This window comes from Hemitrygon akajei, chromosome 16, assembly GCF_048418815.1.
Source record: "Hemitrygon akajei chromosome 16, sHemAka1.3, whole genome shotgun sequence".
Lineage (NCBI taxonomy): Eukaryota > Metazoa > Chordata > Chondrichthyes > Myliobatiformes > Dasyatidae > Hemitrygon > Hemitrygon akajei.
In genome coordinates this window covers 75,506,121-75,650,299 of record NC_133139.1, presented here as the reverse complement: position 1 = coordinate 75,650,299, position 144,179 = coordinate 75,506,121, and the positions used below count along the sequence as shown (strand labels likewise).

The window sequence follows — 144,179 nt, the reverse complement described above, 5'->3', positions numbered from 1 at the left end:
TGGACTCTGCCACTGGATCTTAACCAAAGAAAAGCGACGAGAACGTCTCTGCTTAGCTTAGCCTTTGTTCTGGGAAAGAAAAGAAATTGAAACTTATTTAATTTATTTACTGTTGCTACTGCTTCCAAACCGCAGTGTCAGCGACAGCTCAGCTTGAGAACTTTAGTTAACAGCCCTGTACAGTTCTTATTAAAGTTCAATCTCCTCAAATATTAGATGAACCCAGCAAATTTGCAGTTAAGTGTTGTGTCATCTGGGAGGACTGTTTGGAGCTTAGGCTGGAGCTGAAAGAGAAGGTGCAGCTCTATTTCCGTTAACATGGAGAAGGAGATTAGTCCGGAATGAATGGACCAGAAGATCCCAGAGGGAGTGATCATTGCAGAAATTGGAGAGGCGGGGTAAGGGATAAAAGAAATACAGTGGCTTGCAAAAGTTTGGGCACCCTGGTCAAAATTTCTGTTACTATGAATAGTTAAATGAGTAGAAGATGAACTGATCTCCAAAAGTCATAAAGTTAAGAATGCAACATTTAAGGTCTCAGACCTTGAATAGATTGTTAGTGTTCTGGCTTATTCACTGTCATCGTCAGCAAAAGCCAGGTGATGTAAATCTCAAAGCATTATAAATACCCTGACTCATCAAACATTGTCCCAAAAATCAGCAGCCATGGGCTTCTCTAAGCAACTGCCGAGCACACTGAAAATTAAAATAAATGAAGTCCCCAAAGCAGGAGAAGGCAATCAGAAGATAGCAAAGCGTTTTCATGTAGCCGTTTCCTCGGTTTGTAATGTGATTAAGAAATAGCAGTTAACAGGAGCAGTGGAAATCAAGCTGAGGTTCGGAAGACCAAGAAAACTTTCCGAGAGAACTGCTCGTAGGATTGCTGCAAAGGCAAATCAAAACCCCCAGTTGACTGCAAAAGAACTTCAGGAAGATTTAGCAGATTCTGGAGTGTTGGTGCACTGTTCTACTGTGCAGCAAAACCAGCAAAATATGACCTTCATGGAAGAGTCATCAGATTAAAACCACTCCTGCGGCCTCACCACAAGGCTCAGCGTCAGGAGTTTTCAAAAGAACATCTACATAAGCCTAATGCATTTTGTAAACAAGCCATGTGGACTGATGAAGTTAAAATAGCACTTATTGGCCGCAATGAGCAAAGGTATGTTTTTTTTGTGAAAAAAGTGTGCAGAATTTTATGAACAGAACCCTTCTCCAAATGTTAAGCACGGGGGTCGATCGATCATACTTTGGACTTGTGTTGCAGACAGTGGCTCGGGGAACATTTTACTGGTAGAGGGAAAAATAACAATTAAATACCAGCAAATTTTGGAAGCAAGCATCACATCGTCTGTAAAAATAAAACTGAAAGATGAAAAGAGGATGGCTTCTACAACAGGATTATGATCCTAACCACACCTCCAAATCCACAATGGACTACCTCAAGAGGTTCAAGCTGAAGGTCTTGCCATGGCCCTCACAGTCCCCTGACCTAACCATCATCGAAAGTCTCTGGTAAACCTCAAAAGAGCAGTGCATGCAAGAAGGCCTAAGAATCTCACAGAACTAGAACACAAGAATTGAAAGACGCTGTTCTGGCTACAGAAAGCGTTTACAAGCTGTGATTCTTGCCAAAGGGGTGCTACTAAGTATTGACGTTGCAAGGTGCCCAAACATTTTCATTCCACTGTACACCGCTCTGTAGAAGGGCTCAGTTCTCTTTGCAACTGATGTTACTCCACTACTCAGCCAAGATGGCATGCAGAGGGTGAGAATTATTGTCCAGAACTGCCGGGATTTTCCGCAGGCTCCTTTATCACAAACCTCAGTGTGTCCATCTTGACTCCTGTAACAGAGCCAGCCTTTTTAATCAGTTTATTGAACCGGTTGGCATCAGCCCTGTTGATCCCATTCACCCAGCACACCACGGCACAGTAGGCAATAACTGCAACTGTGCTCAGTTGAAATTATATAAAGTATTTGATGAGACACAGTAGCCTTCTTCTGTCAAAACGGAAGCTCAGACAATTACATATGAATTATTACCTTTGTGTTTCGCGTCGCAGAAGATGCCCGAGCTGCAGAAAATTTGCAACATTCCTTGCCTTTAGTTTGTATTTCTAGCTTCTGCATTCTTTTAAGTTCAGTACTGAGACGAAATCAGTGCATCCAAACTCAACCTAATATCATGCATGGGATCGTCTGACAGAATAAATAATCTTAACAGCATAAAATCCTTCTCCTACGGACACTGCTTCCATTGTTCAGAACAATATATGACTCAGAATCTGGATTAGTGCAACAGCTCCACCACCAACACCGTCCGGGTGACAAAATTCATCAACGTTATATTCTACCTCAGCAATGCTAAACAGAGGACAATAATATTGGAACCTCTCAAAAAGCAATGTTCAAAATATATCCGTCTCAGTTGAGAGGTTTTCTTTTCTTTTGCAATATGTATTGAAAGTTCACTTTGAAGGATGCAGTACAAATTTAGACTTTTGTTATTGTGCCTGATAGGTTCAGGACAAGAAATTGTTCAACTTGAAAACATGGAGGCTGAAGACACTTATCAGAACATCGAAAATCTTCTCAGTAGTCAACGTGCAGGAGAAACTTTGAAGCCTGGTAAGTATCAGCGATCTAACCACCGCCTCACAATTAATTTTATTTCAATTCTTGACGTGAAAATCAGCAACATCTTCGGGTAGATTAATCACAGTACAAGTAGTATTTCCGATTGGCTGAAGCATGCGCTGTCATAAAATTCTAATCCTTTAAATTGATGACAGAACTAACCGAAGTTAAGAAAATGGAGTCAAAACTGCGCTATAACTGTGCTTTAATTGCTGTTGAGAGTAATACACTGCGAAACAACTTAAGCGGTCAGCAATCGATTAGATGGGAATTGCCTAAGACTCGCCATCAATGTTCTGGCAGTTTAAAATTAAAGGCCTCAGTGAGATTTGGAGCATGGTGAAAAAGAGAGGAAAGTGAAGTAGAACAGACATATTTCTTTATTCTTTTTACCTCGGTTAACCGGAGCAATGGTAGATTGCCCATGATTTGCAATACCTGATTTCCTTGTCGAGAAGAGATCTTCGATCTGCTGTCGGTGATTGTACTTTTTGGATCATGGCATCTGCAGAATTGTGCCCTATCTGTCTACCTGGGAGTACTGAATAGAGCGAAAATTGACTGAGCCGAAAATCCCAGCTGCAGCTGCAGCGATGACTCGAGCCTCGAGCAAATAATCCTCCCTGGCTCAAAAGAAAATGCACGAAGTATAAACCCCGGGATCACAGAGCTGTTAGTTTAATCTCGGTGATGGGAAAGATTACAGAAATTTTGATGTGTGCCAGAATTAAAAGTCACAAGGACAAAAAAAAAAACAAAACTATGAAGGCTATCAAACACCGAGAGACGTAGGAGGCAGTTATTGCCACAAGCGCCTTCAACTGGGCTTGTTATCCCACGAAAAGGTATCAGCTATTTCGACTGATAACAAAGATTTGCTGACATAAGTTCTCTGAAATCAATTCAATAGCATGTTTTTTTATGTTGTTAGGGATGAAATCGATGTACGTAATTACTCTTCTGGAACAAACTGGAGACAAATGTCAGTTAACCTCGGTAAACATCAATGGGAAAATAGTTATTGCAATCTTTTCAACTCCAGTGAGTAACTTAGAATTCTTAAAGTATTACAGTCATTGCAAGTGAAGAATTCGAGAGCGATATATGGATTTAATAAAGAAAATTGGTGAACTTTCTTAGACTTTTGGCTTAATTGAGAAAACGAAAGGTTGTGCTTGTTTTGTGCAACTGCGGAAAACTTCCAGGAACTTTGTCTTATCAGCGTAAATATATATCACAATATAATCCCGAGTTTCATGTTCATGCAAACATACCTAATAAATCCACAGTAGAATAATAACCATAATAGTTTCAATGCATGGTCGCGCCATCTTTGGCTTTCAAACAGACTGTAAGACAAGAATATATTCAAATATAAAAAAGAAAGAAATAATAATAAGTAAACAATAATTGTTGCGAACCTGAAATGCATGGGATGGCGAGTGGTTGAAAGTGAGTCGATAGGTTGTAGAAACATTTCAGTGATGACACAAGTGAAGTTGAGTGCAATTATCCTCTTCGGTTCAGGAGCCTGATAGCTGAAGGATAATAACCTTCCGAGAGCCTAGTGGTTTGAACCAAGGGGCGACTGTACATTCTTCCTGTTGGCAGCAACGAGAAGTAAGAATGCCCTGTCTATGGAGATACCTGATGATGGACTGCAATGGTTTGACGGTCAAAGTGAGCACAGGAGGCATTGAGCTCATCTAGAAGCGAAGCTTTGTTTTCACCTGCACAATTAGGATTTCTGGGCTTTCTATTAGGTTTTAAAGACCGAGGCGTGTTTGCTGGACAATCAGCCCTTCATGTTTAAAGTTTGCAGTCTACTTCAAAGTTGGGTTTCTTCTTGTACTTCAGGTAATGATTGTAACTGTCATTTTGCAGAGTGCCGTGTTCAGAAATTGAGGAATATGCTAAGAAAGCAATCTCCCCGAATCGTCTACACTCTCATGGCCATCTCTATCATACTACCATAGTGACGCTTGACACTACCGTATTATGGGGTAAGATTACTTGAATAAGGGATGTTGACACTAAAAATGTGAACTAATTTATGGTATGCACAATCTACTAGATGTTAGCAATGTAGCTGGATAAATTCAAAGGTGGCTGAGTGAGAGCAGCTTTTACATTCATTTGGAATTCCTGCGTAGAAGGCGATAGAATGTGCTCAGAAAATTAGAATTCAGCATTAACGATGGTCAGTGAATTGTCAACTCAACGACACTTTCTTTTGCATTTTTATTGATTTTTCAGCTAGTCAGTGGTGGACAGCCTAAGTGATGCAACCATAAATCATGTATTTAATGTTACAGTGCATCGATGTTATTTTGATTAGTTGGCATTGTAGAAGTGACACATCCTAAGAATATTGAATATTCCTCCAGGTTTTCTCCCGTGCCCTGTGACGTACTGTTGTGGGATGTGAAAAGCCGGAGGGATATCAAAGTTGGAGTAGTGGAAAGACCCCAAAACAATTGATGTTAGCGGATCCAGGATAGCATATTACTGGAGCCTGGATCCGTGCTGCGCAGCATGATTGCTTTGCCTGTCTGGTCAAGCTGTTGCAACACCCTGCTCCAGTGAGACACTGAACCTTGGGATTAAAGCACCATTAGAATCTAAAAATCCTAAGTAAAAACAGAAAAATGCTCGAAACGGTTACTGGGTCAGCTTGCATTCGGGGAAGCAGAAACATATGTGATGTTCCTTCCTGAAGATCATACATCCTCACTGGGAAATGGGAAAATCACAATCAAGTTTCAGATAAGGTGCGAAAAATATGAAATCTCTGTGATAGGACAAGTCCAGCTTTCACCCGAGTATTCCATGTACTCCGATGATTCATTGCGGCTACAGGATAGCAATGAAACGCCCAAAAGTGTATAAATAATTGCAAAATGCAAAACTAATCGAGTATCCCAATAGTGAATCTGCAAAAGGTGAGAATGACAAATTCAAAATCAAAAATATATGATTGTAAACTTTCCATATAAAGGTGAAGAAAAGTTTTACTGGGCATTGTACAAATCAATATTGAGTGCGGGAGGCTACAGTGTGTACAGACAGGAGACGAGGGATTGTTCCTTTTGCTTGCTTTGGGCAATGTTATAACAACTTAGGAGGCCAATGACAAATGGGTCTGGGAAGGAGTGCTTCTGTGAACTGAGTTATTCTGTCCCGCAAAGCACTCACCTAATATACATTTCAATTCTCCAGTACAATTAAACCCACTCGTTGTACTCCAAATTAAATAACTGCAGTTCAAGTGCTAAGAATTGCATCTCAGTCGTGTTCCTCCACGGAGGTCTCCGTGCTTTACTTGATTTTGGGAAGGGAAGAGGTAAAGGTTTTGTCGTTGAATATTCAATGGTTGCATCAGAACGTGTTGAAAGAAGGGTTGTCTTTTTTTGAGACATAACAGCAGACCTGTCAATCGCAAATGCAACTGTCCGATCACAATTCGGAAACGCGAACAGAGAATATTTTCCTGATAGTGACAGGTTGCTGAAAGTGGCAGAAATTGTGAAGGACGTTTACTAAATATAATTGCTTCTGCGATAAAATTTGAGAACTTTATGCTTGAGCAGAGGTGGAAGATGCAGGTTAATTGGGCTCATACTCTATCTACTATGTCGGAGGGAAGCTATGTTAAGTACCCTGAACGCTGTTGCAACAGTCCAGCATAACGGTGTTTTCAAAATGATGGCTCGCCACGGTTTCATGATTCCATCCTCCGACTCCAACGTACAACATCATCGCTTCCTTTTGTGCCATCGGCCAAATACAATTTTGACAGCATTCACCCCGTGTTGATAACGTTACATTTCCCATATTAACATTGTTTATCATTGGGGCTTTGGGAAAAAATATCCATGACTTCACATCACTTGTTGCTGCTGGTGTCCGTCCTGCTCACCGCTTAGCTTCATTAAGTTTCCCCTTCCCCATGATCAAATGATGTATATCAACATAATGGCATATGGTGTCTCTCGTGAAGTTTTCCCCCTTCTTTTGTGACATTGTCAACAAGTTGAAATGACTTTCAATTAATCTATGACGTCCCAACTCCATCCCAGCCTTATGAATTCTCAGTTCGCTGATGCCCATCCAAGACTATTACGCGCCCATCCATCTATATGCCTTGAAACATGAATTATTTTATGTTACCCATTTCATCAATCCATTTACTTGTAACACTGTGATTGTGGCTAAGATAATGAGGTGGTGTATCTGGAGCAAGAAGTGCAAGTCAGGCGCCGGAGTTTGGGGCAGACAGGATTTAGGCAGCTTAAGGTTATTTGTGTTCCCAAGACTCGCTTGTCTATGATGTGTACATTTGGGCACTATACAGCGACGGGATTCTGTAATTCGTGAGGTAGGATCTTGAGTGTTCTCTGCGGATTCTAGGCTGTTTGGATTAATGGTTTCTGTGGCGTACAGGGGGAAATCTAGGTGATTCGTTTACTAGGATTTCGAAATGTAATGTTGCTATAAATCTCCATTTCCACTTTCCGGTTCTGTGTTAGGATTGATGTTTCAACAATGACAACACCGTCTTCGAGAGCGTGTGACATAGATGAGAATAGCTTATATTAACAACAGCAAGCTATGTTCTCAACAGTGAAGTCACAATGCAGGAGCTGGAAATTCAATTAATCGTGACTAAATTTGTAAAGAGAAATGAAAACAGAGACCGGATAATTCTGTTTTAAATCCACAATCGCATTCTACAGTTGATATATCTCCACTAAATTTCCTTTACCTCCCCTCCCCATTCTGCCTATGGCAAAGGTAAATATCACAATCTCTCCCGTATTTGCCCAATATATAAATAATGGATCTTGACCCCATCCTTGTGAATCCTCTCTGCTACCAGTGCTTTCACAACCCTCTTGTAATATGGTTACAAAGGTTGTGGTAGATCCAGTTACACTGATAATTTATGCTCTGAATTACGTGCTTTGATGTTGTACTCTCAGCATAAGCAAACATGTGCGTTTCAGGGCCTCATTCTATTTCAGTAAACAAGATGGCAAGAGAATTCAAGTCTGCAGTCACTGGTACCCAGATTGAAATTCCCCGGTGGAATTATAATGGTGACTGGGAACTCGAATCTGATGGACCCTGGTTCTTCTGTTCAGTGGGATTCGTCGTTGCTCTAGACCTCCAAGTATTCTCCAGACCTTTTTCCTGAGGCCACCCAAAAAGAATTTCAGGGCATTGAATTATTTTCCTGCAGTATCGCTGCAGTCCATCTCATTGATATCTCTCCCTAGATTAGTGACATTATGCTGTTGTTTTCTGGTATTATATGGTATCACCTCAGTGGAATTCGAAGGAAAAGATATATAGTGAGATTGGTGAAATTTGGAGATGCTTTGTGATTTCGCAGTTTGTTTTGATTTGACGTCGGGCAGAGGACACTGGAGATATAAGAGAGTAGAATAACATGGGCGGAAGGGAGAAACGGTAATTGTAGCAGAGGGGCATGAAGTCGTGCGAGGCAATAGAAGGGTTAAGAAGAAGAAATGTGAGTGAGGATAGGAGATTGGGTAGTTAATGGAAGTCAATAACTGGAGTTCATAAAGAAGAACGGTGACACTTGCTGAGCTGGCATTTGTGGGAGAGACCAATAGCTGTCAGAGTTGGGAGACAGGATTGGATTTTGTTATCGGTGGTGGTGGTGTGGAGCGGGAAAGTGGGTTGTGCATGTCAGTGAAGAGAGCATAGCTTTTATCTAAGTAAGATGCATGTCCATGACTTAAGCACGCCACGTTCAATGTCCTCATCTAGATACTTAGCAAAAATATTTCACTGGCCTCTGTGCAGTCTACTCCATTGCCTCACGTTTACATTTTCCATCCCTATCGATCCTTTAGCAGCTCCCCCAAGTAACTGGATATCCATATTTGTTGACCTAGCCATTGTAATCTAACTCGATACTTCTACTTCGAAAGTATGTTTTCATTCCCATAGCATACTGAGGAAACATTGCCGTGATAAGTATTTCCCTTCATTCATTGTACTATCAGATCGGGGCATATTTTTTTCTAACGGGGTTGGTGCCATTCCTACCTCCTTCTGATTCGAAGCTCAGCTGTAATTTTCAGAGGCACGTGTTTGAAATTTGGACCGGCACTGCACCGGACAGTGGTCTTCTCTAGCAGTCAGAATCTAGACTCCGAAATTTTGAGTTGACTACACCGTATTTCGGCGCCTTGCTGCCTTTCCATTCTTTTCTTACTGTAGCCAGTTCACTGCGCAAGGAGTTTTGGGTTTTGGGAAGCCCACATTCGAATGCAAAGTTATTACATTTTGTAATTGTGCATTGGTCTGTATCCCGATTTCATGAATTTCCCGACAACGCGTTGACATTTCACTAAATTCTCAAGTACACTCCGTCAGTGAGAGTGGGGTGCGAACTAATCGGATCAAAATGGTTTATTATATTCTGTTCTTCCTTTGACCGAATATTAAAGACATCATACTCCGACATTAGCTGAGGGAATCTGAACAGCTTGGCTGATCAAGGCAGGCAGATTAGACGGTTCCAGTAACTTCTGCTTTTATATCGTTCTTAGGATAATTTTTGGTTAACGTACTGATTCCCAACGCAACATCAAAATGTGGGAGTTCACATTCGAATATCTATATTTAAAGTTTGCAGACGATACAGAGAGAGAGATTAAGTCATAGAAATCTGAACAACAGAATTAAAAATGTAATATGTGAGTTTATGCACCACGAAAGGATAACTCAAGGTAGAGGGTTAATATCTGGTGAAAGAGTGCAAGTAAGGGAAAGGACGATGTTTTGTATTGACTGTGAATATTTAACAGAGAACAACAGTTCGTGCTTCATTGGTCTTTATTGCAATTTGGTGGTTTGCAGTGACTTTGAAAGCAATCAGTGGAGATGGATTAGGGTCGTCCCTGTAATAATGAATTTCTGTCATGAATTGATAAATCGGATATATCAGATTCGTTTAATCAGATTACTGACGGGTGATCCTGAGAGGGCATGTTAGATAGATGACGAACTCATTCCACTAGCTAACATCACGAAGAAGGAAACATTTAGCTTAATGGTTGTACGTAGAAATCACCATATCGTGATATATTACAAACAGCTGGATTGCAAAAAAGGAACACTTATAGGCTACTACATTACAGTGGTCGTTTAATCATGGTGCAGTAAAATCTGGCAGAGGATGACAAACAACTCATAACATCTTCCGCATATTACAGAAATTGAATCATTGGAGTTCTTTTTAGAGAGGAAATACATGGATTATAGTCAAAGAATTATAAGCCACATATTCGGTCCCTAAAGTCCGGTCCCGTCGCTTCTTCAAAATAAAAGCACAATGAATTCCATACTGTTTCACAAACAGTAAAAATTCGATCAAACTTTCATGTTCTTGATGTTCCAGAAACCGCAAAGCTGAATATTCAGCAATGATGCATTCACCAAACGTACTTAATAAAAAGCGCGAGCAAAGCAAACTTTCCCACTTGCCTTAAACAAAGAAAAAGAGAAATAACCGCATACATGTACTCTCTGTATACCCATAATATTTGAAACTGGACACCAGGCGGCTAAACAATGGGAAGCGCAGCTGCCGTTTCTAAAATAACCAATCACAACGGAAGCGATCTTTGACAACCGGAATAAGCCACGCCTTCCTCAGGACACACGCATCACTCGAAAGTTGCGAACGTGATGATCCAAGCCGCACTCTAGTATGACCCTTGCGAACTCTTAGGTTACAGATGAAACACCTTAGTAAAATACGCAATACTGCACATCCATTTGTTACCTCCCAGTGTGCTACAGTGGTCTACTAACATCCTTGTACCCCAAAAGGCTACCAGTCCCACTCTGGAGTGTAAGGGACAATGACTTGGCTTTGCAACTTAATCTTATACGCTGATTCCCTGAGATATGTTCAACCAGGTGAGCGAAGTCACCCGACCCCTCAGGGTAGTAGGTTCAGCATTCTTGACAAATAACAGTACAAGAGCCACCTTCTTTGTTGAGCAGGTAATCTAAGTTAATCAAAACCTGTTCCTGGGACAGTCTCGTCACACCATGGTGAGAAAGGCTACCATTCAAAGCCTTCCTCCTTTGTTATTGCCCTTTTACCAACCAGCATGAACAAGGTTCTCATCCATGGCATAGGGGTGATATACATATGGTACAGCATAGCATCCGCACTACCCTCTGAGAACCATGGGCAGGGTTAAGAACTGCAAATCCAGTAAGTGCCATTCAGCGTCCAACAAGTACTCAGCTTCACATTGACATTTGGCATAGGCACAGCCATCCCAGGATACGGTTCCTGCTAACACTTGCCATGCAGATTACACCCTGTACCTTTACACAACAGACCACCAACACTCAGTCAGGTGGGGAAATCATTTTTAAGAATCAGGAACTTCCAATTCAACAGATAGTACGTAGGCAATGCCAGCGCTTAAAGCACTTACTCCACCAGAGCTCAAGTCCCTAAAGGCTATTATTATACCCAGTGTTGAGTTTGACTGGAATAGACTACTCACTCCCAACTCGCCAAAAACAGAATGCCAAAGTCAGATAATTTTCCCCAACAGTATTGTACATGTGAAAGGGATCAATATCAGTGGCATCCCTTCCGGGATGTAATACGAATTCCTCATACAAATTCAACAATCTGACCGGGTGGTCAGTATGCTAATTCAAGCGACATTCCCAGGAATGTATCTCAGGATATCCCACCCCAAGTCAACTTCCACTGCTTTACCATTCTGTAATGCAGAGAGATCCAAAGGTACGCATCTCTGATTATTCACTGGATACTTAGCAACACCAAAATGCAGAACTGGATGAATTTGTGCCCACATGCTTCATTCCCTCCGAGATGTGGGTATCTCAAAATCGGGAATAAAGTTGCCAAAATTTCTATTCCATCAACTCAAAGTTCATATAGACAGTATGAAATAAATCGTCAGGAAAAAGCAATTATCTGTGGAAACAAGCAACAAAGTAACAGGTTCAGGTAAGGGATAGATTAACAAAAAGAGAACAAGAAACATAGTAGCTGACTAAACAAACACAAGAAACAAGAACCAAAGTTACAGATAAAAGCACAAATAAATGCCGGCTGTGATATTTAAAATTTCGTATGGAACTGCAAAAACTCAACAAAGACAGTTAACTTCTCAAACGGAAATAGCAGATTTATAAGAAGGAAAGGTCAACTGGGCTGGGGCAAACACATTCACTGAGTCTCTTAAAGACGAACCCCACACACAGGCAGACACACACAAATGCAAACTGACGCGTGTGCCAGGTCTCATATTTCTTCGCATTCAAATCATACACACTCTATTTACAGACAAGACGGATACAAGTCGAATGACCCCCTCCCTCCAACAACAAGGCGCTAAACACCTCCCGATTTCAACTGCTGGGGTTCATTAGCAACGGTCCTTTGATGCGAATCCTGAGTGGAATGCGAGTAATGAGGTAGATTAAAAAAGGAAGGCTTAATAGCAGAGGGCTTGAACCCTTCTTCCTCTACAGCCTTCCTTCCTTGTTCCGCAGACAGTACTTTCTCCAAAATGTATAAAGGGTAGGGATGGTAATTCCATTTCCCCTGTTCCTCCGGGATTTCTGTAGCACCCAAAACCACTTATATACGGCATATGCGGCATAAACCCCATTCTCGCCTCTTCACACCCTTCCCCCGTTTGCTTATTCAACTTCCGTACCTGGCTACGAGTGCCCCCTTTTGCATACTCTAAACCTTGTGATATTTCAATCGCTGTACTTACAGGATGACCAACGGTTGTTGTTGTTAAAGACAGCACTGCCCCGTTATTGAAAAACCGTTAAGCAACCCCGTGTTTCATCATTCCAGAAGTTAAGATAATATCCTCCAGTGAGCTACCACTATCGCAGCATAATTCACTGCTAAGAGCCCACTTGCGTAGAAATTTAGTACCCTGCACTACTGTGCTCCATTTCACTTGGAATGTTAAATTCTATTCAGTAAGAGTGAGACACTTAAGTTTAATTGCTGCCGTTACCTTACCGGAACCCATGGTGAAGTATTATACTCAGGGAAAGCAAGCAGTGTTCTCAGGGCGTAATTGATCGCGTGATGGGACGATAACCCGCTCCCACCCGCCGCACTACCATTCCCTGTTGTATCGCATCATTTCAAGCCATTGGTATCACTCCCCAGATTAATGACATTATACTTCCGTTTTGTGATATTACATGACTCCACAAAGTTGGAATCCACAGACAAAGCAAGTATGATGAGACTGGGGAATTTTTCAGCACGGATGAGATTCCGGAGTTTGCTTTGATTGACTTCGGCGACGAGAAATGCAGGTATGGGAAAGTAGAAAAAGATGGGTGGAAGGGAGAAACGGTGATTGTGGCAGAAAGGCATGAAGGTGTGTAAGATAATAGAAAGGTGGGAAGTTTGTTATCCGTGGTGATATGGAGGGTGCTGAAGAGAGTGTGGCGATTCCATGAGTGAATTTTCTGCGAAGACTGTAAATACGCCATATTCAATGTCCTCATCTAGAAATTTACTAACAGAATACTTCACTGGTCTCTGTGCAGTCCATTCCGTGGCCTACGGTGTACATCTTACATCCCTGGCGATCATTTAGAATTTCACCAGGTAGCTGGATATTTTTGTTGACATAAGCATTTTCATCGAACTCCAATATTTTACTTCAAAAACATACGCAACTGCTGGGGGAACTCAGCAGATTGCGCATCATTTATGGAAGAGTACAGCCGACATTTCGGGCCGAGACCTTTTGTTTCTGATTTTACTTCAAAAGTATGTTTTCCTCTTTATAGTATAAAGAGGAATTATGTTCTTTATAGGCATTTCTCTACATTCAATGTACTATCGTGTTCGTGCATTTTCATCCACTACATTCACTTTGATGCCCTTGGCAATAATTATAAAAAAATCTATGTATCTCTGCCTTACATGCACCCAATGGCTTGGCAACGAATTCCACAGACGTACCACCCTCTTAATGAAGTAATTTCTCCGCATCTCTATTCTAAATGTACGTTCTTCAATCCTGAAGTCGTGCATTCTTGTCCTAGACTCTCCTATCATGGGAAATAACTTTGCCATATCTAATGTGTTCAAGCCTTTTAACATTCGGAATGTTTCTATGAAATCCCTTCTCATTTTTCTGACCTCGAGGGAATACAGCCCAATAGCTGCCAGACGTTCCTCATAAGGTAACCCTTTCATTCCTAGAATCAGCTGCGTGATTATTCTCTGAACCCTCTTCAATATCGGTATATCCTTTCTAAAAGAAGGAGACATAAAATTGCACAGAATAATCCAAGTGTGGTCTCAAGACTGCCCTACTGAGCCTGAACATGACATCCCAGGTTCTGTTCTATTCCCCTGTAAAGCAATGTCATCATTGCATTCGCCTGCTTCACCTCCGACTCAACTGAAACTTTAGTGTATCCTGCATAAAGACTCCCAAGCCCGTTTGAATTTCTGCGTTCCCATTTCTTTCCTCATCTAAATAATAGTCTGCCCGTTTACTTTTTTTCCGCCAAAGTGCATGATCATGCACTTTCCAACATTGTATTTCATTTGCCACTTCTTTTGCACGCTCGCAAAACTCTCTAAGTCTCTCTGTTTCCTCAAAACTACCCGCTTCTCCACCTATCTTTGTATCATCGGCAAATTTCGCCACAGTCCATTAATCCCTTATTCTACATCATTGACATACATTGTAAAAAGCAGCGGTCCCAATACCAGCCTTGTGGAATTCCACTGGTAATCGGCAGCCAGACAGAATAGGATCCCCTTATTCTCACTAATCTGTTTTCTGCCGATCAGCCGATGCTCCCCCCCCCCTCCCCCCCGCCACCATGACTTCAACTTCCTTTTAGTTCCATGGGCTGTTAACAGGCTAAGCAGCCTCATGTGCGGCACCTTGTCAAAGGCCTTCTGAAGATCCGAGTACACCACATCTACTACACCACCTTTGTCTACCCTACTTGTAATTGTGGGGCTTGTTGTTGATCAGGGCCAGGTTCAGATCGCTGCACTGCCCTTACCAGTGCTGACGAGGCTGTTGTGCAGGGAAGGTGGTGTTGTCTTGCATAAAATGAGTCACAAGGGCCCCCCAGGTAGGGGTCAGCTCACTCCATATGACAAAGGCATTGTAGGTCGATATGTCAATGATGTTATGGAATGTGGCGAGAAGCCAGCGAGCTGACCTTCTCGTGCATCTGTATGTGCCTGTTACTTTGTCAAGGTTGTCCACTGCTCCTTTGTTGGCATTGTATTCAAGTATGATGGCTGGTTTTCTGTCCTCCTGAGCGCTGACCTCTGCAACCTTATGTAATGTGCTCATAAGGATAACATTCTTTTTCTTATTTTGCATAATCGAGACAACTGTGGTGTCATGGGTGAAAGCAAACTTAGAAGACAGGTCGTTTCTCTCCCTTGTTGCAATCAGAGCAGGTGGCAGCACAGGCTTGTTCCGCCTCACGGTATTAACCATTGTGATTTTCTTCTTCAGGAGCACCGAACCAAGCTCATGAGATGTGAAGTCCAGTCCAACTTATGTCAACAGTCGATCTCCACGTTCCAATATATTTTGCCTTCCATTCTGTCGGCCGCGTGCTATCTTTCTTTCAATGTACAATGTATAGCTACATAATCAGGTTATCTGATTCAATACTATTATTTGTTTAAAAAATCAATCTTCTTTTGTTAGTGGCTCCATTCATATAAGTAGCAGAAATTTACTGCATCAAACTTGTGTTTGACGTCAAGAGGAATTGAGATGGTTTTAGGATATTGGGAGCGTTGTCACTCGACACAAGATATTTATCTTCTGACCTGCTATTAACCTTCGTCAGTTAGGCGCGAAGGAATACTTGCTGATAAAATTTTCAGCAAAAATATCTGCATTTGACAAATTTGTAAAAGAGCAATTGCATTGAAGCTTCAATACAGCTGGATTTTCGGCATTTCGTTGATATATTTTTGTAATTATGCTGTATATTGCTCCAACTGCAGCTATATTCTTTTATTTTGATGTAAATGTGTTTGGAGTATTTGTCTTTAATGCCAATTGACTGGCACACCTTTGACCCTGCATAATTCTGTCTTGATATCACAGGAAATCACTCTCACCACTGCATGTTAGGTTTGTGATACACAGTTCAACGAAAACTGTGATGAGGCCTAGAGCCACGTCGTGCCAGCAACTGCCTAAGGAACATCTTTTCTGATTTACATATGCTCTTCGATAGCAAAATCTCCGATTCCTTCATGTTGTTTGAACGTCTGCTGATGAGTACAATCATCGGGACTGTTACTTACCTCTCCTCGCTCCCCCTCCCCCGCTGTTTTGGCTTAACAGGTATACGATTCATTTTTTTCTGTGTTATCCATTGCTGCAGTAGCACGAATAGCTTAAGTACATTTTTGATTCCAGCAAAATTACTGTGTCACAGCAGCCTTACAAATGCACAGATATCCAAATATACGAATAATAGAAGAGAAATGAAAAAGAATTTAAAAAAACCAAGCTATCACAAATAGTCGGCTCCCTTGATGTAGGTTGACTCATTATAGAGCCTAATGCCCGAGGGTAAGAATAACCTCATATGGTGCTCCTTGTCGTCTATAAATAAAATTACTCCTGTGTTCAGCCAAGTTGGCATGCAAACATAGTCCAAATTGCCTGGATTTTCCGTCCGATCAATTGCTCTACCACAGCCTACAGTGTGTCCAGTTTGTCTCTTCCCTTACGGAAACTAAATGTATAAAAACTATTTGGCCTATCGTTTCCACACCAGCTGCCCCAGAACAATTCATTCGTTCCAAGTGTGTGTGTGTGTGTGTGTGTGTGTGTGTGTGTGTGTGTGTGTGTGTGTGTGTGTGTGTGTGTGTGTGTGTGTGTGTGTGTGTGTGAGTGTGTGTGAGAGAGAGAGAGTGTGTGTGTGTGTGTGTGAGTGAGTGAGTGAGTGAGTGGTCTCCGTCGGTTGTGGTCGACCATGGGTACTGCGCCTCTGGTAGTCACTGGGAGTTGCTTCTGCAGGGTGCAAGCCAGGGCAGAGTTAGTATGGAGATACGTCTGTTGCCCATGCAGTGGGACTTCCTCTCCATGCTGATGACAGGTCCAAAGGAACGACGAATGTCGATACAGTTTGATGCCAGCAGCATCGCAGGAGTTGCTGTGCCGGTGCTGGGTACAGCAGTCGGCACTTCGACTCCGGATATACCCTTGGGGTTTACTCCCAAAGTTTTCCCGTGAGCCGGTATAGACGCAAGGCAGCGGAAGTTTGAAAAATTAGTTTTTCCTCTCCTCGATGAGCTAAGATCTGTGGTTAACGAGCCGCATCTGCCCGGAACTACTGGTTTAAGGCACCAGTGGTCCGCCTTTGCACCCTCTCCTGTCAGTGAGAACAGATCCGCCGGCCATAAAAACTATGCTACACGTGAAGGCCAGGAGCTGGACTTGGTTGTCAGAGGCTGCTTGAGACGCACGCCATGAAGAACATTTGTTTAGCAATGGGACTTCGTCCCTACTACCAAACATCGGCTATAACTACCCTTATAGATAGATAGATAGATAGATAGATAGATAGATAGATAGATAGATAGATAGATAGATAGATAGATAGATACTTTATTCATCCCCATGGGGAAATTCAACTTTTTTTCCAATGTCCCATACACTTGTTGTAGCAAAACTAATTACATACAATACTTAACTCAGTAAAAAAAATATGATATGCATCTAAATCACTATCTCAAAAAGCATTAATAATAGCTTTTAAAAGGTTCTTAAGTCCTGGCGGTTGAATTGTAAAGCCTAATGGCATTGGGGAGTATTGACCTCTTCATCCTGTCTGAGGAGCATTGCATCGATAGTAACCTGTCGCTGAAACTGCTTCTCTGTCTCTGGATGGTGCTATGTAGAGGATGTTCAGAGTTTTCCATAATTGACCGTAGCCTACTCAGCGCCCTTCGCTCAGCTACCGATGTTAAACTCTCCAGTACTTTGCCCACGACAGAGCCCGCCTTCCTTACCAGCTTATTAAGACGTGAGGCGTCCCTCTTCTTAATGCTTCCTCCCCAACACGCCACCACAAAGAAGAGGGCGCTCTCCACAACTGACCTATAGAACATCTTCAGCATCTCACTACAGACATTGAATGACGCCAACCTTCTAAGGAAGTACAGTCGACTCTGTGCCTTCCTGCACAAGGCATCTGTGTTGGCAGTCCAGTCTAGCTTCTCGTCTAACTGTACTCCCAGATATTTGTAGGTCTTAACCTGCTCCACATATTCTCCATTAATGATAACTGGCTCCATATGTGGCCTAGATCTCCTAAAGTCCACCACCATCTCCTTGGTCTTGGTGATATTGAGACGCAGGTAGTTTGAGTTGCACCATATCACAAAGTCCTGTATCAGTTTCCTATACTCCTCCTCCTGTCCATTCCTGACACACCCCACTATGGCCGTGTCATCAGCGAACTTCTGCACATGGCAGGACTCTGAGTTATATTGGATGTCTGATGTGATGTGATGATATACAGATATAAACCTCCCCCACCCATGATCTCTGTACCCTGACCGTCGCCCACCGTGCAACCTCCATTCAGCAACCCTCTCAGGTCTATCCGCTGTCATCCACCTCACTGCCCCAATCCAGTGATGCCCTTTCAGCAACCCCATGGCCCGTATTCTAAAACTCCCCACCCAATCACCCAAAAATCGCTCACCAATGCCATATACATCGCTCCGTCCACATCTCCATCACTCCGGGGTGACTCTCTTCTTCCGCCCACCGCACCCCCGAAGTCTACCTACCCCCAGACACCCGCGCCCATAGCACATCTTAACTAACCCACCCCCTTCAGTTGTTCAGGTACTGATGCCTGGTCAGAGAGCTACTAAGCACAAATTCCAGACACCTAAACTGAACAACTTCTTTTCAAGAAGGTTATCTGAATATGCAAACATCGACAACGTTATGTGACCAAACAGATCTGTCCTGAACGTTATCTTAATAGTGAGAGGAATGTATTAATATAGGAGATAGTTACATAATGGATTCCTTGATCTCATCTTGAAGTTTTCAGGAAGAACCAATTCACATGTATATTCATTTATTAACGTCCCCTGAGTAACTTTTAAAAACCCCCAGAAAGCAACAAAAAATCATTAGGAGGGAAAAGATGTAATAATAGCGCAAGCTAGCAAATAATACCAATGTGGTCTGTAAAAGCATTTCAAGTATGAGAGTACATATACAACCGCTAGAAAATGAGGCACGTGAAATAGAAACGGGGCAATGGAAAGTGCAGATGAACTAAGTTGAGTATTTTGCTTCAGTTGTGACTACGGAACAGTGAACAGACTATTAGTGTGCTCGAAGTTGAAGGGTGTGAAGGAAGAGAAGTGAGTGCTGTTACTAATATAAGGGAGAGGGTGCGCAAGAAACTGAAAGACCTAAGGGTATTTAAGTCACCAGGGCCAGATGAACTGAAAGTGGTAGCGGTAGAGATTGCGCAGGCTTTAGTAATGATCTTTCAGAAATAATTGGATCCTGGCATGATGCCAGAGGACTGAAAAATTAGAATGTCACTCCACTTGCAGAAAGAAAGAAGGCAGCAGAAAGGAAGTTATGAACCAGTTAGCCTGGAAAAATTTGGAGTGAATTGTCAAGGATGAGCTTGTGGAGTACTATGTGACACAGGATGAGATAGGTATAGTCAATATGGTTTCCTTAAGGGAACATGTAGTCTGACAAACCTGTTGGAATTCTTTGAGAAACTTATACATGTGATATATAAAGGAGATGCAGTGGATGTTACAGTATTAGACCTTCAGAAGGCCTTTGACAAGGTGTCAAACATGTGACTGCTTACCAAGTTAGGACACATGGCATTTTAGGAAAGTTACTGCCACGGTTAATCATCGGCTGATTGATCAGAGGCAGTGAGTCGGAATAAAATGATTCTTTTCTGTTTAGCTGACAATGACTAGTGGTGTTCCTCAGGGGTGTTGCTGCCACCGCTTCTTTTTATACTGTATCTCAATGATTTAGAGGATAAAATAGATGGCCTTGTTGCCAAGCTTGCAGATGATACGAAGACTGGTGGTGGGGTGGTTAGTGCTGAGGAAACAGATAGGCTGCAGAAGGACTTAGGCAGATTAGGAGACTAGACAAGAGAGTAGCAAAGGAAATACAACTTTGGGAAGTGCATGGTCATGCACTTGCATAGTAGGAATAACTGTGCGGATTTTCCAAATGTGGAGAAAGTCCAAAGATATGAGATGCAAAGGGACTTGGCAGTCCTTGAGCAGACACACAAAATGTTAACTTGCAAGTACGGTCAATAGTGAGGAATGCAAATGCAATGTAAGCATTCATTTCAAGATGTCTAGGATACAAGAACAGGGAAATAGCTCTAAGGATTTTTAAAGCACTGGTGAGGCCTCACCTTGGGTATTGTGAACAGCTTTGTGTCTCTCAGCTAAGAAAAGATCTGCTGATATTAGAGAGGATTTGAGCAGTTTCAGCAGGACTTTTTCAAAAATTAAAAGGTTGCATACAACGAACGTTTGGTAACTATGGGTGTTGAAAGTGAGAAAAATGGGGTGGAGGGAGGTCTAATTGAAACCTTTCCAATGTTGAAAGGCCTACATAGAATAGAGTTGGAAATGATGTTTCGCATTGTGGGGAAGTCTAGGATAGAGGGGCTTCCATTTAAAACAGCGAAGCAGAGAAATTTCTTTAGGCAAAGGGAAGTGAATTTTTGATTTGATGCCACAGGCAGCTGTAGAAGCCAGGTAGTTGGGTATATTTAAAGCAGAGATCGATCGGTTCTTGATTACGATGAGAATGAGAAGGCTCGGAAGTGGTGCGGAGTGGCAAGCATTCGTTAATCAGGTGAAGGAGAAGTTAATTTCAGAGGTGGTTGGGTTGGCAAAAGTATCTCTCGCAGAGACACAACAACTCACAGAGTTGCAAGCAAAGCCCAAACTGAAAACACCCCAGTCTGCATTTGAAATGGTGTTTCAGCAACGCACAACAAACACCAGAAACAGGTGGTAGCAACTGCAGTCTCATAGACACTGTTCAATAGCTCTCCACCAGAGCAGTCCTAGTTCCAATCACCAGCACCTCCTCCATATCATCAACTGTTATCTCACCAATCGCAACCTAGAATTCCCGATTCCTTTGGTTGCTTCTGGACCTGAAACGTGCGTTCGTCTAATGGTTAGCTAGTAACCCCGACGACTGCAGAAACTTTATTGCTGAGTGTGAGATGACTTTCCAAGCTCAGTCAGATCGTGTCAGTGATAATGCACGTACAACGGCGAACCTCTCAGGCAAGAACCCCTTCCCCCACTTCATCCTGTTGAACGCCCTACAACAGCAAGGTTCCTCTGCACTTCAGTGATTCTAGCAATTTGTCGTCGACTTAGAAAGAGTGTTTGATCTCCTAATACGGGGATCAAATAGCTCAAAAACGACTGCTGCACACGAGCCGAGGGAGATGGTCAGCTCTCTTGTAAAGTTTTTCACACTTGCTGTTGGAAATAGTAGAACGAGAGCTGCCTCATCACTGCTTTCAAGCGTATGCTAAGCACAAAAGTTCGGCGCGAGAACGCTGTGCCCTTCCAAATTATTACTGGGCGTCGTAACGCAAGCGCCCAGTAAAAGAGAGACCCGTCAATTAGAAGAAGAATTTAGACTGGTCAATATTACTGCAAGCATCTTCCACAAATCACGGAATTGTACCACATTTGATGTTAATAGAGTTCTCAGACCCATCAGCGCTGGTTATCTATTGCCTCCGGGTCAACCTGGATTCTCGCGCATATCTCTAAGGCTGAAAAATGAGGAGCTCCAATCAACAACTGAGAACGACTGGTGATATCAATGCTTTGGGTGGTCGGCCTCACGGTACCAGCAAGATTTACTTTTCCACAGTATCCCTCCAGCCTGTCCTAGAGGGCCACCATAAGGTACAGATCTCTTTCCATCTTTTTAATTCACCCGAAATGCCGTTGATGCTTGGACTTGCTGAGTTTCTTGGCACAACATTTATTTGTCCCTTAGGGCGCTGGAATTGGAGGCCGGCTTGCCTGTGTAACTGTCTGGAACCAGCTCAAGCGCTGTCAGCGTGTCCTCTCCTAGGTCAACTTCAAATGTCTGCTGTTCCAGCTAAATATGATGAAATTCTTGAATTCTTCACTGGGAAGAAGTCTGCCGTTCTGTCTCCACACTGTTCACACAACTCCAACACTGAATTCCTACTTTGGTCTAGCACTCCCACGGGCCGGCTCCTCTCCCTCTTTTTTCAGAAATGGTGACCATGGAAAACGCATCGGCCTTAGGTTGACTCAGCCAGCTACCTCACCTGCAGGAACGGGTTTCCTGTTTTTTTGAGCTAGAAAGATGGCATACTCCATCTTGCAGTGATGATCGACCTCTCAACAAAAACAGCCCTCTTCCCATGCTTGCCTCTGATTTGAGTAGAAATCTTACACACTAAGTTCTGTGTGCGCACTGCTTACAATGTAATTAGCATCGATGAAGAAGAGGAGTGGAAGGCACTACACAATATTGACTAGACGCTCCTGGCTAGGCCTATCATTAGCCGATCAAATTTCTTTTGGCATTTGTTAAACGATATTTACATTTTTATTTACATATATACATGTAGGTTTGCATAAATCGATGTATTTTTCCAGCTTAATTTTTTCCTAAATAAATATTTCTAAATTCCATCCTGATACCGAGAATAAACTGACTGGCCTGAGGTTGTTGGACTTACCCTTACGTCATTTTATTTCAAAAAATCTTTAATGAAACCCACTCCCCCACAATTATTGTAGCCGTTATTTTTGGTCTTCTGTTCCATTTTCAGTTTTTCGTTCTTTCAAGTACTTGACCTCAGATTTTTGATCGATGGACGATCAGTTATTCGGAGTGTCAGAAGACGCAACTCACTCAGGTTTGCCGATTGAGTACAGAAATCATCGATTCGCGGCAGTTTGGTGTTTTCGAGCAGCGTCCAAGCTGCGATCATGATTCATTGGTAAAACAAATTAAAATAAGACAGAGGCCATCATTACCGTGCCCATATTGTGAGAAAACAATGCTAGAGTGGAGATTTTGAGGCTTTAACTCTTCGAAGCTTCAACGAGGAGAGGCTTGTATGAGAGGTCTTTGGTACTAAGTCTGGCTCTGTAACGGGAAAGTGCGGGGTTTGGTGATCGGAGGTTCGTTAGTTATAGGAACAGAAAGGAATTTCTGTGAACGAAAACGAGATTGCAAGATGGTATGTTGCCTCCAGGGTGCCAAAGCTCTGGAAAATCTTATTCCAAACCACAGTATTCTTGAGTGGCAGGGTAAACATCCAAAGGTTGTGGTCCATTTCCTATCAATGACATAGGCAGGCAGAGCGGCGAGGCTCTGCAAAGTGAGTTCAGGGAGTTAGGTGCTAAGATAAAGGGCAGGACCTCTGGGGCAGGCTGGTGACCTTAGGATTGCTACCCGTGCCATGTGCTAGTGAGGCCGGAAAAAGGAAGATCATAGTGTTCAACACATGGCTAAGAATTTGGTGTATGAGAGAAAGCGTGAGATATTTGGTCATTTGGGCTCTTTTACACGGAAGGTAGTATGGGTACAGAAGAGATGGTTTGCAGTATAAGTCGATGACGAATGTTTGCCAGTGTTGCACGGGGTTGGGCATTAAACTAGATTTGTAGAGCGATGGGAACCAGAGTGCCAGTGCAGATGCTGCAGGAGTTGTGGAGACAGTTGTTGCTAATAAGTCAAACACAGTTAGGAATCAAAAGGTATAACATATTCCGAATTACGTCCTGAGCTGCATATATTTCAATGCAGGAAGTATTGTAGGAACGGCAGATGGTCTCACAGCAAGGATCAGCATACAAAAGTAGAATTTTGTAGCCAGTAGTAAGGCGGCTGCAGGAGGAGCGGGACTGGCAGCCCAGTCTTCCATGGTTATGCACGGAGGGAGAAGGGGTGGCGCTACTGTTCAGGGTAAATGTCAAACCAGTGCACGGACAGGACATATGAAGTGCTGTAATTAGGCATTATAGTTGGAACTAAGAATATGAAAAGTATGGCCACGTTATAGAGCTATATTGTAGACCACCACCTAGGACGACCACAAATTCTTCCATGGATTTGGAGGCTTGCAAGCCTCAATGACGTGGTGAGCTATGCGGCTGGAGTCAGGGCTCTTGGTAGGGTCATCCATTCCAAGCAGTTAAAGGGCAGAGGTAAGACTAATAGTGGTATGTCGGTCCTCCAGGTTTGGGAGTTCAACCCAGGCTAACCACCTAGTCTGGTAAAACTAAATTGTTGCGGAAACAGCTATGGAGATTGCTTCTACATCTGATTGCAATGGTACTCCTGAATCTCCACCCGCGACTGTAGGAATGGCAAAAATGAAAAACAGAGGCAAGTTGCTGACTTGATGGAAGAAGCTCTGAACATCACCAGAATGGTGCATTTTCATTGTGGCCCTAAAAGCCAACCGCGATAACGCAGTAAATACGTAATTATAGACCATCCAACAGTAGGCAGGATACATAAGGACCAGTTTGCAGAGAGATTTCAAACTGTTGAAAGGTAGTTATAGTGGGCTATTTTAACGTTCCGCAGGTTGCCTCTGACTCCTATATTAGTATAATTAATATATGCGATAGAGTTTTTCAAATGTGTTCCGGATATTTACCTTGTTGCGTACGTACGAAAGAATGTGCGATACTTGACATCCTAGTAGGGAACGACACAGGACAGTTGACAGAAGTTTGAGTAGGGGAACACTTTGTATCGAATGATCATATTGACATTAGATTCAAAGTAAAAATGGAGGAAGATGGGTTTGTTTCGTTGGATATGATTCCAAATTGGAGAAAGGTCAATTCTGACGGCATCAGAAATGATCTGGTAAGTGTGGATTGGTGCAGGCGATTTTTTCGACAAAGGCGTATGTTGTAAGTGGAAGGCCTTCAAAGTGAAATTAAGAGAGCATAAAGCCTTTATGTGTCTATGAGAACAAAAGGTAAAGATAACAGGTTTTGATGGTATCAGAAAAGATCCAGCAGATCTGGATTGGGAGGGGCTGTTTTCTGATAAAGGTGTAATCAGGTTTAAGAAGTTTGGTTACAAGATGTATTGAGGCCCTAGTTGAGAAAAATTAAGTTGCCCTAACAGACAATATAATGGAGAAACCTGAGGAATTATAGATAGATGCTGAGAGCAAAAGGAATGCCAGCGACAGAATTGGTCCTCTGGTTGTTCAGAATGGTAATCTATGCGTGGATCCAAAGCAGATGCAGGAGATCATAAATAAATTGTTTCATCTGCATTTACTCGGGAAACGGACACAGACTCTATAGAAGTGAGGCAAAGAAGCAAGGAGGTTATCGGCACAATGCAGATTACAGAAGAGGAAGTGTTTCTGTCTTAAGGCAAATTAGGCTGAATTTGCCTGTCTATTCCTCTTAATATCTTGTACACCTCTATCATGTCTCCTCTCATCCTCCTTCTCTCCAAAGAGTAAAGCCCTAGCTCCATTAATCATTGATCATACTCCATACTCTCTAAACCAGGCAGCATCCTGGTAAAACTCTTCTGTACCCTTTCCAATGCTTCCACATCCTTCCTATAGTGAGGCGACCAGAACTGGACACAGTACTCCAAGTGTGAACTAACTAGAGGTTTATAGAGCTGCATCATTACATTGCGTCTCTTAAATTCTATCCCTCGACTTATGAAAGCTAACAACTCATAAGTTTTCTTAACTACCCTATCTACCTGTGAGGCAACTTTCAGGGATCTGTGGACATGTACCCCCAGATCCCTCTGCTCCTCCAGACTACCAAGTATCCTGCCATTTACTTTGTACTCTTCCTTGGACTTTGACCTTCCAAAGTGTACCACCTCACACTTCTCCGGGTTGAACTCCATCTGCCACTTCTCAGCCCACGTCTGCATCCTATCAATGTCTCTCTGTAATCTTCGACAATCCGCGACACTATCTACAACACCACCAAACTTTGTGTCGTCTGCAAACTTGCCAAATCTGCCTTTCTACCCCCACATCCAGGTCATTAATAAAATCAAGAAAAGTAGAGGTCCCAGAACAGATCCTTGTGGGACACCACTAGACACAACCCTCCAATCTGAATGTATTCCCTCCACCACAACCTTCTGCCTTCTGTAGGCAAGCCAATTCTGAATCCACCTGGCCAAAGCTCCCTGGATCCCATGCCTTCTGTCTTTCTGAATAAGCCTACCGTGTGGAACCTTGTCAAATGCCTTACGAAACTCCATGTAGATCACATCCACAGCACTACTCTCATCTATATGCCTGATCACCTCCTCAAAGAGCGCTATCAGCCTTGTTAGGCACGATCCGCCCTTCACAAAACCATTCTGACTGTCCCTGTTCAGACCATGATTCTCTAAATGCCCATAGATCCTATGTCTAAGAATCTTTTCCCACAGCTTTCCCACCACTGACGTAAGGCTCACTGGTCTATAATTACCCGGACTATCCCTAATACCTTTTTGGAACAAGCGGACAACATTCGTCTCCCTCCAATCATCCAGTATCATTCCCGTGGACAAGGAGGACATAAAAATGCTAGCCAGAGGTTCAGCAATGCCTTCCGTCGCCTCGTGGAACAGCCTGGGGAATATTCCGTTAGGCCCCGGGGACTTATCCGTCCTAATGTATTTTAACAAATCCAACACCTCCTCTTCCTTAATATCAACATGCTCCGGAACATCAACCTCACTTATATTGTCCTCTCCGTCATCAAGTTTCATCTCAGTGGTGAATACCGAAGAGGAGTATTCATTGAGGACCTCACTCAGTTCCACAGCCTCCAGGCACATCTTCACCCTTTTATCTCTCATCTGTCCTACCTTGACTCCTGTCATCCTTTTGTTCTTCACATAATTGAAGAATGCCTTGGTGTTTTCTTTACCCTACTCGCCAAGGCCTTCTCATACCCCTTCTTAAGCTCCTTTCTTGCTACCCTATATTCCTCAATAGACCCATCTGATCCTTGCTTCCTAAAACTCATGTATGCTGCCTTCTTCCACCTGACTAGATTTTCCATTTCACTTGTCCCCCATGGTTCCTTCACCCTACCATTCTCTATCTTCCTCACCGGGACAAATTTATCCCTAACATCCTGCAAGAGATCCTTAAACATTGATCACATGTCCATAGTATATTTATCTGCAAAAAATTCATGCCAATTCACACCCGCAAGTTCTAGCCTTATAGCCTCATAATTTCCCCTACCCCAATTAAAAATTTTCCTGTCCTCTCTGATTCTATTGTTACCGGTTCAGCAACAATAAATATATGAGTGAGGCAGGGGTTTTTATAACAAATAAAACATTTATTAAACACTGAAAAACAAACCCCCAAAAGTAAACAAACCACTCACGTAACCGGAAGTCAGCTGCTGTGCGGCAGCTTAAACAGTTCTTAAAGCAATGAAACTTAAGCAGTTCTTAAAGCGTTGTTGCAAAAACAGTTCTTCAAAGTAGTATTGCAGAAGTTCAAAATGCTTACAGTCCATTTAAGGGAGAGACTTTTTAAGACGATTTAAATTCTCTTTCACGTCGTGTTGTTGCGGTTCCCAGTCGAACTACTTTTCCCACGAAGAATTTACGAAGATGGAAAATGAAACAGCTTAAAGGCACTGAACTTTCCTTTACAAATCTGTACCCCAATCCTTTCTGCTATTCACAGGGATTAAGATGGTGACAGCCAACGAATTCCTTCCGAATGTGGTTCAAACAAGGTCGAACCTGTTTCACCGTCGAAATCGACTCTCCTCGATCTTTTAGCTACCGAACTCCGATCTTCACTCTCCACTGATTTTTAACTCGCAGTATTATAAAGAAACTGCTGGCAATTACCTTTTAAACTTTAGGCATTAAATAAAACTCCATCTTTCAACTAAACTGCGTCATAATATTAGATCACGCAGTGGCATGAAGTCAAAATGGCAAATGCAGCCACGAACTGCCCCTCCTCACAGGGAGGGGTCCTCCTTTTATACCCTGTAAAAAAAAACTGTCACTTGACCTCTACTGGCAGGAAAATGACGTCACTCCATCATCACAAGACCATTTCCTCAAGTCCAGTATAGCTTCAACACCACTCACGTGACAAGTACACCACTGGCACGTGTCACGGGTACGTAACACTATCCTTTTCCATGATAATGCTAAAGACCAGGGAGCGGTGATCACTGTCCCCCAGATACTCACCCACTGACAGATTTGTGACCTGACCCGTTTCGTTACCTAATACTAGATCTAGTATGGGATTCCCCCTAGTCGGCCTGTCAACATACTGTGACAGTAATCCATCCTGGACACACTTAACAAGCTCTGTCCCATCTAAACCTTTGGAACTAATCAAGTGCCATCAATATTAGGGAAGTTAAAGTCACCCATGATAACAACCCTGTTATTTTTGCACCTTTCCAAAATCTGCCTTCCAATCTGCTCCTCGGTATCGCTGCTGCTACCAGGGGGCCTATAGAATACCCCCAGTAGAGCAACTGTTCCCCTCCTCTTCCTAACTGCCACCCATACTCACTCAAAAGAGGATCCTGTACATTATCCACACTTTTTGCAGGTGTAATAATATCCCTGACCAGTATGCCACCCCTTCTCCCCTTTTTATCCCCTCTCTATCCCTTTTAAACCACTGAAGTCCAAGAATATTGAGAATCCATTCCTGCCCTGGTGCGAGCCAGGTCTCCGTATTGGCCACTACATCATAATTCCATGTATGCATCCAAGCTCTCAGTTCATCACCTTTGTTCCTGTTGCTTCTTGTATTGAAGTACACACACTTTAGCCCTTCTACTTTACTACCTTTACACACTTTCTCCTGCTTCACTTTCTTCGAAACCTCTCTATATGTGAGATCTGGCTTTACTCCATGCACTTATTTCACTGCTCTATCGCTCCGCTCCCATTCCCCTTGCAAATTAGTTTAAACCCTCCCAAACCATGCTAGCAAACCTACCTGCAAGGATATTGCTCCCCCTCGAGTTCACGTGCAACCCATCCAATCTGTACAAGTCCCACCTTCCCCAGAAGAGATCCCAATGGTCCAAAAATCTAAAACCCTGCCCCCTGCACCAACTCTTCTGCCACGCATTCAACTGTCATCTCCTCCAATTCTTACCATTTCTATCACGTAGCACTGGCAGCAATCCTGTGAACGCCACCCTTGAGGTCCTGTTCGTCAGCCTTCTGCCTAGTTCCCGAAACTCACACTTAATTACCTCATCCCTCTTCCTGCCTATGTCGTTGGTCCCAACATATATCACGACTTCTGGTTGCTTTCCTTTTCGTACCAGGATGTCATGCACCCAGTCAGAGACATCCCGGACCCTGGCACCCGGGAGGAAGCAAACCATGCCGTTTTCCTTCTCATGTCCACAAAATCTTCTGCCTGCTCCCCTGACTATAGAGTCTCCTCTTCTCTGTCTCATCTTTCTGCACCACAGGTTCAGACTCAATGCCAGAGGCCCTGCCACCGTAGCTCACACCTGGTCGGTCGTCCTGGCCAACATCATCCAGCACGGTAAACTTATTATTCACGGTAATGGTTACAGGTGTGCTCTGCACTACATGTCTACTCTCCTTCGCTTTCCTCCCTCGGACTGTCACCCAACGACCTGCTTCCGGCAGCCAAGGTGTGAGTACCTCCCTGTAGCTCTCATTTATGACTGCCTCATTCTCCCTTATGAGTCGAAGGTCATACAGTTGCTGCACCAGATTCCTCACACGGTCTTCCCGATCGCCCAGACGCAAGCACTTCTGGCAGATGTGATTCTGCGGGAGAGTGGAGTTCCCCCAAGACTGCCACATCTCACAGGAGAGGCACATCACCGTTTCATGAGGCATTGTAAAGACTAACGGGGAGCAAGCTCGTCCACCGCCTCTTGTTATCGAAGCCTCTCGAGTCTAAGCCTCAAATCTCCACTCCTTCATTGGCCAACTGACTCACTGGCCGCTTTCCACAGGCCGCTCCGCTAGAGCTACTCCTCTATTTATTTGTTTGGAGCTTTTCAAACTGCTTGGTCACCTGACCACGATTGCCCAATCAGCTGCTTTCTGCAGAGCTATTCAAATCATGATTGACTTGATTGCACAGTCCAATTGTTAAAACTGCCAGAATCTCTCGAGTCAAAGGCTCAAATCTCCACTCCTGCATTGGCCCATTTACTCACTGGCCGCTTTCCTACTGATAGGTTTAATGCAACAGAATTTGTTTTCCACCTACTTCAGGTGATATCACAACTGAAGGTTATGGATTAAGAGTAAAAGGTGAAAAGTTCGACGGAATCATTAGGGAAACTATGGTGTCTTCCCTCTGCTCATCCTGTATTTGTCCACTGTTTGTTGTTTCCAAATATGGGCACGGTCGAGATCTGCTTTTTTTCTCTCTGTCTTAAGTTACTTTACTGTCATATATTTCGTTGTCCCCACCCATTCCCCCATCCTCACCAAAACTATTTTCGCTGTGTTGGCACCACAGTATTGATAACGAGGGAAATGCTCTAGGCACTTACATCTGCGCTATTTGTTGATCTTGACTCTTCCGAACAGCGGACTATCGAAGGCCAGGTGAGCAATGACGACTGAAGATATTTTAATTTGGAAGAAAAAAATATCAGTTTCTCAGGCGAGACCATAGAATGTTTAGAGGGAACTTTTAAACAGAGTAGTCGTTACTTGGAAGGCTATGCACGAGAAGCTAGTGAAAACTAACATGATGGTGAAGTCAAGGAGCACATGGACAAGCAGGTGATATTCTGTACGAAGACTGCTTGCAGACAGATTTGCAATTGAAATTAGTATGGTGGTCGGCACAGATACAGTTGGCTGAATGCCTAGCGCATGTATGATACCTTTCAATGTTCTTTGTTGACTGACCTGTGTTCATTTGGGTTGATTGTAACAATGGAGTGAGGGATACAGTATGTCCGTGCATGAAAGATTGTGCTAGCTTATATTTCTGTTGCTGCTGGTCGTCCACTGTACCCATCAAACACTTAACTCTTATTCTGACAATATTCCCACACAGCAATTTGGAGGTGGTTAGACTTTACGAAATTTTCTAATCACTTCCCCAGGAAAGACCAAAGTTCATAAACACGAGGGAGTCTGCAGATGCTGGAAATACCGGGTGTTGCTTAATATCAAGGTATAGCTAGAAATATAGATTCAACCGTCCTTTCACACAACTCCTTTACTTTACATAAAAATCATGGCGTTCACAATCGGACAAGATCACTTCCTGCCCTATTACTTTGTTCTACAGTGGTTTAGTATTAACAATTAAAATTGTGGACATGTGGCAGCTCTTACATGGTGCACTGACGTTAAGGTTCTTCACAGACACTGCGACCCGAACCTGGAGTTTCTCGTTCTGAACTGTAAGCCTTTCTATTCTCCGCGAGGGTTTTCCTCATTTATCCTTGTCGGTGTTTATGTTCCACCTCAGGCCAACGTGAGCGAGGCCGTTCGGCGGCTGGCTGATCATATTATGCTTTTAGAACGGGAACACACAGATTCGCTGTTGATCATCCTAGGAGATTTCAACAGAGCTAAACTGAATTACGAACTCCCGAAATACAGACAACATGTTAACTGCCCCACCAGGGACAGTAACACTCTGGACCACTGTTATACTATCCTAAATAATGCTTACCGTTCTATTCCCCGTGCAGCCTTAGGACTCTCTGACCACTGTCTGATCTACCTCATCCCAGCCTATAGGCAGAGACTTAAATCTGCTAAGCCTGTGGTGAGGACAGTGAAGAAATGGACCAGTGAGGCGAAACAGCAACTTCAGGACTGTTTTGACACCACTGACTGGGGTGTCTTTGAAGCTGCAGCCACCAATATACATGAACTGACAGATACTGTGACATCCTACATCAGTTTTTTGTGAGGATGCATGTGTACACACAAAAACTTTCCGGACCTTCGCCAACAATAAGCCATGGTTTACCCCCAAACTCAGACATCTTCGCCAAGCTAAGGAGGACGCCCAAAGGAGTGGGAATAGGGCCCTGTACAGGCTGGCCTGAAATGCACTGATCAGAGAAATCAGAGTGGCCAAGCGGTTCTACTCCGAAAAGTTGAGGAATAATTTCTCAGCTAACGACTCATTGTCGGTGTGGAGAGGCCTGCAGGAGGTCACTGGCTACAGGAGACGCCCTGCCCCCCCTGCTGAGGTTAACAAAGATTTGGCTGACTACCTTAATACCTTTTACTGTAGATTTGAGAGGGTCCATCTAACACCTGTCCCTCCCCCCCTCTTCGGTCTCTCTTCCTGCCTTCCCTCGGACCATCACTCACTGGCACTCATCCCCCAATCACTGCAATCACCTCCCCACCATCTCTGCCCAGCCCCCCTGGATCACAGCTTAGAATCAGCGAAGGAGAAGTATGTCGACTTAAGACCCGAAAATCTCCAGGCCCAGATGGGGGTCTCCCCCCTCCTGTCTACGAGCCTGTGCTGATCAGCTGGCTCCATCTTCACTCAGCTCTTTAACAGATCTCTGGAAGCTGAGTGAGGTTCCGACTTGCTTCAAGCGCTCTACCATCATCCCGGTCCCCAAGAAACCCACCATCACAGGACTGAACGACTACAGACCTGTCGCACTGACATCTGTAGTCATGAAATCCTTTGAACGCTTGGTGTTGAACCACCTGAAGACCCTCACAGGCAGCCTGCTGGATCCCCTGCAGTTTGCCTACCCGGGCAAATAGGTCAGTAGACGATGCAGTCAACCTGGGACTGCAACTATATCCTGCAACATCTGGATCGTCCTGGGACCTATGCTCGGATGCTGTTTGTGGATTTCAGTTCGGCGTTAACACCATCGTCCCTCATACCTCTGCTCCAAATTGTCTCACCTTGCTGTGCTACCTGACCTCTGCGATTGGATTTACAGGCTTCCTGACCAACAGAAGTCAGCAGGTAAGGATGGGACAGGTCATCTCGGATATTCGAATCACCAACACCGGCGCCCCCCAGTGGCGTGTCCTCTCTCCACTGCTGTTCTCCCTCTACACCAATGACTGCACCTCCTTCAACCCCTATGTGAAGCTTTTGAAGTTTGCAGACGACACTACCGTCATCGGACTCATCCAGAATAGTGATGAGTCTGCATATCGACAGCAGGTGGACCAACTGGCCGCTCTGGTGCAGTCGGAACAATCTGGAGCTGAACACGCTCAAGACAAAGGAGATGATAGTGGATTTCAGGAGACATCCCCCCGCTATGTCTCCCCTCACAGTCCTCAGCAGCCCTGTGTCCCACCGTGGAGAATTTCAGGTTCCTGGGAACACCATCTCTCAGGATCTGAAGTAGGAGCAGAACATCAGCTTCATCCTGAAGAAAGCCCAGCAGCAGATGTATTTCCTGCGGCTCTTGAGGAAATACGGTCTGCCTCAGGATTTGCTGCTGCAGTTCTACACTGCAGTCATTGAGTCTGTCCTGTGCACCTCCATCATTGTGTGGTTTGGAGCCGCCACCAAGCAGGGATAGAACCAGACTACAGCGCACAGTGAGGACTGCCGAGCGCATCATTGGAGCCTCCCTGCCCTCTATTGTGGACCTGTACTCTTCCAGGTTGAAGAAGAGGGCGGGGAACATCATAAAGGACTCCTCCCATCCTGCGCACGGTCTGTTTGATCTGCTTCCGTCTGGTAGGCGCTTCAGATCCCTCCAGACTAAGACTAAAAGGCACTGGAGAAGTTTTTTCCCTACTGCAGTCACTTTGCTGAACAGTTAACTGCCGGTTAACTGTCGGCTAACTATTACTTGGATTGCACTACCTGTATGTATAATCTATATTTTAATTTATATTTATCATTATTATTGTTATGAGCAGAAAGACAACATCTGCCGGAAGTAAATTCCTTCTATGTGCTTAGGTACTTGGCAATTAAAGTCTGATTCTGATTCTGATTCTGATTCTGATTACCGTCAGATCCTCACCTACCGATAGTACAGGATTTCCTGGTAATGCTTTCTCTGGGGTAATTTTTCATCGATCTGGAGGTTTTAATGAAACCCAGACAAGTAACTGAAACAACCAACCTGACCAAAAGTAATTATATTTCTGAAGGTTTGCTTTGTTTCAGTATACTGCACCATTTTACCTCTGTCCTCTTCTTTGGCCAGATCAAGATTTCAGACTATATGCAACCAGATTAACCGACTTTATGCGGTTTTTAAACACCGTTAAAGAGGCAAAAATGATGAGCATTATTTTTACACTTATAGAGTCACTGGGATTATTGAAAAAAAAAAAAACGACAAACTGGTGATGCTCTCCAACGAACAACATAGTATTTTGAACATTCTTCTCTGCGTGTTGAGTCCGAAACGTTTCAATATTAAAAGAAAAAAAAATTATATTCTGTCTTCATTCCACTCAACCTTATATCCTTCGCATAAGGATCTCTAGTGTTGAACAAAAACTAACCTTAAACAATGTTCAACACATTTCTTAATAACTGCTCGACAAATATTGTCGCACACATCCCATTGCACGGACCCATTTCAATGAAGAAATACTTAGTTTGCTCAGTTTACATACCAAAATAGTCAACGCGACAATAGGTGTTATTGAATGGAATTCCATCTTGACACACTGAAGAATTTCCCGGTGTATGCCATTTTTTCATAAATAAGGGATAGACATTTATGATAACTGGAGGAAAATCCAGAATCAGTCGCTGAATTTGAGTGCACATTTGGCAATTGAGAGATTCAGGCAGAACAAGCGAGAGCATAATATTAACCAGAGAACTCTCCGACTAGACGAGATTCCTCAGGTCGGGTGATTTTCACCGATGGAAGGAGCTTCACAGAAGCCTCCACTCGAATCCCCACTAGATTCGTTTGTCGCAGTGTTTTCACATCTTGTTCTTCCCAACCCCAGTTATAATGGTATAATCTTAATTCACCGGCACACGTTATCTGTTCAAAGTAGAAATTAATGCTATGAATAACATCTGTACTAGTCCCCAAGTCATTTTATATATCTGTATGATTGGAGTTCAATCAATACACCTAGTTCTCCATGCATGGTCCCACTGAGGATCCAAACGGAATTTTCTCAAATAAAGAAGAGAATGGTGAGAAAGAGGAGAATGTCACTATCCCCCTCCTCCCTCCAAACAACGCCGTTGACGGCAAGCAGAGACGGACACCCTGTGGGGAGAGATTGACGTTGAGGTTTATGCGGAAGGTTTTAGGGACGGATTGTAATATACGTCTATCTAAGTGGAACGACACACAGAAAGTGCAGCAACAACTTAACAGGACAGACGGTTAAAAAAAAGAATACGGTCAGCAGTAAAAAAGGAACTTAAAGTTTGAGTTGATTATAAAATGGTCGCACAAAAGTGGGAGAACATCAGAGGGAAGAAGTGTGTTATGTTGTAAAGATGGCATTGGGAATGTCATTAATTTTCAGTGGAAGATGAACCTTTTTGAGATTTTATACGTGCCTAATTATCAAAGTATTCCAATGTTGGGCAACATATTATAGAACAGCATACAATCAGACGTTCATTAAAGCTGAGGATCTGTACGATATGCTTTATTTTGTAGTTTACATTGACAGATTTTTGTCATTATTTGCCGTCAGTGAAAAAAAAACAGCGAATGGCGGATGGGGCAAACGGGTTGAGAGAAGCCGGATCTCCCCGCCACTCGGAGTCACACACCACAATTTCAGTCTACTTTGTACCTAAGGTGTACGGGATTAAAAACTGTTTAAGAACTATCCCAATCCTTAACGAAGAAGAGGTGGTTTCCAAATAGCACTGGAGGTATGAGATTCTCAATGCATCAGAAATCAAAAGTATTTTGAAATATCCTGGAGCCGCAAGGACCAGTGAAGATGCATTGGGTCTGGTATCCAGTCCAAGTTGTTTTCTGTTTGTTGAAATGTAATATAGCCCAGTTTAATAACAACGTGTTAACGCTAGATATCTATTCTTAAATGCCCCGGTTCCTCATGAACACGCCTTCAGTTGTTCAAATGTTGTAAAGGTTTCTGCATCGTGTACCCTGCATCAGGACAACAAATTCCACAGCACATTTGGTTTGAAAAAGAAGTGTTTTCTATTTGAAACATATCATCTGCTTCATCGTCTTTCTGCAAAGGGAAGTAGTTCCTATCTAATAACAGCTTCAATATATTTCCTAATTTACTCAGTTACATATCCAGGCAGCCACTTCTGTGCCAAGGCAATCCTCATTTTTTTTCCAAATAGTCCACATAGCTATTACTTCGAGTCTAACTATATCCGTGCTTACTTCCCCTACAACACTCAATCGAATCAGAACTTTTTATGCCCGGGATCGAAATTGCAAGCAACGCTCGGACGGAGAGGCAAGTACATATTCCAATTTCCAGTACACCTTGCAATTCTTGTTATTCTTGGATAGTAGATTAACACAACCAGTCCGATTATTTTAATCACTGTCTAACTTGACTTATTTTGATTGGAGATTTATGAACATATTCTTCCTCCAACACTTGCAAAGTTTGAGCAGATTTGCTCTATGGCCAAAGAATTACAAATTCGTCTAGATGTAAGGCAGCGAGTAATCTGAATGGTATGGGGCCATCCATAAACGGGATCGCTAGAAGATGAGGAGGAATACAAATTTACCCTGCTGTATCAGGGTGCAACGATTTCCACTGCCGGGGAACATGTTTAAGTGTCTGTTGCTCAAGAGGTCACATTCATTATTAAGGGCCTTCACATCCAGGACACAGCATGGTAAGGGAAAACCAGTAGGGTAGTTATGGAAAACTATGATGTTTAAAAAAGAGGAAGTACTGGCGCTTTTAAAGAATACAAAAGTGGATAAGTGTCCGGATCCTGACAGGATATTCCCTAGGACCGTTGAAGGAAGTTAGTGTAGAAATACCAGGGGCTCTGACAGAAATATTTCAAATGTCATTGGGAAAACGGGATGGTGCCGTAGTTTTGGCGTATTGCTCATATGGATGCAATTTATAAACAGGGTTCTAAGAGTAAACCTTGCAATTATCAGCCTGCAAGTTTGACGTCAGTGCCGGGTAAATTAATGGAAAGTATTCTTAGAGATGGTATATATGAATTATCTGGATAGACAGCGTCTGATTAAGAACAGTCAACATGGATTTGTGCATGGAAGGTCCTGTTTGACAAAATTATTGAATTTTTGAAGAAGTTACTAGGAAAGTTGACGAGGGTAAAACAGTTGTTGTTGTCTATATGGACTTCAGTAGGGCTCTGACAAGGTTACACACGGAAGGTTAGTTAGGAAGGTTCAATCTTGAGGTATTAATATTGCTAGTAGTAAAAAGGAATTCAATAGTGGACGAATGGAAGATGCCAGAGAGTACTGGTGGATTACTGTTTGTCAGATTGGAGGCCGATGACTAGTGGTGTGCCTCTGGGGATCTGTACTGGGTCCAATGCACTTTGTCATATATATTAATGGTCTGGATGATGGGGTGTTAAATTGGATTAGTAAGTGTGCAGATGATACCAAGAGTGGTGGTGTTGTGGATAGTGATGTAAGTTTTCAAAGATTGCAGAGATATTTAGGCCAGTTAGAAGACAGGGCTGAACGATGGGCAGACGAAGTTTAATGCTGATAAGTGTGAGGTGCTACACTTTGGTAGACTAATCAAAATAGGACATACATGGTAAATGGTAAGGTATAGGGGAATGCAGTAGAACCGAGTGATCTAGGAATAATGGTGCATAATTCCCTGAAGGTGAATCTCATGTGGATAGGTGGTGAACGAAGCTTTTGCTATGCTGGCCTTTATAAATCAGAGCATTTGAGATATAGGAGTTGGGGCGTAATGTTAAAATTGTACAAGATATTGGTGAGGCCAAATTTGGAGTATTGTGTACAGTTCTGGTCACCGAATTATAGGAATGATGTGAACAAAACAGAGAGAGTACAGAGGAGATTTACTAGAATGTTAACTGGGTTTCAGCACCTAAGTTACAGAGAAAGGTTGAACATGTTAGGTCTTTATTCTTTGGAGTGCAGAAGGTTGAAGTGGGGGGGGGGTGACTTGATAGAGGTATTTAAAATTATGAGGGCGATAGATAGAGTTGACGTGGATGGGTTTTTTCACATTGAGAGTAGGGGAGATTCAAACAAGAGGACATGGGTTGAGAGTTAAGGGGCAAAAGTTTAGGGGTAACACGAGGGGAATTTCTTTACTTCGAGTGTGGTAGCTGTGTGGAACGAGCTTCCAGTAGAAGTAGCAGAGTCCGGTTCGATTTGTCCATTTAAAAAAATGGATAGGTATATGGACAAGAAAGGAATGGAGGGTTATAGGGCAGGTAGGTGGGACAAGGTGAAAGCAAGAGTTCGGCACCAGACTAGAAGGAACGAGATGGCCTGCTTCCGTGCTTGGTATTTGTTATATGGGTATATGTTATGTTTATATGTCATCTTCTCGTTACTATCATCCAGAGGATTACAGGAGCTGAACACGTATACTTAGCGATGTAGTAACAGGTTCTTACCCTCTACCATCAGACATCTGAGCAGATACGAAAACCTGACAAATTTCAGAGTTGTACATATTTACAAATGTTTGTACAAGTTTGGATAATAAATGAACCTTTGAACATTTGAATCGTTGCACCTGAACATTTCCTCATACTTTTATTGCAGAATTTAATTGCGTAACTTACAGACTTTTATCTCTTGTACTGACTTCTGGCTCAAAATGGAAATAATCACGTCGTATGTCACTGATAATAAAAAAAAAATCTCTGCCTTGTGGCTTGTCCCAAATGCGTTCCGTTAGTATTCTTTCATTATGCATATTTGTCTGTTTCCCTCTCAATTAATCAGGGATGCGTATCTCCTCCCCGTGTAAAACGCAGCCACTTTTTCTGTAAAGCACATTTTCAAGCTGAAAGGGTTCACTGAGGAAGCTGGAGCACCTCCAGTTACTAGATAATTTAAACCCTGGAGACAGTTTCCAATTGGTTTTTGAAAGGCGATGAATAATTTTTATTCTTTGATTAAAGTCATGATCTAAATTCATTACAGCTGGAGTAAAAAAAAAGTGACAACATGGATTTCGAAATTAAGATTCTACAGTAAAGGACACGAATAAGTGACTGGAATACTTTTTAAACATTAGCACTATTCGGATAGAGTAAAATGTGTACTTATACGACATAACATCTGTATATCATATTCAATATTGACAAACTGGGTCATTGCTCTCTTGGTGCCAATTGCTATACTTAAGAGGCAATCAATGCAGATCTCTCACAGATCCAATGCTGGCTGTTATCACATGGCAAATCATTCCATTTTCCACCGACAAGTATCTCCGCACAGTCCCTCGGCGTTCTTTTCATCATTTGGTTCCCCTTCCATCCAATTTCTAAATAAAAGAACAAGAAAAACAGTATTATTAATAGGACGCCGAATTCAATCTCTGCTTTAGTTCCATAATTCATGGCTCCATTCTATGGTGCAGCTGTAAGACCAGCATATGCAGACAGGGTCTGTTTTGTTTTCACAGAATCTGCAGATGGTACTGGGCATATTCTCAGCAGAGGCCACTGAATGGTGAAATGGTGTACGGAATTTATGCCCATGCAATGCTATGTCTGTAGCACTTATTATCATCACTACAACAGAAATATCCACTCGGTCTGATAGACTTTCCGTTGCTTCTCCCTTCTGTGATCTGATGCGTTTGTTACTTTCACGTAGAAAGGCTTGGCCTGGCAGCTGACATTTGTCCCTTCCAAGTGGAGATGGCGATGACTGCTCCAATCATGACATTGGGCACAGAGCTCTTACTTGGTAATTGCACAGAATCGAAATTGCCGCCCGCCATTTAGTAAATATTATAAATCATTACTTATAAATTGATGTGTGGGGGCTGTATAATATTCATTGAATAGATATGTTTTAGAGTGCTTTCTCTCTGTCTATTGCATGCAACTTCACCAGTTTTCATCAAGATCTTTCATTCTTCTAAATTTGAGGATAACGTCACAGTCGCCTCTTTCAGCAAATCCGCTACTCTGCACCAGTTGTTTTGAACCCTTCATTTTCTCATTCTGTGGTAAGTGTATTCATATTTTAATAGAACAAAACTGTTCACAATACTCCAGCTAATGGAACAACTACTTACTGCTGCATTCAAATACCCTCAGAATAGAAACAAGCATACCTCTTCCTTTTTTATTAACTTGGTGGACATGCATTTGGCTTTCATGACCTGTGCATAAATTCACATCAGTTTATTCGAACATTATCATTTTCTAATTTACATTTCAGTAAATATCTGAACATCAAACCCCTCCAAACTATTCCATCCGTCTTCAGGACTGAATCTCCCTTTTGCATTAAAGCAGCATATGCCTTGACTAAGTGACTTGATGATTGACTTATCAGCCTCCACTCTTGACTGCGTATTACCACTGGCTGCTATTCTGCCAACGATCTTCAATTTCTGAGCCGAAGACTGGGTCGGGCAACCCATCTCAACAACCAATATCTAGCTGCGGAAACCAGCACACTTGTAATATAGTCACAGAGTACAGCACAGAAACAGGTCCTTCGCCGATCTAGTCCGTGTAGAACTATCCAACTGTACCGGGGACTATAGCCCTATATACCCCTACCATACAGGTGCCTATTCAAACTTCCTTTAAATGTTTAAGCCGAGCTCACATGCAGCACTGCGCTGGCAGCACTTGCCACATGCTCAGGACGCTCTGAGTGAAGACATTTCCTCATTTTTCGCTCAACATTTCACCTTTCATCCTTAACCAATGACCACTAGTTGTAAGTACCACCCAACATGATTAGAAAAACCCTGCTGGCATTTACCTTACTCTTATACTTCAGCACGTCTTTATGAAATTTCCCCTCCGTCATTTACCTTTCATCGAATATAATCCTAACCTATTCAACTTTCCTCTAACTAAGGTGCTCCAGTCTTGGAACCATCCTTGTAAATTTGATCTGTACTCATTCAAACTTAGCGACAAATTTTCTATATGTAGGTAAGCAAGATTGCATTCAGTACTCCAAATTAGACCTCACCAACGTTTTATACAACTTCAACCTAACATTCCATCGGCTTGAATGCAATATTTTCATTTTTGAAGACCAAGGTGACAAAAGCTTTCTTTCCGAATATATCTGCTGGTAATGCTAGTATCAATAAATTATATACCTGTATTCCCATATCTCCTTGCTCTACAGCACACCTCAGTGCACGAGTGTTCACTGTGGAGGTCCTACCCTGGCTTGTCTTAACCAAGTACAGCCCCTCGCACTTGTCTGCAATGAGTTCGATGTGGCATTTTTCAGCCCATTTTTCAGCAGGTTCAGATCCCGCTGGAAGCTTTGATGGGACGTCCTCGTTGTCCACTACGCCCCCATCTTGCTGTCATCCGCAAACGTACTGAGCCATTTAACCATATTATTATCGAGAGCGTTAAAGTAGATGACAAGAAGCCACGGACCCAGCACCGGAGGCTGCAGCGCACTACGAATCACAGGCATCCAGTCAAGGAAGCAACCATCTGTTACCATTTTCTGGCCTCTCCCACAAAGCCAATGTCTAATCTGCGGTTAAAGTTTAAAAACGGCAATCTTCGCGGCAGTAGCACTGCGTCCAATCGCTGAAGAGAATTCATTAAAAAAAGAGAATAACGGTAAGGCAGTGGCAGGCGGAGCAAGAATTGCGTGCGTGGACCAGTGTTAGAGTGACTTGGGTTCATCAGGTTTGAGTGAAGTAAGCATTAGTGTCTACTAATGTAGACACATAAAGTGTCTACTTTATTTATGATTTTTCGTCTGCCATGCCACAGTCAGTGCAGGGAGAATGGTGACAGGATCTATGTTTTCTGTTGTGTTTGAGATGCAGGAATTTCCGGAGATTCATACCCCAGATAAAGACTCTGCTCCAGGTTCTTTAATCTCGAACTTCTCACAGAACGTTAAGGCACTGGAGCTGCAGCTCTATGATGTTCTGCTCATACTGGTGAATGAGTAAGTTATAGGCATGAGCTATAGGGCTGTAATCACCTCTCGGTTTCAGGAGGCAGGTAACTGGGTGATTGCCAGAAGAAGAAACGGAATTGGGCAGTAAGTGTATCGTTCACCTGTGGCAGTTCCTCTCAATAATTAGTGCACCATTTGGATATTCTTGAGGGGGAATGCCTATCAGGAGAAGCCTCAGTGACCCGATCTATGGCGCTGAGTCTGGCACTGTGGTTCTGAAGAGAAGGAAGATGAAAAGGACTGCAGTAGTGATAGGAATAGAGGAATAATTAGAGAAATAAAGATAAGGTTCTGTGGAAACAACAGAGCCACCCGGATAATAAAGTGTCTCGCAGGTGCTCGGCTCATTGTTATCTCAGGTAAGGCTATGGCATTCCAAAGGGCAGTCTGGGGGTCCTGCACTATAACATAGCACCAAATATACTGCACTCACTTTGCTATGACCTCTTCACTCCTCCTACCTATGCCACTGGTACCTACCCGAATCACCAACTCTGGATGCAAACATCGTGAGGTGCTGAGGACTACATTCGAGATATCTGGGATGCTGGCACTAGGGAGGTAACATGCCATCGGGAATCTCGTTCTCGTAAACAGAACCTTTGTGTTCCCCTAACTAACGAATCCCTTATCACCAACAGGTCGCCGCATCTCCCTCCCCCCTGCCTCTCAGTTCCAGACACCTGACAGCTGTGACTTTCCTCTACTCTGCTATCCTCCTCAACACTCTCTGAAGTGTTGTTCAGGGAGATGGTCCCAGGGTTGTACTCTGCACTGGCTATTTAAACCCTTTCTTCTTCCTGCCTGTTACTTCATTTCCTGTGTCCTTCACCGTGGTGGTACCTACCGCTCCATATGTCCTAACTATTACCCCTCACCTCAGCTTCCCAAATGCTCCGGACTTCTCCATTACCAGCTCCATATCCTGAACAGGGGGTGACCGAAGCTGTAGCCGGGTGCATTTCTCGTACGGAGGTCTCCCTGCTTTCCCATTTCCCACACAGAGCATTCAGCTAGCGCTCCTGCTATCCCCACTGTTCTAACAGAACAAATATAATGAAAGAAAAACAATAAACAAACATGTAAGAAAATTCTACAAACATATATTCACTTTTTCTGACTGAAGTCCTCTGCTCGTTGAAGTCTCAAAGAGCGAAAGTCTTAAAATCCCCACTCTAACACTGGCCGCCGTAACATTGGTCGGTCCGCTTTCCCCGCCTTATTTTATTTTGTTCTCGCCAATCAGTTCTGATCTGAATGGCCACTGCTCAAAAACAGCAAGCTGTCGCCAGTCGATGCATTATTGTGCTCAACCAGCGAAGCTGAGTGAGCTAAGTCTTCTCACGTTTCGGATCTCCGAATGGCCGCTGCTAAAAAATGAGCCCCAATATGGGGTAATAGAATCTCGGTTATATTCTATGTTTTTTAAGAGTGAGTGGCTTCCATGATTCTCATCTCAGGACTTGAATCTTGTTCTACCCACGTGACTCTTTCCTACTTCATGCATTCAAGGTTTTCCTGTTAAAGCGGCTCGCGACAGCAACATAGGTTGTAGGTGCAGGCTATTCCCTCTACAGCAACAGCCACTGCCTGCTCCTGAGGCTCGTTCTCTGTGTGAAACTGTAACATATTTGCCAACGCCGTTATTAACTGCTGTTTTTGCCTATATACCTGCAACATCAGTAGGTCAGTAGTCTTTGTGTTCACAGACCTAGTGATTCCATGACACCAAACACACACCTTTCTATAAAATTCAATTTTCTGTCCAGGCATTAAATCTATATGCATATGTATAGTCCCCGTTGATTCTTCGGGCCTCTGCACACAGCCGATGTCTAATACAATCAACGCTTTCTGGATTACACAGTGAATGCAATCTTATCAATGTTCTCAGGGACCACAGATCCACGCTTCACTCTGGGTAGCTCCAAAATCTTTTTTCTAGCCTTAAATCTTTGTTTTAACTACTGATCGGATAAGCATCTGAAGATCCATTTCTGAATCTGTTTTAACGCGAGTTTTTCTGTCAGTGAAGAAGCCTAGATTTACCAGTCACACCACAGTAAGGAGACGTAAGCATAAAGCATAAAAAAGCAGAAACATAACGGCAGTATGTATAAATACTCGAGTAGCTGATCTGTGGAGTAGATGTTGTTTGCTTTCAATAGCAGCGATGAGAACATTGCCATCGAATTCTTGATCAAACGCATGAGCTATAGGGAGGCCAAAGCTTCCAATTAAAAATCCAATACAATTCTGTCAGCTACGTCTGAAGATTAAGCTCAAAACCAGTCTGGTGCTGCAGGGCATTAGAGAAAAAAAAATGAATTATTGATGCTGGAATTTGATGGAAATTCAAAATGTTGCAAAACTCAGAATTTCAGGATGCATCAATAGAGCAAAGGAATTGTCGACAATTAGGGTCCAGACGCTGTAACTGGATTAAGGGTAGAGGGATCAGCGAAACCGTATAAAGAGGATGGGATTGTGAGGTGAGACAGGTAGACCACGTAGGATAATGGGCAGAAAGAACCAGGTGAGTGAGGGAGAGCTGTATACTTAGGCACAGGGTTTGTATAGTGACAAGCCAAGACACATGGACTTAAAGTGCGCGAGTGCAATACGGAATGACGTGAAAACGGCCCATTAATGTAGATAAGTGGAGGGCAGCTGGAGGATGGAATCTCGTGAACTATGTTGTTTGTAGGTGGGTGGAAATAGGAGGGCGGGTGACGTAAAGGAGGGAAGAGGGGCTGGAGAGGGTTTGGGAAATAGAACCTATATGGGAGAACAACTGTGAATCACAAACCGCATAAAACATTACCACAAGAGGTATGGACTACCTGAAATTAGAAAATCTAGATATAACAATATGTTGTAAATAATTCCCGGAACATGGACTGCTGGGGTATTTTGTTTTCTCTTTTCATTCTGTTACGTACCCGTGACACGTGACAGTGGTACCCTTGTCCCGTGAAGGGGGTTGAAGCTATACTGGACTTGAGGTAATGGTCTTGTGATGGTGGAGTGACGTCCTTTTTCCCGCCAGTAGAGGTCATGTGACAGGTTTTTTTTTACAGGGTATAAAAGGAGGACCCCTCCCTGTGAGGAGGGGCCAGTTCGTGGCTGGATTTGCCATGTTGACTTCATGCCGCTGCGTGATTTAATGTTATGACGCAGTTTAGTTGAAAGATGAAGTTTTATCTAATGCCTAAAGTTTAAAAGGTCATTGCCAGCAGTTTCTTTATATTACTGCTAGTTGAGAATCAGTGGAGAGTGAAGATTGGAGTTCGGGAGTTAAAGATCGAGGAGAATCGATTTCGACGTTGAAACAGGTTCGACCTTGTTTGATCCTTATTTGAAAGGAATTCGTTGACTGTTCTCATGTTAATCCCTGCGAAATAGCAGAAAGGATTGGCAATAGTTCTGTAAAGGAAAGGTCAGTGCCTTTAAGCCGTTTCATTTCGTTTTGTAAATTCTCCGTGGGAAAAAGTTCGATCTTGGGAACCGAAACAACACGACGTGAAAGAGAATTCAAATCGTCTTAAAAGTTTCTCCCTTAAACGGACTGTGAGCATTCTGAACTTTTGGCAATACTACTTTGAAGAACTGTTTTTGCAACATCGCTTTAAGAACTGTCTAAGCTTCATTGCTTTTAAGAACAGTTTAAGCTGCCGCACAGCAGCTGATTTCCAGTTACGTTAGTGTTTTCTTTACTTTTGGGGGGGTTTGTTTTCAGTGTTTAATAAACGTGCTATTTGTTATAAAAACCCCTGCCTAACTCATATATTCATTGTTGCCTGAATCCGTAACATAATACGGAGGCTGCATCCGGATTGGATTATTTGAGTTTATATGCCTGTTAAATTTTGAGTTGGTGTTTTGGAGACGGGGAATGCTCGATTCTTTTGTTTGATTGGCTTGTGAGTGGTATTCGGCAACAATGAATATTGATGAGTTTCTGGTTTCGCCAGGCTCGGAATTGTTAGTGAAGGTGAAAAAAACTGAGGTGTCTGAGATAGCTAGTAGAATGCAACTTAAAGGTATTTTGAAGACTACATCAAAGGCTGTAATACAGAGAAAAATCGCGTCACACTATGTGGATTCGGGTGTTTTTGATGAATCGACTTTAGAGTCGTTTCCAATAAGTAATCTGGAGATGCAGTTGCAAATCGAACAGATGAAGTTGGAACAAAGTAAAGCTGAATTGGAGTGTTGTAGGTTAGAAGCTGATCAGAAAAAAAGGGAATTTGAATATGCCATGACGGAATTAAGGTCTGGGAATCAGTCTACTAGTTCTAGAAAACCGTTTGTTGCTAGTCAAGAAATTAATTTGTTCCTCCATTTAGAGAAAAAGAAGTGGAAAGATATTTCCAACATTTTGAAACTATTGCTTGGATGTCAGAGTGGCCGAAAGATAAATGGTCAGTGTTGATACAGAGTGTAATTAAAGTCAAAGCACAACAAGTTTACACAGATTTAACTGCTGCGCAAGCATTACATTATGATATTGTGAAAATGCATATTTTAAAGTCATACGAATTAGTCCCAGAAGCGTATAGAGAAAGATTCAGAAGTTTGAAGAAGTCTGTGGAAAAGACTTACGTGGAATTTGCCTATGATAAAGCTATGTGTTTTGAGAGATGGGTTTCTTCTAAAAATGTAAATGAGGACTATGGTACATTGAAAGAGCTGATTTTAATGGAGGAATTTAAAAGAAGCATTCCTGTTGAAGTAAGGACCTACTTAAATGAGAGGGATACTGATAAATTGCAAGACTGTGCTAGATTACCTGATGAGTATGTTTTAATCCATAAGAATTAATTTCCTCAGGGCAGAATTTTTAAGAGGAAAAATAACATGGAGACTCAAGGTAAATCAGAAATTAAGTCAGAAGTTAATGAGAAAGGTAAGGAGTAAGAAAAACCTGTAAAGGACAGACAGTTTGGTCTTATTTGTAACTATTGTAAGAAACCTGGCCATGTAATAACTAACTGTTTCAGATTGAAAAAGAAAGAGAAGGAAGCAGTTCCAGATGCTTGTGTGCAACATACTGAAGCACCTGAAAAATTACAAGGTTTGGTAAACACAAATGAGGTTTTGTTAGAGTCTGACCATGTTAAAAAGGGATATGATCATTTTATAACTGAAGGGTTTGTATCCTTGAAAGAAGGATCTACTCTGGTGCCAATAAAAATCCTTAGGGATACTGGAGCTTCTCAATCACTGATGTTAGACAGTGTATTGAAGTTTAATGAAGAGTCTGATACTGGAGAGGTAAATTACATAAGAGGTGTTGGGAGTGATTTTATGCCTGTACATCTACATAAAGTAAATTTAAAGTCAGGGTTAGTTACAGGATTTGTTAAAGTAGGATTACAGCATAGCTTACCTGTGAAGGGTATTTCTTTATTGTTAGGTAATGACTTGGCAGGTGGTCAAGTTTTTCCTGAAGTGCATTTGACAATGGAGTCAGAGGAACCAGAGATGATTTCTAACACAGGTTCTTCCTGTGTTGTGACTAGAGCTATGACTAAAAAGATTGATGTGCAGAATGAGGTTGTTACTCATGACTGTTCAACTCAGGATTCGAGTTTTGAGGATGTGTCAGAGACTTTCTTACCTTCGTTGTTTGAACAAGATTCTTGGAGTAAGTCTGACTATGAAGATTCATCTCTGTCTCGGAAGGAGATGATAGCAGAGCAGAATAGAGACCCTGAGATTATAAAATTAAGAGAACAAGCTTTACTAGATAGTGAAATTGAGAAGGTGCCAGTAGGATATTACTTGGAAAAAGGAGTGTTGATGAGGAAGTGGAGATCACCTACAATTCCTGCAAGTGAGGAATGGAATGTTGTTTACCAGGTAGTTGTCCCTAAAGTTTATAGAAATGAGATTTTGGCTTTAGCTCATAGTGTGCCTTTAGGTGGACATCAAGGGTTAAGGAAAACTGTGGACAAAATTTTAAAACATTTTTACTGGCCTGGTCTAAGAAAAGATGTGGCGATGTTTTGTAAAACGTGCCATACTTGTCAAATTGTGGATAGACCAAATCAAGTTACACCAGTAGCTCCATTACAATCTATTCCAGCATTTGGTGAGCCGTTTTCTAAAGTTATTGTAGATTGTGTTGGTCCATTACCAAAGACAAAAAGTGGTTATCAGTATTTGTTGACTATCATGTGTACTTCGTCTAGGTTTCCAGAGGCTGTACCACCTAGGAATATAAAAGCTAAAACTGTGACAAAGGCTCTTATAAAATTCTTTACTTATTTTGGATTACCTAAGGAAATACAAACTGATCAAGGAAGTAATTTTATGTCTGGATTGTTTCAACAGATAGTTTATAAATTGGGCGCTAAGCAAATCACTTCGTCTGCATACCATCCAGAGTCGCAAGGTGCCTTGGAGAGGTTTCATTCTACCCTCAAGAATATGATTAGGACATATTGTGTGGAAAATGAAAGTGACTGGGATGAGGGTATAAACTTGCTTTTATTTGCAGTAAGGGAATCGGTACAGGAATCTTTAGGTTTCAGCCCATTTGAACTTGTGTTTGGACATAGAGTTAGAGGACCTTTAGCTTTATTGAAAGAACAGTGGATTAGTAAGGAAGTACACACTAATTTGTTGGACTATGTTTTGAAAATTAAGGACCGTTTACATAAAGCTTGTAGATTAGCCAAGGAAAATTTAAAGTTGGCTCAGGAGAAAATGAAAACTTGGCATGATAAAGAAGCTAGGATGAGGATGTTTAAGCCTGGAGATAAGGTGTTGATTCTTTTCCCAGTGCAGACAAATCCTTTACAAGCTAGATTTCATGGTCCTTATGAAATTGTGTCTAAAATCAATGATGTGGATTACGTAATAAAAACTACAGATCGTAGAAGGTCAACACAACTTTGCCATATAAATATGATAAAACCATATTTTGGGAAACAATCTGATACTGTGACTGTTGTGGTTAGTGAGAATGAGTTTGATTTAACTAGGAACATGATAGATGATTCATCTGAATTTCATTCTAAATCCAACATTGTTTCTGTTAGGTTACCAAATTCAACCATTCTGGAAAATGTGGATGAGAAACTAGCACATTTACAGCTAGAGCAGAAACAACAGATGAAGGAATTAATTTTTAAATATAAGGATTTGTTTCCAGATGTTCCGAGAAGGACTACTATAGCTTCACATGATGTAGATGTTGGAGATGCCAAACCTATTAAACAACACCCATATAGGATGAACATTGAAAAATGTGAACTTGCTGAGAAAGAAATTGAATATATGTTAGAGAATAATATTATTAGACATTCTAACTCGAATTGGTGTTCGCCATGTGTTATGGTGCCAAAGCCAGATGGTAGTATTAGGTTTTGTACGGACTATAGGAAGGTGAATGTTGTAACGGAAACAGATGCATATCCAATTCCTAGAGTAGATGATTGTGTAGATAAAGTTGGAAAAGCAAAGTTCCTTACAAAGATTGATTTATTGAAAGGGTATTGGTGTGTTCCATTAACGGACAGAGGTAGAGAGATTTCTGCATTTGTAACTCCATCTAGGTTATATGAATATAACGTTCTTCCATTTGGGATGAAGAATGCCCCAGGTACTTTCCAGAGGATGATTAACTCTGTGATTCAGGGATTGAAAGATACTGATGCTTATATTGACTATTTAGTGACAGGAAATGATACTTGGGAAGAACACATTATTGCGGTGGAGAAATTGTTTGGAAGGCTTTCAAAAGCTAACTTAACTACTAATTTAGCTAAGAGTGAATTTGGACTTGCCACTCTGACTTACCTTGGTTATGTTGTGGGTCAAGGTAAGGTAGCTCCTGTTCAGGCAAAAGTTCGGGCAATTTTAGAGATTCCCACTCCAACGGGGAAAAAACTCTCAGAAGATTCTTGGGAATGGTAGGATATTATCGAAAATTTTGTAAGAATTTTGCTAATGTTGTCCTTCCATTAACTAACCTTTTGAAGAAGATTGTGAAGTTTGTGTGGACAGTGCCTTGTCAAGAAGCTTTTGAAAAATTGAGAAAAATGATATGTCAACAACCTGTGTTTAAGGCACCTGACTTTGAAAACCTTTTTCATTAGCTGTAGATGCTAGTGATGAGGCTGCAGGAGCAGTATTAATGCAAAGGAATGAGGGTGATGAGGTTAATCATCCAGCAGCTTACTTTTCTAAGAAATTTAATAAGCATCAAAGAAACTATTCGACAATAGAGAAGGAATTGTTATCTCTTGTTTTAGCTTCAGAATATTTTGAGGTATATGTTGGTACAACTCAAAAACCACTTATTGTTTACATTGATCATAATCTGTTAGTTTTTCTGAGTAAGATGAAAAACAAAAACAGAAGATTATTAAATTGGAGTTTGATGTTACAGGAGTACAATATTGTGATAACTCATATTAAAGGTAAAGATAATGTGGTTGCTGATTGTCTATCTCGATATTGAATGTACAATGTAATTTTTTATATGGAGTGGATATTTTAAACAATTGTAACACTCCTACTGTATTGTGAGTTGTAAGATGTTATGATGATACTGTATTGTATATTGTGTATGTTATAAAATCTATACATTTGATTTTCTTGTAAATAATTTTTAAAATATTTGTTGTTGTCAGACCAAAAATGTTTTTTTTGGAGGGAGGTGTTACGTACCCGTGACACGTGACAGTGGTACCCTTGTCCCGTGACGGGGGTTGAAGCTATACTGGACTTGAGGTAACGGTCTTGTGATGGTGGAGTGACGTCATTTTCCCGCCAGTAGAGGTCATGTGACAGGTTTTATTTACAGCATATAAAAGGAGAACCCCTCCCTGTGAGGAGGGGCAGTTCGTGGCTGGATTTGCCATGTTGACTTCATGCCGCTGCGTGATTTAATGTTATGACGCAGTTTAGTTGAAAGATGAAGTTTTATCTAATGCCTAAAGTTTAAAAGGTCATTGCCAGCAGTTTCTTTACAATACTGCTAGTTGAGAATCAGTGGAGAGTGAAGATCGGAGTTCGGGAGTTAAAGATCGAGGAGAATCGATTTCGACGGTGAAACAGGTTCGACCTTGTTTGATCCTTATTCGAAAGGAATTCGTTGACTGTTCTCATGTTAATCCCTGCGAAATAGCAGAAAGGATTGGCAATAGTTCTGTAAAGGAAAGGTCAGTGCCTTTAAGCCGTTTCGTTTCATTTCGTAAATTCTTCGTGGGAAAAAGTTCGATCTTGGGAACCGAAACAACACGACGTGAAAGAGAATTTAAATCATCTTAAAAAGTCTCTCCCTTAAACGGACTGTGACCATTCTGTACTTTTGGCAATACTACTTTGAAGAACTGTTTTTGCAACATCGCTTTAAGAACTGTCTAAGCTTCATTGCTTTAAGAACTGTTTAAGCTGCCGCACAGCAGCTGATTTCCGGTTACGTTAGTGTTTTCTTTACTTTTGGGGGGTTTATTTTCAGTGTTTAATAAACGTGTTATTTGTTATAAAAACCCCTGCCTAACTCATATATTCATTATTGCCTGAATCCGTAACAATTCAACGCCAGAGAGGTGGGACAAACTAGAAATAAACTCACGTTGAAGAGGAAGAATAATCGGTTCCGTCCACCCAGCGCCAATCACCTTCAGACGCAGTATCACTGAGGCCAATCCAGTAACGATTTTGAAGGTTCCTTGTCAAAAAGTCCTGCCATGGAAACGGAAATGCCTCATTGCATGTAGTACCAATAATTAATTTAATAGTATTGACCAACTCCGTAGTTGATGTACTAATAAACAAAGCCCAAATACTCACTTCAAAGCAGATAAATGGCCTAATGAAAGTGCGTGAGAATGACACTGGATCGTCTTTTTTTAATACTTTCTCCTTGGGTGCGTCGTTGGCAGCTTCAACAGCTCAAAATTTCAGTGGCAATGACAGGAGAAGAAGGCATAATTTAGCTAGCCTTTCATAGCAGTGCTGAGACACCGAATTTGTCTTAAACGGACTCCAGGCGGTCATTTATCTTACATCTCCAACCCTTCCACCAGCTTTGCTTTGGCTGTATTTTTTCTGAGTTCCGTGGAAGAGTTCCTGTCCGGAACCATTACTGAATTTACTTTTTCACACATGCTGTCCTTTGAGAGCCTGTATGTAGAAAAACTAAGGTACTAAGACGCTACTTTTGAAGTCATAGCTTTGAGAAATTAGGGGCGTTTTTGAAGTCCCTCGTGTCCCCTACGGCTGCTGGTTTTCTCCCTGCAGTTTTACCAGGAATATACACATTATAAATGTTCTTTTGAAGCCCTTCAAATAAATGAATGTATCAGAGCTACTGATAAACTTTTGATTAAGGAATCTGCTTTATGCTCTGGTGCTGAATTTCTTGTGTAGTTTTGGAGGTGGAACGGAAGAGAGGATTATTCTATCACAAACCTGTTTTGTGTCTTTGTATGATGGCTTAGAAGAACAAGCATAATTTTTGCAATGCTGTCAAAACCATCCACGGCCCAATAAATCAATGCGTTACTCCCCGAAAACAGCAGATGGTCAAACACTTCTGAAGAATCAGAATACCATTCCACTGAGGATCGCTGAGCATTTTAACACACTACTTAATCAGGATTCTGACGCAGACCCCAGCATCCTGGACGAACTGCCTGAACTTCCTCCTATCCACGACCTCTGTCTACCACCAAACTTCCAGGAGGTTCTATCAGCTGTCCATTCCCTTAAGAACAATAAGTCACTTGGCACTGAAAATGTCCCTGCCGAGTTACTGAAGAACGGAGGGTACATGCATATGCGCACCCTCTACCAGTACATCATCAAGACATGGACTGACAAGAACATCCCACAGCAATGGAAAAATGCAAACATCGTTGTAATTTATAAGAACAATGGTGACAAGGTCATCTGCGGCAATAGTTGGGGCATATCACTCCTTCCTGTTGCTGGAAAGGTCCTGGCTAAGGTGATGCTTCAGAGGCTCATCAGCAACATCACCGAGTCAATGCTACCTGAATCACAGAGTGGAATTAGGAAGAACAGAAGAACGATCGACATGATCTTCACAGCCTGGCAGTTTCAGGAAAAGTGCCAGAAGCAACATCAAGACCTGGTTATGGCTTTGTCAACCTCTCCAAAGCAGTCGACACTGTGCAAAGTGAGCTCTTATGCGATGTCCTCCTCAGATTTGGCTGTACCAATAAATTTGTAACATCCTCCGCCAGTTCCATGATGGGATGACTGCTCGGGTGACCATAGGAGGACAAGCGGCCGAGGCCTTCCTTTTACGCACAGGGGTGAGGCAGGGGTGTGTGCTAGCGCCAGTGCTCTTTAACATCTTCCTCTTGTGTGTTACCATACTTCTCCACAACGAGATTGAGGATAGCAGCGGTGTGGCAGTGGACGTCAGATTAGATGGCAACGTCTTTAACATCAGGAGGCTCTGGGCAACCACCAAACTCCATAGGGAACAGGTCCTGGAGCTGCAGGATGCAGATGACTGTGCTCTTGTGGCTCATACTCCGGAGGATCTTCAGGCTGTCCTTGCTGTGGCGGTGAGAGCGTACAGCAGGATGGGGCTGACCGTCAATACCACCAAGACAGAAGTGCTAGAGTCCCACCCACCCTAACTGCCTTCACTGTTGGTGATGAAAAGCTGTCAGTAGTGCCATCTTTCAAATATCTGAGGAGCATTCTCTCTGAGGATAGTGGCATGGACAACGACATCCAGAGCCGCATTAAACAGGTATCAGCTGGCTTTGGGAGACTTCGGCCTAAAGTCTTTCAGAACAGGAGCCTTCATCCTTCCACAAAGGTCGCTGTATACAAAGCGGTCTGTGTAACCACCCTCCTTTATGGTTGGGAAGCTTGGGTAACCTACAGCCGACACATCAAGACCTTGGAGCATCTCCACATAATCTGCCTTCAGCGTATCCTCGGAATTACATGAGCAGGTGCCTCACACTGAAATACATGTAAAGACCAACTGCAGAAGTATTGAGGCCAGGACCACCCAGCGTCAGTTGCAGTGGCTGGGCCATATGATAAGGATATACAACATAGAAAATAGAATAGTACAGCACATTCCAGGCCCTTCGGCCCACCATGTTGTGCTGACCCTCAAACCCTGCCTCACATATAACCCCCCACCTTAAATTCCTCCATATACCTGTCTAGTAGTCTTTTGAACTTCACCAGTGTGTCTGCCTCCACCACTGACTCAGGCAGTGCATTCCATGCACAAAGCACTCTCAGAGTGAAACACTTTCCTCTAATATCCCCCTTGAACTTCCCTCCACTTAACTTAAAGCCATGTCCTCTTGTACTGAGCAGTGGTGCCCTAGGGAAGAGGCGCTAGCTGTCCACTCTATCTATTCCTCTTAATATTTTGTACACCTCTATCATGTCTCCTCTCATCCTCCTTCTCTCCAAAGAGTAAAGCCCTAGCTCCCTTAATCTCTGATCAAAATCCATACTCTCTAAACCAGGCAGCATCCTGGAAAATCTCCTCTGTACCCTTTCCAATGCTTCCACATCTTCATGTGGATATCCTCATATCCCCATGTCGGCTACCCCGCAGAGTGTTACACGGCCAGCTTCATCGTGGTCGATGCTCAGCTGGTGGGCCGAAGAAGCGCTATAAGGATCAAGTGAAGAATGAGTTAAGGAAGTGTAAAATCACACCTGAGGAACTGGAGGATGTTGCTGCTGACCGTAACACTTGGCGAGAGCTGTGTAGGGATGGGGTTCGTATTCTGGAGATGGAAATAGCAACCAGAAGACAGCAGAAGAGAGCCAGGATAAATGCAGCCATGGTTGCCGTCACTACCCATCCACCTCCCCCCCACTGTCACCACCACTACCACATATACACGTCCCAACTGCAATAGAATTTGTGGGTCCATGAAAAGGACTATATTCTCATCAAAGATCTCATCGTTATGGTGTGCACTTCGTTATCGGATTCCGATGGACAACAGAAGAGAAAAGAAGAACAAGAATAGAATACATAGCCTCAGAGAGACACCTTACATCCATTATACAAAAATGCCTTGTGTACGATTTCCTATTCGGAGATGACTCCCAGGATGTTGATTGTTGGTGGAACTAAACAAAGAGTCTGTGTCTGCTCCAACCATAATTCAGTCTGTGAATACTCGTGCATCACACCGTTTAATGTCAAGGAAAACTGAGGGAAGACCCTGGCTCGGAATACCAGTTGTTAAGAACTCTCAGGTTTCTTTTACTGTGGACTATCGCTGGAAGAGCGCCTAAGTAAGGCGGGACTATGACATCAGGGACAGGCTTCCGCTGTCTGTACAGATTAGAATACATAGCCACACATAGGGAGAGAGGGGGAGAGGGGGGAGAGAGAGAGAGAGAGAGAGAGAGAGAGAGAGAGAGAGAGAGAGAGAGAGAGAGAGAGAGAGAGAGAGAGAGAGAGAGAGAGAGAGAGAGAGAGGAGAGAGAGAGAGAGAGAGAGAGAGAGAGAGAGAGAGAGAGAGAGGGGGGGGGGGGAGAGGGAGGGAGAGAGGGGGAGAGAGAGAGGGGGAGAGAGAGAGAGAGAGAGAGAGAGAGAGAGAGAGAGAGAGAGAGAGAGAGAGAGAGGGAGAATACAAATCTATAGAAGTGTTTTTTGGGATATCCTGTGGGACCACTCATGCACTCATGTGTTAACCCTTGCCTGGGTGTGATGTGTGATAATCACCAGAAGACAGTATCCCTGTTACAGGTCAATTTCGATAATATGTTGTTGTGGTTTTGGAACGACACGTCGGACAAGACCTAAGGCAACATTTGTCTCGTTTTACTAGTGTGGAACCTGTGGAATTCTCCGTACTTAACTTTTCTCTACGTTTCAACTTGAGTTAGAAATATTATAAGTAGATACTAATAAAGACAGTGGTTTTCAGATCAAACTCAGACTCCATGTGTAATCTACTGCTGCCAGTTGATTTCTAAAACGTTACAGTTCGTAATACAGTGAATTCGATTTTCAGAGGTTATAATATAAAAATGAATAGCAACTTGTTTAAATAAGAATGTATAAATAAATGAAAAAAGAGCTGTCATTGTTCGATACCAAAGATTTATCCAGACAGTGACTAGCAACAGCCCAGCACTTAGCTATGTATGGCTTCTCTCTGCTTTTGTGACTCAACGCCATCACGAAGCGAGGAACAATCAGAAGATGCTGGTCAGCTTGACCGTTCAAAAATAAAATCTCCTACCTGTTCTTCGGCATTGTTAATGACAACAAGATGGGCATCTACCGATTCACACTGTCTCAGGGCCTCTACCCAGGTTGATGTAGCTAAAGAAAAACGATAACAGCTATTCCTGAACAGAGTCCATTGCGTGGGACATCGTGGCTGATCTGTGAATAAATTGAAGTACTGTTAATGTCTAAAGCAGTGTGCTACTTTGAATGGACATATTTCAGGGATATTTGAATGCGGAGCATAAAAGGGAAATTCCTGAATGGATGAAGCCTAAAAAAGGAGGCATCCAACATTAATGACCCCCATCACCGAGAACATGTCCACTTCTCATTGTTACCATCAAGGAAGAGGAAAAGTAGCCTGAAGACACACACTCAACGTTTTAGAAACAGCTTGTTCCCCTCCGGCATTATATTTCTGAATAGACAATGAACCTACCAACACTTCCTGAGCAAATCTCCCCAGATTTTTGCACTACTTGTTTATTTTATGTTATAAATATATGCTTTTAAATGTATCGCTTTATTACCATATGTTACATTGTTCCACTACCATAAAAAACAAATATCACACATGTGACATTAATATAAAATCAGATTCTGATTCTGATTCTTATACATGGATGGACATATTTCAGGGATACTCGGTTGTGGAGTGAAAGGACGACATTCCTGAATGGATGATGCCTCAGAAGGGCGGCATCCATCATTCAGGGCCCAAATCACTCACAACATGTCCACTACATTTTGCTACCATCAAGGAGGAGGAGCAGAAGCCGGACGACACACACTTAATGTTTCAGGAACAGTTTGGCGCACTCAGCCATCATATTTCTGAACAGCCAATAAACGCACGAGCACTTCAACAGCAACCCCCCTCTTTTGTGTTATAGTTTAATTTATCGTCCTGTCGTATCAGGATCCCAGTACTGTTGCCTTGGGGGTTGATCCAGTGGAGTTGTTTCGGCAAAGCAGTTTGAAGTCCAAATGATATTTTTCCGAAATGGACGTTGCAGCTGATGATAATGGGAAAGTGTCGGAGCAAGATGGATGGAGAATGGGTATCAGAAGGGAAGAAAAATGCAAATGAACAGGAAACATTGGAGCAGAAGAGGGTTAGAGTATGATGTTTGTGGTATAGTTCTGGGTAGCCGAAGCAATTTTAGCAAACAACACCCCTCTGCTCTGGATCAACATTCGTGTAGGTTCCAGCTTAAAAATTGGAGATATATTTCCAGCTGATAACTTTTTAACTTACTGTCACTCTGGTGCAAAATATCGTTCTGCAGTTTGGTGATGGTGCCCTCCATCTTCCTGAAGTTCGCTGCAACTGAATGAGGACAACACATCAGATTCTGTTGTTTTCGTTCCCATCCAGCCCATGTCTAAGTCTCAAAGAACGACGACAATCGTCATCAATATCACTGATAATAAAATAAAAGGTAAAACTATGTTGCGCACAGTTATGTCTGGTATTGAATCAGTCCGCGAGAAAGACAGGCAGGCTCATTACATTCATTCGTTTTCAATGAAACTGGAGACATAAACCAGAATTGCGCCAGATATGTGTTTCCCTGAAAACACACACAATATGCTTGAAGAACAGGGCTGGTCAGGCAGTATCAGTCTGGTCAATGGAAAGGAATAAACAGTGAACGTTTCGGACCGAGGGCCTTCATCAAAACTGGAATAAACGTCCTGAAGTCACATAAGAATATGAGAGAGGGAAGAAAGTTGTACAAGGTGGCAGGTGATGGTTGAAACGAGGGGATTGGGAGGGGTGAGTAAAAGACTGGGAAGTTGATTGGTGCAAGAGATAAAGGACAATAGGAGGGGCAATCTGATCAGAGAGGGGCATAGAAGAAACAGTCCAGAAAAGAAACAGAAGGAGGGGCACCAGAAGGGGGCGATGGAGAGGTAAGAAAAAGGTGAAGAGAGTGAAACAAGAATGGGGAATGATGAAGAGGGTGGGTGTGCAATTGCGGAATGTTCGAGAAATTGATGTTTATGCTATCAGGTTGGAGGCTACCTACAACCTGAGTGTTGCCACATCCTGGAAGTAGAGGAGACCATGGACTGACATGAATTGGAAGGAGATTTAAAATGAGTGGCTACAGGGAGATTCGACTGTTTTCTGGTGGACTGAGCAAAGGTGATTGGCGAAGCGGTCTGCCAAACTATGTTGGGCTATACCAATGTACAGGAATCTGCAGCGGGAGCACCTGATCGAGTAGATGACCACAACAGATTCACAGCTAAAGTGTCACACCACCTGGAAGGGCTGCTTACAGCTCGGAATGGTAGTCTGGAAAGAGGGGTAGAGGCAGGTGTGGCACTTGTTCCGGTTGGAAGGGTAAGTTCCAGGAGGGGGATAAATAGAGAAAGACGTGTGAACAAGGGAGCCGTGTAGGGGCTATACCAACGGAAAATGGACAGTGGGCTGAGAGGTGTCAGGGAAGGATGTGCTTGGCGGTGGGATCCCGTAGGAGATTCGGTAGCTACAGAGAATTATGTGCTGGACCCGGAGAAAAAATGGGGTGGTAGGTGAGGACGCGAGGAACCCTCTGCCTGGTGGGTTGGCGGGAGGATGGGATGAGACAGATGTGCGTGAAATGGAAGAACTACTGGTGTGGGCAGTGTTGATGGTGGATAATACGCGACACAACGTTGGTGACTGACAGCAGATTCATACGTGGGATATGACTGAGAGCCAATTGCGGACAGCATTGTCACACAAAGATTTCGAGTAACGTCCTGATTAGGGTTGGAGCAAGGCAGCTGCTGTTTCTATAGGATGGGTAAATGGTGTTCAGTGAGGTGGGACATGTTGAAGTAAACATTGTAGTGACACTGACACTTCCCAATTATCTCTCTTTTCTTCCACTATCCACACGTGGAGACAATGTCCTCCAGCCTAGAAATCAGTTCGAGCCCGAACTGACGGCGGGACTCAGGAGGACAAATTTAGGATATGAACCATCTGTATGTGCAGCCATTCAACAAATTGTAGTTTTACACTCACCATCACTCTTCCACTGAGAAAGCTCATTCTTCACACCAGCGATTGACGTTGTTGTATCTGAAATGGAAAATAAATGTTCACCCGCACATAATCATCTAGTCATAGAGGGAAATGGTCTGCTATCCAAAATATTTAGTCATCATTATTAGGCAGTAGGACATTTTCAATAACAGGCATCTGGCAACAGAACCAGATTACACGAGTTCGATAATTCGTGGTTGCATACAAAACACTGTTCACTGCATTATACGTAATATGATAGTTATTGAAACGGATGGGCCGCTGATTCTGGAGGCTATTGTTCAGATATGGAAATAGCATTTTTGAAAGTCGGAAAGGCTGCCTTTTGCAATAAAAGGAAGATTAACAAGATAATTTCAGGGTGAGTATAAGAACTGTGACGGGCACTGGAGAAAAAACATTGAGCGACTGCCACACCAGCTGGAACGGAATAGGGCGAAAAACAATTAAGAAGAATATATCTCAAACAATTTGGGGGATTTGAGGAGGGAGGCATCTTGTGCATACTATAGTGCGGTGCTGAATCTACATTCAAAGCTGATGAAACAGCCATAAACCTATTATAACAGCCCTTTGGAACGTATTTCAAGTGAAGTGGCGTTATGCTGCAAATTTAGGTTTGCTATGTTGGAAATTTTTCTATCGTCATTGATAGGATGGGCCTGTGCCTCTTTTTCTATAGCGATATTCGATGGTTGTGCGACTTAATGTCGTTGGGATGTTAAACTATCCTTCTTCCCGTTAATCAGATTTCTGTGGCTCTTTCCTAAGACACTAATATATCCCAAGGTTGATTCGGTTCTTCTCCAAAACCTATAGCTCAGCATGCGGTGTCCATTTATACAGAAACAGTGAAAGATAGTTCCTGCCGTTTAAAAATAAAGACGTAGAATCTCTGCCCATGTAGAGCCAATGTAAACAACGAAAAGGAGAAATGTAAGTCTGAGATGCAGTCATTGAAATCTACTTTCTAACAGCTTCAGATTTTTTTATGAGCCCGGAGAATTTCCCCTTGTTTCGACTCGTAACTATTTTCCCGTCTTACACATCATGCGAGTCGTGTTTTAATTATTTTGCAAAACTGCACATCACATCAGCAGTATGTGCAACTATTTTAACAGCGAAATCAGCACAGATATTCTTGATATGATGAACTGATTGCTCTTTTTCTGTATTATATCTACTGTTAAGTGACGCAACCCGGTGATTCTGCAAGCTCTCATTCTCTGCGCACTCCTAATAGTGCTGCTCTTCCGCCAGTGACACTGACATTGAAAGAAAAACTTGTGACTCAAAAAGTTGAAGTGGTTTGCCTCTGCCATTCCTTAAATACTCCAGAACGTTATCAGCTTGGCAAAGTATGTGGAAAGTGGTGATTCTGCTGAATTGTATATGACTCCAGTTAAAACATTGTTTAGGCTTTGTATCTGCTTCTGCTCACGACTTTACTGACAGCGTCTGTAGAGCAATAATGTCTGCAGCCGAGATTCACCAACATTTGCGAGAGCTGGGAAGTAGTACTTCTGGAGATCAGATAGGCTGAAGTAACTTAGAAGTAATTTGCTGCAGATAATATGACATGACCAGGCGCTGGAGAGGTTTGACGTGCTCCGCCCATTCTGACTTACCTGTTTCGCACCTCCTGAAAGATCAGAACTATTAAAAAGTGCTAACAAGATAACAGGACCATACGCTGTATGGCAAAATTTAACCTTTCAGATTCAATTGCATATTTTACAATGGCTGACAGCAAACGTGCTTTCTATTTATCTTAATTATCGGCACATCCGCCATCTGTGAATTTAAGTCAGTCCTTCTGTCTCCATTTTACAGGCTGGCTAACTTGTGTTCCGTGTTTAGATGGCGCTGATGAATTACAGGGAATACATGGTTGCAGCAATCCAAACTATTCAGTAAGTTATGAATCAAACAATCCAAAACAATCACTGCAATCAATAGCCCGTAACTTCGCTTTACTATTACAGTTTTTGAACAACCTGTAGTTTTGCCGTGTGAATCCAGGCAAGTGGTGGACACGGGCCGAATCAATACGGCAGAGCACAGACGCGTGAGCGGGCAACAAACCAATGTATGGCCATTGCTAGTGCGGACTTGGAGGCGATACGAAGCGGCAGGACCCGAGCGCGAGGAATCAGCTGATCTTTGACCAATTTAAGTGTCGGGCCAGTTAGAAAAGCCAGGTACAGGCCCAGTCGAGATGAAAGGTCCTGGGCACGAGATCCTACCGATGCGCAAATACGGGATCTGAGATGGAAGAAAGCCACGCTGTTTGTTCGATATGAGCACCTGAACAACTTTGATGTGTGAATCGGTATCGGGGCGGGAGGAAAGGAAACGGTCGTGGTGCAGCTCGCTGCTCTCCAGAGTCACTCATTTATGTGCTGAAATGAAGCTACAGTATGTAAGTAACATGCTCTTGGATTGCCTGCAGTGATGACTGACTTCAGGCTGTGCACTGACTTCCGTGCATTTCAAATATGAAGGTTATTTGCTTTGATTTATTATTGCACAATTATTTTCTGTACGTACCATAATAAAAGTATTTAGGACATTTTAATCTTTGAAAATATCCACTAGCTCTGCATTACGCAGCATTTTATATTCTATGCCCACATTATGACTACCCACTTACTGCAATTAAGGGAGAAATTAAAACATGGGAAACGTATTAATATCGTCTTCCCATAGCCCTAGCCATGGCAGAATTCAGTCCATTGCGAAATATATTTGAACCTCAACATCACTCCTCCTGTTTCTCTGCAAACTGGAATGAATTTGTACGTGCCCACTCTTATTTCGCAGTACTAATGAATGGTACTCATCAACATGTATTTCTTGTTCCACCAAAATTATTGACATGTCTCTATTTCAATTTCTAACAAGTTCTGCTTTCATTTATGATTTTCAGCACTATCTCTCTTCTGCTTCAACCCAGTGTATTTGTGGAGTGATGTGATGTAGCTACTGTTGAAGGTAAAGAATGAGATATGTGTCTGGAAGATAAGCAAATGTGCCGGATTGGTCTGGATACTGCAGTTGGGATATATGTAGGAGTAGGCGAAACAACCTCACTCCTCCTGTTTCTCTGCAAACTGGAGTGTTTCATGTATTAAAATACGACAAAACAACTATCATAATTATTAAACTTACTCTTAGTCAGCTGCGAAATCTCGTCCTCAATTTTGGCGATGGAGCTCAGGGTCTGCTCGGAGTTTTTTTTTATAGCTGAAAAGGCAACACATCCGATCATGGCTTTTAGCTTACACGTAGATCATCCTTTCTTCAGACTACAATGGCTTAAAGAACTATGATAATCTTCATCAGTGTAATAGAGAATAATATAAATGTTCAACCATGTGTTGAGCACATCTCAGTCAGATATTGAATCCGTCAGCGAGTGAGACAGTCAGGCCCAATGCGATGTTATATTCTGAATTGAAAAAATTGATGAAAGGACAGGCGGAGTCATTCTTCAAGTTCAAGTTCAAATTTATTGCATTTCAGCCAAGCAGATGTATAGCGCTATATGAAACTTTGTTCCACTAGTGCCAGGGTGCAAAACCTTTGCAAAATGTTTGCAGGATTTGCTTCTTTTCCCTCTGTACATTGGGTGTTCTACATATGACAAGTCATTCAATCCTGACTTATTTTCGTCAACATCCTTTGAACGCTCTCCAATTTCAATACATCCTTTCGAAGATAAGGGGCCTACAACTGCTGACAAAACTCCAATTCAGGTCGCAGTAGTTTTTAGTAAAATCTCAACATTACATCCTTGATTTTATATTCTATCCCTCTTGAAATGAATGCTACAATGCATTGCCTTCCTCACCACATGTTTAAACTGCAAATTAGCCTTTAGGGAACCCTGCACAAGGACTCTCAAGACCCTTTACCCCTCGGATATTTTTTTGTATTTTCTTTCCATTTAGAAAACAGTCAAGACGTCATTTCTTATACCAAAGTGCATGTCATAGTCCGGTCAGTGAAATCCGCATTCTGGTTCACGGTCTGGTCCATGTTCCTTATCCAGGATTTCAAGGTTTCCACAGCTTCTGTTGAGGTAGCTGATTCTTGTTTGTGCTGGCCACATAAATAGCTTCAGGATACAGGCTTGGGCTGCTGGAATGTTCCTGTCCGTATCCCTTCCCTTCAACGTCTCCTGGATCGTCACCTCGCCTCTGCCTGGAGCCTGGCCTGGCCTCACCTCACCTCGCCTCTGCCTGGAGTATTGCCTCGCCTCGCTTCGCGTATGCCAGGAACCTTGCATCGCCTCGCATTCCCTCTGCCTCGAGCCTTGCCTCGCCTTGCCTGTAACTGTAGCCTTACCCGGTTTGGAACTGTCTGTCTGTGTCCATGCCTTGGCTAGGTAGGTCCGGCCGTTTTGCCGCTACCTAGCGTTGGGAACAGTCTCCTCGTGTTCAGCGTTCTGTGTTATGAGTCCTGGCCCTATGTCCTGTACTCAAGGAGGGGTCCCGGCTCGGTGTTCCATGTTCCTGTCTCTTCCTCGACCAAGTCTCTGGGTTGGCGTCATGTCCATGTGCCTCTCCCAGCACAGGAGTACCTTGCCCAGCCCGGTGCTGGAATTCCCTCGTCCTGTGCTGAGGTTTCCTTGTCCAGTTCAGGAGTCTCACGTCCAGCCCTGAGCCTCTCCTCATTCTGTAGTCACGTCTTGTCCGACAGGTTCTGGAGTCCGAGCCAGAGTGAAGACCTAGGTTCTGGGTCCTTGCCCAGTCTCTGCCTCGGAATCCAAGCCCAGGCTCCTAGTTCTCAGTTCCATGTTCCGATAATCTATCCTCGTCAGGTCCTAGCACAGGCCCGAAGTCCTTGTCTCTTCTGGGACCAGTGTCATGTCCAGTGTCCTTTTCTTCCCCACTGTCCTTGCTTCCTTCTCACGCCTAGTCCTGTTCCAGGTAGTTCAGTGTCTGTGTCTTGCTTTTGGGTCCAGGCCCAATGTCCTCCTTATCGCAGTGACTGACTGTAAACTTCTCGGCACTGTATTTCATCTGCCATTTCACTGATCATTCTTCTAATCGGGTTATATCCTTCTGTAGGCTTTCAACTTCTTCAAAACTAACTGCCCCTCCACTTATCTTCAATTTATCTGCAAACTTTGCAACGAAGACATGAATTCCCTTGTCCAAATATTTAACATATAACATAAAGAGAATCGGTCCCAACTCTGTGGAACACCACTAGTTACCGGTAGCTGACCAAAAAAAAGCTCGCTTTATTCATGCTCTTTGCTTCCTTACAATCAGCCACTGCTTTAACCGTGCTAGAATCATGTCCAAGGCTTTCTGAGAATCCAGGTACACAACATCAACCAATTCTCCTTTGTTCATCCTGGTAATTATTTCTTCAAACAATTCAACAAATTTCTCAGACAAAATATTCCCTTGAGGAAGCCATGCTAACTACAGCCTACTGCATAATGCGCCTCCAAGTACCACGAGAACTCTAATTAATAATTGACCCCAACATCTTCCCGAACACAAAGTTCAGACTAACTGACCTAATGTTTCCTACCTTCTTTCTCTCTCCCTTGCAGAACACTGGAATGATATTAGCAATTATCTATTCTTCTGGAACGATTCTAGAATCTAGTGATTTTTTGAAAGCTCATTACTAATGCCTCGTTAGCCATCTCGTTCAGCACCTGGACCAGGTGTCTTAACTACGTTCAGACCATTCAGGTTCCAGAGAACCTTTTCTCTAGCAATAGTAAGTTTTTACACTTCATGACCCCTAACACCTGAAGCAGCCACCTTAGAGCTAGTGTCTTGCGCAGTAAAACTGAAGCAAAGTACTTTCAGTTCTTCTGTCATTTCCTTGTCCCCGAGTACTACCTCCAGGATAATTTTCTAGTAAACAGATCTCCACACTCCCTTCCCATTTATACTTTCACTGAGGCTGTCTAGAAGAAGGGGCATAGCCGCCTCTATTTGCTGAGAAAACTGAGGTCCTTTAACATCTGCCGGACGATGCTGAGGATATTCTACGAGTCTGTGGTGGCCAGTGCTATCATGTTTGCTGTTGTGTGCTGGGGCAGCAGGCTGAGGGTAGCAGACACCAACAGAATCAGCAAACTCATTCGTAAGGCCGGTGATGTTGTGGGGGTGGAACTGGAGTCTCTGACGGTGGTGTCTGAAAAGAGGATGCTGTCCAAGTTGCCTGCCATCTTGGACAATGACTCCCATCCACTCCATAATGTACTGGTTAGGCACAGGAGTACATTCAGCCAGAGACTCATTCCATCGAGATGCAACACTGAGCCTCATAGGAAGGTATTCCTGCCTGTGACCATCAAACTTTACAACTCCTCGCTCGGAGTGTCAAACACCCTGAGCCAATAGGCTGGTCCTGCACTAATTTCCACTTGGCATAATTTACTTACCACAATTTAATTATTTATGGTTTTATATTGCTATATTTCTGCTCTATTCTTGGTTGGTGCGACTGTAACGAAACCCAATTTCCCTCGGGATCAATAAAGTATGTCTGTCTGTCTGTCTGTTATGTACCTGAAGAAATTTTTGACATTCTCTTTAATATTACTGGCTACCTTATTTTCGTGTTCTGATTTTACTTATCGTCTTAACTGTCCACTAATTTTTATTCTATTATGTGCCCACTCGTTGGCTTTTTTATTGGTGTTGACTTCTTTTTTGGCCTCGGTTGTGTCATCTTGCCCTTGGAATACTTCTGCTTTGCGAATGTATATGTCCTGTGCATTCCGGTTTGATTCTGGAGATTCTAACCTTTGCCACTCTGCTGTCATCCCCACCAGTGTTGTTTTCCAAGCAATTCTGTCCATTTCAGTTCCCAAGCCTCTGTAATTCCCTTTACTCCACTGATACATCTAACTTTATCTTGTTCTCAAATTCAAGTGTGAATTCGATCATATCATGATTACCTTCCCCTAAGGGTTCTTTCAAGTTATCCTCACCAATCAATTCCGGTTTTTGCATAACACCCAATCGAAAATAGCTGATTCCCTAGTGGTATTAACCACGAGCCACTTTAAAACCCAACGCAGAGACTCACAAGCAATCCCCCCTCCTGGAATCATGTACGAACCTGATTTCACCAATTCACCTGCATTTTGAAATCCTCGAGGCTTTTGTAATGTTGCTTTTTCGGCATGCAATGTCTATCTCCCAGAGTAATTTGTAGACTGCATCTTTACTACTGTTTGGGCGTCTGTATACATTTCCCATCAGGGTCTTTTTACCCCTGCAGTTACTTAACTCTTCCCACAATGTTTCAACACCGCCGAAATATATGATTCGATATGTAATGATTTGTAATGATATGATAATATGTAATGATTTGATTCAATTTTTTTAAACCAAAAAAGCAACGCCTTCCTGCGTGTCCTTGGGATACAATGGAGATACAATGGGATACAGCTCTCAGCAATAATCTCCTTTCACCTATGATTTAGTGATACCTAGGACATCATACCTGCCAATCTCTAACTGTGCTGCATGTTCAACTACCTCACTCTGCATACTGTGCACATTCAAATACAACACCTTCTGTATTCACCCTTTTCGATCTTGTCCGCCTATAACAATGCAGCTCATCCTGTTTACTGGAATTTTACCCTGTCAAGAGCCTCCCCTCACTACACATAGCCTCTATTTGTAAACCAGCTACCTCATCTTCAGCACTATCATCTGTCCTTCCTATGATACTTCCTGCAATGAGACAATGAGCATCACAGGACACTAGTTACACCACGCTCAACATTTTCTTTGCTAACTTTTTTTGAGTTCTTAACAACATTTGCCTCCACATTCTCTCCACAAACTGTTATGGCAATCTGGTCCCATGCCCCTGCAGTTCTGGTTTAAATCCTATCATGCAGCATTAACAAAGCTTCCCGTTAGGTTATTAGTTCCACGTCAATTCAATGGAAGCCGACCCGTCCGTACAGGTCCCGCATAACGTGGAAGAGATCACAATGATCTCAAGCTCTTACACCCTCCCTCCTACACTGACTCCTTAGCCAGATATTAAACAGCATAATCTTCCTACTTCCTACTACAAGGCATGGGTAGCAATCCTGGAGTCACAACCCTGAAGGTACTACCCTTAAATTTAGCACCCAATTCCGTGAAAACCTTATACAGTCGTTACTCGTCTTACCCATGGCATTTGTATCAATATGGACCACGATTTCTGGCTGTTCACCTTTCCACTTAAGAATCCTGAGGATTCGCTCGCAGATAGCCTGGACAGTCGCACTTGGCAGACAAAGTACCATCCGCGAATCTCGCTCACGCCCATAGAGCCTCCTGACTGTTCCCCTAACTAACAAATCACCTATCAGCATTACATGCCTATTCTCCCCCCTTCAATGATAACTCTCAAATCCAGACTCAGTACCAGATACCCGACCGCTGTGTCTTTCGTCTGTTAGGTCAACCCCCAACCCGACAGTATCAAAACTGATATATGTTGTAGACGGCGATGACCACAGGGGAACTATGCACCGGTTCCTTAACGTCTTTGCGCTTCCCGACTGTCAGCCAGTCTCCTGTGCTCTGCATCCAGGGAGTAACTACCTCTCTACATGCGCTATCTGTCATCTCTTCAGCCCCCCGAATGATCCGGAGTTCATCCAGTTCATGATCGAATTCCTTAACTCGGATTGGTAAAAGCTGAAGTTGGATGCTGTTCACACAGAAGTGGTCGGAAATTATTCTGGAGTTCCCTGTGACTCCCTGCATGCAGCAAGAGGAGCTTTCCACTGTCCTTCTGGCATCTATCCTAGCTAAGCACAGATAAAGAAGTGAAGGAAAATAAACTGACTCTTGAGTTTCTATTACTTTGCTTTCTCTGACTCAAGCTTGTTTTCACCTCAAAGAGCTAAAGCTGCAATAAAACCATTCTGACTCTGTCCACTCAGAGAACGGCTGGTGGGACAATGCGCCTGCCCCTGCCTTCCTTTAATTCGGTCTTGATAATCAATCCTTTTTCAATCTTTTTATTATTGTTATTAATATCAACAAAATAAAATGATACATATATAATGGGATTACAAACATACACTTTCCAACTAAACATGAGAGAATACATAAGCAATGATGACAGTATAAATGAGTATTCCCAAATCATGAACGATACAATATACAAATAAACAAGTCAAACCTAGGTATATCATAATATATATTTTTTTTAAAAACAGAAAACAGAAAAAAAATATGCAAAAAAACTAATCTAATAATCTAATAACTAATAGAGAAAAAAAGAAAAAAGAGAAAAAGAAAAAATAGAAAAAAAGGGCTGATTATCTCACAACAATAGAAAATCATCAGTGTCGTCAACTCCGATCCTCTCAACATATATACAATCAAAACTGGAAAAACAAATAGGCTTGGAACAGGGTCATATTACATCATATGAAAATATTGAATAAATGGTCTCCATATCTTTTCAAATTTAATAGAATTATCAAATACAACACTTCTAATTTTTTCAAAATTTAAACATAACATAGTTTGAGAAAACCAATGAAATATGGTAGGAGGATTAATTTCTTTCCAATTCAACAAAATAGATCTTCCAGCCATTAATGTAAGAAATGCAATCATTCGACAAGCAGAAGAGGATAAATGGAGTGAGTCCATCATTGGTAAACCAAAAATTGCAGTAATAGGATGAGGTTGTAAATCAATGTTCAATACCGCAGAAATAATATCAAAAATATCTTTCCAATATTTTTTCTAAAGCGGACACGACCAAAACATATGAGTTAAAGATGCTATCTCAGAATGACATCTGTCACAAATAGGATTTATATAGGAATAAAAACGAGCCAATTTATCCTTGGACATATGAGCCCTGTGCACAACTTTAAACTGTATTAATGAATGTTTAGCACATATAGATGATGTATTAACTAATTGAAGAATTTTATCCCAATTCTCAATAGGGATAATAAGGTTAAGTTCTCTTTCCCAATCATTTTTAGTCTTATAAAAGGGCTCTGAACGTATCTTCATAATTATATTGTAAAGTTTTGATATTAGCCCTTTCTGAAAAGGATTTAGTTCAAACAAATTCTCCAAAATACCTGAAGACACAAAATTTGGAAAAGTAGGAAGTACAGTATTTAAGAAATTCCTAATCTGTAAATATCTAAAAAAATGAAATCTAGGCAAATTATATTTATTAGATAATTGCTCAAAAGGCACAAAACAATTATCCAAAAATAAATCGGAAAATCATAATAATCCTTTAGTCTTCCAAGCTGAATAAGCTTGGTCTATAATAGAAGGATAAAAAAAGCAATTGGATACAATAGGAATATTTAAAACAAACTGAGTCAACCCAAAAAATTTCCGAAATTGAAACCATATATGTAAAGTATGTTTAACTATCGGGTTGTCAATTCGTTTCGGCAATTTAGAAAGAGCAAAGGGAAGAGAAGTCCCTAAAATAGAACCCAGTGCAAATCCTTGTACAAATTTAATTTCCAAGTTCACCCAATGAGGGCTAAAATATATATCCCAATCTTTTAACCAACATATCAAATATCGGATATTAACTGCCCAATAATTAAATCTAAAATTAGGCAATGCTAATCCACCTTCCTTCTTTACCTTCTGTAAATATATTTTACCTAACCTAGGATTTTTATTCTGCCATATATATGAGGAAATTTTTGAATCAACATTAGCAAAAAAAGATTTTGGAATAAAAATTGGTACCGCTTGAAATATATATAAAAACTTGGGTAAAATAACCATCTTAATAGCATTAATCCGACCTATCAGAGATAAAGATAGTGGTGACCATTTAGTAAACAAACATTTAATTTGATCAATTAAGGGTAAAAAATTAACCTTAAATAAGTCTTTATAGTTTTTTTGTGATTTTAATCCCTAAGTAAATAAAAGAGTCATTAACTAATTTAAGAGGTAAATTTCCATAAATTGGAACCTGTCTATTTAAAGGAAACAAGTCACTCTTATTAAGATTTAATTTATACCCGGAAAAATCACTAAATTGAACCAACAATGATAAAACTGCAGGAATGGATTTCTCAGGATCAGAAATAAATAATAATAAATCATGAGCATATAATGATAACTTATGTATATCTGTCCCACGATTAATGCCAAAAATGTTCTGTGATTCTCTGATAGCAATTGCCAAGGGTTCTAATGCAATATCAAAGAATAATGGACTAAGAGGACAGCCTTGTCTAGTACCCCGAAATAAACGAAAAAAGGGAGATCTTAGATTGTTAGTAAGCACCGAGGCTACTGGAGTATGATATATCAGTTTAATCCAGGAAATGAATGTCGGACTAAAATTAAACTTCTCAAGCACATAAAATAAGTATGGTCATTCAACTCTATCAAATGCTTTCTCTGCATCTAATGAAATAACACATTCTGAAGTGCTATGTGAAGGAGTATAAACAATATTCAATAATCTCCTAACATTGAAAAAAGAATAGCGATTTTTAATAAAACCAGTTTGATCTTCCGAAATAATTTGGGGTAATACCTTCTCCAGCCTGGATGCCAGTAACCTGGAAAAGATCTTGGAATCTACATTCAATAAAGATATTGGTCTATAGGATGCACAGTCAGTAGAGTCTTTATCTTTCTTCAGTATTAAAGAAATGGAAGCTCTATAAAAAGATTGTGGCAGATTGCCCAATCTAATTGCTTCTTCAAAAACCCTGCATAACCAAGGAGAAAGAGTAGTGGAAAAACATTTTAAAAATTCTACTGTATACCCATCTGGACCTGGTGCTTTCCCAGAATTCATAGAGGAAATAACCCCTTTAATTTCTGCATCCGTAATAGGATTTTCTAATATTGAAAGATCATCTGATAATAATGTTGGAAAATTCAATTTCCCAAGAAAATCACACATGGTATTACGATCATTAGGGAATTCGGAATGATACAGGGAGGTATAAAAATCTTGAAATTATTTATTTATCTCATCATGGTTAACTGTCAGATCCCCATTCTGCTGACGGATCTTAGTAATTTGACGTTTAACCAAAGCATTCTTCAATTGACTAGCTAACAGTTTACCCGATTTATCGCTATGCATATAAAAATCAGATCTGGTTTACATTAATTGATTTTCAATCGAAGATGTAAGTAATAAACTATGTTCCGTTTGAAGTTCAACTCTTTGTTTGTAAAGCTCCTTGCTAGGAGTAATCGAATATTTCTTGTCAATCTCTTTAATTTTATCAACCAATAAAAGATTTTCCATCTTACTGCGTTTTCTCAGACCAACAGAATAGGAGATAATCTGTCCACGTATATATGCTTTAAAAGTGTCCCAAAGTGTTCCGCAAGAAATATCATCCGTGGAATTAGTTGAAAAGAAAAAATCGATCTGTTCCTTCATAAATTTAATACAATCCGGATCTTGCAATAAGGTAGAATCAAATCGCCATTGTCTAGCACTAGAAGCTGTATCCGTAAATTTAATAGAAAGTTTTAATGGAGCATGGTCAGAGATGGCTATAATATCATAATTACAACCAATTACCGATGGAATAAAACAAGAGTCAATAAAAAAAATAATCAATTCTCGTGTAGGAATGATAAACATGTGAGAAAAATGAAAACTCTTTGTCCTTAGAATGCCAAAATCTCCAAATATCAAAAATTCCATTATCAGTCAAAAAAGAGTTAATACAAGTGGCCGACTTATTAAGTAAAATCTGAGTAGATATAGATTTGTCCATCAAAGGATTTAAACAACAATTAAAGTCACCACCCATTATTAACATATTCATTTAGATTAGGTAAAGAAGTAAATAAGGACTTAAAAAAAATCGGGACAATCCACATTTGGAGCATAAACATTAACCATAGCAACCTTTTTGTTAAAAAGTAAGCCAGTAATTAACAAAAATCTACCATTTGGATTCGAAAAGATATCATGTTGGACAAATGCAGTAAAGGAGTCAATAAAAATTGAAACTCCCTTTACTTTGGCATTCGAATTCGAACGATACTGTTGACCCCTCCAAAACCTAAAAAAGTGATAATTACCCTCTTTCCCCGCATGAGTTTCCTGTACAATTGATAATCAATCCTAACCGCCGATTGTTCGCTAATCAAAGCCCTGTTTTGCTTTGGCAACCCTCTGCTGGCATTTCTGCTCGGTCAGGGGACTGGACAGAAGTTCCCTCCTTTCTAAACTTTCGATGTCAGTTTTTGTCATTGCACAAAGCTCCTTTTCGCTGTACAGACCCACTGCTGACTTTTCTATTAGGGCAGTCGACCGGATTGAAATACCCTTCTCTCAATACTTCCGATGTCCGGTTCAGTCGCTGGTCAAAGCTCTTTTTCTAGATTAACATATGGACAAACATATTAATGGCACAACTTCCCAATATCCTGGGCTTGGGGCAGTACTTTCGGCCTCAAGATCGCTCCTCCTGTTTCTCTGGAACTTCAAAATAATCTGTTTATTCTCCTTTCTCTTTCAGAATTCTGATGAACGGTCTTCCACATTTATTCTTCTATTTCGACCGGAAGTACTTAACATGTCACAATTTCTAATATTTCTTTTTTCATTTAATGTTTTCACATGATTTTAATTCACGGTCAATGTGTGATGTAAATTACCAAATTGCTGGATGCATAGAGTAAGAACTTTTTTCCAGGAGATAACCAAATGAGCAGGATTGGGTTTGACTTTGGAATTTAAGATATAAACAGGATTAGCTGAAGCAGTGTTAGCAATCTACGCCACTCTGACTCTTGTCAACATTCAGTTCGATTCCAGATTAAAAATAGTACATGATATTTTGTCTGATAATTATTAAACTTACTCTTATTAAGCTGCGCAATCTCATCCTGAATTTTAGTGAAGGTGTTAAGGGTCTTCGCATGGTTTCCTGCAACTACATGAGGATATCAGGTTAGATATGGTGTGATATCCTCTATCAGGTTAGATATTGTGTGGTTTTATTGTCAGCTAGCTCATCATTTCTTCAGTCTCGAATGATTTGACGAATAATGATAAGCATCATCAATATGATTGAAAATAATGGTAAAGGTGAAACGTGTATGGAGCACACCTATATATGTCAGATATTGAATCTGTGAGCGTGAGAGGACATCAACACATTACCCTGTTCTGTTTGGAATTAAAGTAAGACATCAAGAATTATTTGGCCAAATACGCTTTCCTTTATTTCGCATCAGAAAGGCTGAAAGTATATCACGAGATTTCCTTTCACAAGAGTGAAAATAGGATAAAACTGACAGAGTCAATGTAAAATACATTCGTATCACAGTCCAAATCAGCTGTCCCACAATGTAACACGACAGGAAGTGATATGCTATAACTGTAAATCCAAATGAAGGATCACACAGGTAGTCAGAAGTGTTAAACAACCTTAGGTATTAATGAACTAAAAAGACAAAAGAAAATATTGGAACTTAAAAGGTGGATAAATCTCCTGAACCTGATGGAATATATCCTCAGGTTTAAAAGGAAGTAACTAGAGAGATTGTAGAGGCCTTGACAATGAACTTTCAAGAAGCAATAGATCCTGGAATTGTACCCGATGATTGGAAAATTGCAAATGATACTTTGCTATTTAAGAAGGGAGTGAGCAGAAGAAAAGAAACTATAGACTTGTTAGCTTGACATCAGTGGTTGGGAAGCAGTTGAAATCGATTGCTAGGAATGACATTACGGTGTACCTGGAGGCACTTAACAAGATAGCCAGCATGGTTTCCTGAAAGGAAAATCCTGCCTGACTAACCTACTGCAATTTTTGAGGAAATTACAAGCTGGGTAGAGAAAGCAGATGTAGTGGTTGGGATGTTGTTTACTTGGATTTCACAAGGCCTTTGACAGGGTGTAGCACATGAGGCTGCTTAGCAAGATAAGAGCCCATGGCATTACAGAGAAGTTACAAATATGGATGGAGCATTGGGTGATCAGCAGAAAACAGTGAGAGGGAATAAGGGATCCTATTCTGGCTGGCTGCTAGTCACTTGTGGAATTCCACAGGGGTTGGTGTTGGGACGGCTGCTTTTTACGAAGTATGTCAATTATTTGGACTGTGGGATTCTTGAATTTGTAGCTAAATTTTCCCATGATACAAAATGGCTGGAGTAGTGGGTTTTGTTGAGGAAACCGAGAGACTTTAGAGACTAGAGTTAGATAGTTTGGGGGATTGGTCAAAGAAGTGGCAAATGAACTACTTTGGTGGAACAAATAAATGAGCAGACATTTAGTCAGATGGGGAGAGAATTCAAAATGCAGAGAGGCTAAGGGAATTGGGAGCCCTTGTGCAGGATACTCTGAAGGGTAACCTCCAGGTTGAATCTGTGGAGAAGAAGGCGAATGCAATGTCGGCATTCAATTCTGGAGGTACAGAATATAAGAGCAGGGATGTGATTATGAGGCTCTATAAGGCACTCGTGAAACCACACTTGGAATATTGTGTGCAGTTTTGGGCTCCTTATTTTTAAAGGATATACCGACATTAGGGAAGGTTCAGAGAAGATTCACAAAAATTATTCCAGGAATACAAGGGTTACTGTATGAGGAAAGTCTGGCAGCTCTTGGGTTGCATTTCCTGCGGTTTAGGAGAATGAGGGGAGATCTCGTAGAAAGATTCTGAATGTTAAAAGGTCTGAGGAGATTAGATATGGCAAAGTTATTTTCCATGGTAGGTGAGTTTAGGACAAGAGGGCACAATTCAAACTTCAAGGACATCCATTTAAAAAAACAGATGCGGAGAAATTACTTAAGACAGAATCTGTTGCCATTGGCAACTGCTCAGGCTAAATGATTGTGTGTCTTAGAGGCTGAGATAGATAGGTTCTTGATTAGCCAGGTTATCCGAGCGTTTGAGGAGAGGACAGGCAAGTGGGGATGACTGGAACAATTGGATCAGCTCATGATTGACTGGCAGAGTTGACTCAATGGGCCGAATGGCCTACACCGGCTCCTGTATTTTATGGTCTTATGGTTTTGGATAACTCTCAAAATCGGCCTGAAGATTACTCGACAAGAATCAGGACCAACGAATTACGAAACCGAGGGTAAGCACTACCTCTTGATATGCACTCCAGGGTATGGAATAGTCTATGTATATCTAATTAGATCCCAGTCTACTGTCAAGTTTAAAGCAATCATTCTGCAAAAACATATCAGTTCAAGGATACTTAATTATACATCGGAAAATCTTGAGGAGAATTATCAAAAGACAATTGCAACTTAAATATAAACTACGATGACCTTTCTAAAACACATCATAAAAGCCCAAAGTGCACTCATATGTGCTGAGTATAATTGATAAAGCGCAGATAATACAAAACAAAACGGAGAATACAAAAACCCTCAGTGCCTTCAGTGCACTACTAACTACCCGAAGTTGTGGCAAAAGCTCTTTCCCTATCGGCGGCTCCTAACGGACCAGGAATATCTAGGTGTAAACGATGCAGTTCTAAAATAAGATCAGGATTCAAAATATCCCTGGAAAGTACCCAGCACCGTAACACAGTTCTATATCCCTTGCGGTCTACCAAATATCACAGATGTTCCGCTAATTTCTGTGAATTCAGCAGTCTACAGACTCGGTAGACTGTTTGACCACCTATGAGGTCAAATAATTCAGAGACTCAAAAGCCCTGTGTCACTACAACCGACTCATATGCAAGTCAAGTGGATCAATGTGTAGATGACAGAAGTTATGACCATAAAAGCCTTACAACCTAAGGATTTAGAAACAAGAGTGTCTACATATTTGCATAAATTTTCACCGTCATTCAACAGAGCAGAGCTGACCTGCACCAGGCCTCAAATCCACTTTTGCCATTTCTCATAGCCCAAGTTTTCCTTATCTTGCAATAATTTATGTATTTGCATAAAAATTATTTGACGGTTCTTGCAATTTTCTCTGAAGTAGAGAAATCCGAAGATTCAACACCCTGAGTGAGAAGTATCTACATACTGCAGCTTTAAATCACAAGCAAATCAGAGTCATAGCAAAGTATAGTGCCGAAAATGACACTTCAGTCCATCTAGACCGTGCTGAACCACGGTATCTGCCTATTCCCATCAATCAGCACTTGGAGTAGACAGCCCTCCGTACCCCACCCATCTATGACCAATGCAAGCTTCTCTTAAAATTTCAAATCTAGCTCCCATGCACCACTCCCCCTGATAGCTCATTCTACACTCTCACAACCGTCTGAGTGAAGAAGTTTCCCCTCATTCTTCCTTTACGCTTTTCACCTTTCACTCTTAACCCATGGAAGCAGATTTTACCTCTCCCATTCTGCTTAGCACAGTTTAAAGACAGGAAAAATTACTAATTTATAACATTGAATACAATAGCAGTGCCAATCAAATGAAACGTGGGCGCACAGTCCATATAGTCATTTTCTGCATTATGAACAATAAGTCCTGTCCAAAATAGGGCGATGGCTTCTGCATCATCCTAGAAACGAAATTAATGACCCACAGTTAATTGCACAAAACTCTGTTATACCATAAATTATCATATGTCTGACCACGCTAATCACAAGAGTGAACTTAATCTGCGAAATTGTAGACTGCAAGTAATACAATTCAAATCGCTAGCCTCTGGACAGCACATCTACGTTGCTATTCCCTGGGATTTGCAACATTTAATGTCAATAGAAAGCATTATCCTGAAGGCTTCATATCACAAAAGAATAAGAGTGCAAGGTGTGAGGGGATTATGAGTAACATCAGGAGAATGACACTTCACAACATTGATGCGTGATAGCAAGATTACACGGTCGGCGGAAATGGACAATTTGGTAATGATGTTCTGAAGAAAAATAAAGGTGACGTCATGCTGCTGACCACTGCGTGGTGTCAGATTTGTGATGGAGTGATTAAGTAACACACCGGCAGGGTTTCATCACATGATGTGAAATATTTTTTTCAAAGTAGAGAAGCGGGACGTCCTGACGAATGGAAGGGGCATCAAGTGGTAAAATGTGGAAGTTGTGATGTACAGCAATGGAGCAAAATAATGTGGACCCATATGCTATCTTCGGTGTTGAAGTAGGATGATGTTGCACATAGTAACAAGAAGATCACAGGCTGTGGATTAAAGAGGGTAGAATTATGTCATAGATTCATAGAAAAGTCTAGCACCAAAATAGCTTACAGTCCATCCAGAGCGTGCAGAGCCATGTAATCTGCCTACTCTCATTGACATGCATCGGGACCATGGCCCTCCTACCTCATCCACGTATCAATGCAAACTTCTCTTGAACGTTTAAATTAAGCTTGCAAGCACTTCTTGTGCTGGCAGTTCATTCTACACTCCCACGACCTAATTAGCAGAATTAGGCATTGATCGGAATGACGTTGTGGCATCACTAAATCGTGACTGAAAGAAGGTCATAGTTGGGAACTTAAAATGAAAGGACATACTTTGCATTGGAAGGCCAGGAAAGATGGCAAGCGGTGGTGCGGCTCTGTTGGTACAAGATGGAATTACACCTTTATGTGAAGGTGACAGAGAATGTTGAATCTTTGTGGGTGGATTTAAGAAATTGTATGGGTAAAAAAAGAATATGGGACTCATATGTAATCCCCTGAATAGTAGCCAAGATGTGGAGTTGAGATTCTAAAGGAAGCTGGAAAAGTCATGTAAAAAGGGTAATGACACAATTTTAATGGGGGACCTCAATGTGCAAGAGAATTGGGAAATTCCGTTTGGCATTGAATCGCAAGTGTGGTAATTTGTTGGATGCCTAGGAAGTGGCCTTGTAGAGCAGATTGTACTACAGCCTACTTGTTGAAAGGCTATTTTAGATTGAGTGTTGTGTAGTAACCCAGAACTTTTTAGCAAGCCTAATTTAAAGGAACACCTAGGAGGCAGTAATCATTATATGATTGATTTCATGGTGTAATTTGCGGGGGAAACATAATTCACAACTGCCTGCAATGGAATAAAGGGAATTACAGAGGCACGAGAGAGGAGGTAGCCCAGGAGGTTTAGAGGAGGATACTGATGGGGATGATGGCAGAGCGTAGATGGCTGAAGTTTCTCGCAATAATTCACAAGGCTTAGGATAGATATATACCACAGAAGAAGTAGTTCTCAAATAGAACAGGTAAGCAGCTATAGCTGAGAAAGGAAGGGGAGAACTGCATTGGAGCCATGGAAAGGGCATATCTGGTAGCAAACGTGAGTGGGAAGCTAGCTGATTTGGGAAGCTCTTAAAATCCAATAAAAGGCAACTAAAAGATAAAAGACAAAAGAGGAAAATTATGGCAGACTACCCAATAATTTAAAGCAGAATACAAAACATTTTTTTTTCAGATATAGGAAGAGGAAAGGGGAGTGAGAGTTGATACTGGACCACTTGAAAATGATGGTGAAGTAGTAATGGGGGCCAAAGAAACGGCAAATAAACTTAATGGGTACTTAGCATCATTCTTCACTGTGGAATACACGAGCAGTGTGCCAGAGGTCTGTGAGTACCAGGGAGCAGGAATGAGTGCCATCACTATTACAAAGGAAAATGTGATAGTAAACTCAAAGGTCTTCAGCTGAGTAAGTCACTTGGACCTTGTGGACTGCATCCCAGAGTCCTGAGAGATGTTGCTAAAGGGATAACTGATGCACTGGTCATGAACGGTCATGAATCACTTGATTCTGGCCTGGTTCTGGAGGACTGGGAAATTGCAAATGTCATCCCACACTTGAAGAAGGGAGGAAGGCAAAGGAAAGGAAGTTATAGACCAGTTAGCCTAACCTCAGTGGTTGAGAAAGTGTTGGACTGTATTAATAAAATGAGGTTTCAAGGTTCTTCAAGATTTATTGCAAAACAAGTCAAAGTCAGTGTTGTTTCTGTAAGGGAAATTCTTGCCTGAAAAATCTGTTCTATTTCTTTGAGGAAGTAACAAGCAGAGTAGACAAAGGAAAGGCGATGAACGCCACTTACTTGGATTTTCAGATGTTTGATAAGGCAAAATACATGAGGCTGCTGAACAAGACAAAGTCCTAAAAAGATACTAGCATGAATAACTGAATGGCTGACAGGCAGAAGACAGCCATTGGGAATAAAATGGGCTGTTCTGGTTGGCTGCCGTTGACTAGTGGTGTTCCTCAGGAGTCAGTATTGGGACTGCTGTTTTTCACATTGTCATCAATGATTTAGATAATAGAATTTATGAGTTTACGGCAATGGTTGTGGATGATACGGACATAAGGGGAGGGGTAAGTAGTGATGTCTGAGCAATGCTATTGTGGCAGGGTGCAGACAAATTGGAAGAATGAGCAAGAAAAGGCAGGGAATACAATGTTGGGAAACGTATAATACATTTTGATAAGAGCAACAGTAGTGCGGACTATTGTCCAAATGTTCAAAAATTCAATCAGCGGTGCAGACAAAATTAGTAGTCCTCGTGCAAGACTCCAGAAGGTTCATTTGCAGGTTAACTCTGTGAAGAAGAAGGCAAGTACATCGTCTGCATTTATTTTAAGGGAAATAGGACAAGAAAGCAAAGAGATAATCGTGAGCCTTTATAAGGCACCAGTAAAGGAACACGTAAGAGTGTTGTCAACAGTTTTGGGCCCCATATCTCCAAAATGTTGTGTGGTCATTGGCGACAGTTCACAGAAGGTACACAAGGATGATTCCAGGAATGAAAGGATTAAAATATGAAGAGCATTTGGCAGCTTTCTCCCTGTATTCCCTGGAATTTAAAAGACAGTGTGGGGCGGGGGTGGGGGGGGGGGATCTCATTGAAACCTACCGTATGTTGAAAATACTACATATGGTAGATGTGGAGAGAGTGTTTCATATGATGGTGGCATCCGGAACTAGAGGGAATGGCCTCAAAATTGAGGAGCGACCATTTAGAACAAAGGTAGGAACAGATTCTTTCCACGAGAAATTAGAAAATCAGTTAAACACTCTGCCACAGACTGCAGTGAAGGCCGAGACCGTGCACATATTTAAGGTGGAATTTGCTCATTCCCAGATCGGTCAGGACATCAGAGGATTATGGCAAGAAGACAGGTGTCTGGGAGTCAGTGCAATCCAGGATCAGCCACGATGGGATGGTGGAGCAGAATCGATGGACTGAATGGTCTACTTCTGCTCATGATGCTCTGAGTAAAGATATGTCCCCTTATACTCCCTTTAAACTTTTCACCTTTAACTCTTAACCAATGACGTCTGGTTGTTGTCCCAGCCAACCACAGTGGAAAAAGTGTGCTTATATTTACCGTATCCATAACTCACATGATTTGTGTACTTTTTGCAAATCTCACCTCAATCTTATACATTAAAAGAAATAAAGTAGCTAACCCTTTCAATTTTTCCATACAACTCAGGTCCTGCAGAAACCAGAAATTCTTTGTTAATTTTCTCTTTTCTCTCTCAAACTTATTTATATCTTTTCAATATGTAAGTGACCAAAACCGCTCACATGGCCACAGCCATGTCTCATACAAGTTCAACATAACAACTAATCTTCTGTACTCATTACTTTTTTTTAAAGACTAATCTACTAAAACTGTAGGCATTGCAAAGACTGATGATTTAGAACTATGTTGTTAGAAAAAAAATCACATCTTCATCCACATACTCTTACATAGCTTATTAGGGTTGCTGAGGCCTCACATATTCATCCTTTGCATGTAAGTATGTATAATAAAATATCTTGTTGATGAACATAATGGTTGAACTGTTTCTTTATTGTGCATCACAGGCTATTCAAGGACAATAAGTATTTTTGTTTCCCAAGATAAGACCATAAGCACTTCTTGAAGACACTTGCAGCATATACAAATATAATCGTCATTTGTCTTGATCATGCCCAAAACTTTTGGCCTTATTATATGGGTAAAGTATATATGAGCATGAAGTTGTCCCTAGATTTAGAGCATTAAGCTGCCATTGCTTTGGAATTATGAATATATCAAATCAGTAATTTAGCATGCAACATATGTAAAAATGAATATCGATCAGTGCGTTGAATTTCAAGAGGAGTCTCAGAAGAGCAAATTGGAACTATTCTATCAAGCAAATATGAGGAAATCTGCAGATGCAGCAAATTCAAACAACAACACACACAAAATGCTGGTGGAACACAGCAGGCCAGGCAGCATCTATAGGGAGAAGTGCTGTCGACAGCGCTTCTCCCTATAGATGCTGCCTGGCCTGCTGTGTTCCACCAGCATTTTGTGTGTGTTACTATTTTATCAAACTGAGTCGGTGAGTTTAATGCAGTTAGTGGGGGGGGGGGGGGGAGGGATGGGAGAACACGATAACATTGTGATGCTGAGGTTTAACCTGGAACTCACCATCTGAATCTTTTGGAATCACAGCATCTTTGAACTACTTATGCAATATTCTAATATGCTCGGCAAGTGATACAGCATGTATCTTGTAATTAGGATTGAATTGGTTAGTGTGTTCCAATGGGAGTCACCCGGATTGGCCTGCTGACCTCCTCCTGTACTATTCTTCTTTCTCAGACATACAATAAATCCACATGTTCATGCTGATTCATTTTTATATGTGATGTCTGTAAAAGCTTTGAATCTGCAGTACACAAAATAATAAAAACAATTCCCTGCATTTTGAAGTAAATCAAACTGATTTGTTACTGCACTCCATACAGCATGATAGCATTCACAATGTACTCACAGTACACAACATTAAATAGAATTAGAGCTTGGCTGCTGTTGGAATATTTCACATCGTTAGAAGGCAGTATTTTCACAAAGAATGATGGATGTTTGATACATTCTAGGATGGGAAATTGTCTCATGCAAAGCGCACAGCAAATTAATCTTGGTCAGCTTGGAGACTCTTACAATGCTGTTCTGAGAAACAGAAACTTAATATCTCTAAGCTCTTCTCTCTCAGTCTAATGTTAAGTTTCTTTCCCAGTAAAAGGATGTTGATTTTAGCTCCCTCATTCTGTTTCACTCAGTTTAAAGACAATAATTATTTCAAGTTTATAACATTAAATGAAATAGCAAGGCCTAGCAAATGAAGTGGCATACAGTTGGTAAAGATGCTTTCTGCATTATGAGAAAGAAGTCCTATCCAATATAAGGCATTAGCTTCTGTGCCCATTCCAGATACAAAATTAATTATCCACATTAATCACATCATATTTTGTTATACCATGGATTATCATAGCTCCGACCACGGCAATCACTGAGTTATCTGAATTTGCAAAATCGCTGACTACAGGGAAGACTATTTAAATCACTAGCCTATAAACAAAACATCCACATTTGCTATTCCCTAGAATTTGCAATATTGGATGTCAATTGAAAATTTGATGTCGTTCAGACATTCCAGAATCCCAATCAATGGCTGGAGCAGAACACTGCAAAGTAAATAAAACTACAGATGGGAGAAGCGGGGAGGCTGTTGTTATGACTTGGCCAAGATAAAAGTGAGAGTGTCAGGATTTGATGCAAGAGGCTTTGAGCAGAAGAGCCTTGAACCAAGGAAACAGGTTAGAAAATCTGGTCTTGGTTACCCATTGTACAATGTTGGCAGGATGACAGTATGGCAGCAGAATGTTCCACCTATAGGATGTGGGAATTCATAGAATCTGATAATCTCCCTGATGACTACACCTGCAGGATGTGCAGCCAATTCCAGCTCATGAAGGGTCACATTAAGTTTCTGGAGCTGGAAATGGATGAACTTAGGATCATCCAGAAGGCAGAACAATTCATAGATATGATTGTTGAGCAGGTGGTTACACCTAGAGTACACAATTCTGGGAGTAGATGAATGAACACCGAGTGGAGCACAGGCAGAAAGAAGACAGTGTAGGGTCCCACTGTGGCCATTCCCATCAGCAACAAGTTGAGGTTGAGTTGGGTATTGAAGGTTTCCTGGTGCAATATGTAAAAAAAAACACCTGTAAGAGAAGCTATACTTGATCTGGTATTGGGAAATGAACCTGAACAGGTGTCACATTTCTCGGTGGGATAGAATTTTTGAGGTAGTGATCACAATTACAGTTCCTTTACCATAGCGCTGGAGGGGGATAGGAGCAGAAAATTTTAGAAAGCATTTCATTGGGGTAGGGGGAGATATGATGCTGTTAGGCAGGAACTTAGGAGCATTAATTGGGAGCAGATGTTCTCAGGGACATGAACGGCTGAAATGTGACAAATGTTCAGGGAACATTTGCATAGCAGTTGGCAGTAGTATGTTCCATTGAGGGAGGAAAAGGATCTTAGTATAACAGAACCATGATGTAGAGAGGATATAGAAAATCTAGATAAGAAGAAAAGCTTATGAAAAGTTTCAAGAAACTTGGTACTGTTGGAGCTCCAGAAAATTTCATAGTTATCAGGAAGGAGCTCAAGATAAAATTAGGAGAAGTAGAAGGGGCTAGGAGAAGGTCTTGGCAAGGAGGATTAAAATAACCTCAAGATATTCTGCAAGTATGTAAAGAGCAAGAGGATAAGCCGTCTGGGAATGGGACTAAAGAGGTGGAATAGAGGAGACATGTTCGTGGAGGTGGAGGAGGTAGCAGAGTTACTTAATTAATTATTTGCTTCAGTATTCACCAGTTAAAAGTCCCTTGGCAATTGTATGGATGGCTTACAGCGGACTGAACCACTTGAGTGTACAGACATTATGAAACGGGATGTGCTGGAGATTTTCAAAGTTATTAAGGTACTCTGTACTCCAATGAAATGCTTTCCCTCATTGTCTGCTCCTATCCATCTCCAGTGCCATGGTAAAGGAAATAGAGAGTTGATAACTACCTCAAAAATTCTCTCCCACCAAGAGATATGACACCTGAGCAGGTTCATTTCCCAATACCAAATCAAGCACAGCTTTCCCTCCAGTTGGCTTTTTATATACTGTGTCAGGAACCCTTCCTGAACATACTTAACCATCTTCACCTCACCTAAACCCCTTGCTCCGAGGTGATGCCAGTCAACATTAGGAAAGTTAAAATTTCCAATGATAGCAATCTCTGCAGCCTAGTAGTGGATGGTGGCCTTTGGTGAAGGCCTACAGGCCTGTACTCACTGCAATTTAGAAGAATGAGGGGGCATCTCATTGAAACCTAAAAAATATTGGAAGGACTTTACAGGGTGGATGTAGTCAGTATGTTTGCTCCGATGGTGGTATCCAGAACTAAAGGGCACAGCCTCAACATTGAGGAACAACGCTTTAAAACAGAGTTAAGGAGTAAATCTTTTATCCCAAGAGTAGTAAGTCTGTGGAATGCTCTGCCACAAACTGCAGTGGAAGCCTAGTCCATACGTATATTTAAGACAGAATTTGCTCATTTCATGAATGGTCAGAATATCAAAAGATATGGTAAGAAGGCAGGTGTATAGGAATAAATAGGATCCGTGATCTGCCATGATGGAATGGCGGGGCAGATTGAATGGGCTGAATAGGCTAATTCTACTCAAATGTATTAGGGTCTTATGATGCTCTGAGTGAAGAATTTTCCCCTTATCCCCCTTTAAACTTTTCACCTTTCATGTTTAACCCATTACATCTAGTTGTACCCCCACCCGACCACAGTGGAAAAAATCTGCTTATATTTACCATATCTGTACTTTTCATGATATTGTGTACTTTTTACAATCCTCTCCATTGCAAGAACTAACGTTCCTAACCTGATCATTTTCCATACAACTCGAGTCCTGCAGAAAAGGGAAATTCTTTGTTAATTTTCTCTTTCCTGTTTGAAATGTATCAATATATTTTTCTGTAGGTAAGTGACCAAACTGTACAAAACACTCAAACTTAAGCCTCAGCCATGTCTTATACAAGTTCAACGTAACATCCAATTTTATTTACTCAAAACTCTTATTTATGAAGACTAATCTGCCAAAACCAAAGGCATGATGGGTCTGCACTGCAAAGACTGTCTGATGATTTAGAATTATAATGTTAGAAAAAAAATCACATAGTCATCCACATACTCTTACATAGTTTGTTGGGGTTGCTGAAGCCCTGCATATTCATCCTTTGCATATGAATTTGGATAATAACATATCTTCCAGAAAAACATAATGGTTGACCAGTTTCTTTATTGTGCATCACAGGCTATTCAAGGACAATAAGATTTTGTTCCCCCAGATAGTACCATAAGCACTTCTTGAAGACAATGGAAATATGTACAAATATGAATGTCATTTCTCTTGATCACACCCAAAACTTTTGTCCTTATTAGATGGGTGAAGAATATAAGGGTATGAAGATTGTCCTAGATTGAGAGCAATAGGCTGTCATTGCTTTGGATTGGTGTATATCTCAGGTCACTAATTTAGCATGCAACATGTGAGAAAGAAAAATGGTTTAGAGAGGGTTCACTTGTCTATTGCAGGCCTGCAAAATGATCTCTTTGAGGATTAGAGATGCTTTTGTGTGTAGAGGAAACAGAGAGGAAAGTTGTTCGAGTGCAGAAATTCATGAGGAATCTCAGAAGAGCAAATCAGATCGATTTTACCAAACCGAGTTAGTGAGTTTAATGCAGTTTGTAGGATTAGGATATTAGGATAACATTGTGATGATGTGGCTTGACCTTGAACTCACTATCTTGAACTTTTGGAGTGGGAGGGGCATTAAATCCACTTATCCAATACTCAGATATGTGTTGCAGGTGGTATGACGTGTATACCATAATTAGGTTTCGATTGGTTGGTGCTTTTCCGATGGGCATTGTCCGGATTGCACTGCTGACTTCCAGCATTATTCTTCTTTCTCAGACATACAATAAATCAACATGGTTATGCAGATTTACTTTTATATTTGAAGTCTGTCAAAACTTTGAAGCTGCAGTACACAAAATAATAAAAACAATTCCCTGCATTTCGAGGCAAATTATACTGACTATTTACTGATCTCCATACAGAATGGGGGCATACTGAATGTATTCACAGTACACAATAGTGAATAGAATGAGAGCTCAGCTGCTGTCGGAATATTTCACATCTTTAGAAAGCGGTATTTTCATAGAGAATGGTGGATGTTGGATCCATTCTAAGAAGGGCAATTATGTCATGCAGAGTGGACAACAAATTAACTTTGGTCAGCTCGTAAACATTTCCAACATTGTTCCAAGAAACTAGAACTTAAAATATCTCTGGGCTCCATTCTTGCAGTCTAAAGTTCATTTACTTTCAGCAGTAGGATGTGAGAAAGAGGAAGTACATTTTACTTCTCTCATTCTGTTTCGCTTGGTTTATAGACAATAGGTGAAGGAGTAGGCCAATTGGCCCTTCGAACCAACACTGGCATTCACTGTGATCATGGCAGATCATCCTCAATCAATACCGCATTCCTGCCTTCTCCCCAAATCCCTTGACTCTGCTATCTTTAAGATCTCTATCTTACTCTTTCTTGAAAGCATCCAGAGAATTGGCCTCCACTGCCTTCTGAGGCAGAGCATTCCACAGACCAACAACTCTGTGGGTGAAAAAGTTTTTCCTCAACTCCTTTTTAAATGGCCTACCCCTTATTCTTAAACTGTGGGCTCTGGTTCTGGACTCGCCCAAAATCGGGAACATGTTTCCTGCCTCTATGATGTCCAATCCCTTAATAAATCCAGTGTATACAAGCCCAATTGCTCCAATCTTTCAACATATGGCAATCCCGCCATCCCGGGAATTAACCTCGTGAACTTATGCTGCACTTTCTCAATAGCAAGAATGTCCTTCCTCAAATTTGGAGACAAAGGGTCTCGGCCCGAAACGTCGATAGTGCTTCTTCCTATAGATGCTGCCTGGTCTGCTGTGTTCCACCAGCATTTTGTGTGTGTTGCTTGAATTTCCAGAATCTGCAGATTTCCTCGTGTCTGCTAAGAATCTAAATCCCAGCCAGAACAGCCAGAAGTGGTAGAGCACCAGCTCCTCAGCCACGCATTCTGATCCCCTATGTCCCTGTTCCTGCCCTCACCAGCACGAGGAACTGGAAGCAAACCGGAGATAACCACCCTGGAGGACCTGCTTTTCAGCCTTCTTAGGAGTTCTCTGAAGGTACACTGCAGAATACCTTCCCTCTTTTTCCCGATGTCATTTGTGCTGACATGCTCTACCACTTCTGGCTGTTCACCTTCACCCTTGAGGATGCCCTGCAATCAGTCCATGACATCCTGGATCCTGGCACCAGGGAGGCAACACACCATCCTTAGATCTCGCCTGTTGCCACAGAAACACCTTTCTGTACCTCTCACTATGGAGTCCCCTACTACCACGGCTCTGCCTGCCCACTGTCTCCTTGGCTTTGCTTCAGCACCAATTTTTGACTTACAGACCTGTCTGCCTCTCAGACTGGCAGTGTCTTCTGTCCCGACAGCTTCAAAGAGGGTGAACCTGTTTTCAAGAGGTACATCCCCCAGGTTCTCCTGTACTCCAAGCATCCATCCCTTCCTCATCATCGCCCCCCTTCTCCCTTCTGGTATCTTCGGTGTAATGATCTCACTGTAGGTCCTGTCCAGAAAACTCTGGTTTTCCCAGATGAACCTGACGTCATCCAGTTGATTTTCCAGTGCCCCAACACAGTCCTTCAGGAGCTGAACCTGGACATACTTTCCAAAGTTGTAGCAGCCAGAGGCACCATCAGTGTCCCTGACCTCCCACATCATGCAAGCATCACACTGAATCAGTTTACCTGTCATTTTTTCACCACTTCTCACCCTTTCCTGCTGTGGCATAGTCTCCTCCCTCAGCCTCCTCACCGAGGACTCTCGAGGCAAAGACTCGCACTTTTCTCACAAGGCACTTCCACTGACAAGGCCGCTGCCCTAGAGCAAACCTTGGTTATATTGGCTGATAAATTGACTAATTTGTTTCACTTGACGCACCTCTGCCAACCTTGAAGACAGGAAGTATTTGAAGTTTATAACACTAAATGCAATTGCAGTGCCCACCAACTGAAAGTGTGCGAACAGTCTCTGAAGAAGTTTTCTGCATTACTAAAGGAAGTCAATGGCTTATACTCCCATTCTCGAAACAAAATTAATCATTCACATTAATCACACCAAATTCTGATATACCATGAATTATCATAGCTACAATCACCCCAATCACCTGAGTTACCTCAGTTTGCAAAACTGTTGACTGCAGGAAAAAAAAATAAAATTGCTAGGCTCTAAACAGCACATTTGCTATTCCCTGGGATTTGCGATATTGGATGTTAATTGAAACTTTGATGTCGACGGCTTTGCAGGCGTTCCGACTTTCCGGAGGCCCAATCAGCGGCAGGTACACAGTACCGTGAATTCAGTAAAAGTACAGAAGGGACATGCGGGATGGCCATTCTTGGTAGTAGGACAACGCTGAGAGTAGGAGCGTCAGTCTTTGACTCAAGAGGCTTAGTGAATGAAACTGGTCAGAAAACTTAGTTTTCGTTACCCATTGTACAGTGCAGGCAGGATGACAGATATGACAGAGGATGCTCCTTCTGTAAGATGTGGGAATTCAAGGTCTCCTGGATGACTACACCTGTGGGATGTTCAGCCAAGTCCATCTCATGAAGGGCTGCATTAATGTGCTGGAGATGGAGATGGATGAACTTAGGATCATCCAGAAGGCAGAGAAATTCATAGATATGATTGTTGAGCAGGCAGTTACACATGGAGTGCAGAATTCAGAATCAGAATCAGGTTTATTATCACAGGCATGGGACGTGAAATTTGTTAACTTAACAGCAGCAGCATTTCAAAGCAATACATAATCTAGCAGAGAGAAAATAATAATAAAAAATAAAACATATAAATAAACAAGTAAATCAATTACGTATAATGAATAGATTTTTTTTTAAATGTGCAAAAACAGAAATACTGTATATTAAAAAAGTGAGGTAATGTCCGAAGCTTCAATGTCCATTTTGGAATCGGATGGCAGCGTGTGCTTTCAGGTTTCTGTATCTCCTACCCAATGGCAACATTGAGAAAAGGGCATGCTCTGGGTGCTAGAGGTCTTTAATAATGGATGTTGCCTTTTTGAGACAACGCTTCCTAAAGATGTCCTGGGTATTTTGTAGGCTAGTACCCAAGATGGAGCTGACTAGCTTTTCAAACTTCTGCAGATTCTTTCAGTCCTGTGCAGTAGCTCCTCCACACCAGACAGTGATGCACCCCCATCAGAATGCTCTCCGTGGTAGCACTATATAAGTTTTTGAGTGTATTTGTTGAGATGCCAAATCTCTTCAACACCGAATAAAGTATAGCCGCTGTCTTGCCTTTCTTTATGGCTACATCAATATGCTGAGACCAGGTTAGATCCTCAGAAATCTTGATACCTTGGCACTTGAAGCTGCTCACTATCTCCACTTCTGATCCCTCTGTGAGGATTGTAATATGTTCCTTTGTCTTACCCTTCCTGAAGCCCACAATCAGCTGTTTTGTCTTACTGACACTAAGTGCCAGGTTGCTGCCTCTGCACTATTCCACTAGTTGGCATATCTGAATCTTGTATGCCCTCTTGTAACCACCTGAGATTCTACCAACAATGGAATAGATGAGTTAACACCAAGAGAGGTGCAGGGAGAATGAAGTCAGTGCTGGGTTCTGTTGTGCCCATTCCCATCAGCAAGGTATACCCTTCTGGATTGTGTTGAGTGGGATGCCCTGTCTGGGAAGGGCAGGCTAATAGCCCTGTGGTCATCTCTGAGCCTCAGAAAGGGAGGGTGAAGTTGGGTGGAACAAAAGTCACAGGGAACTCAACAGTTACATGGACAGATAGGAGATTCTGCAGCTGCAATAGAGACTCCAGGATAGTCTCCCGGGTGTTAGGCTCCAGGATGTCTCTGAGTGGTTGCAGACTATACCTGTAGGGGTGCTGAGCAGCCAGAGGTATTACTACATGTCAACAACACAGCAGGCAAAAAAGGTGGGCCATTACTAATCAGGGACAGCATCACAGCTGCCGTAAAGGAGGAAGTCATGGAGTGATTGTCTATTGAGTCATTGTGGGTGGAAGTCAAAAACAGTAAAGGAAGAAATAATCTATTTGGTGTTTTTTAAGACTCCCAAGAGTAACAGAGACATGAAGGAACAAATAGGGAGGCAAATTCTGGAAAGGTGCAGTAATGACAGGGTTGTTGTGCTGGGAAATTTTAACTTTCATAATCCTGACTGGCATCACCTCAGAGCAATGGGTTGAGGTGAGGTGGAATTTGTTAGATGTGCAGGGAATATTTCCTGACCAAACAGATGAGAAGGTGTACTTGATCTGGTCTTGGGAAATGAACTTGGTCAGGTGTCATTTCTCTAGATGGGAGAGCATTTTTGACGTAGTGATCACAACTCCATTTCCTTTACCGTAGCACTGAAGAAGGATAGGAGCAGAGAATTTGGGAAAGCATTGCATTGGGGTAAGAGCAGGAACTTAGGAAAAAATATAGGAGCAGATGTTCTCAGGGAAATGCACCGTAGAAATGTGGCAAAACTTTCATTGAAGCAGGAATCCGGTAAAAGAACCATGGCATTCAAAAGGAGTACAGAATCTAATTAAGAAGAAAAGGTTACGAAAAATTTCAAAAACTAGGTACTGTTAGAGTACCAGAAAATCTCCAGGTTGCCAGGGAGGAGCTCTGGAATGGAATGAGGAGAGCCTGAAGCAGCCAGGACAAGGCCTTGGCAAGCAGGATTAAGGAAAACCCCAGGACATTCTACAAGTATGTGAAGAGCAAACAGGTGAATCATGTAAGATTAGGACTAAAGAGGACTAAATGTAGGGAAACATGCACCTAGAGGCAGAGGAGATAACAGAGGTACTTAATTAATATTTTGCTTCAGTATTGACCAGTGAGAAGGACCTTTGCAATTTTGTGTATGTCTTACAGCGGACTGAACCTCTTGACTGTCTCGGCATTAAGAAAGTGGATGTGCTGGAGCATCTGAAAGCTATTAAGTTAGATAAATCATGAGGACCAGACAAGACATACACCAGGCTACTGTGGGAGTAGCGGAGGAGATCACTGAGTCTCTGCCGATGATCTTTACATTATCAATAGGGACAGGAGAAGTACCAGAGGACTGGAATGTTGCCAATGTTGTTCCCTCGAATAAGAAATGGTGTAGAGATGACACAGGAAATTATAGACCAGTGAGTCTTACTTCAGTGGTGTGCATGTTGTTGGAGAAGATCCTGAGAAGCAGTATTTATGAGCATGTGTAAGGATACAATCTGATAAGGCATAGTCAGCATGGTTTTGTCAAGTGCAGGTCATGCCTATCCAACCTGATTAAATTCTTTGAGGATATAAAACATATTCATGAAGGTGGAGCAGTGGAGGAAGTCTATACGGATTTCAGTAAGACATTTGATAAAGTTTCCCATGCAAGGAGACTCAAAAAGTAATGAGGCAAGGAGACCATGCTTTGTGAACCCAGAGTTTGCTATCCCACAGATGGCAAAGATTGAGGAAGCCCTGCGAGTGTTTGATTTAATTCCTACATCTAACCTCTGGCATTACGCAGCAGTCAGCATCATGACGTCACCTTTATTCCTTAAGAACATCGTCACCAACTTGTTGACATTCCCACCTACCGTGTGAGCTTGTTAGCATGCATCAACTTCGAGAAGCGACTGTCTCCCGATATCACCTTTAATCCATTACATCTTGCTCTCGATGAGTTCTGATGCTTCTGTGATATGAAGCTTCCAGGAAAACGAATTTGATTGACATCAAATGTTGCAAGTTCCAGGGAATGGCAAAGCGTAAGAGCTGTTTAGAGGCTACCAATTTTGATTATATTTCCTGTTGTCAATTATTTCGCAAACTAATTACACTCATGTGATTGGGGTGGCCAGTGTTATGATAATTCATGGTATAACAGAAATCGATGCGATCAATTTGGGGTGATTAATTTTGTTTCTAGAATTAACGCAAGAGCCATCACCTTATATTGGACTGGACTTTTTGTTTGCAATGCAGAAAACGTCTATACGGTGCTCGTTACATTTGGTGAGCACTGCTTTTGCATTCAGTATTATAAACTGGAAACAATTCTTTCCTTTAAACTGGGCGAAATAGAAAGAGGGAAGTCAAATCTACTCCGCCTTACTCACATTCTACCGGGAAACAATCGGAATTTTAGAAAAGAGCACAGAGATATTTTTAGCTTTGAGTTTTTAGTACAAAGTTGGAAGCACCTACGTGCTGAACAAAGATCCTTTAATTTGCGCTCTGAATGACAGAATTTTCTTCCCGAAATAGATCCAACATCCACTATTCTTTATGAAATTACAGCCTTCTCACAATGGGAAATATTCCTGCAGTAGCATGGCTCTCATTCTCTTCAATGCGGTGCACTGTGAGTGCACTGAGTATGCCCTCATCATGTACGCAGTCACAGACAGTTTACTTCGTTGAGAAATGAAGGGAATTGTTTTTTTATATTTTGTGTATTGCAACTTCAAAGCCTTAGAGTACAAATATTAACGTGAATCAACATGAACATTTTGAGTTATTGTACATTTGAGAAAGAACAATAATGCAGAAGAAGGACTGGCCTAGAAGGGCTGAATGGTGTTAATTAGCTCTGTACTTCTCTGAAACTCTATGATATTTATTCTACCTTCTTTACTCCACATCCTCTGATCCCTTTGTTACTACATCCATTATCATCTGTCTTCACCACTGGAAGTTACACAACACGCCAACGCTGTGCAATCCACATAATTTCTCTCTCTTGCTTTCCATGACGAGTTCCACTTTCTACCACTTGGTCACTGATCTAGGTACGACATCTTGCTCTTCTGTTTTTTAAAAATATTATCCATGATTTGATGTAGTTCTGACTGGTGGCTTAATTAATCCCTACATCACAAATCTGACATCAAGCAGTGGTCAGCATCATGACCACACCTTCATTTTGTTAAAGAACAACATCACCAATTTGTTGCCATTCCCACCTACCATGTGATCTTGCTATCACACATCATACTTGTGAAATATCTGTCTCCCGATATTACTCTTAATCCCCTCAAAACTTGCACTATGTGTGCTCTTTTTTAAAATTTTTATTTATTTATTAAATTTTAGAAATTACAAAGAATAAATGTGATAATAAAATAGTAAGAAAAATAATGTTGACCCTCCCACTCCCCTTAACCCTCCCCCCCCTTAACCCTTATCTAAAGAAAGGAAAAAAAAAGAAAGAAAGAAGAAAAAGATTGCCTGGATATCGGAGGACCCCCACATGCTCCATGGAGTTCAAAATAATTTTAATATTTATTTTTACTTTCCCCAATTACTATGATTTTATCTTCAAAGGACCTGTGTATTTAATCCTATCTTTTGTAAGCATGGGAGCCAAATTTTCAAAAATATATCATATTCATTTCTTAGATTATACGTAATATTTTCAAATGGAATACAACTATGTATTTCATTATCCCAATGATCCATAGTTAAATATAAATCAGATTTCCAACTAACTGCGATAACTTTTTTGGCTACTGCCAATGCAATTTTTATAAATTTTTTCTGATACTTGTTCAATTTAAGTTTCGGTATTGTCCCCTCAATGTCTCCTAATAAAAATATTAATGGACTATGTGGGAGTTGTACTCCAATAATTTGTTCCAATAAAAGTCTTAAATTTATCCAAAATGGTTGAATTTTAAAACAGGACCAGGTAGAATGTAAAAAAGTACCAATTTCTTGACCACATCGAAAACATTGGTCAGACATATTTAAATTAAATCTATTTATTTTCTGTGGTGTTATATATAATTGATGTAAAAAATTATATTGTATTAATCTAAGTCGAACATTTATTGTATTTCTCATACTATCAAAACATAGTCTTGACCAATTTTTTCCATCAATTTTAACATTCAGATCAGATTCCCATTTTTGTCTTGATTTATGAATTCCTAACTTAATTGTTTGCTTTTGAATCAAATTATACATACAAGATATATTTTTTTTAATTTTTCCTTTCTGAATTAATATTTCTACTTCACTAGGTTTTGGCATCAACATTGTTTGTCCCAGCTTTTCTCGTAAATAGGCTTTTAATTGAAAATAACAAAAAAGAGTATTATTTGATATTTTATATTTATTTTTTAATTGATCAAACGACATCAATATACCTCCTTCAAAACAATCACCTATATATTTAATCCCCTTTTGGAACCAATTATGTAAAAGTTTATTATCCATTGTAAAAGGAATAAGCCTATGTTGAATTAAAGTTCTTTTTGCTAATAAAGATTTCTTTATCTCATCGTCCATATTTACCTTATTCCATAAATCAATCAAGTGTCTTAATATAGGAGATTCTTTTTTTTCCCGTATCCATTTGGATTCCCATTTATATATAAAATCCTCTGGTATATTTTCTCCTATCTTACCTAATTCTATTTTAATCCATGCCGATTTTTCTTCATCAAAAAAAGACACAATAAATCTAAGTTGATTTGCTTTATAATAATTCTTAAAATTTGGAAGTTGTAACCCCCCTAAATCAAATTTACATGTCAATTTTTCCAATGATATTCTTGACATCTTACCTTTCCAAAGAAATTTCCTTACATATTTATTCAGTTCTTGAAAAAACTTCTGAGGTAATTGCATTGGTAAATTTTGAAATAAATATTGCAATCTAGGAAATATATTCATTTTTACAGCATTAATTCTACCTATTAATGTTATTGGTAACATCATCCATTTGTCAAGATCCTCTTTTATTTTTTTTAATAATGGCAAATAGTTTTGTTTATATAAATTTTTAACATCGTTATCTACTCTAATACCTAAATATTTTATCCCGTTCATTGACCATTGAAATTGAGTTGCTAATCGACATTGATTATAATTTCCTTTGGTGAGGGGCAAAATTTCACTTTTATCCCAATTTACTTTATAACCTGATACGTTCCCATATTCTTCCAATCTAAAGGATAATCTTTGCAAGGATTCCAATGGGTTTGTTAAATAAATCAAAACATCATCAGCAAATAAATTAATCTTATATTCTTCTTGATTAACTCTGAAGCCCCCAATATCTGAATCTGTTCTAATTAGTTCTGCTAATGGTTCTATTGCCAATACAAATAAAGCAGGTGATAATGGGCAGCCTTGTCTGGTTGACCTCGTTAAGCAAAATGGTGTTGAAATCTGACCATTTGTAACTACTTTAGCTTGAGGATTAGTATTTAAAGTTTTAATCCACTGTATAAAAGATTTTCCTAACTCATATTTTTCCAATACCTTAAATAAAAAATCCCATTCCAACCTATCAAATGCTTTTTCTGCATTTAAAGCAACTGCCACACTGATTTCCTCTCTTTTTTTTTTGCCAAATGAATTATACTAAGTAACCGAGTTATATTATCCATTAATTGTCTATTTTTAATAAAACCTGTTTGATCCATATGTATTAATTTTGGTAAATATTTAGATATTCTATTAGATAACATTTTTGCTATTATTTTATAATCTGTGTTCAACAAAGAAATAGGCCTATATGATGCTGGTTTTAAAGGGTCTCTATCTTTTTTTGGCAATAAAGTTATGATCGCTGTTAAAAAAGATTGTGGAAGTTTATGCATTCTTTCCACTTGGTATATTAATTCCATAAAAGGAGGAATTAATAAATCTTTAAATTTTTTATAAAACTCAGGAGGAAAACCATCTTCTCCTGGGGATTTATTACTCTGAAGTGCTCCTAAAGCTTCTTCAACCTCTTTTAATGTAAAAGGCATATCTAATCCTTTCTGTTCTTCCAAATTTAATTTTGGAAGGGTTATTTGTGATAAAAAAAAATTCTATCTCAGCAATCTTATTTTGTGATTCTGATTGATATAGTTCAGTATAAAATTTTTTTAAAGTTTCATTAATTTCTAAAGGCTTATAAGTAACCTTATTTACACTTGTTCTAATTGCATTTATTGTTTTAGAAACCTGTTCTGTTTTCAACTGCCAAGCAAGAATTTTATGTGATCTTTCACCTAATTCATAATATTTCTGTTTAGTTCTCATAATTACTTTCTCTGTACGATATGTCTGATGTGTATTATATTGTAGTTTTTTATTAACAAGTTGTCTTTGTTTTTCTTCTGTCATATATCTTTGAGATTCTTTTTCTAACTTTATAATATCTTTTTCCAATTGATCTATTTGTGCTGCGTATTCCTTTTTAATTTTAGATGTATAACTTATAATCTGACCCCTTAAATATGCTTTCATCGCTTCCCATAATACAATTTTATCCTCAACTGAATGTAGATCTGTATCGAAAAAAAATTGGATTTGTTTTTTCATAAAATCACAAAAATCTTGACATTTTAATAGAGTTGAATTAAATCTCCATCTATAATTGATTCCTCCTTATCCATCATTATCATTGTCATTATCAAGGGGGAATGATCTGACAATATTCTTGCTTTATATTCCACACTTTTCACTCTATCTTGAGTATTTTTTGATAATTAAAAAAAATCAATCCTTCAGTAAGTTTTATGTCTGTTTGAATAAAATGAATAATCTCTTTCTCTTGGATTAATTCTTCTCCATATATCAATCAAATTTAAATCTTTCATTAATGATAAAGTTAATTTTGTTACTTTTGATTTTATAGCACCTTTAGTTGATCTATCCAGAATTGTATCTAAACAAAAATTGAAATCTCCACCTATTAATATTTTATCATGTGCATCAGCCAAGTTCAAAAAAACTTCTTGTATGAATTTTGCATCATTTTCATTGGGTGCATAAATGTTCATAAAAGTCCATAATTCTGAAAAAAATTGACAATGTATAATCACATATCTCCCCCAGAATCAATTATTACATTTTGTATTTTAATTGGTAAAAATTTATTAACCAAAATTGCAACTCCTCTTGATTTTGAATTAAATGAAGCTGCAATGACGTTTCCAACCCAATCTCTCTTTAATTAGTTGTGTTCTATTTCTGTTAAATGTGTTTCTTGTAAAAAAGCTATATCTCCTTTCATTTTCTTAATATATGTTAAAACTCTTTTTCTTTTCACAGGTCCATTAATTCCATTAACATTAAAACTTAAAAAATTAAGTAAATTAATCATTCATAGTACCTTGGTAATTCTTTAAAGTTCTCCATGTTGCTATGAGTTTCTCCCCAATCATCCAGGCAAAGAAGAAGAAAAATAGCAGAAAGATAACTAATATATAAGAAAAAAAAACAAAATACCCCCCCACTAATTTTGTGAATAAAAAGAACACAACATTACCCCCCCCCCATTTCTCGGGTCATGGCAATCGCCATGGTTGTACACGTGAAACTATGTACTATGTACTATGAAATTGTACAGCTATCGATCAGGAGCTCCTCCAGCTCCCCCGCAAAAAAAAAGAAGAAAATATATTAATAAAGAAAAAAAATAATAATTAATGTCTCTACTTCCAATTAATACTCCTGGACCATATTTTTTTCTTATAATTGTCCATCAAATCCAACCTTATTTCAGTTTTCATCATTAGTCCATTTCATTTCTATAATTCTTTAGCCTTCTCCATGGACATCAAGTAGTTCTTGTACAAATTCCTCCGCTTTCCGGTAGTCAACGAAGAATCTTCTTTCTCCATCCTCCAGGAAAATTATCAATTTTGCTGGATTGCTCAATAAAAATTTATAGCCCTTTTCCCATAAAGATTTTTTCACTGGGTTAAATTCCTTCCGCCTCTTTAACAGATCATAGCTTATGTCTGGATAAAAAAAAAACTTGTTTCCCTTCTATTATCAATGGCCCTTTTCTCTTTTTTGCACCTTGAGTAGCTGCCTTCAAGATCATTTCTTTATCTTGGTACCTTAAACATCTTATCAAAATTGATCTCGGATTTTGATCTTGTTGTGATCTTGGTCTTAAAGCTCTATGCGCTCTTTCAATTTCAATTGCTTGACTTCCTTCTTTCATTTCCAAAATTTCCGGAATCCATTTTTGAAAGGATTTTATTGGATTTTCTCCCTCTATACCTTCCATAAGACCAACAATTTTAATATTATTTTGTCTACTAAAGTTCTCAAGTGCATCCATTTTTCCCAACATCTGTTTTCGTTCTGTTGTCCAGGCAAGATTATCATATTCTACCTTATCTATTCTTTCCGTGTTTTCTTCTATTTTTACTTCCATCTCTTTGACTTTATTATCCATCTTCTTTTGTTTTTCCACCACGTTATCAAGTGTATTCTGCATCCTTCTTATCTCTGTTCTTACAACTTTACATTCATTCATCATATCTGATTTTATAACTTTTAATTCATTCGTTATATACATCAGGATATCTTTTATGTCTCCTTTAATCTCTTCTTTCTTCTCCTCTTCTTTTTCTCCTGAATCCGATTCACTTCCAAGTTCACTTCCAGCCGTAGTTGGGGTTTGTAGTTTTGCTGATATCTGTTCAAGCATACTTTCGCACATGCGTTGTTCTTGCCGTGTCTTCTTAGAGACCGCCGACATTGCTGCAACTTCTTTTCCCACATCTTCAAAAATGCCAGACACTTCGTCGGAAGGAGAACCAACTTGAGTCCGAGGCTTTGCCAAAGTGGCTAGGCCTTTTTGCCTGCCGATTTGCGCCATCTTCAAAGTAGTAACTTTCTTTTGTTTCAGTTGAGGAGCCATATCAAAAGATAATCCTGAGTTACTTATAGATAGTTTCTAATAGATATTTAATAACTCTTCTTCATTTAAACCCTATTTCATTACTTTTTGCGAGGGAGCTGGAATCTCAACGTCTCGACCCTACGTCATCACATGACGCCCCTCCACTCTGTGTGCTCTTATTCTTTTGAGATAGGAAACCTTCATGAATACATTTTAGAACATTGAACATAGAACATAGAAATCTACAGGAGGTTACAGGCCTTCAGTCTATAATGTTATGCCGATCATGTACCCTACTCTAGGAACTGCCTCGAATTTCCCTACTGCATAGACCTTTATTTTTCTGACCTCCATGTACCTCTCTAAGTGTTTCTTCAAAAAACCCTATTGTACCTGCCACAACCACCATTGATGGCAGCCCTTTTCCCCGTATGCAGCACACTATGTGAAAAGCTTACCTCTGACTTCCACCTTCTAACTATTTGCAAGCACCTTAATACTGTGCCACTTCGCATTTGCTATTTCAGCCCTGGAAAAAAAAGCCTCTAGATATCAACATGTATAAAGCCTTTTATCATCTTATACACCTCTATCACATCTATTGCTTGAAGGAGAAATGGCCGTTGACTCAAACTATTGTCATAAGACATGCTCTCAAATCCAAAAAACATCCTTGTAAATCTCCTCTGCACTTTCTCTTTAGTATCCGCATCCTTCCTGTAGTGAGGTGACCAGAACTGAACACAGTACTCGAGGTTGAGTCAAACTAAAGTCTTGTATAGCTTTAACACAACCTCACTGCTCTTGAACTCAGTCCCACGTTAGATGAAGGGGATCACACTATAAGCCTTCTTAACAACACTGTCAAATTGCACAACTTTGAGGAGAGGTCCAGGAACAAATCTCTGCCAGAGACCACTGGTCACCATCATCCATACAAAATATGAACCATCTACAACCATCCTGACTGTCACCCTGTTTCCTGTGTCCTGCACTCTATATATTCTGGCTATCTGAATATATTATATGTCACTATATTGTCATATATGCCAATGTAGCAAGGCTGGAAAGTTAAAAGGCATGACTCTCTGGCTACTGAAACAGAGTTACAAAGGTTTATTCTGGTTTCATTCTACTGTTGTGGACATGGTGGAGGATTACAAATACCTGGGGATACGAATTGACAATAAACTGGACTGGTCAAAGAACACTGAAGCTGTCTACAAGAAGGGGCAGAGCCGTCTCTATTTCCTGAGGAGACTGAGGTCCTTTAACATCTGCCAGATGATGCTGAGGATGTTCTATGAGTCTGTGGTGGCCAGTGCTATCATGTTTGCTGTTGTGTGCTGGGGCAGCAGGCTGAGGGTAGCAGACACCAACAGAATCAACATGCTCATTCGTAAGGCCAGTGATGTTGTGGGGGTGGAACTGGACTCTCTGATGGTGGTATCTGTAAAGAGGATGCTATCCAAGTTGCATGCCATCTTGGACAATGACTCCCATCCACTCCATAATGTACTGGTTAGGCACAGGAGTACATTCGGCTAGAGACTCATTCCACCGAGATGTAACACTGAGCAACATGGGAAGTCATTCCTACCTGTGGCCATCAAACTTTACAACTCCTCCCTCAGAGTGTCAGACACCCTGAGCCAATAGGCTGGTCCTGGACTTACTTCCACTTGGCATGATTAACCTATTTTTAGTTAATTATTTATGGTTTTATATTGCTATATTTCTTCACTATTCTTGGTTGGTGTGACTGTAACGGAACCCAATTTCCCTCGGGATCAATAAAGTATGTTTGTCTGTCTGTCTGTGATAGACAACATGAATATAATTCATTTATTTCCATATCTGTCCTTTCATATTGTTTACTCTTGCAAAAGTAATTCTTCCAGCACCAGAGCTTCTAGTTTTAACAGATCAGCCATCACAATATGTGCCACTTTGAACAAGATTCCACCAGTCACATATTCTTCCCTAGTGGCCTTTTGACGTGAGTGTTATTTTTTTGTCTGCCTAGTCACTCATATTGCTCCATAAATCACTCCCTCTTTTCTAACACCAGTTTCAAAATATAACCACAGAATGAACAATGCATGCGCTCTGACCTATTCCCTTCTAACAATTCAGCTATCCAGGCAGTCCTACCACGATCATCATTGATTGAATCGGACATCTTCCAACATAGCCTACTGCATTTTGAGTTCACACAGTAGCCTCCATTCTGCAGGAAAACTATCTGTTAAATGTCTACTTTGTAGAGCAGTGGTATTCTTTGCACAGAAGCAAACAGGGTTTCTTACTATGCACTGCTATCACTTCTATTCTCACTTATCTGTCGCTGGTCTACATTACTGTCCTCACAAGGCCTCAAACAAACAAAAGGAACAGAACATCCTTTTCCTCGTCTACTGGCAACTATAGCCTTTCAGATTCAGTCGAATTCTGCAATGGCTGAGAACCCACTTTCTCCGTCTTTATTACAATTGCGTATAAATCATTCATTTGTGATTTCGAGCCAATCCTCTGTCCATTAGTACAGGATATGTCAGCTAGTTCTGATGTTCACGGGATTTTATACTCTTTTAGGTCTATTGGTAGTATCCACTGAAAGTCATTGACAAACGTGATAATATTCATTCCTCCGCCAGCAACCATGCTTAATCCAGAACTCATGCTGTTGAACATATTTTTGCTTTACCACTTGGCTGACTTTGGCTTTTCTGGTCCTGATCATTACCTGTTTCTTTGTGCTTCTTCTGCAGAAACTGGACAACACACCTTGAAATTCTCTCTGCACAGAAATTATGCTTGGAAGATAATTTGCTGATGTAGGATGACCACCTTTTTGTCTTGTTGCAATGGTATAAGAAATGACTATTTGAAGGTTAAACTTTCACATCTGCCACATACTTTTTCTTTTTGTTTGGTTGTACTTCTCCCGGTTTGATTCCATCTACACCAGTTTATGTTAATCAGTTTACATCATGCAACGCATCATGTACTTGATTGTTAGCACATGTTTGTTATCTTTCTTCAGGCATGCATTGTACTAGATACCGACAAAGTAATCAAGTTTTGATTTGAAATCTGCAGCCTTAAGCATTATGTTACTTTAACAAAATACTGAAAAAAGCCTCTGTAGCTTTCAATTGTTTATGGAAAATGGATGTTTCAAGTTCTAAAATTTACCCTTTTCTTCTGAAACTACAGCACAGAATAATAAAATCTAAAACAAAATTTTGATAAAGTATCACGAGTGCCTAGAGTTTGCACAGTAATGAAGATAGATAGATAGACAGACAGACAGACATTTAGAGAGAAGGAGAGATGCAGGATGTGGGGGGCTATGTATCAACACTCACCTATCCTGAGTTCACAATGCTTTTGAACTTTTTCTACATTGCCTGTGTGGGGGCTCCAGCTATGCAACTTCTGGGATACTGTCAGACCACTTCCTTGTTTTCAGGCAATATTTCCTCTACTTATACTGATCTCTGATGTACAAACTCCATTTCCAGAAAAGTTGGGATATTTTCCAAAATGCAATTGGAACAAAAATCTGTGATATGTTAATTCACGTGAACCTTTATTTAACCGACAAAAGTACAAAGAAAAGGTTTTCAATAGTTTTACTGACCAACTTAATTGTATTTTGTAAATATACACAAATTTAGAATTTAATGGCTGCAACACACTCAACAATAGTTGGGACAGAGTTAAAATAAGATTGAAAAGTGCACAGAATATTCAAATAACACCGGTTTGGAAGACTCCACATTAAGCAGGCTAATTGGTAGCAGGGGAGGTATCATGACTGGGTATAAAAGTAGCGTCCATCAAAGGCTCAGTCTTTGCAAGCAAGGATGGGTCGTGGATCACCCCTTGGTGCCAAAATTCATGAGAGAATTGTTAGTCAGTTCAAAAGGAACATTTCCCAGTGCAAGATTGCAGAGAATTTAGGTCTTTCAACATCTACAGTACATAATATTGTGAAAAGATTCAGAGAATTCAGAGACATCTCAGTGCATAAAGGGCAAGGTCAGAAACCACTGTTGAATACGCGTGATCTTCAAGCCCTCAGGTGGCACTGCCTAAGAAACCGTCATGCTACTGTGACAATTATAGCCACCTTGTCTCGGGAGTACTTCGGAAAACCATTGTCACTTAACACAGTCTGTCGCTGCATCCAGAAATGCAACTTGAAACTGTATTACACCAGGAGGAAGCCATACATCAACTCTATGCAGAAACACCGGCGAGTTCTCTGGGCCCGAGCTCATCTCAGATGGACTGAAAGACTGTGGAACCGTGTGCTGTGGTCAGATGAGTCCCCATTTCAACTAGTTTTTGGAAAAAACATGCGTCGAGTTCTCTGTGCCAAAGATGAAAACAACCATCCTGATTGTTATCAGCGAAAGGTGCAAAAGCCAGCATCTGTGATGGTATGGGGGTGCATCAGTGCCCACGGCATGGGTGAGTTGCATGTATGTGAAGGTACCATTGACTCTGAGGCGTATATTAGGATTTTAGAGAGACATATGTTGCCATCAAGGCGACGTCTCTTCCCGGGACATCCATGTTTATTTCAGCAGGACAATGCCAGACCACATTCTGTACGGGCTACAACAGCGAGGCTTTGTAGACACAGAGTGCATATGTTTGACTGGCCTGCTGCCAGTCCAGATCTATCTCCTATTGAAAATGTATGGCGCATCATAAAGAGGAGAATCAGACAATGGAGACCACGAACTGTTGAGCAGCTGAAGTCTTATATCAAGCAAGAATGGACAAAATTTCCAATTGCAAATCTACTACAATTAGTATACTCAGTTCCAAAACGATTAAAAAGTGTTATTAAAAGGAAAGAAGATGTAACACAAAGAAGGTAAACATGCCTCTGTCCCAACTTTTGTTGAGTGTGTTGCAGCCATCAAATTCTAAATTTGTGTATTTTTACAAAATACAACTAAGTTGGTCAGTAAAACTATTGAAAATCTTTTCTTTATACTTTTGTCAGTTAAATAAAGGTTCACATGAATTAACATATCACAGATTGTTGTTTTTATTGCATTTTGGAAAACATCCCAACTTTTCTGGAAATGGGGTTTGTACATTAGGTTTTTGACATACTCTAACTCCACACTATGGAAAACAGCATGGGGGAGGAGTAGGGACCACGAGGGTGATCTTGCAAGTTATGAATATTCTCATGATTTTCTGCTTCAACAAACCCAGTTCTTCCACATTATTTCAATCAATTGAGCCTTTAATTACTGGAACTGAAATAACATTACATAAGTCGTCTTCCGCTGAAAACCCGCGAATAAAAGTGTCAAAAGATGCGCAAATAAATGATCATTGAAAAAAAAAGTATCTGATTGATGTATGGAACTTAATTCAAGATTTCCCTTTACACAGCATCCTCGATTTATAACAACGTCACTATGCCTTACTAACTAATATAGTAATAGTAACAACTTTGTTCATATCTCCTGGATATTACATGCGTTTACAGAGTTTTGATAATTCGTATTGTGGAGCTAATGTAAAAAAATACTGCATCATTGCGCAACTTACTCAGCATAACTGCAATGATGATAGCCACAACGGACAGAAAAATGCAGACACCCAGGAGGACATAGATCACTCTGAGGGAGAGGTTTCTTCGGGCCAGCTCCATTGGCTGGACACGGCACTCTGCAAAATTCAAGTGAAAATCATCACTGAGAGAAAGATGTAGAATCCAAATCTTTCTTGATTTGGATACGGGAAGAGACAAATCTGACCATCCAACAGCTAACTTCACACTATAAAATTTGTTCCCCTTTGTATGTTTGACAAAAATTCCACAAGGAACAGAGCAGGTGCATGCTCTGCATATTTCCAGAACAGCATGTTTTCAATAGTGGGAGAGTCTAAGACCAAAGGACACAACCTTAAAATCTAAGGATCGCTTTGGGACAAAGAGGAGGAAAAATTTAATTACCTAGAAATGGTCCACCTGTGGAAGTAATTGCAACAGACGGCTGTAGAAGGCAATCCTTGCATTTATTTAAAACGGGGTTGATGGGTTCCTGAACAGTTAGGGTGTCTAAGGTAACAGAAGAATGGCATTGAGGGGGAAAATAAATCAACTATTTTCGAATGGTGAAGGATACTTGATGGACAGATTGGTCTAATTCTTTTTAAGTTCTGTTCCTGAAACATCAACATTTCTATAAACTTTCCACAAGTAAAGCTTTCAGCCGGTAATCCTTGGATTCACTGTTTCACCTTCTCTGTATTTAATTCAAAGGAGTATGCTTTGCTACTCTCCAATTCATCTTCTGATTCAGAATGTTGCAGAAGATGATAAAGTTCCCCGGGAAGGGGTACATATACTGGAAATATTGGATAGTAACTGCACTCTCCCAGACTAGACTTATACATAAATAAATGGAATTCTGTCTTCTCATATCTTTCGCACTTCAATATGTCACCACTCAATTTTGCATTAGACAGTTTTACCTCAATCTCTCCACATATCATTGGTCATAAGAGAAGAATGCTTGACTTCTCAGGGACATTCATCCCCATTTCAGGTAATGTTAGTAACACTTGCCTCTGAAGCAAAATCATGTTTCATTTCTCTTCTACCAGTCAAATCAGCTCAGCCTTTCGAGGGGTTCTACTGACAACATATATTCTCGAATGTCCTTTTCACTTCTGTTAATCGATCTGAAGTTGCAAAATTGTTGCTCAGTAATTTAGAAGTAACACGTGAAATAGGCGACATTGGCATTTACCTGGCTTCAAAGATTCTCCGTTGTCACCCGCTCTTCCACTTTGGCATTCAACAAGTTCTTTAGAATTTGCATAAGTATTCTCCAACTCCATGCTTTCAGTTGTCACGTTTCTTGTCTTTGAACAATCTGTGAGACAAAAGGGAAGTAAAATTCTTTAATACACTTCCTCTCACTGAGCTACCAACACTGCATTTTGAATTCAGAAGTCTCAAGTATGCAAAGGGAATGCAGATAGCTGTACTTTAAGCATTGGTATTGAAAGCGTTTGTACCATGAGCTGACCAATGTGATTCAGCTTTGGGTTCCATATGAAATCAATTGTTTATGTAAATAGTGAACAACAGAGGTTCCAACACAGACTATTAGGGATCCCGACGTGCCAGAGACTTCCGGTAAGGGAATCGGATTTCAGCCATCACTATCTGCTTCCCAGCACTATGGCAATTGTTAGCTACACCTCGCTAGCTTCACCTGAATCCCATACAACTCATTTTGGAAGGGTGTTAAACACTGTATGTTCTGCAAAGTGAAACAGCCAACTGATTTTTCATGTTGCATTGATTTGAGAAACAACTCAAACCTTCCGACCAGAAAGTCAATTCAACTGAATGTCAAATTGTACAAATTACTGTAATTCATTTCTATTTCCATCAAAGGGACAATTCCCACCATTTCTCACAAATGAGCAAAGTTGTCAATGATTTTCCTTCTCCCTCAATGTAAACTGGACAACATCGTCTGATTATAGCCGTGAATTTCACAATATTGATAACAATATTATTGGGGTTTTCATTCTCCAAATGACCACCAGGACTAATCAGTATAATAACCATGGCCTCACTCTCTCACAGACATTTAAATTTCCAGTCCTCCCTTCTCCTTACTGCCTGCAATTTCTAGCTTTTATCCAGGCCATGAAAACGTCCTGCATGGTATCTCTAAACTCCTTCCGTTGCCTCCTCACATTTACACATCACTCCCACAAAAGCCTCAGCTATACTGGAGATTTGTTAAGGCTATTCAGCTAGGCCCTGAATAGCTGAAGCATCATTTCCTTTTCAGCAGCCATAAAATGTTGTTCAGCAGTAATATCTTGTTCTCTGACTTACCATCCACTGACAAAGAAAGTGGCCCCACCAAAATTCCTTTATTGAGGAAAGGTGATAGATCTGAAGAGTTAATTTTGTTTTCTCTCTGCAGATGCTGATTGAGCTGTTTCACGAATTCCACCAAAATAAATATCTAACAATGTTCATGACATTATGGCTTTCCTTCCAATATACACCATTCTTAATTTTGTAGTTCATTCTATTTCTTTAATACAAGACAGTAAAAACTGGGACCAGATGACAACCAAGACACTGGTTGTGGTGCAGTTCATCATCACAGGAGCTACCAAAAGAATCTCCCAATCTTCTTGAACTGTAAGCATTGTAGAAATGTAGATAATCACACAACGACTTTGCAGCAAGTACCCACAAAAGGCTGAAGTGATAATTATTACATTATCTGTGTTAGTGATGCTGAAATAAATGATGGTAACAAAATCAGCATATATTCGCAGCATTTTTTTAGAGTTCTGATGGCCCATTTGTTCAGTAAGGAGGATGTTCAGGATCTCAGGTTAATTTTTTCACTACTGATTGGACCTGCATTGCTCCTCCATATATCAAGCCCAGGAATTTCCTCATCTCTGTTCTAACACCTTGAATCAGTCCAGAAACTGGAGCAGAAAAGTCTTGACTAGTGTATTTCCTACTTTATACTGGGGACGACACTTCAAAGGTGCTTTATTTTCTGCAAAAAGTACACAGGGACCACTAGGCCTTTGTACAGAAATACAAGCTCATTCTTTAGAACATAAGAACATAAGAGATAGGAGCAGGAGTAGGCCAATCGGCCCCTCAAGCCTGCTTCGCCATTCAACAAGATCATGGCTGATCCAATCTTAACTCTAGTTTTCACCGAATCCCACAAGACAACAGTGCCAACCAACAGGGCACCATGCCGCCCATTTTATTTTATTATTCATCCCGCCCAAACCTATGTGATCACCCAGGGAAAAAAAAACGTGTTGCCAATTGAGGAGAAAAAATCTGGAAAATTCCTCTCTGACCCATCCAGGCTATCAAAAACTGGTCCAGGAGATCACATGGCTGATCTAAACCTAGCCTCATGTCCACTTACCTGCTCGCTCACCGTATCCCCTAATGCCATTTTTATCCAGGAAAATGTCTATCTCCATTTTGAATTTATTGAGTGTAGTAGCTTCCACAGCTCTCTGGGGCAGTAAATTCCACAGCCCCACTACCCTCTGAGTGAAGAAATTTCTCCACATCTCAGTCCTGGAACAGCAACCCCTTATTTTAAGATTATGCCCCCTAGTCCTAGTTTCACCCATCATTGGGAACATTCTCCCCGCATCCACCCGATCAAGCCCCTTCACAATCTTATATGTTTCAATAAGATCGCCTCTCATTCTTCGGAACTCCAATGAGTAGAGTCCCAATCTACTCAACCTCTCATCATACATCAACCCACCGATCCCCGGAATTAACCTAGTGAACCTTCTCTGCACTGCCTCGAGAGCCAGTATGTCCTTTCTTAAATATGGACACCAGAACTGCATGCAGTACTCTAGGTGTGGTCTCACCAATACCCGGTACAACTGCAGTAAGACCTCCCTGTTCTTATACTCCATCCCCCTAGCAATAAAAGCCAGCATTCCATTGGCCTTCTTGACCACCTGCTGCACTTGCATACTAACTTTTTGTGTTTCTTGCACCAGGACCCCCAGATCCCTTTGCACAGAAGCACTTTCCAGTTTCTCTCCATTTAGATAATAACTTGCTCTATTATTTTTCCTGCCAAAGAGCAAGACCTCACACTTGTCAGTATTATATTTCATCTGCCAAATGTCTGCCCAATCACTCAGCCTATCTATGTCCCCCTGCAGGGTTTCAATGTCCTCCGCACTCATTACACTCCCTCCCATCTTTGTGTCATCAGCAAACTTCGATACGTTGCACTTAGTCCCTTTCTCCAATTCATTAATATAGATTGTAAAGAGTGGGGGTCCCAACACTGACCCCTGCGGAACACCACTAGTCACCAACTACCAGTCTGAGAATAAACCATTTATCCCAACTCTCTGTTTCCTGTTAGAGAGCCAATCCTCCACCCATGCCAGAATATTATCCCCAATCCCATGATTTTTTACTTAAAGTAATAATCTGTGGTGTGGCACCTTGTCAAATGCCTTTTGGAAGTCCAAATACACCACATCCACTGGTTCCCCTTTATCTACCCTATATGTTATGTCCTCAAAGAACTCCAACAAATTTGTCAAACATGACTTCCCTTTTGTAAAGCCATGCTGACTTTGTCTTATTAAGCTATGTTTATCCAAATGCCCTGTTACTGTTTCCTTAATTATCGATTCCAACATTTTGCCAACCACAGATGTTAGGCTAACTGGCCTATAATTCCCAGCGTTCTGTCTATTGCCCCTTTTAAATAAAGGAGTTACATTAGCATTTTTTCAATCTGCCGGGACCATTGCCGAGTCCAGCGAGTTTTGAAAAATTATCACTAATGCATCCACAATCCCGACCACCGCTTCCCTTAAGACCCTAGGATGCAAGCCATCCAGTCCAGGGGATTAATCCACCTTCAGTCCCATTAATTTATCAAGTACCATTTCCTTGGTGATTTGAATCGTAGTTAGCTTCTCTCCCCCTAGAGCCCCCTGTTTATCCAGTGTTGGGATATTTTGAGTGTCCTCTACTGTAAAAACTGATACAAAATATTTGTTCAGCGTTTCCGCCATCTCCATGTTCCCTACCATTAATTTCCCGGTCTCATCTTCTAGGGGACCAACATTTACTTTAGCCACCCTTTTTCTTTTTATGTAACTATAAAAACTCTTACTATCTGCTTTTATGTTTTTCGCCAATTTACTTTCATCATCTATCTTCCCCTTCTTAATTAATCTTTTTGTTATTTGCTGCTGATCTTTAAAAGCTTCTCAATCTTCAATCTTCCCACTAGATTTAGCTACCTTATATAACTTTCTTTTTAGTTGTGTACTTTGCTTTATTTCTTTACTTAGCCACGGATAACTACTTTTTCTTTTACACCCTATTTTCTTCAGTGGAATATATTTTTCTTGATAGTTGTAAAATAAATATCCACCACTGATCAAGTACCGATCTACCCTTTAATCTATTTTCCCAATCCATCTTAAGCAATTCCGCTCTCATACCATCATAGTCTCCTTTATTTAAGCTCAGTACACTTGTTTGAGATCCAACCCTCTCATCCTCTAATTGAATATGGAATTCGACCATGTTATGGTCACTCATTCCAAGGGGATCCTTTACTAGGACATTTTTTATTAGTCCTGTCTCATTACACAGAACCAGATCTAAGACTGCTTGCCCCCTTGTCGGCTCAGTAACGTATTGTTCAAGGAACCCATCCCGAATACACTCAATAAACTCTTCTTCAAGGCTGCCGTGTCTGACTTGCTTAGTCCAGTCAATATGAAAGTTAAAATCCCCCATAATTATAGCAGCTCCCTTATTACAAGCCCCAACTATTTCCTGATTTATGCTCCGACCAACTGAGTTACAGCTGTTTGGAGGCCTATAGACTACTCCCACCACTGCTTTTTTCCCTTTACTATTTCTTATTTCTACCCAAATTGTTTTGTTATCCTGATCCTTTGAGCCAATATCATTTTGCTTTATTGCAGTGATTTCTTGCTTTATTTACATAGCCACCCCACCTCCTTTTCCTTCTTGCCTGTCTTTCCTAACTGTCGAATACCCTTATATGTTTATTACATACTTTCCTGTGTATTACTTCTCAGATCAAGAATAAATATCATCTGTGGGTACATTATGCTCCAGAAAAACAGATTTAATGAGAATGTTAAACCAATTCCAATTTTTTTTGTATTTGAGAAATATTCATTTTCTCTGATAATCTTTACAATTTGACTGCACAGTTCACAAAGTTTCAGTGTGTTTAAGTTAACAGCACACACTGTGAAGACTTCTGAAACAATTTCATACTAAACTCTTAAACTCACTGACATCCAAATTTTCAACTCTTTTAAATTTTAGAAATAAGCCCAACGTTACTCATTTATGTGATCATCTCACCAGACCAGCAGACTGCTTGAGGTTTGGTTCCCTAGATGTGCAGCACATGGAATGTGTGGTAAGCTAAAAAGCCTGTTCCTCAAATGCAGCAATGTGTCAAACCACTAAACAACTCACATTAGAGTCAGATCTTACAGAGGTTCTAAGATTGTGCAGTGAAATGAGGAAGTTTATAACAAAGAATTTTTGATTGCATATGTTGACATTTGAGGAAGCACAAAGCCTTGCTGCTCCAGCCATAAACATTTCACCTATTTCCTCTGAACAGTTCCTCTTTAAAACTAAATTCTGCAAAGATTCAGTATTTCTCAGCCTTTAAACCACATCTTACTTCTTTGGAAAAAAACTGTTAGAACTGCAGTTATCACACTGCTGAAGTTTGAGAACCTTATTTCAGTGTATTAGAAACAGAAGGTTGAAAGTTAAAAAATATATATATGTGTCAGAGGCTTCAGTTATGGAAAGGGAAGAAAGATTAATTTGCAGAGATAGATATTCAAAGATCTGATGAGGATCTTCAAAATTATGATGATTTTGAAGAGGGAAACAAGAAAGAATATCTTTTTTTGCCTGGATTGGGGAGCATGCCTTATGAGAATAGGTTGAGTGAACTCAGTCTTCTCTCCGTGGAGAGACGGAGGATAAGAGTTGAACTGATAGAGGTGTACAAGATGATGAGAGGCATTGATCATGTGGATAATCAGTGGCTGTTTTCCAGGGCTGAAATGCTTGCCACAAGAGGACTCAGGTTTAAGGTGCTGAGGAGCAGGTACAGAACAGATGTTAGGGGTAATTCTTTTTACTCAGAGAGTGGTGAGCACATGGAATGGGCTCCCGGCAATGATGGTGGGGGCGGATACCATAGGATCTTTTACGAGACATCTGTATCGGTACACGGAGCTAAGAAAAATAGAGGGCTATGGGTAAGCCTAGTAATTTCTAAGATAAGGACATGTTCAGCACAACTTTGTAGGCCGAAGGGCCCAAATCGTGCTGTAGGTTTTCTAAGTTTCTATGCTTTTTAATCAGTGTGTAAACAATGGTTGAAGGCATTCAGGTCACTATAAAAACTGCAAGTGAGATTAGAACAATAAAACTGGGTAATTACTATGTGGAGCTTTCTACAAAAGCAATGATGCATTTTGTATCTTTCAAAGCCTTTCATAATGAAAAAGGTAAATATTTTCAAAAGGAAAATTTTAAGTACATTACAATATAAATCAGCTAAACAGTTCAATGAGTCTGCTCTGCCAGTGATGTGTTGCTGCTCTTATCTTTAACCTTCATATATCTATTTGATGCTGATAAACTTCAACTGCATGATGGACCAGAAATTTCTCTTGACATTGGATATAACCGGTTACTTTGTATCCAGAGTTTGGAGCTTGAGAGTTTCAAAGAACCATCATGCACCAAAAATTCTCTTCCCCCTATCCTGAGACAATGTCTTCTAGTTCTAAACTCCCTATGAATGGAATTATTCTCAAGGCATCTACTTACCAAAGGACATAAGATCTCTATATATTTCAATGATAAGTTATCTGTCATTCTTCCAAAATCCACAGAGTATAGCCACACTTTGTTTAATCTTTCAATTGATGACAATCCCCTATGGATTTTATGTTGAGTTAGTTCATCAGTTCTAGCCTGCTCATTATACTGACACTAACATCCATACAGTTAAATAGCTTTGTAAAATAATATTTGGTAGAAATATTCCCTTCTGTTATCTAAGTTATGTTGTATGTCATTTCCTTCTTTTGCTTTATTGATCATTCGGTCAGCTTCTGGCTGACTGACATTTACTTTTGGTAAATAGAGATTTGCTTTACATTAACTTTTGCTTTGCATTAGCTTTACATTAACTAGGGAATACTACAACAGCCTAAATCATTCAGAGTCCTGCAACTGATGCCAGACGGGTTAAATGTCATGGAATACGGCATTCAGCACAAAAGTCAAGTATCGCATTTCAGTCATTTAGAAAGACAAGTATTAGGCAGCACATATATGCATGTATCACCAATTCAACTGGCTCTGATGGTAATTTGCAGTCCTGGTTATGAATTAAATAACCATGAGACAAGTACAGACATATTTCAAGGACTGTAACAGCATTGTGAATACATCAATATGACTACCTTTAGTACAGTATTAATATATATTAAAACAAATCACTTGAATGGTCCAATCAAGTGTCTTAAATTGGAAACTGTAAAAAGCCTAGAAAATTATTTACTGGCTTTTAAGTATAATATTTAACCAATTGTTTGATTTTTGTACTATTCCTAATACTTACATTGAACTTAGCCAGGTAATGGAGAGTATTAAGTGTATTAAGGCAAGTGGATTTAAGTCAGTGACAGACAAATATATGGGAGTAAGAGTGGGATATATTTGTCCAAACAAAGGACAATACACTGTATGCCTTACAATGTGGAAATGCAAGTTAAATTTTGAATTAATGTTAAGAACTAATTATACATGGTGATGAGAAACATCTTTCTGAATTCACAAACTCAGAAAGGGCAATGGTCGACCTCAACTAGATTTAGCATTACATCAATGATTACTTCCCCTAATTGTTTTCATTGGTATGTGTCAATACCTGATCAATGAATATAAAATTCCAAACAGAGTACTTGAGCAGTCTTTGTTTTCAACAGTAGAGCTACAGCAATGTCAAAAGATGTACAGACTCTAATCAATAACCAACATAAAATATGATCTCAAAAAATGTTTGCATCATACACACAGGTTGCAAAGCTCTATAATTAAAATTTCTCTTGGTGAAGAGGCCTTTGAAAATATGAGATGTAATCAATATTGAGGATATCACAGTCTGCAAATTAAGTATTTTGTAAATTTGTGATGCTGTATTGACATCTTACCATTATTCATACATTTTTAAGAAATCAGGTGAAGCATGTGGTGCGTGCTTCTCTTTTCTGATCCAGTGGCCAGCAGGAATCTGTTTGAAAAGATCTTTGAAGCCAAGAGCTGTAATATTTCAAGCTGGCTGAGCATTCAAGCACATCACAGGATTGTTACGCAGCAAAGCAGACTCAGCACTATTTCTAGCAAATGTTTTAAACATTTTATTAAGAGTTTAATTAAAATTTAATCTGAAGCACAAGATTAACTGAAAAATAGAAATCACTACTTTTTTTTCTTAAAATCATTTTTTCATCTTAAATGACAAAACTTATGGACACACTTTTTTGGAAGAAAGGAATGAGTTCTGATTTCAGTCGTCCAGGATTATGGCTTATAAGAAATGTACTTAAATCTCATGCAACTGTGCATAACATTTTTGCCATGATTCACAGCCAGACTAAATCAAGTTCCCAAATTTCCAGCCTGATCACTTTCTATCAGTTGTTAAGAAAGGCTACAAAGCTATACTGCCTGTAGGAGCTTTGCTCAATAGCCACTACTGAGATTTCTGTGATAAACTATGCATGTGCAAAGTCTGATGTTGCTATCAGCTGAATGTTATGGTAATGACAATTGCAGATAATTATATTGCCATCAGAATTGTATGAACTAATCCAACATGCATTAGAATGTCAGAAAAATAGTTGAAGATTATACAAGAGAAATAAAACCCGCGGAATTAGGGTGAATATAGAAATCAATCAAGAATTATTTATGAGAAAGAAGACAAATAAACGTTTGTACCCCTGGTGCGTTTAACTGAAGTAAAATTTGTTTGATGTCTCTAGTATTCTGAAGAGTAGGAGCATAAACTTAAGCAGATTCACCCACTGGCTCTCATCTACAACCAGGTGAGGTCTATGAAAACTCTGAGACTTTGTATCATACTACTATGGTCTGTTTTTACAGGGCAACTCAAATTCCAAAGTTCAAGGTGAATTTATTATTAAAGTACATATATGTCACCATATATAAAGCTGAGATTTCTTTTCTTTTGGGCATTCACAGTGAATACAAAGAATCGCACTGAAAGGCCACACACACAAAAGACGGACAAACAGCCAATGCAACAAAGAGAATAAACTATGCAAATGTAAAAGAAAAAATTAAGCAATAGATAGAGAACATGAGATGAAACTTCTTTGAAAGCAAACCTAAAGGTTGTGGGAATAATTCAGTGTTGGGATGAGTGAAGTTAACCCCTCTAGATCAAGAGCCTGATGGCTCAGAGGTAAGAAATATCTGTTCCTGACCTGGTGGTGTGGACTTGAGACCCCGCACCACCTTTCTGAGCAGCAGCAGTGAGAAGAGAGCATGATATGGGTGGTGGAGATCCTTGATGATGGATGTTGCTTTCCTGCAACAGTGCTCCACATAGGTGAGCTCAAAATTGGGGAGGGCTTTACCTGTGATGCACTCGCATAACAATTAGTTTTTGTAGTTGTTCCTCATTCAAGAGCATTGCAACCAGTCAATATAATCTCTATTGCACATCTATGGAATTTTCTCAAAGTTTTCGATCACATGTTGTATCTTCTAAAACTTCTGAGAAAGTAGAGGCACTGTCATATGATTTTTTTTGGAATGGCACTTCATGTTCTGGACCTTGGACATCCTCTGAAAAGCTAACACTGAGGTATTTAAAGTTCCTGACCCTTCCGTTACTGACTGGTGAATGAGAACTGTCTCTTAGACCTCCAATTTCATCTCCTAAGAACAATAATCAGCTCCTTGTTCTCACTGATATTTAGTGAGAGGTTGTTCTTGTGGCACGGCTCTGTCAGAGTTTCTATCTCGCTCCTATATCTAGGCCTCATATGGAGCCAGTGATCATTAATGGAGAATGTGTGGAGCAGGTTAAGACCTACAAGTATCTGGGAGTACAGTTAGATGAGAAGCTAGACTGGACTGCCAACACAGATGCCTTGTGCAGGAAGGCACAGAGTCGACTGTACTTCCTAAGAAGGTTGGCGTCATTCAATGTCTGTAGTGAGATGCTGAAGATGTTCTATAGGTCAGTTGTGGAGAGCGCCCTCTTCTTTGTGGTGGCGTGTTGGGGAGGAAGCATTAAGAAGAGGGACGCCTCACGTCTTAATAAGCTGGTAAGGAAGGCGGGCTCTGTCATGGGCAAAGTACTGGAGAGTTTAACATCGGTAGCTGAGCGAAGGGCGCTGAGTAGGCTACGGTCAATTATGGATAACACTGAACATCCTCTACATAGCACCATCCAGAGACAGAGAAGCAGTTTCAGCGACAGGTTACTATCGATGCAATGCTCCTCAGACAGGATGAAGAGGTCAATACTCCCCAATGCCATTAGGCTTTACAATTCTACCGCCAGGACTTAAGAACTTTTTAAAAGCTATTATTAATGCTTTTTGAGATAGTGATTTAGATGCATATCATATTTTTTACTGAGTTAAGTATTGTATGTAATTAGTTTTGCTACAACAAGTGTATGGGACATTGGAAAAAAAGTTGAATTTCCCCATGGGGATGAATAAAGTATCTATCTATCTATCTATCTATATGCTGATTCATCACCAACTTTGATTCAGACAAAAAAAGAGTGTCATCGGGAATCTTAAATATGCCATTGGAACTATGCTTAGCCTCAGGGTGATAGGAAAAAGGTGTGTAAAGCAGAGGGCTAAGCACACAGCCTTGTGGTGCACCTGTGCTGGTGGAGATTCAGAAGGATATGTTGTTGCCAATCCAAACAGTTTGGGGTTCTGCAAGGAGGAATTGAAGCATAGGTTTGAGGTGCCTTGTACATAGTAGAAAGCTCTTGGCATGGTAGGTCACTTGTTGCAGGATACCTGACATGTGAACAGCTCTTGATGCCATGATCCAGTTGAGGTTCTGAACACTGGTGATCTGAGATTGCTGATAGCTACTGTAATCTATTCAATGGGCTCCTCTGCAAATTTGGCTTGATAGCCAAATCTGCAAACAGCTATGTGACTCAGTGGTGAGAAGGCCGCCTTTATAACAATATACAATGGAGTGTTGGTATGAGTTGGTGATCAATGAACAGGAAAGTTGTGATGTTCTGATTAACAAAATCTTGATTTGAGCAAATGCTCTGTAAATACTGTCCATACAGAATTACTGGTTGCAGAGAAATGGCAAATCATATGCCAGCCTGCAAATCTAAGCAAAATGCATTTGTTAGTTTCAGTTTTATCAAAAAGCTATTATCAGAAAGAGAAGAAAAAAATATAAGGGCCTATTAAAGTTTGACCAGTCTAACAGTGCATATGACTACTAGAGCTCTGCTCTTCCAAAAACTGGAAATAATGTTACTCAAAGCATTCAAGTCTCATCAACAATCACAAGTAGAACTTTTGATTTTGGATGCCTTAATCTTGCAAAGTGCTTCTTGCAATAGTGCCTTCACATTGGATTGAATCAGGTCTTCCTGATCTTATCTTCTCTGCATCTCTAGCCAAAATAGCGCTCCACGACCGTCTGTCACAAATCTCTCTCCACCCGGCTCTCTCTCGAACCTTCTCCCAGTTCCACTGTCCTGATTGGCTAACACAATATTCCGAAGTTGAATAACATGGCTATATCTTATGACCTGAAACCAAAACATTCTATCAGCAGAACACGATACTTTTGCAGAAAACTACTAAAATGAAATACCTCACAACATATAAATATAGTCAGCACACTACTTTTTTTTGTTACAGATGTTCTTTGTTTGGCACAGATACCTCAGCTCATCTCTGATTGATCAGGTCTTTACATTAATCCACATTGAATTGCCCCATCAGTGACTTTCCTTCCACAATAAATTCAAAGTTTAACAAATGATTCAATGTGTAATTTTGAGATAAGTGTTTAGCCAGGGGGAACAGAAACAAGCCCTTTGACCTATTGGTCCATGCCAACAAAGTTTCTCTCTAAAATTAAGCACAAGACATTCTGAAGATGCTGGAAATCCAAAGCAACACACACAAAATACAGGACAAACACAACATTTCAGGCAGCATCTACAGAGAGGAAAAAATCTTTAACATTTCAAGCTGACACCATTCATCTGGACTGGAAAGGAAGGGAGAAGAAGTTAGAATAGCATGGTGTGGGAAGGGGGTAAGTGGTAGAGGAGGGATGAAGTGAGAAGCTGGCAGGTGACAGTTGGAAAAAAAGGCTGAAGAAGAAGGAATTTGGTAGGAAAATGGATCATGAGAAATAAGGAATTGGGAGAGGCATGAGAGGGAGGTGTTAGGTAAGTGATGAAATAAGAAGGGCTGGATGTGGATCCAGAACAGGGAATGGAAAAAAGAGATGAGGAAGCTAAAGAAATTGATGCTTATGCTATGAAAATGGAGGCTACTCAGACAAAATATGAGATGTTGCTCCTTCAGTCTGCGAGAAGGCTCATCCTGGCAATGAAGAGGCCATGGAACAGCATGTCTGAATGGGAATGGGAAGTAGAGTCAAAATGAATGACCACCAGGAAATCCTACCTGTTGAAGATGGAGTGAAAGCACCCAACAAAGTGGTCCCCTAATTTATTTTGGGTCTCACTGATGCAGATAGCAAGCCAAACAGAAATGTCCAGATACAATAGACGACCCGAGCAGGTGAAATGATGCTTTCCTGCAAAGACTGTATGGGGCCCTTAATATGTCATAAGGGAGTAGGTGAACGGGCAGGTGTAGCACTTGTACTGCCTACAGGGATAAGATCCAGGAGAAATATCAGTGGGGAGGGATGAAGGATATGAATGAACAATGGAGAGTATGATCCCTGTAGAAACCGGAGAGTGATGGGGTAGGGAAAGATGTGTTTAGTGGTAGCCCTGTCAAGATGGTGAAGATTACAACAAATGAAATGCAGAATGTGGAAGCTCGTGGGGTTGTAGTACAAGGGGAAATCTATCCTTGTTATTTTGGTTTTGGGGTACCTTGATAAAATATGCCACAGTCAGCATGGTTTTGTTATGGGAATATCTTACTTGACAAATCCGTTGAAATTCCTTGAAGTAGTAACAAGCAGGATGGACAAAAGAGAATCGTTTGATGTTGTGTACTTAAATTTTCAGAAGAACTTTGCCATGAGGTTGCTGAACAAGTTAAGAGGTCATGGTGTTACAGGAAAAATACAAGCAGGGATAATAAAGTAGTGGCTGATTGGCAGGATGCAAAGAGTGGAAATAAAGGAGACTTTTATGTTTGGCTGCCGGTAACAAGTGGTGTTCCACAGGGGTCTGTGTTGGGATTGCTTCTTTCTACATCATAAGTCAATGACTTGGACAATGGAGTTGATGGTGGCTTAGTAGCATGGTTTGAGGATGATAGGAAGACACATGGAGGGGCAGGTACTTTTGGTGAATTAGAGAAGCTACATAATGACTTTGGCAAATTAGAAAAATGGACAAATATGTGGCATTTAGAATGCAGTGTTGGGAATGGTACAATCATGCATTTTGGTAGAAGAAATGAAAGTGTAAACAATTTTCTAGATGGAGGGAAAATACAAAGATCTGATGTGTAATTGGACACAGGTGTACTAGTACTAACCTAAAGGTTAATGTGCAGGTTGCGATGGCGTGAAGAAGGAAAATGCAGTGATAACATTCATTTCAAGAGGACCAGAATATAAAAGCAATGATGTAACGTTGAGGCTTTATAATGCACTGGTGAGGCCTCACTTGGAGTATTGTGAGAAGTTTTGGGACCCTATCTGAGAAAGAATGTGCAGACATTAGAGACCATTCAAAGGAGGTTCACAAAAATGATTCTGCAGTTGAGAAGTTCATCATATGAAGAGCATTTGATTTCAGTGAGGTGGAGATGTTATTTCAAAACTGCACACAGTATTTGGTCTTCTGGTTAGGAAGTCAAGGTTCCAGTTGCAGTAGGAGGTACAGAAGCCCAGGTTTTGGAGATTTTCAATCAGAACTGTAGGAATGATTGTGTTAAATGTTGAGCTGCAGTGAATAACCAGCATCGTGTGATAGGTATTTATATTGTTCATGTACTTATATTGTTTTATGTCCAAGGCCACATGAAAAGCCAATGAGATCACATCTGCTGTAGAGGTATTGTGGAGATATGGAAATTGCAGTGGATCCAAGTCCTTGCTGAGATAGGAGTTAATTACAGCAAAAATGAATTGCACAAATGCTTCATTACCACAAGGTAGGTGCTACTGGACAACAGTCATTAACGCAGTTCATGCTGTTCTTCTTAACACTGTTTTAATTGTTGCCCTTTTGAAGTGCGGGAGAAATTTTGACTGTGGCAATAAGAGATTGAATGTCTTTGAACACCAGTGCCTGTTGGAGGTACCCCACCAGGGCCTTTGCCTTGCGAGCATTCACCCTCATGAAAGACAGTCTTATGTTAGCCTCTGAGACAGAGATCACAGAGTCACCATGTGCTACAGGGATCCTCATATTTGTAGTTTCATTCTCCTTTTCAAAGCGAGCATGAGATCATCTGGGAGTGAAACATCACTGCCATTCATAGAAACATAGGAGACCTAGAGCACAATACAGGTACTTCAGCCCCCAAAACTGTGCCAAACATGTCCTTACCTGAGAAATTACCTATGGTTACCCATAGCCCATACTCTGAGCTCCACATAGCTGTCCAGGATTCTCTTAAAAGACTTATCATATCCGCCACCACCATCACTGGCAGCCCATTCCACGCACTCACCACACTCTGCATAAAAATCTTACCCCTGATATCTCCTCTGTACTTACTTCCAAGCATCTTAAGACTGTGCCCTCTTGTACAAGCCATTTCAGCCCTGGGAAAAGCCTCTTACTATCCACACAATCAATGCCTCTCTTCATCTTATACACCTCTATCAAGTCACCTCTCATCCTCCATCACTCCAAGGAAAAGAGGCCGAGTTCACTCAACCTATTCACATAAGGAATATTCCTCAATTCATGCAACATCCTTGTAAATCACCTCTACACCCTTTCTATGGTTTCCACATCCTTCCTATAGTGAGGTGACCAGAACTGACCACAATACTCCAAATGGGGTTTGACCAGGGTCCTATATAGCTGCAACATTACCTCTCGGCTCCTAAATTCAGTTTCTCGATTTATGAAGGCCAATACACCATATGCCTTCTTAACCAAAGAGTCAACCTGCACAGTAGCCTTGAGTGTCCTATGGACTCGAACCGCAAGATCCCTCTGAGCTTCCACACTGCCAAGAGTCTTACCATTAATACTAAATTTTGTTATCATATATGACCTACCAAAATAAACCACCTCACACTTATCTGGGTTGAACTCCATCTGCCACTTCTCAGCCCATTTTTTGCATCCAGTCAATGTTCTGTTGTAAATTCTGACAACCCTCTACACTATCCACAACACCTCCAACCTTTGTGTCATCAGCAAATTTACTAACCCATCCCTCCATTTCTTCATCCAGGTCATTTATACAATTCACAAAGAGTAGTGATCCCAGAATAGATCCTTGAGGCACTACACTGGTGACCAACCTCCATGTACAATATGACACATCTACAATCACACTTTGCCTTCTGTGGGCAAGCCAGTTCTGGATCCACAAAGCAATTTCCCATTTGATCCCATGCCTCCTTACTTTCTCAATAAGCCTTGCATGGGGTAACTTGTCAAATGCCTTACTGAAATTCATATACAGTACATCTACTGCTGTACCATCATCAAAGTGTTTCATCACATCCTCAGAAAATTCAATCAGGTTTGTAAGGCATGACTTGCTTTTCACAAAGCCATACTGTCTATTCCTAATCATAATGTGCCTCTCCAAATGTTCATAAATCCTGCCTCTCAGGATCTTCTCCATTAACTTACCAACCACTGAAGTAAGACTCACCAGTCTATAATTTCCTGGGCTACCTCTTCTTCCTTTCTTGAATAATGGAATAACATCTACAACCCTCTAATCCTCCAGAACATCTCCTGTCCTCATTGATAATGCAAATATCATTGCCAGAGGCTCAGCAATCTCCTCCCTTGCCTCCACAGTAGCCTGGGGTACTTTTTCGTCCAGTCCTGGCGAATTATACAACTTGATGCTTTCCAAAAGCTTCTGCATATCCTCTTTCTTAATAGCTACATGCTTAAGCTTTACAGTCCACAGTAAGTCATCCCTACAATCGTCAAGATCATTTTCCATGGTAAATACTGAAGCAACGTTCGCATTAAGTACCTCTGATATCTCCTCCGGTTCCATACACGCTCTTCCACTGTCACACTTGATTGGTCCTACTCTCTCATGTCTTATCCTCTTGCTCTTAACATACTTGTAGTATGTCTTGGGGTTTTCCTTAATCCTGTCCGCCAAGACCTTCTGATGGCCCTTCTAGCTCTCCTAATTTCTCTCTTGAGCTCCATCCTGCTAGCCTTATAATCTTCTAGCTCTCTTTTATTACCTAACTTTTAGAATCTTTCATAAGCTCTTCTTCTTGACGAGATTTACAACAACATTTTTTGCACCATGGTTCTTGTACCCTACCATCCTTTCCCTGTTTCAATGGAACATACCTATGCAGAACTCCACGCAAATATCTCTGGAATATTTGCCACATTTCTTACATACATTTTCCTGAGAACATCTGTTTCCAATTTATGCTTCGAAGTTCCTGCCTGTTAGCCTCATATTTCCCCTTACTCCATTTAAACATTTTCCTAACTTTCTGTTCCTATCCCTCTCTAATGCTGTGGTAAAGGAGACAGAGTTATGATCCTTATCTCCAAAATGGTCCCCACTGATATCACCTGACCAGGTTCATTTCCCAATACCAGATCAAGTACAGCCTCTCTTTTTGTAGGCTTATCTACATACTGTGTCAAGAAACCTTCTTGAACACACTTAACAAACTCCACCCCATCTAAACCTCTCGCTCTAGGGACATGCCAATCAATATTTGGGAAATTAAAATCTCCCGCCATGACAACCCTGTTATTATTCCACCTTTCCAGAATCTGTCTCTCTATCTGCTTCTCAATATCCCTGTTACTACTAAGTGGTGTATTAAAGAAAACACGCAGTAGAGTTATTGGCCCATTCCTGCACCTAACTTCCACCTACGGAGCCTCGAGGACAATCTTTCCATGTCTTCATCCTTTTCTACAGCCATGACATTATTCAACAGTGCCATGCCCCCAGCTATTTTCCCTCACTCACTGTCCTTCCTTAAACTTCTAAACCCTGGCACTCAAAGTAACAATTCCTGCCCCTGAGCTATCCAAGTCTCTGTAATGGCCACAACATCATAGCTCCAAGTATTGATCCACGCCCTAAGCTCATCCACTTTGTTCATAGTACACCTGGCATTAAAATAGACACATCTCAAACCATTAGTCTGAGTGCATCTCTTCTCAATCTCCTACATATCCTCCCTCTCACACTGAATCCTTCTCTATTTATGAGCCAACCACTTCTTGTTCTGTCTCTTCAGTTTGATTCCTAACCCCCAGCAATCCTAGTTTAAACTCTCCTCAATAGCCTTAGCAAACTTCCCAATCATGATGTTATGTTTTGCTTTGTAGGAGTGAACTCGGCCATTTTTCCTTGGAGTGAGAGATAATGAGAGGCATTGATCATGTGGATAGTCAGAGGCTTTTCACAGGGCTGACATGGCTAGCATGAGAGGGCATGTTTTTAAGGTGCTTCGAAGTAGGTACAGAGGAAATATCATGGTTAAGTTTTTTTTATGCATAGAGTGATGAGTGCATGGAATGGGCTGCCGGCGACGGTGTTGGAGGTGGATACGATAAGGTCTTTCAAGAGACACCTGACAGGTATATGGAGCTCAGAAAAATAGAGGGCTATGGGAAAGTCTAGGTAATTTCTCAGGTAAGGGCATGTTTGGCACAGCTTTGTGGCCCAAAGGGCCTGTACTATGCTGTAGGTTTTCTATGCTCTGTGTTTCAATGCAATGGCCTGCAAACCTTAAGAGTGTTGACATGCATCTGATTCTGCCTCCAATCTCATTTGGAATTGCTCCTTTATTCTTGAGAGAACCATCTGCAAGCCCTTAACAAATGCTTCAGCAAATGTGAGTAGATCCTCCCCCTCTAAATCATCACCAGTGATTGTCCTGCCACCGGCCTACAGATTCCCTGTTTGTCCCTGCTCCACTTCAGAAACAAAGGAACAATTTTGACTCTTCTCAAGTCTTTTGCAATCTTACCTATGGCTAAAGAGGTTTTAAAAATCTTGGTCGAAAAACCAACAATCTCCTCCCATGCATACTTCAGTATTCTGGGACAGACCCAATCAGGTCCTTGGGACAAAGGCACCTTAATATTTTCTAGAAATCCAACTCTCCTCTGCTTTAATATTGACATGCTCTAGAATATCATCATGCCATTCCCTAATCTCGTCATCAGTTGTTTGCTTCTCTTTGGTGAATATAAATGTAAAATACACATGAATTCTCTCCTTTGTCTTTGAGTGGATCTCCCTTTTCCCCAGCTACACTCTTGTAAATAGACGTATAAAATACCTAGGAATTATCCGTAATCCTACTTAAAAAGGCATTTCATGGCCCTTTTCAGCCAGCTTAGATCCTGCTTCTTCCATCTTCCTCAAGGGCTTTACTCAGTTTAGGCTTCCAAAACCTGACATATTCTTGCTCAGTTAGTTGGGCAAAGCATGCAATTGATTTGCCTGCCAGATTCTTGAAAATAAAGGCATTGATCTGTGCTCTGTTGTCACAGGAAAACAGAATAAAAAATTCCATCTCATTGGAAAACTGCACAACCTCTTCACCATCTCCTCGAAATCACGCAGTGTGGATAGGAAGCATGTGAGACTGAAAATATTAAGTCCATATGTTGGGAGCAGGTAGAAGGCCAGGATAAATGACAAAAATTGCACCCCATGTGCCATACTATCCACCTGATGTCTTGCCAGCATCTTCTGTACTACTGTCACTTCTGATATTGGCCTCACCACTTACGTCAGAATGGAATAGGAGTCATCAATCCTAAAAGGGCCTCCTACAAAGAGCAAGAGATACCATAATGCAAACCGTAATGGTGCTAGCTGAACGATAGCAGCAAATGTATGTCCATTGCAAATGATTTGGAGAAAGTGCGAGTAGCAAGAGATAGATGAAAAGGAGAGAATGGCAACTCCAATGAATGAAAACTAGAGAAACCAGCAACAATAAAGGCAAGTTCTAGATAAAATTAAATTACTTAATTGAGCACAGAGCCAGTGGTCTGTGAAGAACCCAGCTGGAAGTTCAGGTGATGACTTTGAGCTCCAATAACTAACTAAGCTCTAATCTTCTCAAATTCTGCCCCTTCTCTATCCTGGATAAATTACTTAGAGATAAAAAGTTGCAGCTGTAACACCTTTGGAGTGCAAGGTTCACATTAGATTGCCATCTCTCACTTCAGCATTAATGTGTTTGTATCCATCAGCAAATCACCACACAAACAGATTTTAACCAAAGTATCAACAGCTTTCTGCCTCTTTAAATAAAGACTAAAAACAAACTGTGAAAATACACAAACGTTTGCCTTTAAAATAATCTTGACTACATTTCAAAGCAGTAATGCTTACGTTGTTCAATTGAATCTGTTATTTTAAAGAGTTCTACTGGATTTTAGCTACAAAATCAGAAAAAAAACCTATTAACTCAGTTGACTCTTTAGTAACAGCTAAATAATTGCTTTATTTATAAACATGCAAAGGAAGTGATTCTTTTCCATGTCTCTATACTAAGTCTTTAACAAATTTAAGCAGATTTACCTGGAAGTCTAACTGCATTAATATCTTCTTTATGAAATCATTTTTCCACAAGTAAATATAACAGTTCCAGGGAATTTTGAAGTGGAAAATATAAATGGCCAATAATTGCTGCTGCAAGCTACCTTTGTGACCTCAGAAGCAAGTTCTGAATTGAGGGCCAACTTTTCTCTTAGACCATCAACAGGGAATATTAACCATGCTGCTCTGGGCACCCTTGACATTGATTTATATCTGCAGATAACTGAAATGCTTATTAACACCCTTATCACACTCCTACCATTAATCTACTGCTCCAACATCTCCACTTCAGTTTTTCTCCCAGAGTGTTCCCAACCCTTGATCTACATCTCCAAATGTAGGTAACTGCTGGCCTCTAATTTCATCATATTCAGTCCCACCTCACATAATTGCTCTGAAAATCAGCCCATTCCATCTTTTTACGATGACTGGCACATAATAAGCAAGACTTATTAATGAACTAAACACTTCAGTGAGCAAATATGCTGTATTTTTCTGTTGCAAAAAAAGGTCGTTTCCAGTAAATTGGACAATCAGGCCAGCCATTTGTTTGGGACAACATTTAAAGAGCAAAACGCTAATCAAGAGTTTTTCGAGGATTCCCTTTGTTTGCTTGGTACATTGCACCGCTTAATTGGAACAGGAGACTATTGAAGAACAGTTTCTAACAAGTCTGACACGGTGGTCAGCAGCACAGGAGCGCCGCAGGGAACCGTACTCTCTCCGGTCCTGTTCACCCTGTACACATCAGACTTCCAATATAACTCGGAGTCCTGCCATGTGCAGAAGTTCGCTGATGACACGGCCATAGTGGGGTGTGTCAGGAATGGACAGGAGGAGGAGTATAGGAAACTGATACAGGACTTTGTGATATGGTGCAACTCAAACTACCTGCGTCTCAATATCACCAAGACCAAGGAGATGGTGGTGGACTTTAGGAGATCTAGGCCTCATATGGAGCCAGTGATCATTAATGGAGAATGTGTGGAGCAGGTTAAGACCTACAAGTATCTGGGAGTACAGTTAGACGAGAAGCTAGACTGGACTGCCAACACAGATGCCTTGTGCAGGAAGGCACAGAGTCGACTGTACTTCCTAAGAAGGTTGGCGTCATTCAATGTCTGTAGTGAGATGCTGAAGATGTTCTATAGGTCAGTTGTGGAGAGCGCCCTCTTCTTTGTGGTGGCGTGTTGGGGAGGAAGCATTAAGAAGAGGGACGCCTCACGTCTTAATAAGCTGGTAAGGAAGGCGGGCTCTGTCGTGGGCAAAGTACTGGAGAGTTTAACATCGGTAGCTGAGCGAAGGGCGCTGAGTAGGCTACGGTCAATTATGGATAACTCTGAACATCCTCTACATAGCACCATCCAGAGACAGAGAAGCAGTTTCAGCGACAGGTTACTATCGATGCAATGCTCCTCAGACAGGATGAAGAGGTCAATACTCCCCAATGCCATTAGGCTTTACAATTCTACCGCCAGGACTTAAGAACTTTTTAAAAGCTATTATTAATGCTTTTTGAGATAGTGATTTAGATGCATATCATATTTTTTACTGAGTTAAGTATTGTATGTAATTAGTTTTGCTACAACAAGTGTATGGGACATTGGAAAAAAAGTTGAATTTCCCCATGGGGATGAATAAAGTATCTATCTATCTATCTAAGCCTGAACCGTGCGTACGTGTGTATCCGTTAGACAATATACGGTACTTAGAGCAAACAGGTTTTAAATAGTATCAGCTGTGTGTGTTTTCTGTTCAAAAACCCACTTTGGATAGCTGTGAATATGTTACTGCATGAGGCGAAAGTTATACTGTAGCCTAGTGCCCACATAAAGTAAGCACAAGCAGATATGTTTTTCCCTTCTGAATTATGGTGGTGGAGGGTTAGAAATGTTTTTATTCTGACTGTAATTTTGAAAATAAGTGTTGCATCATTCTGTTAGCTTAATCTTGTAGCTCCATTCAATCTCAGCACACAACATCACCAGAATCTCTACAGGCTCCATTCATTGCAGAATTTAGTGCGGGGCAGATAAATCAAATACTTGAAAACATTTATAGTTCTCAAAATAAATACATCATCAGCTTCTATACTTGAACACATTGATAACAGTTCTTTCATTCAGATGCAACCCAATGAATTCCTTACTGAGAATTGAAGCTGTAATATTCAATGCTCTGAATGTATACTGATGATGTACTCACTCCTACAGTATTCAAAATATTAAGAATATTGATATCACAATGATAGAGCTAGCTGCATTGACTCAACAGGCTTATGAAAGCTCAAACTTTTATGAAGCAAAATATAATTTGTTAAGAATGCCTGATGACTCAGGAAGCATGGTGGATCAAGAAACAAAGAAAATACTTTAAATAGAAGAAAGCTGGCTACTTGAAGACAACTGAATATCTAAAGCACAAAGATCCTCAGAAAACACTTCAATGCAGGCACCAAAACAAACACCTATTCTTATCCCTCCAATCAAACGGTTCACCTCAGTTAATCTCCCTTTGGTTCTTTTCCTTTCGGCAGGCCTTGCTTGTCAAAATGGCATTACATTGTTCTTTCTGAATCCATATCATGAAAGGTGGTGGACTGAAAATCCAATATGATATCCTACAATGACAATTGCACGTGGTGAAAGTAGGCATCCGCTATAAACATTTGAGATTGTGGAGGCATTAGTAATGATCTTCCAATAATCAATGGATTCTGGTATGGTTCCAGAGGACTGAAAAGATTGCAACAGTCATTCCACTTTTCAAGGGGGGAGAGAGGCAGAAGAAAGGAAATTATAGGCCTGTTAGTCTGACCTCAGTAGCTGAGAAGATAATGCAGTCAATTGTTAAGGATGTGATGATAGGGTAGCTGGAGGCACATGATAAAATAGTCAGCATGGTTTTCTTAAGAGAAAATCTCTCCTGAAAAAAGTGGTGGAAATCTTTGAAAAAATAACAAGCAGAATATACACAGGAGAATCAGTGGATGATGTATACATAGATTTTATGAGGGGTTTGACAAGATGCCGTAAATGAGGCTGCTAAAAAAAAAGCGCCTATGGTATTACAGGAAAGATTCAAACAAGTACAAAGCACAGGCTGATAGGCAGGAGGGAAAGGGTGGAAATATAGGTAGCCTTTTCTGCTTGATTGCAGGTAACTAGTAGTGTTCCACAAAGATACGTGTTAGGACCACTTCTTTGTGAATAATTTGATGACAGAATTGATATCTATGTGGCCAAGTTTGCAGAAGATGCAAAGATAGGTCGAGTGGCAGGTAGTGTTGAAGAAGCAGAGAGGCTACAGAAGACATATTACATATTCAGACATATTAGAAGAGTGGGCAAAAAAGTGGCAGATGGAAGTGCATACTTATGCACTTTGGAACAGGAAATAAAAGCATAGATGATTTTCTAAATGGAGAGAAGATTCAAAAACTGAGGTGCAAAGGGACTTGGAAGTTTTACAGGATTTGCTAAAGGTTAATTTGCAGGTGGAGTCACTGGTGAGGAAGGCAAATGCATTGGTCACATTCATTTTCAGAGGACTAGAATCTAAAAGCAAGGATGTATTATTGGGGCTTAACACGGCACTGGCCAGGCCTCATAGAATATTTTGAGCAGGTTTGGGCCGTTTATCTAAGAATGGATGCACGGACACTGGGGAAGGTATGAAGAAGGTTCACAAAAATAACTTATCATAAGAGGAGCTCTTGATGTCTCTGGGGCTGTGTTCACTGGAATTTGGAAGGATGAGAGAGGATCTCATTGAAACCTATTGAATGTTGAAAGGCCTTAATACAGGGAATGTGGAAAGGATATGTTCTATGGTGGGGGTGTTTAAGACCAGAGGGCACAGCCTCAGAAATCCATTTAGAATGGAGATGAAGAGTAATTTCTTTAACCAGAGAGTGATGAATATGTGGAATTTGTTGCCACAGACAGCTGTGGATTCCAAGTCATTGGGTATATTTAAGGCAGATGTTGATAGATCCTTGATCAGTCTGGGCATGAATGGATACAAGGAGAAGGCAGCAGAATGGGGTTGAATGGGAAGTGCACCAGCCATGATGAAATGGCACAGTAAACTCGATAAGCCAGATGGCCAATTGACATGTAGCGCTGTCCAACTCTGGCTCCACCCACAACCATGAGTTCTCTACACAAGACTTTGTTCATCCAAAGCAAACTGCTCTGATCAACTCACTCCAGCATTACATGCATTTCATGCATTACACCTTTCAAACCATCATTAAGTTGAAGAATTAACGTTCCTCCAACTACACACTCTTGTGCAACCCCAGTTTAAATGGCTCAGCATAAGCATCTTTGCCTTTAGTTGCCTTTGTAGCTCAATATCAAAAACATTTTCAGGCCATTGTTTATTTTTAACTGTAAAACACTAAGAGGCACGAAATAAACATTCATTGCATTTGGGGTGCTCCATAAGAGTGATGAATACCCGTATCTGGCGAGTTGCTCCGAATGTCATGGTACAATCTTCGATGATTAATTCAAGCACTAAAATATACCCTGTACTTTCCTGATTTACTGAGTACTCAGCTCCTCTAGGATGCTCAGAATTGCTCTACATTCCTCTCACAGGTCACGTTTGTAAATTGCTAGATAGCAAACCATCTTTCGTTGAGCAGGCTGAACGTGGCAGGCAATGTTTTAAAGGGAGTTTTAACTGATGCTCACTGTGGTGAACTAGATATACCTGTCTGACTGCTCCTGTGGCTCCTCCCACAGACCCTGCTGACTGCTCCTGTGGCTCCTCCCACAGACCCCTGTATAAAGGCGACTGTGGGCTGCTGCTCTCCCTCATTTTCCCCAGGATGTAGTGTTGTTTATTCTTCCAGTCAATAAAAGCCGGTATCTCGCTTCCTAAGTCTCAGCGTGAGTTATTGATGGTGCATCAATTTTATTGACTGGAAGAATAAACAACACTAAAGCTGTGCACTAGCACACATTCCCCGGGATAGGGCATCAGAGGGTTCATTGAGCCTGCCAGGCCGGTACAGGATATCATAATTGTAGGTGGAGAGTTCTATTCTCCATCGCAAAATTTTATCATTTTTGATTTTGCCCCGCTGTTGGTTGCTGAACATGAACGCAACCGAGCACTGGTCGGTCAGCAAGGTGAACCTTTTGCCGGCGAGATAGTGCCTCCAGTGCCTAATAGCTTCCACTATGGCCTGGGCTTCTTTCTCCACCGCGGAGTGCCGAAGTTCAGAGCCTTGAAGGGTACGAGAAAAAAACGCCACTGGTCTGCCTTCCTGATTGAGGGTAGCAGCCAGCGCGACGTCAGAGGCGTCACTCTCTACTTGGAAGGGAATGGTCTCGTCCACCGCATGCATCGTTGCTTTGGCAATGTCCCCTTTAATGCAGTTGAAGGCCGCGCGGGCCTCGGCAGAGAGGGGAAAAGTGGTAGACCTGACCAGGGGGCGGGCCTTGTCTGCGTAATGGGGGACCCATTAGGCGTAATAGGAAAAAACCCCAGGCACTGCCGGAGGGCCTTGAGAGTGGTGGGAAGAGGGAGTTCTAACAGGGGGCGCATACGGTCGGGGTCAGGGCCAATGACCCCGTTCTCCACGACATACCCAAGGATAGCGAGTTGGGTGGTTCTGAACACACACTTGTCCCTGTTATAAGTGAGGTTCAAAGCTTCGGCCACTTGGAAAAATCATTGGAGGTTGGCGTCGTGATCCGACCAGTCGCGACCACAGATGGTGATGTTATCTAGATAGGGAAATGTGGCCTTCAGTTTGTACTGGTCCACCATCCGGTCCATCTCCCTCTGGAAGACTGAGACCCCATTTGTGACACCAAATGGGACGCGCAGGAAGTGATAGAGCCTGCCACCTGCCTCGAAGGCGGTGTAGGGGCGGTCCTCTGGGCGGATGGGGAGCTGGTGATAAGCGGATTTCAGATCTATTGTCGAGTACACCTTGTACTGAGCTATCTGGTTGACCATATCCGCGATGCGGGGTAGGGGGTACGCGTCAAGCTGCGTGAATCTATTGATGGTCTGGCTATAGTCCACAACCATCCTATTTTTCTGCCCAGTCCGAACAACAACCACCTTGGATCGCCATGGGCTAGTGCTCGGCTCAATGATCCCCTCCCCGAGCAGCCGCTGCACCTCTGAATGAATAAAGGCACTGTCCCCTGCGCTGTACCTCCTGCTTTTAGTCGCCACCGGTTTACAGTCGGGGGTCAGGTTGGTGAACAGCGATGGGGGAGGGATCTTGAGGGTGGAGAGGCTGCAAGTAGTGTCAGTAGCACAGCTATCGGCATGGTGCTAGGCGGGATGTGTGGTTCGGTGTGTATGTGCGTGTGGTAACGGAGTATATGGCGAAGTCCCACCAAACTGAGGATTCCTGACATTGATGCACCATCAATAACTCACGCTGAGACTTAGGAAGCGAGATATCGGCTTTTATTGACTGGAAGAATAAACAACACTACATCCTGGGGAAAATGAGGGAGAGCAGCAGCCCACAGTCGCCTTTATACAGGGGTCTGTGGGAGGAGCCACAGGAGCAGTCAGCAGGGTCTGTGGGAGGAGCCACAGGAGCAGTCAGACAGGTATATCTAGTTCACCACACTCACCTTACAGTCTACCTCAGCTTGCTTGCGGCTGGTCTCACACAGCTGAGACTGCAGCTCTTTATTCTGCTCTCCTGCATAGTGAATGACAGAGGTAGTTTTGTCATGTTTATGTCAGCTAACTGAATCTCCAGTTCCAGCACTCTATGCCTCAACTTCACAGTTCAGCTTGTGCCTGGGCTTCACTAAATCGCACGGTCATCAGCTCTTTGTGTCGTTCCTTTGTAGCATTCTTCTTTGGAGAATTCTTCCACCGACCGCCAGTTCATGCAAGGTGCCGCTGAAAGCATTTCACTTCAACGTGAGAACTACTCCAGAGCACATCTTAATACAACATGTCCTGTTGGCCTGGTGCTGTTTAGATCATCTGATTTAGAAACACAAATTACATGTTAATTACTCTGAAATGTGTAATGTGAGACACAAGATGCTGGAAGGTCCCATTATTATGACCAGACGTCGCTCATCTGCAAGTGGTGATCCAAACCCTACACCTGCTGGTACAGCTCTTTCATTGAATTCACTGCCTCTGCCTCATGTAGTTTCAGTGCCTTTAACTCCTCTTGCAAATGTAATGTTATTTTCATCAGGAAGCGAATTGTTCCTCTGAAATAAGTCAAAACGGTGGCTTACAGAAACATAGTCCAGGACAAAAATAACCAATATCTTACACATTTGAGAGCTTTGTTGAATCTCTCCTCCTGTCCTGAACCAAACTGATCATTAATGATCCCGGTCTTATATCAACAGACTCAGAACAGTGCTTGGGATACTGAGGCTCAGTCCTGACCTCTGGTGCTGTCTGTGTGGAGTTTGTACATTCTCCTCTGACAGCATGGATCACATACTGGATGGGCTTATTTCTGTCCATATTCCAAAGATGCGTGGGTTGGTAGGTTAATCTGCTACTGCAAATTGCCCCCAGTGCACAGGTGAGAGTAGAATCTGAAGGCATGTTGGTGTGAAAGGTGGCGGGGGTGGGGGGCAGACATGCAACTTCTCTCTGCCAAACTGTCCCAGCAATCCAACATTTTTCTCCCTTTCATGCCCTGAACATGCCACAAATTAATGATCAATATTGGCAGTGTCAAGATAAACTAATATTGGAATTCTCCTGGGCATTTAGCGCATTGCAAGATTTGCATTGAATAGTTGCTTCAGCTATAAAGCTTGGAATGCCACATTCTAGATATAATCCTTTTTATGGATCTTATTCCATAAATTAATTACCGATTATGAGCTAGATAAAACAGATTTAGTCATTGTCTCCCTCAAAGCAAAAACACTCCTTTACAACAGCATACAGCATTTTCCAAGAGTGTTCACAAATAAATGCTTTTCAGGCCATAAAGCATAGAAACAGAATGAAGCCATTCAGCCCACTAAGTGTGCTCTGCCATTTTTGTAATACCATGGGCTCTCATCTTGTTTCGAAGCTTCACTTGTGGCACCTCATCAGAGGCCTGAAAATCCAAGTTAACAGGATCTACTGACTCTCTCCGTTGTCTATCCTGCTTGCTAATTCCTCAAAGAGTACCAACAAATTTGTCAGGCAAGCTTTCCTACATGAAACTATGCTTCACGTGCCTCCCAAATATCCCAAAATCTCATCCTTAATAATGATCTCCAATATCTTCCGAGCCAATGAAGTTCAGTAAACTGGCTGATAATTTCCTTTCTTTGGTCCTTGCACAAGAATTAAGACACCACTCAGTTCCAAAACAATCCACTGAATAATCATAGACTGCACCAAAAATAGACTTGGCATCAATAGGTTTTGTTCAGTCACAAGTATGTGCAACTTGACAATAGCATTTCAAACTTTGGTTTGTGTGAACGGCAAAATGCAAGAAGACTTTTGTAAAAAATAGGTTATTTTTGACACAGCCACAGACAAAATCCTCCTTCCCATTTCTTGTAACTTACTTGGTAAGCAGCAAGATCTGCTGTTTATTTCCGTTTCTGTTGATCAAGAACACGATGATTCACATTCGCAGAATTGGTATATTTTGGAGCGAGTTAGAATTTGGATTTATCTGTCTTTAGTTACATTTAAGTCTGAACCACAAATTTGTGGAATTGCAACTGGACACCTAGGGCCCTGGTGAAATTGGGGACCATTGCTTGATTTACGTCATCAATCAGATATGCTGCTGTAAACCTCTGGAAAAATATGTGCAATAACCAGAGCATCTCAGAATTGAAACAAACTAACTATGTTACAAGCAGAAATCTTAGGTTAGAAAGGCAGATTGATTTTTAATTCCTGTTACTGATAACTAAAGGAAGCTGTGACAGCTATTCAAATGTGTCATTAGAGTCAAAGTTATACAGCAGAGAAGCAAGACCCTTCGGTCCATCACATCCATGGAAATCAAGCCGCCGACAAGAACTGCACTCATTTGTCTGATTTCGGCCCATAACCCACTCAACCTTCCCTATCCATGTACCTGCATAAATACCATTCAACCATTGTAATTGTTCCTGCCCCAATCACTTTCTGTATGATTTCCCTCCTCTATCACAACTCTGCCAGCTGTCTGTGCATTGTGAAACAACTATGCCAACTTTCTGTTTCTTTGCAAGTCTAACGAAATAACAAAAAATACTCAGAAATATGAGGTGATTTGTAACTCACTGATTTGGCTCCCTTGGATGTACTGCACATTAAGGTAGATTGCATATTGCCTCCCCGAAGACTTCATGGTATTTAGTAAGAGAACTGCAAGAAACAGTATTTGGGGAGGCAAGCAAGGCAAAAGAAATCGAGGTGAAACTTCAAAAGCAACATAGTGTAGAGGAACAGAAATCCTTGAAATGCGTGTTCATATATTTCTTTAGACTCTGAAAAAGCAAAGAGGATAGTTCAAGTCAAGTAAAGTCACTTTTATTGAAATTTTGACCATAACTGCTGGTACAGTATGTAGTAAAAATCAGACAACTTTTTTCAGGACCATGGTGCTACATGAAACAGTACAAAAACTACACTGAACTACGTAAAAACAACACAGAGAAAAAAACTACACTAGACTACAGACCTACCCAGGACTCCATAAAGTGGAGAAGAACCAGGAGAAAGTAAAGATGTAATCTCAGCCGAACAAAATGCATCCTTGAAATGTGTGACTTGACCTGGACCACCTGGGCAGGGTCCATAGAATCATAGAACACTACAGCTCAGTACGGGCCCTTCAGTCCTCCATGTTGTGCCGAACCATATAATCCTTTAAAAAAAAGTATGAAAGCAACTCTACCCCATAATCCTCTATTTTTCTTACATCCATGTGCCTGTCCAAGTGGCTTCTTAAATACCCCTAATGTCTTAGCGTCCACCACCATCCCTGGCAAGTCATTCCAGGCACTCAAAACCCTCTGTGTAAAAAATTTGCCCCTGATGTCTCCCCTAAACTTCCCTCACTTAATTTTGTACATATGCCCTCTGGTGTTTGCTATTGGTGCCCTTGGAAGCAGGTACTGACTGTCCAACCTATCTATACCTCTCATAATCTTGTAGACCTCCATCAAGTCCCCTCTCATTCTTCTACATTCCAAACAGAAAAGTCCCAGCTCTGCTAACCTTGCTTCATATGACTTGTTCTCCAAACCAGGCAACATCATGGTAAATCTCCTCTGCACCCTCTCCATAGCTTCCACATCCTTCCTATAATGAGGTGACCAGGATTGAACACAATACTCTAAGTGTGGTCTCACCAGAGATTTGTAGAGTTGCAACATGACCTCTCTACTCTTGAACTCAATCCCCCTGTTATTAAGGCGCATAGGCCTTCTTAACTACCCTATCTACCCTATCAACCTGTGCAGCAACCTTCAGGGATGTATGGATTTGAAACCCAAGGTCCTTTTGTTCATCCACACTCTGAAGTAACTGACCATTAATCTTGTATTCAGTCTTCTGGTTTGTCCTTCCAAAGTGCATCATCTCACACTTGTCCGGATAGAATTCCATCTGCCATTTTTCTGCCCAACTCTGCAGCCTGTCTATATCCTTTTGTAACCTTCGACAAGCTATAGCTCCATCCACAACTCCTCCAATTTTGTGTCATCCACAAACTTACTCACCCATCCTTCCGCCTCTGCATCCAGGTCATTTATAAAAATTACAAATAGCAGGGTTCCCAGGACAGATCCCTATGGCACTCCACTAGTCACTGTCCTCCAGGCAGAATACTTTCCTTCCACAACTACCCTCTGCTTTCTTCCTTTAAGCCAAGAGAATATCCTAGATACTCTCCAAGGTCCTAGAGAATATTCATGCTGCTGGTCTCACCTTCAATTTACAAGGATGTGAGTGAGCAAAAATAAAAATCAAATACCTTGGCTACCAGCTCAAAGTTCAAAGTAAAATTTATTGTCGGAGTACATACACTTCACCACACACAATCCTAACATTCTTTTTCTGCGGGCATACTTAACAAATGTAAGAACAGTACCTGCAAACAGGACAGAGTGGTTGAAGCACAGGTGGACAAAGTGGAAGCAATTGCACTCACTTGTCACCCATCGAGAGGTTCCCACAACCAATTATCTTACTTTGTGGACTCTTTATCTTGTTATTTTATGTTGTCATTATTTTTTGCTATTTATTAATAGTTGCATTTTCACAGTTTGTTATCTTCTGCACTCCAGTTGATCTTTGATTGATCCTGTTATAGTTACTGTTCAATAGATTTGCTGAGTATGCCCACAGTAAAATGACTCTCAGGGTTGTATATGATGACTTGCATGCACTTTGATAGTAATATTTACTTTGAATTTTGAAGTTGTTTGTATTATTGAAAAGCAAGCTATCCCAGGCAGGCAAGCTTCTAAAGCACAGGTTGCCCTGCATGACCTTATTGGACATGGTCCAACATTGGGAACCAACTGCTCTTTTCATTTAATATTTTTTCAATCTGTCCCCACCTGCTGAGGTATTGACTCTGAAATCACCATCCTCACCTCACTCCAAATTATTCATTCTCAGTGTTACATCTGTCCTGTCAGCCCACTGACTAACCAAGTGGAACCCTGAATGGTATCCCAATTCATGAGTTTCAACTCCTACTACTATGCTTTGACTCAAACTCAGCATTCTGCAAAGTATTCACCAGCATACGTATTAGCATGACATTTCTTAAAATAGTTATGCTCTCACCAACACTAGCTTTCATGCCAGTAGTTCTCGATTTAAGGCTTTTAGAAACATTGAAACATAGAAAACCTACAGCACAATACAGGCCCTTTGGCCCACAAAGTTATGCTAAACATTTCCCTACCTCAGAAATTGCTAGGCTTACCAACAGCCCTCTACTTTACTAAGCTCCACGAACCTATCTAAAAGCCTCTAAAAAGACCCTATCGTATCCATCTCCACCACTGTTGCTGACAGTCCATTCCACATACTCACCAAACTCTGAGTAAAAACTTACCCCTGACATCTCCTCTGTAGCTGCATCCCAGCACCTTAAACCTGTGTCCTCCTGTGGCAACCATTTCAGGCCTGGGAAAAAAGCCTCTGACTATCCACAAGATCAATGTCTCTTATCATCTTGTACATCTCTATCAGGTCACCTCTTATCCTCCTTCGCTCCAAGGTGAAAAGGTTGAGTTCGCTCAACCTATTCTCATAAAGCATGCTCCCCAATCCCGGCAACATCCTTGTAAGTTTCTTCTGCACCCTTTCTATGGCTTCCAAATCCTCCCTGTAGTGAGGCGACCAGAAAAGAGCACAGTACTCCAAGTGGGGTCTCACCAGGATGCTATATAGCTGCAGCATTACCTGTCGGCTCCTAAGTTCAGTTCCACAATTGATGAAGGCCAATACATCATACTACTTCTTAACCACAGAGTCAACCTGCGTAGCAGCTTTGTGTGTCCTATGGACTCGGACCTCAAGATCCCTCTGATCCTCCACACAGTCAAGAGTCTTACCATTAATAGTATATTCTACCATCATATTTGACCTACCAAAATGCACCACTTCACACTTAACTGGGTTGAACTCCATCTGCCACTTCTAGCTCAGTTTTGCATTCTATCAATGTCTTGCTGTAAGCTCTGACAGCACTGCACACTATCCACAACACCTCCAACCTTTGTGTCATCAGCAAACTTACTAACCCATCCCTCCACTTCCTTATCTAGGTCATTTATAAAAAGCATAAAGAGTTAGGGGCCCAGAACAGATCCTTGAGGCACTTCACTGGTGACCGACCTCCATGCAGAATATGACCCGTCTACAACCACTCTTTGCCATCAATGGGCAAGCCAGTTCTGGCTCCACAGTGCAATGTCCCCTTGGATCCCATGCCTCCTTACTGTCCCAATAAGCCTTGCATGACGTACCTTATCAAATGCCTTGCTGAAATCCATATACACCACATCTACTGCTCTTCCTTCATCAATGTGTTTAGTCACACCCTCAAAAAATTCAATCAGGCTCCTAAGGCACAACCTGCCCTTTACAAAGCTATGCTGACTACTCCTAATCATATTATACCTCTTCAAATATTCATAATTCCTGCCTCCCAGGATCTTCTCTATCAACTTACCAACAACTGTGGTAAGACTCACTGGTCTATAATTTCCTGTGCTATCTCAACTCCCTTTCTTGAATAAAGGAACAACATCTCCAATCCTCCAGAAACTCTCCCACCCCCATTGATGATGCAAAGATCATCACCAGAGGCTCAGAAATCTCCTCCCTCACCTCCCACAGTAGCCCGGGGTACATTTTGTCCGGTTCTGGTGACATATCCAACTTGATGCTGTCCAAAAGCTCCAGCACGTCCTCTTTCTTAATGTCTACATACTGAAGCTTTTCAGTCTGTTGCGAGTCATCACTACATTCACTAAGATCCTTTTTCATATTGAATACTGAAGTAAAGTATTCATTAAGCATCTTTGCTATTTCCTCAGGTTCCATACACACTTTCTCGGTATCACACTAGATAGGTCCTATTCTTTCACATCTTATTCTCTTGCTCTTCACATACTTGTAGAATGCCTTGGGGTTTTCCTTAATTCTGCCCACCAAGGCCTTCTCATGGCCCCCTCTGGCTCTCCTAATTTCCTTCTCCAGTTCCTTCTTTAGTAGCCTTATAATCTTCTAGATCTCTTACATTACCTAGATCTCTGATCCTCTTGTATGCTTTTCTTCTTCACTAGATTTATTACAACCTTTGTATACCACGGCTCCTGTACCCTACCATAACTTTCCCGTCTCATTGAAATGTACCTATAGAGAACTCTACACAAATATCCCTTGAATATTTGCCACATTCCTCCCATATTTTTCCCTGAGAATATCTGTTTCCAATTTAAGCCTCCAATTTCCTGTCTGATAGCCTCATAATTCCCCTTCTTCCAATTAAATGCATTTCTAACTTGTCTGTTCCTATCTCTCCAATGCTATTGTAAAGGAGATAAAATTATGATCACTATCTCTAAAATGCTCTCCCACTGAGAGACATGAAGAGGTTAATTTCCCAATACCAAATAAAGTGCAGCTTCTCATCTTGTAGGCTTAACTACATACTGTGTCAAGAAAACTTCCTGAACACACCTAACAAACTCCACCCCATCTAAACCCCTCACTCTAGGGAGATGCCAATCAGGAAATTAAAATCTCCCATCATAACAACTCTGTTATTATTACAACCTTCCAGAATCTGTATCCCTATCTGCTCCTCAATATCCCTGTTACTATTAGGCAGCCTGTAAAGATCACCCAGTAAAGTTATTGACCCCTTCCTGTTCCTAAACTCCACTGATAGAGACTCCGTAGACAATCCCTATATGGTGTCCACCTTTTCTACAGCTGTGACACTATCTTTGATCAACAGTACTATGCCCCACCTCTTTTGACTCCCTCCCTGTCCTTTCTGAAACATGTAAAACCCGGCACCTGAAATAACTAATTCTGTCCCTGAGCCATCCAAGTCTCTAATGGCCACCACATCATATGTCCAAATACTGATTTTAAATGTTTTTCTTTTAAAAGTCTGCATTTACAAAGTAAGGCCAATCCAAATGATGCTGTCTCAATGGCAGGTTCAGGATTTTATAATATGGTCTACCTATTGCAGTATATTGTGCATAATACAGCCACATTCACATTCTTGGCAAGGTGAAGTGAAGTGACCAGAACTCTGCTTAATCAGTGTTCAATAAAGATGCAATAGAGCCGCCTTCTTTTTATGCTCAATGCCTCTATTCAGAAAGCTTAGAATTCCATGTGCTTCACTTATCTCACTCAGCTTGCCATACTACTCTTAATTGCATATGAGCATAAAAGAATGATGAGAAATTTGGTAGAGGCACACAGAATTACATGGGTTATATGTAGGGTAAATGCAAGCAGGCTTTTTCCATCAAAATCGGGGAAGACTGAAAACTAGAAGTCATGGCTTCAGGATAAAGACAAAATGTTTACGGTGAACACAAGGGAAAACTTCACTTAGAGTGGTGAGTGTGGAACGAGCTGCGAGCAGAAGTGGTGATACAGGTTTGATTTAAACATTAAGAGAATATTGGATTGGTACCTGGATGGAAGATGGTTGGAGGGCTGTCGTCCAGGGGCAGGTCAATGGAACTAAATGGGTGAGATGGGCTGAAGAGCCTGTTTCTGTGCAGTTGTGTAGTGTTCCATGCACCGAGAACCTCAAGTCAAGTCAAGTCACTTTTTATTGACATTTCAACCATAACTGCTGGTACAGTACACAGTAAAAATGAGACAACATTTTTCATGACCATGGTGCTACATGAACAATTCAAAAACTACACTGAACTACGTAAACAAACACAAAAACTACACTAGACTACAGACCTACTCAGGACTGCATAAAGTACACAGAACAGTGCAGGCATTACAATAAATAATAAACAAGACAATAGGCACAGCAGAGGGCAGCAGGTTGGTAGACTGATGGCTTTGCGGAAAATCTGTTACATAAATAAACAGCTGAATGGCAGTGTCCTGGATTCCATCCGTTTCTGTACTCCCACCGAGTATTTCGTTGCCACAGATGTAGTCCAATTTAATGTCCATTGGAGAGCAGAATGGATGGGAGAGCTGGCCGGCTAGGGCTTGCTTTTTTACTGGCATGGACTCCTGCCCACTTGCCTCGCTCATGCTTCCTCACACACCGCTTACGACATCCCCACCTCCGCCCGCTGGCATCAGGCGACTACGAGGACTGCCGGCCCGATTCCCTCAGCAAGCTGACATTGGAGAGCAGAATGGACGGGAGAGCCGGCTGCCTAGGGCTTACATTTTTTCGTAGCACAGACTCCTACTCACTCACCTCGCTTCCTCGCACACTGCTTATGACGTCCCCAACTCCAGCCACCGGCATCAGGCAACTCCCAGAATTGCAGGCTTGATATTCTCAGCAAGCCAAAGTCGCACAATCTAACCAGCAGATTTTCATGAAGGTTTGTTTTTGGGCGATCTCTGTATTGTAGCAGTATCTGGCGATGATAGATAGTCGCTCTGTTATCCATTGCCCTAAACCCTAATTGTGCATTAAAATTAAATTTAGAAACTAAATTAAAGTAGCACCAGGTCCGAAAGGTCGCTGCTGCCGTGTACCGTGCCGCCTACAGGGAAAAACGTCTCCTCCTGTACAGTGTTTGGAACTGTGCTGTTTATATTGTCACTCCTTGTTCTTTCTATCAAGTTGCTCTTTCTTCACACTATGCTAAATGACATTTCCTTCTAATGAATCTATTCACTCACAGCGTCAACTGTATATCATCTGTATATCAACTGTATATATATATATAGGATCCAAGATGGTGGTGCGACGCAGCTTGCAGCAGCCACTCCGGAGCTGATTATCTGTGATTTGTGAAGTGGGGTGCCGTGCACAATCATAATCGATTGAAAACGGATGTGGAAGCACGGAGAAACATCGGGAAATTCTAGGAAGACCTTCTTCGTTGCTGCTGCTGCTGTTGCTGTGAGGTCCGGGACTCTGCTAGGAAGAGCAGGCCCCCAGTCCTTGGGGTCGCATTACCGATGGCCATTGGCGGGGCCGTCTTAATACGCTCGGCAGAGGATGGTGCTCGGAGAATCTGTGCCGGTGGGTATGGTCGTCGGCTCTGAGGTTCGACGGAGTCAGGTCGCCTTCGGTGTGTGCTGCGTCTGCGAAGCTGAGTCGGGTGGTGCCTTGGAAGTCCATAGCGGGGGTATTCCCTTCTGCCGCGGCGTGGGATGGCGAGTCTGTCGGGACCCTGGGGACTTGTGGAAACAGTGGTGATTTCTTTTGAACTTACAGTCCTTTAACATCTTGGACTATTCTTACTGTGCCCATAGTCTGTTTTTAAAAAAATCAATTATGCTATTGTTTGCACTGTTGTAACTATATGTTATAATTATGTGGTTTTGTGCAGGTCTTGCAGCTTTAGTTTTTGGTCTTGTTTTTGTCTGTTGGATTTGGAGCTCCTTTCGGGGAAATGTGCTAGACGGTAGCGCGATATTAATACGCAGCAGCCTCTCCGGACTCTGGATTGGGGATTGCCAAATGTTACGTGGTTTTTCTGGTGTAGTCTGTTTTGTTATATGCTTTGGTGATATCATTTTGGGGGAATATTGTCTCATTGTTTAACTGCATTGCATTTGTGGTTTCTAAATGACAATAAACTGAATCTGAATCTTGCTAATTAAAAATGTGAAAATTAAAATCTGAAGTAAATGCAGAACATGCAGGAAGCACACAGAATGCCAGATCTGCTGAGGATTTTCAACATTTCTACTTTCCTTAGGTCTCCATGCAGTTCATTGCTGATATCCTCAGGTTTAACAGATTTGCAAGCTTTATATCTCCATAGATTTGAAATCATTACCTCACAGACCCATGCCCAAATAATTTACGTATGTAACAATAAAATCAGTGACTCCAGGGAAGACAACTTATTGACCATCCTCCAGGGAGAAATATCAAATGGTAACCGCTACTGCTTTACTGCTATCCATGATGTTGGTGACCCTTTCTCCCATTCTTTCCTCTATCCCTGCCCCCACAACTACAGGCCTCAGTTTCGCCAACCATTCTTTTGTGCAGGACTTCGTCATATGTTTTCTGATCATCCATGCAGGAAATTTTACTTCCTTCCTTCCTCAGCCTTTGCTGTGAGCAAAAGATAATGAATCAGAATCCAAGCAGGTTTTTTTTTAATCACGGACATGTGTCGAGAAATTTGTTAACTTAACAGCAGCAGTACAATGCAATACATGATAATATAGAAAACAAAGTGAATCAATTACAGCAAGTTTGCATATGTATATTAGATAGTTAAATTAATAAATACAAAATTAGAATTAGTAAAAGTGAGGCAGTGTTCATGGGTTCAATGTTTATTTAGGAATCAGATGGCAGAGGGCCCTGAATCACTGAGTGTGTGCTTTCAGACTATTCTACCTCCTTCCTGACAGTAACAATGAGAAGGGTTCATTTCCAGAGTGATGGGGGTCCTTTACAATGGACATTGCCTATCTGAGATGTCTTGGATACTGCGGAGACCAGCATCCATGATGGAGCTGACTAATTGTACAACATTCTGTAGCTTTGTTCAATCCAGTGTGGTAGCACCCCCCATACTAGATGGTGATGCAGCCTGTCAGAATTCTCTCAAAAGTACATCTGCACATCTGTTGAAGTTTTTCAGTGTATTAGGTGACAAATCAAATCTCCTCAAAGTCCAAATGAAATATAGCCACTGTCTTGCCTTCTTTATAGCTGCATCGATATATTGGGACCAGGTTAGGTCCGCAGAGATCTTGATAATCAGGAATATCAAATTGCTCACTCTCTCCACTTCTGATCTTTCTACGAGGATTGGTTCGTGTTCCCCCGCCCTACTCTTTCTGAAGTCCACAATCTGCTCGTTGGTCTTACCAGCTTTGAGTGCAAACATCAATATGATTTTTATAATTAAAAAAATTAACATTTTGCAAGGTTATTGAATCACAGAATAGTCACATAAACATTGCCACTCAGGGCAATTTACTGGCGAAATAACCTACAAGCCAACATATCTTTGGTATATGGAAGGAAATCAGATTCCCAGTGGACAAAGGGAGAAAGCTTAAGCTCCAAGGATACTATCATTGAAAATTGGGATTATCACAATATGACAATGGCAAATGTGAGCACAGGGGCATTAACTTTGCTACCTCTCTCTAATGCCCTCATA

At 41.1% G+C, this 144,179-nt stretch overlaps 1 protein-coding gene across 4 annotated transcripts; it reads right to left on the bottom strand.

Moving 5' to 3' along the window:
• Positions 1-38,459: 38,459 nt before the first annotated feature.
• On the bottom strand, positions 38,460-105,715 carry LOC140740410 (hepatic lectin-like). Of its 4 annotated transcripts, XM_073069548.1 has the most exons (9): positions 105,510-105,715; positions 104,302-104,421; positions 62,296-62,370; positions 59,104-59,160; positions 57,340-57,411; positions 56,092-56,237; positions 51,450-51,559; positions 47,481-47,573; positions 38,460-39,212 (listed from the first exon to the last, which is right to left on the bottom strand). In XM_073069548.1, exons 1-8 carry the CDS (start codon positions 105,598-105,600, stop codon positions 47,528-47,530), a joined length of 717 nt encoding a protein of 238 aa, XP_072925649.1. In that variant the 5' UTR covers positions 105,601-105,715; the 3' UTR covers positions 38,460-39,212; positions 47,481-47,527. The 4 variants fall into 4 exon arrangements, with proteins under 4 accessions (XP_072925649.1, XP_072925648.1, XP_072925651.1 ...); XM_073069547.1 differs by lacking the exon at positions 47,481-47,573; XM_073069550.1 differs by lacking the exons at positions 47,481-47,573; positions 51,450-51,559.
• Between the last annotated feature and the right edge of the window lie 38,464 nt (positions 105,716-144,179).

Bases quoted from the DNA above. Each gene is read 5' to 3' on its own strand.
- LOC140740410 (XM_073069547.1), bottom strand. From the start codon at position 105,600: ATGGAGTTGGAGAATACTTATGCAAATTCTAAAGAACTTGTTGAATGC. The intron at 104,422-105,509 runs GTAAATGCCAAT...TGAATTTTGCAG, and splicing joins CGGAGAATCTTTGAAGCCAG to AGTGCCGTGTCCAGCCAATG. The intron at 51,560-56,091 runs GTAGGAGATTTT...TTTCCATGGCAG, and splicing joins TTAACAATGCCGAAGAACAG to GACTTTTTGACAAGGAACCT.